Here is a 144179-nt window from a genome sequence, read left to right on the forward strand (position 1 = left end):
GACAATGGCACTATATACCAGTAGCAAGAAATGAGGGTATTTATAACCCCAATATATTCTTTGAATTCCCAGTCAGACAATGGCACTATATACCAGTAGCAAGAAATGAGGGTATTTGTAACCCCAATATATTCTTTGAATTCCCAGTCAGACAATGGCACTATATACCAGTAGCAAGAAATGAGGGTATTTGTAACCCCAATATATTCTTTGAATTCCCAGTCAGACAATGGCACTATATACCAGTAGCAAGAAATGAGGGTATTTGTAACCCCAATATATTCTTTGAATTCCCAGTCAGACAATGGCACTATATACCAGTAGCAAGAAATGAGGGTATTTGTAACCCCAATATATTCTTTGAATTCCCAGTCAGACAATGGCACTATATACCAGTAGCAAGAAATGAGGGTATTTATAACCCCAATATATTCTTTGAATTCCCAGTCAGACAATGGCACTATATACCAGTAGCAAGAAATGAGGGTATTTGTAACCCCAATATATTCTTTGAATTCCCAGTCAGACAATGGCACTATATACCAGTAGCAAAAATTGTGGGTGCACGTAACCCCAATATATTCTTTGAATTTCCAGTCAGAAACTGGCACTATATGGCAGTAGCAAGAAATGAGGGTATTTGTAACCCCAATATATTCTTTGAATTCCCAGTCAGACAATGGCACTATATACCAGTAGCAAGAAATGAGGGTATTTATAACCCCAATATATTCTTTGAATTCCCAGTCAGACAATGGCACTATATACCAGTAGCAAGAAATGAGGGTATTTATAACCCCAATATATTCTTTGAATTACCAGTGAGAAACTGGCAGTATATGGCAGTAGCAAGAAATGAGGGTATTTGTAACCCCAATATATTCTTTGAATTCCCAGTCAGACAATGGCACTATATACCAGTAGCAAAAATTGTGGGTGCACGTAACCCCAATATATTCTTTGAATTACCAGTCAGAAACTGGCACTATATGGCAGTAGCAAGAAATGAGGGTATTTGTAACCCCAATATATTCTTTGAATTCCCAGTCAGACAATGGCACTATATACCAGTAGCAAGAAATGAGGGTATTTATAACCCCAATATATTCTTTGAATTCCCAGTCAGAAAATGGCACTATATACCAGTAGCAAGAAATGAGGGTATTTATAACCCCAATATATTCTTTGAATTCCCAGTCAGACAATGGCACTATATACCAGTAGCAAGAAATGAGGGTATTTATAACCCCAATATATTCTTTGAATTATCAGTCAGACAATGGCACTATATGGCAGTAGCAAGAAATGAGGGTATTTATAACCCCAATATATTCTTTGAATTACCAGTCAGAAACTGGCACTATATGGCAGTAGCAAGAAATGAGGGTATTTGTAACCCCAATATATTCTTTGAATTCCCAGTCAGACAATAGCACTATATACCAGTAGCAAGAAATGAGGGTATTTGTAACCCCAATATATTCTTTGAATTCCCAGTCAGACAATGGCACTATATACCAGTAGCAAGAAATGAGGGTATTTGTAACCCCAATATATTCTTTGAATTCCCAGTCAGACAATGGCACTATATACCAGTAGCAAGAAATGAGGGTATTTGTAACCCCAATATATTCTTTGAATTCCCAGTCAGACAATGGCACTATATACCAGTAGCAAAAATTGTGGGTGCACGTAACCCCAATATATTCTTTGAATTACCAGTCAGAAACTGGCACTATATGGCAGTAGCAAGAAATGAGGGTATTTGTAACCCCAATATATTCTTTGAATTCCCAGTCAGACAATGGCACTATATACCAGTAGCAAGAAATGAGGGTATTTATAACCCCAATATATTCTTTGAATTACCAGTCAGAAACTGGCACTATATGGCAGTAGCAGGAAATGAGGGTATTTGTAACCCCAATATATTCTTTGAATTCCCAGTCAGACAATGGCACTATATACCAGTAGCAAGAAATGAGGGTATTTATAACCCCAATATATTCTTTGAATTCCCAGTCAGACAATGGCACTATATACCAGTAGCAAAAATTGTGGGTGCACGCAACCCCAATATATTCTTTGAATTCCCAGTCAGACAATGGCACTATATGGCAGTAGCAAAAATAGTGGGTGTATATAGCCCCAATTCTATTGCTAGGGGACTTGCAGTGTATTTCTGGAGTGAAGGTGGGGGGGCACACCGTTGGAACGGGTATCGGGGGTATATATCGGGTATACGGGAATACACTGTCAGTGTATTCCATTCAGGATCCTGGGAAAGCTGGGTTGCGGCGATTGAGCCCGTCAGTGCCACGTTACACTGACAAGCTTCTCCCTGGAATTGAAGTTATATGTAAGCCCAATATATTCTTTGAATTCCCAGTGAGACAATGGCACTATATGGCAGTAGCAAAAATAGTGGGTGTATATAGCCCCAATTCTATTGCTAGGGGACTTGCAGTGTATTTCTGGGGTGAAGGTGGGGGGGCACACCGTTGGAACGGGTATCGGGGGTATATATCGGGTATACGGGAATACACTGACAGTGTATTCCATTCAGGATCCTGGGAAAGCTGGGTTGCGGCGATTGAGCCCGTCAGTGCCACGTTACACTGACAAGCTTCTCCCTGGAATTGAAGTTATATGTAAGCCCAATATATTCTTTGAATTCCCAGTGAGACAATGGCACTATATACCAGTAGCAAGAAATGAGGGTATTTATAACCCCAATATATTCTTTGAATTCCCAGTCAGACAATGGCACTATATACCAGTAGCAAGAAATGAGGGTATTTGTAACCCCAATATATTCTTTGAATTCCCAGTCAGACAATGGCACTATATACCAGTAGCAAGAAATGAGGGTATTTGTAACCCCAATATATTCTTTGAATTCCCAGTCAGACAATGGCACTATATACCAGTAGCAAAAATTGTGGGTGCACGTAACCCCAATATATTCTTTGAATTACCAGTCAGAAACTGGCACTATATGGCAGTAGCAAGAAATGAGGGTATTTGTAACCCCAATATATTCTTTGAATTCCCAGTCAGACAATGGCACTATATACCAGTAGCAAAAATTGTGGGTGCACGTAACCCCAATATATTCTTTGAATTACCAGTCAGAAACTGGCACTATATGGCAGTAGCAAGAAATGAGGGTATTTGTAACCCCAATATATTCTTTGAATTCCCAGTCAGACAATGGCACTATATACCAGTAGCAAGAAATGAGGGTATTTATAACCCCAATATATTCTTTGAATTACCAGTCAGACAATGGCACTATATGGCAGTAGCAAGAAATGAGGGTATTTATAACCCCAATATATTCTTTGAATTACCAGTCAGAAACTGGCACTATATGGCAGTAGCAAGAAATGAGGGTATTTGTAACCCCAATATATTCTTTGAATTCCCAGTCAGACAATGGCACTATATACCAGTAGCAAGAAATGAGGGTATTTGTAACCCCAATATATTCTTTGAATTACCAGTCAGACAATGGCACTATATGGCAGTAGCAAGAAATGAGGGTATTTGTAACCCCAATATATTCTTTGAATTCCCAGTCAGACAATGGCACTATATACCAGTAGCAAGAAATGAGGGTATTTATAACCCCAATATATTCTTTGAATTCCCAGTCAGACAATGGCACTATATACCAGTAGCAAAAATTGTGGGTGCACGCAACCCCAATATATTCTTTGAATTCCCAGTCAGACAATGGCACTATATACCAGTAGCAAAAATAGTGGGTGTATATAGCCCCAATTCTATTGCTAGGGGACTTGCAGGGTATTTCTGATGTGAAGGTGGGGGGGCACACCGTTGGAACGGGGATTTGGGGTGTATATATGGGGTATACGGGAATACACTGTCAGTGTGTTCCATTCAGGATCCTGGGAAAGCTGGGTTGCGGCGATTGAGCCCGTCAGTGCCACGTTACACTGACAAGCTTCTCCCTGGAATTGAAGTTATATGTAAGCCCAATATATTCTTTGAATTCCCAGTGAGACAATGGCACTATATGGCAGTAGCAAAAATAGTGGGTGTATATAGCCCCAATTCTATTGCTAGGGGACTTGCAGGGTATTTCTGGGGTGAAGGTGGGGGGGGCACACCGTTGGAACGGGTATCGGGGGTATATATCGGGTATACGGGAATACACTGTCAGTGTATTCCATTCAGGATCCGCGGAAAGCTGGGTTGCGGCGATTGAGCCCATCAGTGCCACGTTACACTGACAAGCTTCTCCCTGGAATTTAGCTCTTATAAGAGCTGTTGGTTGTCTTCTCCTTCCTATCCTAGCCTGTCCCTGCCTACCCAGAATCTAAGCCCTAGCTAACTGGACGGAAACCTCCGTCCCCGGTGAATTGCAAGCTCAGAATGACGCGAAGCTGGGCGTCGCTGTTCTTTTAAATTAGAGGTCACATGTTTTCGGCAGCCAATGGGTTTTGCCTACTTTTTTCAACGTCACCGGTGTCGTAGTTCCTGTCCCACCTACCCTGCGCTGTTATTGGAGCAAAAAAGGCGCCAGGGAAGGTGGGAGGGGAATCGAGTAATGGCGCACTTTACCACGCGGTGTTCGATTCGATTCGAACATGCCGAACAGCCTAATATCCGATCGAACATGAGTTCGATAGAACACTGTTCGCTCATCTCTAATCGTGTTCCATTTACTGTACTGGTGACAGTAAACAATGTTGAAAACAGTGTAGCTCATTTGCCTGAGTGAACTGAGTCACACGGGAGGAATTGCTCTGTGTCCTGCATCAAGAAATCGAATCCTGGTTTTCTCTGCGACAACTCAAAATTGGAACCATGGTGACTGACCATGGAAAGATCCTGATGTCGGCACTGTGTCAAGGAGTGGAGAGCCATGCTCTCTGCATGGTGAACGTGTTCCATCTAGTTGTCAAGCGTTTCCTAAAGTCTTCCACCCATCTGCAAGACAATTTAAAAACGGAAACTTTGCATGCACTGCAGCCATTCATACACTGCCAAGAACATCCACCTGGAGCTGCAGCAACAGAACAGCCTTCCCCAACATAGGCAGATATGCGACGTGTCCACGTGTTGGAATTCCACCAGCCATATGTTGGACCAACTGTACAAGCAGAGAAAGGCCATAAACTATTTCTTGATGATCTACACAGACAGAGGTACTCCAATGTGTAACTTCAATGTTAGCCAGTGGCAGCTCATGTGTGATACCTGCCATTTGCTCGTGTCCTTTGAGGAGACTACTTTATTTGTCAGGCGCCAGGATTACGGGATGAATAACGTCATTCCACTGACTCATATCCTGGAAAAGATGCTGGTAAATCTGGCTGGTCAGGGGACTGGAGACGTGGCGCCTACATCTCACAGCCACAAGAGCCCTGTGGGGCTGAACTGGAGGAGGTGAACATTGGAGCACAAGCAATGTGTAGCAAAATGGGTGGTTTTCCCACACAAGTGACAGGAGAGAAGGAGCAGGAGCAGCCAGAGGAGCAAGAGGAAGATGAGGGACATGAGGCAGAGGTCCCAGACACACTATAGACACATCTTCGAGTGCACCCTGCTATCTGTCATGGAAAAGCCTCTGGACTACTGGACAGTCAAACTGGATTTGTGGCCGCAACTGGATGAGTTTGCCCTGGAATCAAACAGGGTAGGAATAAAAATGAAATAATCAATATAATGTAGTAGTTAGGTTTTGATTTTAGTTTAAAATATTAGAAAAACACGAATTAGCCATTGCCGCCTAAGACGCTTCAACACCCCCAATTTTCTATGGGCCCTCTACTGCCCCCTGTAGGCCTCCAGTTCTCACAAGGGGGCATTATTGTCTACTTTCAGAAAAACTGGTCAATATGAATCAGGCGTGGATCAGCCAGGATTTCCACCCACCAATGCCTGATGCATCAGATTAAATCATCCATGCTGCCTCACCCAAACCTTAACAAAAGAGACCGGTCTAATACATGGCGGTAGTCATTTTCTCATAGCACAGTCATTTTTGTTTGTCCAAAGCAAATTGCCATTTGTTCAGTTTCGTTTAAAAAAAAACGATGAAACAATTTTCCTACCTCTAAGATAGATCCATATCTCTATTAAATGCAGTTTTTAAAATCCTGAATAAAATTTTGGAAAGAGGCTAACTCATAGCATATCAGAGCGAATGTTGTGGCAGAGACAAAACATACTGGGTCCCCAATGGGCATGATCACATGGTGGATTCCATCCCAAAATTAGCAGCAGATTCCACACTGATTCTATCACGCATGTCCAAAACCACCTGATCTACAAACTTATAAAAATATTTTTCCCATACAGTGAACGCCAATGAAAAGTACCAAACTGCCAGGGGCTGTTTTTCGCCTCTGGCAAAAAAATTGAATAAAAAGTGATCAATGCAATAGACACTCCCCAAAATGGTATAGCTAAAAAGTACACCTGGCCCTGCAAAAAAAACAAGACAAAAAAAACAAAAAACGTCATATGAATCCCTGCAAAGTGAATAATAAAAATTTATGAGTGTCAGAATATGGCAACTTTTAGAAAGAAAGAAATTTCTTGCAAAGTTTTAGATCTTTGTTAAAAGGGTTAAAATGTGAATAAAACTTTATAAATTTGATATTCCCGGACTTGCACTGAAACACAGAATACTACACACGGACTGCAAATCCCAATTTTATACATTGATCTACTGCTTTTCAACAAAATCTACAAAAATGAACGTGATGATCTTAGTATACATATTGATGAGGGTGCATAAGCCCACTAGACATTTCAAGGCGACCTCTGTATAGTGGGTCCTTATTCTACTGGGTGAAGCGCTGCACAGCAACCACCACAATGCAGTGCCCACAGGGGAAGCGACTCAGTGGTCCAGCAACACTCTTGCCACCAAACCCCCCCCCCAAAAAAAAAAATCAGCTTACCATATTGCCCCAGTCAGAGGACTGAGAGCTTGTAGGTGGGTCCCTATTGCAGTCTCCTGCTAATTAAAAACATCTGGGCCAAATGGGAGGAGTGCCAAGGTAAAACCAAAAAAAAAAGAGAGAGAGGTCAGACATACCATAATACACTTTTAAAGAAAAATAGACATGGCCCACACATCCCAATCTAGATTCATCTAATGCTTTTCAGCAAAATCTACAGTACTGAACATGAGGTACATAGTATACATGTTCATCAAGGTGCATAAGCCTACTAGCCACTTCATGGCGACCTCCATATAGTAGGTCCCTACTCTCCCGGGTGAGTAGATGTATAAAATTGGGATGTGCGGTCGATATCTTTTTTTCTTCTTGGATATTGTTTGCATACCATTTCTGTCCCCTATATTTTTTGTTTTGCCTTAGTACCTGCACTCCTCCCATTTGGTCCAGGTGTTTTTAAATTAAGGGAGCCTTCCAGTGGCCCAGTCTTTTGACTGAGACAATATGGTAAGTTGAATTTTTTGAGACCTGTTCACATGTTGCAGTCTTTTGACTGACACCATATGGTAAGGTGAACTTTTTTGTGATCTGTTCAAATGATGCGGTGCTGTGTTGTGTCTGCCATTGCTGTGGTGTGGTGCCTATTGGGTGATGTGACCCAGAGCCTGAGGGCTGAACCTGATGTCAGGGGTGTAGCTGGGCTGGTGGACTGCTCTCCCTGTGGGCGCTGTATTGTGGTGGTGGCGGTCGATGCTCAGTGCTGCACCCAGTACTGTAGGGACCCACTATAAAGAGGTCGCCATGAAGTGGCTAGTGGGCTTTTACACCTTCATTAATATGTATACTAAGAACGTCCTGTTCAGTATTTTAGAATTAGCTGAGAAGCACTATATCGATGTATAGGATTGGGATGTATGAGCCATGTCTATTTTTTTTTTTTCTTGGATTTTGAAACCTAGAATACAGTTAACATATAATTGTGCCTGCAGAGTGAACTCTGTAAAATCAAAGCCTGTAAGAAAGTCGTACAAATGCACTTTTTCTCCAATTTCACCCCATTCAAATTTATTTCCAGCTTACGAGTAGATTTTACAGAATAATAAATGGTACCATAACGAAGAACAATTTGTCCCACAAACATTAATCCCTTAGGGGGCATTCACATGGATTAAAGTGGCACTGATTCTGGCACGATAACTTGCGGCAGAATCGGCGCTGATCAAAAGACTCCCATTGAGTTCAATGGGTTCCGTCTTCCGCACGGAACACATTGAAATCAAAGGGTTAAAAAGCCTCCCATTGATTTCAATGTGTTCTGTGTGGAAGACGGAACCCATTGAACTCAATGGGAGTCTTTTTTTTTATCAGTGCTGATTCTGTCGCGAGTTATCATGCCAGAATCAGTGCCACTTTACTCTGTGTGAATGCACCCTTATATGGCTCTGTATATAGAAAAATAAAGTCTTGGAGTTTGAAAAGCGGGAAGGAGTTAAATAAAAAGGAGATAAACTGCAGTAACCTGGTTTGGCCACCACATAGAGAACAGAGTTGTCTGCTTCTTGATCTAGTCTCTGAGTATCAGTTGCTGAGAACAGCTGAATGGTGGGGGTATGAGATGTTGGACCCCCACTAATCTGATATTGATGACCTATCCTTAGGACAGGTCATCATGTTCAGCATCGAAAACCCTTTTATTTAGGTAAATTCTTCACCCACAAATGATGTATTATATACTTTTGGTTGAGGTAAAAAAAAATTACAGTTTTCATGCTGAACATAATTTTTTTTTTTTTTTTAATGGGTGGACAAATGCATAAGGCCATAAAGCTACGATATCTTATATATAGTATAGAAAAGTAAAGACTAGCAATTTTCTGTTAGGAGAAAATAGAACCAATTGTAGTCTTGCATCTAACGCAGATTCCACACCAAATTCAGCCCCATTTTCCTCCGTGTGAATGCACCCTTATTAAAGGCTCGGTTCACATGGAGTTTTTTGGCGAGGATTTTGATGCCGAATTAGCCTCCAAAAGAACTCAAACTCTATTGTGAGGCTTTTTTTGGAGGCTGATTTTGATGTGGATTCAGTGTCAAAAATCTTTGCCAAAAAACTCTGTGTGAATGCACCCTTACTTTAGTTTATGGCCATTTAGGAGGATGTAAGATTGTGCACTAGATTTAGCTAAGTGTCTTTATAATGTTACTCAAGTAATTATTTAAAGAGGACCTTTCACCATATCTGGGCACAGGCAGTGCTATATACTGCCAGAAAGCTGACAGTGCGCTGAGTTCAGCGCACTGTCGGCTTTCCCGATCCGTGCCCGGTGTAAAGCGCTATCGGTCCCGGTACCGTAGCGCTTTACAGTCAGAAGGGCGTTTCTGACCATTAGCCAGAGACGTCCTTCTGCCTCGCGGCGCCAATCGCGCTGTGCTGTGGAGCCGGGAGGAACGCCCCCTCCCTCTCCTGATAATGCTAGTCTACGGACAAGCTGTGTGAGCAGAGGGAGGGGGCGTTCCTCCCGGCTCCACAGCACAGCGCGATTGGCGACGCGAGGCAGAAGGACGTCTCTGGCCAATGGTCAGAAACGCCCTACTGACCATAGAAGAGCTACGGTACCGGGCCGTAAGCTCTTCACACCGGGCACAGATCGGGAAAGCCGACAGTGCGCTGAATTCAGCGCACTGTCAGCTTTCTGGCAGTATATAGAACTGCCTGTGCCCGGACATGGTGAAAGGTCCTCTTTAAGAAAACCTTTTTAGAACGAAAAGTTTTTTTCTGTAATTGGGTCTGTGAGGTACAAATTATGCAAATTGGTTAAAGGGATTCTGACATTAGAATTCCCTTTTTTTAACAAAGTACACACAGGAATAGCTTTAAGAAAGGCTATTCCTCTCTTACCTTCATTATTCTGATCTGCAACGCCATTCCTAAGAAATATCTTCTTAGGAATCAGCTTAGGGGCCGCCGAAAACTCTCCAGCGCCACCTCATCTTCTTCTCCGGACCGCCTCTTCTCCCATGTCCCCTTTGTGTCTTCATCTGAAAGTGCCAACTGCACTTTTCCGGAGGCCATTTTCCTGTGGCTGAACGGGAGAGGCCACAGGAAAATGGCTGATGGACATGCGCAGTCAGATGAAGGCTTGAAGGTGACGCGGGAGAAGAGGCGGTCCGGAGAAGAAAATGGAGGCATTGGTGGAGAGTTTTCGAACAGCACAGGGGACACCCCCTGTCCTGACTGAAAATTCATTTACATATGAAACATTTACATAAGAAACTTCACATGAACATCGGCGCAGATCAGAATAATACAGATAAGAGAAGAATAGCCATTCTTAGGGTCCATTCACACTGAGTTTTTTGGTGAGGATTTTGGCGCTGAAAATCCATGTAGAAAAAAAGCCTCCCATTGACTTCAATGGGTTCCTTTTTCCGCTAGCATCAATGGGAGGCTTTTTTTCCACGTGGATTTTCAGCGCCAAAATCCTTGCCAAAAAACTCAGTGGACCTTAGGGTCCATTCGCAAGGAGGAAAATGGCGCTTTATTTGGTGCTGCATTTTCCACGCTGAAAAAAAAAGCCTCCCATTGATTTCAATGGATTCTGCTAGCTTTTTTTTTTCCCCACTAATGGACTTTTCCGCTAGCGGAGAAAAAAGCTAGCAGAACCCATTGAAATCAATTGGAGGCTTTATTTTCAGTGTAGAAAATTCTGCTAGTGGGAAAAAAGCTAGCGGCACCCATTTAAGTCAATGGGAGGCTTTTTTTTCAGTGTGGAAAATCTTAAACCAAATTCCTCACCAATTTTCTCCGTGTGAATGGACCCTAAGGCTGTTCCTATGTGTTCTTAGTTAAAAAAGGGAATTCTAATGAATTTAGGAGAGGGTGGTAATACCATAGTAATATGATCAATATGGCATAAGGTCTTTCCAGTCCATGAATACAAGTCATATGATAATTACATTTCGATTTTTTTTTTCAAATGAAGCCAGATTTGAGGAAAATAGACTTAGATAAGGGACCAGTATTTCATGATTTACAGAAATGAGGTTATGTTTTATTAAGGAGGAGAACAGATAAGGCCATGACTAAGCTTGATTCTCTGTTGAGGAATGGTGCGAGTTTGGATTGCCCTGCATATGATAAAGCTAGATAGGAGGAGAATCTGAGGGAGGTACCTGACCAAACATGGAGAAAGGGATTAATGCATTTTGTCTCCATGTTATGCAAATGTTCATTATATATAGAGTTCAATATACTCCCAGTAGAAAGATAAAAATAGGCTTCAGCAGCTTGGATAAATGTGTAAGGTGTAAAGAAGGCAAATGTGATCTTATTCATTCATTATAATGACTTTCCTAAATGAAATTGTTATTGAATTATTACACCCTGCATCATATTAGAGAATATTTGGACTTATCTCCTAGTGTGTGCATTTGGAGTGAATGTGCTTGGGCCATTTTACATGGAATGACAGCTATGCCAAAAAAACCAGAACTGACAGAACTGTTAAAATGAATTCTGGAAGATCCTCTCAGCGTTGAGGTGTGAACAAGGCAGTTACTTAAACACATGTATCATGAAAGAGCTGCCATTGTACATATGGCTTTGTTCCAGAAATAGTGTAAGAGATGGAGCAAGTCATTAGATAAGATTCAGTCTTATATGTCACACCAAGATGATATGAATCCTTTTTTTTATTTCTCCTTAAAGATATAAGCTGGGTGATGAAAGTGGGTGTTAGTAAAACATATAAAAAGTGTAATGTTCTTTGTATTATATTTTGTAAATGGTTTTTCAATGAAGTTTCTATAAAAAATAACTTATTATAATACTCTTTTGATGAGAAAATGGCAATATTAAATAAACACACAATCCTTTTTGGTGTGTAGCAAATCATTCCGTACTAATAAAATACTACTTAATCAAACTATAATCCGATGTTAATTAAATATTATAAACACTTTCATAAACCACAAATCACATTTAAGCTTGTGCAGCAATAATAATGGAAGGCCACTCAGATCTGTAGTCTTTTACCTCTTAAGGCATGGTGGTTACATTACTGCACCTATGAATGTACTAATATAACCATATAAATTCTACTTCCTTCTTTGCTGCCTAAACTGGGTTGTCCAGGATAACAAACTATGGTTTCTTTCCTTATCTATAACCATTGTGATACTTATCCATGAGATGTATGTTTTGCAGCTCTGCTAAAGAAGCCCCCAGTAAATGTTTTTGACTACATGGAATAGCATAGGCAAAACGTATAGGCTAATGCATATGCTTTATATATTTATCTTAGTTGATGTGCCATAGTGTGGGTTTACCATCTTGGCTCCTTCTTTCCCTTGATATGGTTCCCCTAATACAGCCTCCATTTCTATTGTGGCTTTTCCGAGACAGAGGCAGCTGAGTTTCATCACACTGTACCTATTCTCATATGCACCTTAAAGTGGTTGTTTGGGATATAATGATATTTCTACACTAAGCTAAACACCCTCCTACCTTCTAACTTACTTTACAAAAAATGTATATGTAAATGAATATTGCTTTAACGCTCATGTTACTTCCCCATGCACATTTCCAGTACAGAACGTCACCTATACTAACGCCCCCACCCGACCCCATCATACTTACATGTCTTCCTTTCTGGATCTTCGGGGCATAAAACATCACTTCTTTCTGAGGGGCCAGCTGCTCCTCTTCTTGACATCTACCAACCGCCCTTGCCTGCAGAACAGAGCCGGAGTGATGGCTAGAGCACACACCAGCACTCTAGCTCAATTGAACATATGCTGGCAGACATCATGAAGAGGAGAAGCTGGCCCCACCGAAGGAAGTGATCTCCCGTGCCAAGAAGATCTGGTCAGGAAGACAGGTAAGTATGATGGGATGGAGAGATGTTAGATAGTTAGGAAGGGCTAGTAGTGGGCAGCCTAGCTAGGGAAACAGAAAAGAGCTGAGAGAGAGAGGTAGTGGGAGTCAGCTCTGAGTGAAGCACAATGCAATCTTGGTAGTTGTAGAGTTTTATTGAATGGTAAGTGCTATAGGCTTGTTATTTGGGAAAGAAATTTGTGGCAGTGTGCCTAGTTGAAACGTGATAAAGAAGTCACTTTTCAAAAACAAGCCACCATAAATGATCCTATTATGGGAACAGAATGTCACACCAACATTGCATTAGTAATGAGATAAGCAAAGGTGGGGTTGTTTTTGTCATTTTTGTTATTATGCCAGCAGTGTAGTAGTGTCAGCGTATCTACCATTTGAAAAGAATTGACTTACAAAAAAGCCACCAAAAATTATCCCATTAAGGGAGCAGATGCAGGACCAAGGAGTGACAATAACACAATTTCAACGAAAAAAAATTGGTATAATCTCAGCATGGCCGGCCTGCCAGCAGAAAAAGTTACATTACATCTTCTGAAATGTAAAGAATTGTAATGACCCATGAGAACAGCAAATGGGAGCCAGAACCTGGATTGCCCTGCTCATTATCCCTGAATGGGAATAAAAGCCTTTTCCAAATGATGTTGGCAGAGTTGACATTTTACATAATTTTCAGAAAAACTTGTGGCTCACTTCCAGTGTGCCTAGCCTGCCAACCTACAACCTACAAAACTAGAATATCTTCTGAAATGCAAAGGATTCTAATGACTATGAGAACAGCACTTCAGAGCAAGAAAAGAACAGCTTATCCCTGAATGGGTGTAAATGCCACATCAACTTTGTGTTGATGGAGTAACAATTTACAAAATTTCATGAAAAGCTTTCCTATCTGTTGAAAAGGAATAAAGAATTGAGTACAGACAAAAGCCACCCAAAATTAGTCCCATTATGGGTACACATGCGGCACCAAGTAGTGGACAATTTACAGAAGTTCAAGTAAAATTTGTGGCACACTGCCAGAGTACCTAGCCTACCAGCTGAGAAACCTGGACTATCTTTTAAAACTGATCATGAGGTAGAAGTTGATCTTCCTCTCACAGTTATCTGCTCCATTGTTTCAGTGGTTTGTTGCATCATGCACCATATACTGCTGCTCAAACTGACGCTACAGCATGTGTCACAGTACCACTCAATGTGCAGCCATGAAATTAGGGAGTCCAAGGAATGGCTTGCCATGATAAAGTTGGGAGTGTGAAATGCTTCAGTGTAGAGGAACTGGAGGTGCAGGTGGCTCCTGACTTGTGATATAATTGGGCCTGCACCTGCAAGACTGTCAGTGCTAGAAAGCATCTGGCCTTCCTGCATTTCTAGTCTGTAGCCACTGACGCTCAGAACATTGACCCAGTTGGCCATGAAAGCTTGTAATAAAACCTGCCCATAGCTGCTGCTCTGTGCATTGACAGTGGTGTGCACTTTTCCCCACATAGATATTTACAAGAAGAGGACAACTTGGTAATATCAAGCAGGGACAACTTTCCTAGAGATATAATGAAGACTATGTAATCTCGAGAACATGTAATCAGTTGGCTAAGCAGAGTGGATTGCACTAAGTGCATGGAAGTGACTGCACTTTCTGTAACTTGGCCAGGTGTGAACTAAAGTTACAGACCAGCCAGATAACTGGGCGCAGTTTGCTGTTTACAGAACACACATTCCTTTATCAATAATGACTGAAGTTGGCATGGTGAAGGAGGAGAAGCAGACAGAGATAATGACGATGACCACGTGCTAGGTGTGTATGTGGCCTATTTACAAAAAATATCATGGGGAGAAGGATTACAATGGTCTTGCTCATTTGGTGCAACTGCCAAGTCTATTTTGGCAAATGAGCTGGTGATGCCATTTGGTGCTTATGGAAAGACCCAGTACCTATACGTGAGCCTGCATGCTCATGGCTAATTTTCTGCTAGCAAAACTTGCACGTTGCCATGGATTTGTCATTTGGTAATATACAGAAAAATTCCCATACAGGAGATGACTCTGAAGCCAAATCCAGCAGTAGTGGGAACATGTCTGTCAGTGCCTCCACCACCCAAACTTACCTTAGACCTATCCCAGGGTGGTTTTTGGATGTTAGAACTGCACATAGGATTAAATTATTACTATTGCAGTTGTCACAACCCTCTTCCTCTATCACTCTCACACTGATTCAGGTTTCATCTGCAATAAAATCATCATCAGATTCAGTAATGTCAAGATCTTCCTGACTTTTTTTGTGACTTGTTATGGCAATGGGATAAATCTATGCCCTCCCAATTTCTAATAGATTTCTTCCTAATGTCCCTACCATTACGACTACCAGTATCACACCCCTTCTACAACTACCTCCACTAACACTCATTTCTTCCACCTCTACATCCAAAAAAGTGGTCTGCTCTACTAGTCTAGCTGTCAAGACCAGAAGTAGTGTTGCTGTTACAACCTACATTGCTATTGTTAGTACTTCCACAAGTGTTTCCTCCCCCCCCTCTCCTTTTTCCTGTCCCCTGACAATTTTTCAAGTCATTTTATTGCACATTGCTTAATTACAGTCCTATGAAAAAGTTTGGGCACCCCTATTAATCTTAATCATTTTTTGTTCTAAATATTTTGGTGTTTGCAACAGCCATTTCAGTTTGATATATCTAATAACTGATGGACACAGTAATATTTCAGGATTGAAATGAGGTTTATTGTACTAACAGAAAATGTGCAATATGCATTAAACCAAAATTTGACCGGTGCAAAAGTATGGGCACCCTTATCATTTTATTGATTTGAATTCCCCTAACTACTTTTTACTGACTTACTGAAGCACAAAATTGGTTTTGTAACCTCAGTGAGCTTTGAACTTCATAGCCAGATGTATCCAATCATAAGAAAAGGTATTTAAGGTGGCCAATTGCAAGTTGATCTCCTATTTGAATCTCCTCTGAAGAGTGGCATCATGGGCTACTCAAAACAACTCTCAAATGATCTGAAAAGAAAGATTGTTCAACATAGTTGTTCAGGGGAAGGATACAAAAAGTTGTCTCAGAGATTTAACCTGTCAGTTTCCACTGTGAGGAACATAGTAAGGAAATGGAAGACCACAGGGACAGTTCTTGTTAAGCCCAGAAGTGGCAGGCCAAGAAAAATATCAGAAAGGCAGAGAAGAAGAATGGTGAGAACAGTCAAGGACAATCCACAGACCACCTCCAAAGAGCTGCAGCATCATCTTGCTGCAGATGGTGTCACTGTGCATCGGTCAACTATACAGCGCACTTTGCACAAATAGAAGCTGTATGGGAGAGTGATGAGAAAGAAGCCGTTTCTGCACGTACGCCACAAATAGAGTTGCCTGAGGTATGAAAAAGCACATTTGGACAAGGCAGCTTCATTTTGGAAACAAAAATTGAGTTGTTTGGTTATAAAAAAAAGGCGTTATGCATGGCGTCCAAAAAGAAACAGCATTCCAAGAAAAACACATGCTACCCACTGTAAAATTTGGTGGAGGTTCCATCATGCTTTGGGGCTGTGTGGCCAATGCCGGCATCGGGAATCTTGTTAAAGTTGAGGGTCGCATGGATTCCACTCAGTATCAGCAGATTCTTGAGAATAATGTTCAAGAATCAGTGACGAAGTTGAAGTTACGCCGGGGATGGATATTTCAGCAAGACAATGATCCAAAACACCGCTCCAAATCCTCAGGCATTCATGCAGAGGAACAATTACAATGTTCTGGAATGGCCATCCCAGTCCCCAGACCTGAATATCATTGAACATCTGTGGGATGATTTGAAGCGGGCTGTCCATGCTCGGCGACCATCTAACTTAACTGAACTTGAATTGTTTGTCCAAAATACCTTTATCCAGGATCCAGGAACTGATTAAAAGCTACAGGAAGCGACTAGAGGCTGTTATCTTTGCAAAAGGAGGATCTACTAAATATTAATGTCACTTTTCTGTTGAGGTGCCCATACTTTTGCACCGGTCAAATTTTGGTTTAATGCATATTGCACATTTTCTGTTAGTACAATAAACCTCATTTCAATCCTGAAATATTACTGTGTCCATCAGTTATTAGATATATAAAACTGAAATGGCTGTTATAAACACCAAAATATTTAGAACTAAAAATGATTAAGATTAATAGGGGTGCCCAAACTTTTTCATAGGACTGTATAATAGTGATTAGCAAAAATTCTGACACTGTTGGTGTATGGTTTTTTTTTTAACTATTCCAAAAAAATAGCAAAGCACTAAAAGGGTGACCTAGATAGTGAGTATTAGACTAGCGCTGTTTCAGTCAGACTGTACTTTCTTTTTTTACTGTTACAATGGCAGCAGTTAGTAGGTATATAGGGTAACCAAAAATAAAACCTTTAAAAAAAAAACTAAGATTTTTCAGAATAGCACTGTCTGAGTCACTGTTTATGGTTACCAGAAAAACCCTCTTGACAACAGATTTTTCAGATTGGCACACGCAAAATTACTGTTTTGCTGTTAGAATGTCAGGTTGTATGTATTTTTTAAGAAAATTAAGCTCTTGCCTAATATTATACCAAAGGCTGAAATTCCACCAATACCTGCCCAGTAAGAGGGCTTGGTACAGCATTAAAATGTACAAATTGTGTGAGAGCAGCTCAGGGGACACCTACAAGTTAAGAGTTTATGAAGAAAGGGACACCAGAATTGATCCCCCAGAATGCCCCCCAATCCTAAAAGTTAGTGGAAACATAGTGTTGGATTTGCTGCCTCAACTGCAGGACCAGGGTTATCGCCTATATGGGGATAACTTTTACAACAACATCCCACTCTTTAGTTTCTCAGAGGAACTGTAGCTTGTGGGACAGTGGCAGAAATAATAGAGGCATCCTTGAGGTACAGATTTTTCAACTTCAGAAGGGGTGAGAATAGGTCAGTCTGCAATGGGAATGTACTGTTGGCCAAGTATAAAGAAAAGAGGGATGTCCTTGTACTGACCCCAATTCATGATAACGACAGCACTACTATTCCTAAATGTGGCCTTACTCCCAAACCAGACTGCATCTTGGCATATTATAAGTACATGGAGAAGGTTAATCTAGGTGACAAAGTCCTGAAGTGCCACACATGAAAGAAGAGTGTGGTACAAAAAGCCGGCTGTGCACATGTACAGATGGCCATGTATAATGCTTACGTGTTATCATGATGTACAGGCAAGAGAGGAACTTTCCTTCAATTTCAGGAGGCAGTTATCAAGCCCGCTGATATTTGGGGATCACGAATAACCCAGCCCCGGTACTTCTGGAACTGAAGGTGCCCATACTGTACCAGTGCAACACTATCCCAGTGAAGTCCCACTAACTACAAAGAAAGGGAAGACCCTAAAAAAGTCCAAGTGTGTTTCAAAAATGGGATAAGGAAAAAAACAAAACACTTGTCAGTATGACAACTGTTCTGAAAAACCTGGCATGTGCATGAAGGATTGTTTCAGATTGTACCACCCATTCATGGATTATTAATTTTATAATTTACTAGCTATAACCCGCGACTTTGTCAGCGGCCCCCTGACGCTAGCGCAAACTACCTGCAGCGCGGCCTGTGGGCCCCAACGCCCCTCTACTTGCAGCCAGAACGGGCCCCTCCCACAGCATGGTGGGCCAGGACCCTACGGCCACGCTGCTGCGCTTGGGGCCCTCTCCTTTTCCCCCCACCCGTGCTCCCGGACTCCCCTTACCCCGCATTCGCGTCCCCGGCCCCCTTCTCCCCCTTACCCACCTGTGACCCCAGTTACCTCCCCCCCCCTTCCCTGTCCGCATCTTCAATCGCCCCCCCCCCCCCCCCCCACTTACCTTCTGCCCTCTGGTCCATTGAGCCGTTCGGGTGTGATTGAGGAACAAACATCCAAACACCCAGACCCACAAACTTCCAAACTCACAAACTTTCACATTTATAATATTAATAGGATAGGATTTGCCCTGGCATATCACATCCTTATACCATCATGTACTCTGCACAAATATAACTTTCAACCTCTATTATGCAGTAATTTTTGAAAAATCAATTAATGTAATTGGGTTCCAAATGCTTGCTATTTCCAAATTGCAGTCATTTGTTGGGAGTTTCCACTGTTCTGGCACTTCAGGGGCTCAGCGCATGCAACATGGTACCTGAAAACTAATACAGAAAATTCTGCCCTCCAAATAGTTTAATGTCCTTTCTCAGTCCCACAGTGTGACCATACAGCAGTTTACATCCACATGTGGGGCATTTCTTTAGTCGGGAAAATAATTGATGCTTTTTTCTTCTTTAACCCTTTGTGAAGATGGGAAAAGTACAAGAGTACAATCTTGAGAATGGGGATATTTATGCTGGTTTCTATCAAAAAGGCCTTTCAAGACCCCTTCAGAACTGAACTGGTCCTTTCAAAATTTGTTTTGAAAACATTCTTGAAAATTTGGAAAATTACTGTTTCACTTATACACATTGTATTATCTGAAAAACATGAAAGAGGGATTATAGTTTGATTGCAATTTAAAGCAGAGAGACAATAAATTTTAGTTATGAAATAATTTATGTAGTATGACTTTCTATATGAAAGGCATTCAATTTCAAAGTTTGAAAACTGCATTTTTTCAAAATTTTCATCAAATTTCCTATTTTTTCATAATTAAAGGCAAAACCTATAGACCAAAAGTTACTACTGACACAAAATATCATGTATCACAAAAAAAAAAAACATTCTCAGAATCACTTTGAGAAGTTAATGGGTCTCAAAGTTATTACCAAATAAAGATACACATCAGATTTGACATGTCCTTAAGGGGTTAATACCTAATAATATTGTTTATTCCATTGGTTTTGGCCTGTCTGGTGGTCTGGCTCCTGGGATATTCTTATTTTGGGCAGGCCAGGAAAGCAGGATCTGGGTTTTTCAAGAGGCTGATGTCAGAAGCTGTGTTTTATCATCATGTGAAGATACTGTTCCAAGGATCTCCACTAGTGGCCGCTGTTCTCAAGTGTCATTTTTACTCCCACCACTGGAGGCTGCTGTTCCCTGGTTCTTGCCCACAATCAAGATGGTGAGCATTGTTTCATGACCGTGGCCATCTTGCTTCCTGTTTTAGGCCTATATAAACCTAGAGAACATTATGACTGATGCTTGAGTATTGTGTTTATTCCCAGTCCTCTAGCTCTGAGGTGTATCTTGCTCAGATTACCTTGGCTTCGTCTGATTACCCGCTTGTGTACCGACCCCTGACTGTCCACTGACCAAGTCTCCTACTCCGTGGCATCTGCCGTCCCTCCTGGCTATCGGATTTCAGCTATATATCACCAGTATTGTAACAGCTGACCTCTACTGATGTGGCATCTGTGGTCCGAAGTGGTCTCAGGTCCTCCCTGGGGTAGTTGACATTAGTCAAAGTTCCACCAGCCCTGTTATTCTGGTAATACATGCAAGAACATAGTAAATGAGGTTGGATGAAAACTCAGGTCCATAAAGTTCAACCTATGACCCTATAGAGTTTATGCAGAAGAAGGTAAAAAAAAAAAAAAACTACTCCAGTCTAATTAACAAAAAACAATTGCTTCTGCAAGGATTCACATCCAAGTCAGAAGAAGCATTATTGTATGTTTCTCATTAAAAGGATTCTACCATTAAAACAACTTTTTTTCTAATTACCACTTCGGAATAGCCTTAAGAAAGGCTATTCATCTCCTACCTTTAGATGTGGTCTCCGTCGCGCCGTTCCTTAGAAAAATCGGTACTTACCGGTATGCAAATGAGGTCTTGGCAGCAATGGGGGTGTCCTTCTTCTTCTTCATCTTCCTCCTCCCCTTGTCTGTCTCGTCTTCTTTCTTCGTCATGTCTGACGCCTGCGCAGTCGGCTCTGACAGCAGAGACCCTGTTAGAGCTAACTGCGCATGCTCATTAAGGTCCGTACAGCCCTCCGACGCCTGGATGAGTTAAATGGAGTAGGTTAAAAATGACATTCTGTACTTCAATTGTTACTTTGTCAATCAAAATAATGTTAGTCACAAATCACAGTGTAATATCAATGGCAGATCTGAAATTGTACTTTTGTAAATAACTCTACTGAAAAAAAAAACAAAAACAGAGATTTGGCACTGAAAAATTGACCAGACTAGTGCATGTGTAATACATTGACACTACAATCACAGTACAGTGCAGAGTTTCTCCCTACCCACTCCTATGATTTTTCTGTCTATTTTTTTTTGTTGATTAAGTTATCGGAGTCCTCTTCTCCAATAATTCAGTACCATGTTTCTCTGAAAATGAGACTGGGTCTTATAATGTTTTTCTCCAGGAAAAAAAAGGACTAGGGCTTATTTTAGGGGTAGGTCTTATTTTTCAGGCACTGGAGCAAATCTGCAACTTTTCGGATTGCTAAAAACGCATCTTGTAAAATGGTTAGGGTTAGGATTAGTATCCCTAACTTACAGTCACAATTGATGGTGCAGGGTCAGTGGGTCTTACACAAACTTACTGGCAGGGGCACTACCGGGACACTATCTACCTCTGAAGATTTGATTTTTAATAGGCCGTTACCTGTTGGAGTTACTCCAATGGGCCCTATTTAACTGCAGCACTGGGTGCTGCTTGAGGATGGAGAGGAGCTGCCTCTTCCACAGTTCATCTTTTAACAGTAGTGAAGCCAGCAATTGCCAGCTTCACTACTGTACCCAAGCAGGGGCCGCCTGCTGTCCGGGCTCCTGCTTCCCGGCACTTGCATTGTGACAGTGGGCAGGATAAACTTATATCTCCTGCCCGCTGTCCCCAAGCCCTGATACTTTGTGCCAGCATCTATCCTAGTAGGTTACAGGAACTGTGCATGATGTCATCAAAGTTCTTTTAACCTACTAAGATAGAATCAGTGTCTTGTGTGGGCAGAGCTATGTGGACTGTATAGGTCAGTGTACAATGGGGGGAATGGGTTGCAGGCTGTCTGTGAGCAAAAGGGGTACATGGGTGTGCAGGCTGTGAGCAAGAGGGGTACATGAGGGTGCAGGCTGTGAGCAAGAGGGGGTACATGGGGTGCAGGCTGTGTGTGTGAGAGTCTAACAGTGGCACTGTGCCCTTTCTATCTTCTCTCCTTTACGCTAAAGTGGGGGTGCTGTAATGGAGGGGATGCATCTGTGGGAGTGAGCAGGGGTGGCACCTGATGTCTTGTCAGATAGTCAAGCCCTCAGCATAGTAGCGGCCAGAAGGCAGATGCAGGAGGTGGGACTTGGGAGAAGGTGAGTAGATTTTGCCCTGCCATGGTGGGAGGCAGCTTGGCACATGTCCTACACAGTTGGGAGCTACGCTATGTCTTTTCTCCATCTCTGTAACATTACATGACATAACTGACTATTTATTACTGACTTATTTTTGGAGTCGACTTCTATTTCAAAAAGCTGGAAAAATCAAGCTAGGGCTTATTGTCAGGGAAGGACTTTTTTGGAAAAATAGGGTAGTATTATTGCAATGTGCTGTGGTGGAATTGCATCATCTGCTCTGAGTTTACCTTAGCCTGCACTGTCACAAGATAGCTCTTGTGACTTTATGCTTTTTAGCTTTTTATCCTACTGTATATGTTAATATGATATCAGTATTGTAACCTCTCCACCCACAATTTATGATTGACTGAGAGGCTGTCGGGTACCTCTTACAAGTAGCAGCAGCCATTTTAGTTTGTCTGAGATGAATTGCAAATGTAGGAATGCAGGACCAGATCCAAACCGGATGGTATACCATTCAGAAATCCAATGGAACCAGAGCCAGTCACACCATAGGGTACAATAAATGAATTCCTTTATTCAGTTTTCAAATCCATAAAACACCATGCATTACAGAGGCAAGCTCCTTTGTCAAGTGTAAAAAGATGGATGCATCCGGTTTGGATCCGGTCCTGCATTCCTACATTTGTGACGTCTTCCTTGACAAAGAACCTCAGGGACCGTTTACATCGTTTACCATTTGATATATGACTTCTCTGGATGTTGTGACTCTATCACAACCCCTGAAGGTGAGCAGTAACTTGTAATGTGTTAGTTTCTGATCACCTTTAAATGGTAATAAACAGGGCTTTTTTGTATTTTTCATGAATTGCAAATGTGTTGGTTTTAGGTTGATATGCAGCAGATATCAGAACCCCTAGAATTTGGCGCTAGGGATAAGCGAACCAGTTCTGCTTTGGGTTGCTTGGTGCTACACCTTTTGGCTCTGATATTCTCAACATTTGTATATGACATGGTCAACTTCACAATTTGGGAACTTGATGATTTATAGCCAGGTTCAACTAGTTGTTGGAATTGTTGAGGTACCAGCAGTGGAACAATGAGGGACTAACTTCCTATTATGTGACACTTCTAATAGGAAATGATTGTTTAAGGTTTTGATCATTAAACATACTTAACCATCCATAATTTTTATACATCAAGGTAAAACAAAGTATTCTGAGGAACCATATTATAAGATTTATAGATTTAAGATTTATAGATTTTTCATAGATCTGTTGTTCATTTGCTTTTACACATAGTCATCCTCTAAAATCGTGGGAAATATATTAGCACTTAGAGTAAAATATCCAAGTTTTCTGCATGTATTCATAATGTAAAGTAGAACAGTCCATGTGATATATTTGTCACCTACTGTATATATGTAATATAGCCATGCTACTTTTGGATACAGTTTCCAGATCTTTTTTTTACAGTTCAAGTGTGAAGTAAAGCACACCTAGTCACATACACGTGTTTTGTCATTTGACATAATTAAGTCCTAATTTTAGTAATAAGTTATTGTTCTGCAGACAAATGTGTTGAGATCCATGAATACACTCCACAAGAGATCATTAACATCTTAGCCTCACCTATGAGTCACATAGGCAGATACTTCCTAGTACTACAGTTAAAGATTACTGTTCAGAATGAGATTAGGCACCAAAGAAACTACTTTGTAATTGTCCAGCAAAGGCTTTGAGCTGGAGATACAGTAGATGCAGTATGCACTGATAGCTGTATCAACTAGATCTCTTAGAAGATGTTAAGAACTCCTCCTTTTCATGCTTCGTCATACTTTAAAGCACCTTCTCACTGCCTTCACTGCCTCCTCTTCTGTTAAGTTTCTTGAACAAGCATAACCTGGAAATCCCTGAATTCACTTACAGGTGAGTTTTTACTGAGATGCATTGTGTTTTATAGTTTCATATGCCAAACCCATTATTCCCATACACTGCTTTGTGCTTTGTAAAATCAATTGATATTTAGGATTCCAAATATATTTATGATGTTTTAAATGACCTATGGGTGGCAGTTCATATCAACGGGATATAAAATATTGAAAGAAAAAGATTCCCACAAATTTATAGCATCTTTATTTTCTTTTTGGTTTAGGTCCAATGGCAGATTCTGTACCATACGTGAGGGAACAACTGACCTTTTCTTTGTGGGACTATGGGGTATTTGCAGCAATGCTCCTGGGATCCACAGGAATTGGCTTGTTCTATGCTCTGGCCCGTGGGGGGCAGAAGACATCGGATGACTTCTTTACAGGGGGTAGAAGCATGTCAGCTGTGCCTGTAGGATTATCCTTATCTGCTAGCTTCATGTCTGCTGTCCAAGTGCTTGGTGTTCCAGCTGAAGCTTATCGATATGGTGCCAAGTTTCTTCAGATGTGTCTGGGCCAAGCATTAAACAGTGCCCTGACTGCCTTCATATTTATGCCATTATTCTACAGACTAGGTATCACCAGTACATACCATGTAAGAAGGTTATAATATTTACAGTCCCTTTGTTTTGTACAGTCTCTTTTTTTTATAATTTGCTACATTTTTCATCTCTTGAACGTACATTACATGACAACCTGTGATCTTTCTTCATTTTCAATACAGTATTTAGAAATGAGGTTTGGAAGAAGTGTTCGACTCTATGGCACTATCCAGTTTCTTTTGGGAACTGTAAGTATACACATGTCCTAAAAGGCCAAAATGTCAAAGCAGACATGCTGTTATTAAATTGTTCCTTTCCTTCTGCAGATGTTATACACTGGCATTGTCATCTATGCTCCTGCACTAATACTCAACCAAGGTTCTTACATTATTCCTATTTGTATTGCACATACATTTTAACTAACAGAAGTTCATTCATTCTTTCATTTTTTTTTTTATTAGTCACTGGACTGGACATTTGGGCATCTCTGTTTTCCACCGGAGCAATATGCACATTTTATACATCAGTGGTAAGTAGAAAACTATAACTTTATATCCATGTAGTGCATGCTATTAAAGAAGTGATTTCTATAGTTTAGATAAAGTGTCATATAGGATCATGTAAGTATCCTATAGTGCTCATTTATTTCCCATTATTAATAGGATATTGTAGAGCCTAGTCGGTAGAGTGACTGGTCTGCTTGTCACAAGACTATGTATTAGATTTTAAGAATGTGTTGAACTTTTCTGGGTAAACTGATTTAGCCCATTATTTATGAGGTTCTCCATAAAAAAGTTTCATTTAGACACTGGAATATTTTCTTTTTTAATCCAGTTGGATTGTAATGCAAAGTCAATATAGAATATATGCAGTATTTTAAGCTTCCACTTTATCATGTCTCCCATAGGGTGGTATGAAAGCCGTAATCTGGACAGATGTATTCCAAGTACTGGTAATGATCTCTGGTTTCTTTGCAATTGCTATTCGTGGTGCATTGTTAGTTGGCGGACCCTCTACCGTCCTTGATATTGCAGGAAATTACTCCAGAATTAACTTTGGCGAGTAAGTATATAATGTATAGTGCCCATAGCATTCATTTTAAAGTAAACTTAGACCACCTAAACAGGCAAGTTAAAGTAACAAAAGGTTACTCGCATCCCTTGATCTTTTGCTGCAATGGTCTATAGAAGGTCCCTTCTGGAAGTCGTTCAGAGGAAATTCCAGCCAATCACTGTCCAGAGTGGATAGACATAACCCAGGAAATTTTAATACATTAGTGGTTCCAGTGCAAAGATTTCATAAGTGGTCCTCCCATCACCACCACTTAGGCTCCATGCACATCACGGAGTGTACTGTCTGAAATCAATAGAGGACGGAAAGAGCTGAGATGTCATCTGAGTGTGTTCTGCTAAAAATACAGTACTTTTTTTTTTTTTTTTTGCTATAAGCCATATCTCTAAACCTATCCATGTTCGCTTTGACCCCACTCATTCCTACCCAGTTCCTTTGTGACCAAACACAGTAATAGTGTCCTTCAAAGTATAACACACAGAGGTGATGCCTCCTTAGTTTCTACCGCACACTATAATGCCCACTGTATCCTTTGTGGCACGTTCCCTTTGTTACACAGTAGAATGACCCACAGTGGCTCACATAGTATAATCCACTTCAGTGGCCCCCTACACAGTATAATAGCTCATTATGACCCCACATAGCATATTGCTCCTATAATGGCTCCATTCCCACAGAGCTGTCTGCAGGCTCCAGGTCTACTGTTGTCTCCGGCTCCAAATGTGCTTCACCCTGAGCTACAGACAGCATCAGTTTCTTCCTAACCGATGAAGCACAAAGCTGATGACTCTGTGTTACGCCATAGCAGTCAACTCTATCTGCATCCTGAGGGCACAGACAGAGTTGTAATTGGGGCCCGCTGTACAGGACAGTGAGACTGCAACTGAAAAATGGAACTCTCTCACAGGGTCAGGCACAACTGACTGGGGGGGGGGGGGGATCCTATAGAATCCTATGCAGGAGCACAATTTGCCTGATGGTTACAGAATCCTACTTGTGACATTACATTAATTAATCACATGGCCAAACTACAGCTCAGTCACATTCAAATAAATGGGGCTAAGCTGCAATACCAAGCACAGCCACTATACGATTTATGGCACTGTGCTTGCTAAGTATTGAAGAGACCACAGCAATCAATACTATAACCCAGACTACCCCTTAATGTTTATTTTTAATGCACTGGAAAACACTTTAACCCCTTGAGGGAACAGGTTGTTTTTTTGTATTTTATGTTTCTTTGTGCTGATCTATGTAAGGCATCTGAATTGTGACCCAAGATTTTATTCACTACTTATAAAGAAAAAAAACTGAGTTTCGGCTTTTTGATTCCTCCACTATGGTTTTCACATTTATATTGTTTTAGTTAATGCATTTCCATATGAAATGAAAGAAATTTTTTGAGAGAAGTCCTCAGTAGTTGATACCTTTTTAATGGCTAACTTAAAAAGTTTTTTGATGACACATTTCGAGCTTTCGGGACTACTATAAAGGTCCCTTCATCAGGATGGTATAACACAATTTCTGAAGGTAGGCATATATATACACAGAGGAGTGGGGTGTTAGATGCAAAATAGATGGAGAACAGAACATAATGTAAATAAACAGTAAAAAAAAACATATATATCAGTTCACAGGAAAGTTCTCTGGGTTTGTAGCTTCTTTGATCAGTGAATTGTTGTCTAGTGGTTGTAAAAGGCCATAAAACCCTGGGCCTGATTTAACCCCCTTTAGAGAGTGTTAAGGGTCACCATAAGTTTAAACTCCCATATGAGGCGATCTTTCCTGTTCTTAAAATTCCCTCTTAGTACCAGGATCTTCACATCTTGGGTCATATTATGATTTTCATTGCAGAAGTGTTTTGGCACAGGGAGGTCCATTCTCTGTTCTCTAATCGTATGTCTGTGTGAGTTCATCCTCATCCTAAGTGACTGTCCTGTCTCACCTACATACAGGCCCTCGGGACACTTAGTACACAATATCAAATACACTACATTAGGTGTGCTGCAGGTGAAGTTACCTGGGATCTTGTAGTGTCGATCAGAGTTCGGGATCTTTATTTTGTCCGTAGTCAGTATGTGTGGGCAGGTCTTGCACCTCTTATTTCCACATGGAAATGTTCCTTTGTTAGTTGGAGGTGACAGTGAGCTGCTAATGATCATATTCCTGAGGTTTGGTGGCTGTCTGAAGCAAAGGAGAGGGGGATCTGGAAATATGGATTTTAGATGGTTGTCTTTTTGCAGTAGTGGATGTAATTTGCGATTAGAGAACAGAGAATGGACCTCCCTGTACCAAAACACTTCTGCAATGAAAATCATAATATGATATCATAATATAGTACCAGGATATGAAGATCCTGGTACTAAGAGGGAATTTTAAGAACAGGAAAGATCACCTCATATGGGAGTTTAAACTTATGGTGACCCTTAACACTCTCCAAAAGGGGTTGAATCAGGCCCAGGGTTTTATGGCCTTGTACAACCACTAGACAACACGTCACTGATCAAAGAAGCTACAAACCCAGAGAACTTTCCTGTGAACTGATATATATGTTTTTTTAAACTGTTTATTTACATTATGTTCTGTTCTCCATCTATTTTGCATCTAACACTCCATTTCTCTGTATATATATGCCTACCTTCAGAAATTGTGTTATACCATCCTGATGAAGGGACCTTTATAGTAGTCCCGAAAGCTCGAAATATGTCATCAAAAAACTTTTTAAGTTAGCCATTAAAAAAAGGTATCAACTACTGAGGACTTCTCTCAAAAAAATTTCTTTCATTTCACATCCACTGGCTAACACGGTACAAGGATATTTTTGCATTTCCATAGACAGAGATACCTAATATGCTTATTTTGGGTTATTTATCTTTATATGCATTCTAAGGAAAGAGTGTGATTTGAATATTTACATTTTTTTGTCTTTGAACCCTCTAAAACAAAGTTCAATCATTAGATCACTTGTGCCATAAGCTGAAATACTACTGTATTGCAGTCTTTGATAAAATCCCTACAAAACTATTGACGCCTGATTTATAAAGAGTTAATGCTCGCAATCAAGACCTGACTGTTCTAACACCTACCCACCATATTTAAAAAATTTTAGAACAGATACCAACCCTGTCAAGGAAGTTTTCCCATGTAAGGTTAGGGATGTATCTCATAATCATTAAATTCGGGTGTTTCATTTAGTCTCATTGCCATAGATATATAAAATCAATCACCTAGTCGTACAGTCCTAAAGATAATTGAAAGAATGAGTCATTTACATCACCAAGCACAATGCCAAGCTTCAGATAGAGTGATGTAAAGCACACTGCCCTGACCTCTGGAGCAGTGGAAATGTGTTCTGCGGAAAGGATTAATCCTGCTCCTCTATCTGGCAGTCTGATGGACAAATCTTGGTTTGCTGACTGACAGAATAACATTACATGACAGACCGCAAAAAAACTTTGATGGAGGAAGGATAATGCTATGGGGTTGTTTTTCAGGGGTAGCCTAGGACCTTTAGTTGCAGCATATCTCAACATTTTGGACAATTGTGGGAACAGTTTAGGGGAGGCCTCTTTCTGTTCCAGCATGACTGTACCCTAGTGCATAATGCAAGGTCCATAGAAATATGGTTGGGTGAGTTTAGTTTGAAAGAATTTCACTGGCCCACACAGAGCCCTGACCTCAACCCCATCAATCAGATTTGGGATGAACAAGAATAGGGTTTGCGACCTCTTGTCCAAAAACAGTGCTCAACCTTACCAATACTCATCTGGATGAATGGAGCAAAAATTCCCAGAGTCACTCACCAAAATTTTATGAACTGTTTGAACTAAATCGTACCTAATGTTATAATAATAAGTGTAATAATATACTCATAGTTTTTGAAACGTATGAATTCTTATAGGCATAAAACTTTTATTATGCAATGCTCTATTTTTTTGGGGAATTTCACAAAATTGTACCATAAGTAGTAATTGTGTGCTATATGGGTTCTTACATACATGTACATGACAGCAATATTCTCTGTCTGTGACAGCTTTGACCCAGACCCTCGCAAGCGGTATACCTTCTGGACGTTTGTCTGTGGTAGTACGTTCCTGTGGCTATCCATGTATGGGGTTCATCAGGCACAGGTTCAGCGCTACATAGCCTGCAAAACAGAAAATGAAGCTAAATTGTGAGTAATCCATTTTCATAATATTTTTATTTGGGTGTTTAAAGGATAGGTACACTTTTCCAGAAATTGTATTATTGAACTGTATATATTTGGGGTGAATATCATCTTTAGAAGCTTTAGAATCAGTTTCTTATCTAATACATAAGGTAAGTGCTCATTCTCCAGCCATGCTCAGACCTCTCTTGAAAAATATTTAAAGTTAGGGCCATACATTATAGAAATGCATTGTCTTTGGCCACTGCGTAAAGGCAAGTGTCAAAAACCCTGCATTGTACAGTCCTAGCATAGGACATGGCCAAAAACTGCCATATGCAAAGATGTTTTGTTTTTCCTCAGCACTTTTCACAGAAAGTCTGCAGAGTTGTCTTATGCAGTCTTTATGCTTCTTTTATATCTATACGAAAAACGCCAGCATTTCCGTAGGTATAACTGACATGCTACAATTGGTAAAAACACTCACATTTTTGAATTTGCAGCATTTCCACATTATCTAAATCCCACCCACTTTGCAGGTAATCTAAAATGCTGCGCTTTCACAAAGTGGGGCCCCGGCTTCAAGGACCAGGCCCCATTTTTCAAAACTGACATTTGTCACTTTATATGGCAATAATCTTGAGACTCTTTAACTTACCCAAGTGATACTGAGATTGTTTTATCAGGACACTTTGTACTTTATGTTAGAGGTAAACATAAAGTTCTTTTTTGTATTTATTTACAAAAAAGAAGGAAATTTGCAATTTTCAAAATGTGACTTGCTCTGCTTTTCAGGCAGATAGTCATACCACCCAATTGCATTAATACATATTATCTACTATATTTCTGCTTTATATTGGCATGATTTTTTTTAAAATTGTCCTTCAATTTATTTTGGATGTTAGAAGGCTTACAGCGATTTTCCAGACTTACAAGAAAATTTCCCAAACCCATTTGTTAGGTTTGGGGATTGGGGATCACTGAAGGGGATTTTAAAGGCCAATCTATTAGAATCCCCCCTAAATCAATCCATAGTGACAACTGCACCTCAAAGAATTCAAAACAGTATTTGGGAAGTTTGTTAACCCTTTAAGTATTTCACAGGAATTAAAACAATATGGAGGTGAAATTTAGACATTTAATTTTTTTCAATAATATGTTCATTTAGCACTAAAATTTCCACATTCACAAGGGATTAAAAGAAAAAATTGATCTTGCAGTTTATGTAATTTCTCCCGAAAAATACCTTACCTGTGGGTGTATACTGCTGTTTGGACACACAGAAAGGAAGAAGCTTGAATATGAAAAGCAGATATTGCTTGAATAGTTTTCAGGTGCCATGTCTCATTTGCAGAGCCCCTAGAGTAACAATACAATGGAAACCCTTCAAAACTGACCACTTTTTGGAAACTAGTTTTAAGTTTCACAAGGAGTTAAAGGAGGAAAAAGCCCCCCACAGTTTTTTAAGCAATTGCACGTGAACATGGCAATACCCCATATGTGGTCCTAATCTGTTGTATTGGTACATGGAAGGACTTGGGATGGAAAGAGTGCTATTCGGCCTTTGGAGAGCAGATATTGCTGGAATAGTCTTCGGGTGCCATGTCACATTTGCAAAGCCCCTGCAGTACCAGTTTACAATTTAGCCCCAAATGTTTCATTTTCACAAGAGATTAAAAAGCACCCCACAGTTTGTAATACAATTTCTCCTGAACAGTGCAATGTCCCATATATGTTCATAAACTGCTGTACGATTACATGGCAGGGCTCAGAATGAAAAGAGTGCTATTCTGATTTTGGAGTGGAAGACCCCTACAACTACAAACTACACCACTGAAGGAATTTCTCGAGGGGTATTATTATTTTTAGCCGCAGAGTACTTCCCAAAAATGAATGTGCAAAGTGAAAAATTTTAATTAAAGAAATATACCAGTGCCCAATACGTTGTACCCACTTTGTGTCAACAGAGACACCTACTCCCAAAGCGTTTAAGCGAGTTATCTTTGGTACAAAAAAGTTATATATGTTTGGGCACACAGCAGGTTCAGAAGGAAAGTAGTACTCTGCTTTTTAGCTTTTGGAATATAGATGTAAAAGGACTGGTTTCTGGATACCATATTGTTCGTGCAAGGCCCTGGAAGTGCCAATAAATTGAAATTCCCCAAGAAGTGACACCATTTTGTAGGGGCAATATTGGGGGCTTTGCAAACATAACATGGCATCCAAAAATCAACAATCTAAATCAGCGCTCCAAAAGTCACATAGCACGCCTTCACATTTGCACCCTGCACAGCAGTTTATACCCACATATATTATACTGTTGTACCCAGGAAAACATACGTAACAGTGTCATATATGGATATGAACTGCTGTTGGAGCCAGGCACAAAAGGGAAGGAGCGCTATTTTGGTTTTCGGAATAGTTTGAGTTTTGGATGTCATGCCACTTTTGCAGAGCCCTTGAATTGCCAGTAAAGTGGTAACTGTAGACACGTGACTCCATTTGGAAACTATTAGACATGAGCGAACACTATTCGAAACAGCCATTTCGAATAGCATGCTCCCATAGAAATGAATGGACGCTTCCATTCATTTCAATGGGAGCGTGCTATTCAAAACGGCTGTTTCGAATAGTGTTCGCTCATCTCTAGAAACTATACTCCTCAAGGGATTTATCAAGTAGGATAGCAAACACTTTATTTTCTGAAAATGAATGTGCAGCTGATAATAAACAGTGAAAATTGCAATTTTTCTGCACCATTTTAGCACCCAGTTTGAGCCTAACTTCTATTAGAAAAGACACACACTCCAAAAACTGTTAAGCGATTATCCCAGGCACAATAGCTTTTGGAGCACTCGTCTCTGAGAAAAGCTGGGCAAATTATATTGCACACTGAAATACTGGAAAACTAACACTTGGAAGTTAAAAGGGTTCACTTAAAATTCCTTCAGTGGTATAGTTTACAAGCTAGGGTCACATGTCAAGGGATTTCACTTTACTGGCATTTCAGGGCACTGCAAAAGTGTCATGACATCCAGAAACTAAACCGATTTAAATATGTGATCCAAAAACCAAATGGTGATCCTTCCTTTCTGTACCCAGCTGTGTGCTAAAACAGAAGTTTATATGCACACATGACAAAGTTAAGTATGTTATCCTGGATACAACAGTGTCATACATGTAAAAATAACTACAGAGGTCTGATACCATTTATATCAAAGGGCACTACAGATAACTGTACAGTGTTGGCCAAAAGTATTGGCACCCCTGCAATTCTGTCAGATAATACTCATTTTCTTCCAGAAAATGATTGCAATCACAAATTCTTTGGTATTAATATCTTCATTTAATTTGTCTTCAATGGAAAACCACAAAAAGAATTGTCAAAAAGCCAAATTGGATATAATTCCACACCAAACATAAAAAAGGGGGTGGACAAAAGTATTGGCACAGTTTGAAAAATCATGTGATGCTTCTCTAATTTGTGTAATTAACAGCACCTGTTACTTACCTGAGGCACCTAACAGGTGGTGGCAATAACTAAATCACACTTGCAGCCAGTTGAAATGGATTAAAGTTGACTCAACCTGTGTCCTTGTGTGTACCACTTTGATCATGGAGAAAAGAAAGAAGACCATAGAACTGTCTGAGGACTTGAGAAGCAAAATTGTGAGGAAGCATGAGCAATCTCAAGGCTACAAGTCTAGCTCCAAAGACCTGGATGTTCCTGTGTCTACCGTGCACAGTGTCATCAAGAAGATTAAAGCCCATGGCACTGAGGCTAACCTCTCTAGATGTGGACGGAAAAGAAAAATTGATTTAAACACAAGATTGTGCGGATGGTGGATAAAGAACCTCGACTAACATCCAAACAAGTTCAAGCTGCCCTGCAGTCCGAGGGTACAACAGTGTCAACCCCTACTATCCGTCGGCGTCTGAATGAAAAGGGACTGTATGGTAGGATACCCAGGAAGACCCCACCTTTTGCCCAGAGACATAAAAAAAAGCCAGGCTGGAGGTTGCCAAAACTTACCTGAGAAAGCCAAAAACGTTTTGTAAGAATGTTCTCTGGTCAGATGAGACAAAAGTAGAGCTTTTTGGGAATAGGCATCAACATAGAGTTTACAGGAAAAAAAAAAAAGAGGCCTTCAAAGAAAAGAACACGGTCCCTACAGTCAAACATGGCGGAGGTTCCCTGATGTTTTGGGGTTGCTTTGCTGCCTCTGGCACTGGACTGCTTGACCGTGTGCATGGCATTATGAAGTCTGAAGACAACCAACAAATTGTGCAGCACAATGTAGGGCCCAGTGTGAGAAAACTGGGTCTCCCTCAGAGGTCATGGGTCTTCCAGCAGCACAATGACCCAAAACACACTTCAAAAAGCACTAGAAAATGGTTTGAGAGAAAGCACTGGAGTCTTCTAAAGTGTCCAGCAATGAGTCCAGACCTGAATCCCATAGAATACCTGTGGAGAGATCACAAAATAGTAGTTTGGAGAAGGCCCCCTTCAAATCTCAGGGACCTGGAGCAGTTTGCCAAAGAAGAATGGTCTAAAATTCCAGCAGAGCATTGTAAGAAACTCATTGATGGTTACCGGGAGCGGTTGTGCGCAGTTATTTTGTCTAAAGGTTGTGTTACCAAGTATTAGGCTGAGGGTGCCAATACTTTTGTCCGGCCCATTTTTGGAGTTTTGTGTAAAATGATCAATGATTTGACTTTTTTTTTTCATTCTCTTTTGTGGTTTTTCATTGCAAGCAAAATAAATGAAGATATTACCAAAGAGTTTGTGCTTACAATCATTTTCTGGAAGAATCTGAGTATTATCTGACAGAATTGCAGAGGTGCCAATACTTTTGGCCAACACTGTATAACAAAAAATTGAAAAACAAAATATAACTTTTATTAATGTCTGTTTGGAGTACAGATCTAGATATTTGCTATGTTTGCAGGGACCCTAAGGTGTCAGTAAAGCGTAATCCCCTAGGTAGTGACCCCATTATGAAAACTGCATCCCTCAAAGAATTTATCTAGGAGTGTGGTAAGCATTAAGTTTCCCAGATATGAATGCACAGTAGAGCATGAAAAGTGAATATGTAAACTGTGCTAAGTACATTGGGTACACTAAACTCTCTATTATTTTCCCAGTAGCCCCTATGGTTGGGGAGATCACTCTTGGGTCACTTCTGGTGTCTTTTTCCTCATAAACTGTAAATCTGGGGTGTCAGTTACAGTTAACATCCTCACCAGAAGCCACCTGCTCACACACTGAGCAGGTGTCCAGTAGTAGTAGATACAGTTGCTTAATGCATTTGTGGCTGAGACATACTTTTATGTCCAATGTTGTCAAGGGGTTAATCTCATCCACACATTGCAGAAAAAAAGCTGCATAAAATACACTGGTGTGAGTTTTTGAAAAATGCAGAATGTTAGTTTTAAAATGAAGGTGTGTTTTCCCATAGACTTATATGGGGTTATAAAAATAAATAAATAAATAAAAAGTGCAGTGGAAAATGGCAAAACGCAATGTGTAGTCTTAAAGCATGACAAAACTTTCAGACAACTTTTGATTTTTTTTTTGATTTTTTTTTTATGTAGCTTGTGAGCCCCAGATAGAGCTCACAATGTACATTTTTCCCTATCAGTATGTCTTTGGAATATGGGATGGAAATCCATGCAAACACGGGGAGAACATACAAACTCCTTGCAGATGGTTTTTTGCCCTTGGCAGGATTTGAACACCAGGACTCCAGCACTGCAAGGCTGCAGTGCTAACCACTGAGCCACCGTGTGGCCCCAACTTTTGATTTTCTGGCAGTATTCGTATTTATTACTAATTTCATAATCTATTTTATGAACACATTTTGGATCCTTTCTGTGAAATACTGCATTTTTTTCGCTCTTTTCTTGGTTTCTGTATTGTGAGCTGAATGTGACAATAAGGCTGCAGTGCTATCTAAATTCTTTCCAGATATATCACTGGTTGAAAACATAGTTGGGATTAGGATATTTAATATATATCCTATATATAATTTTTTGGGGGGGAAATAAGTTATACAGCTGCATACAAATATCCATCTCCAGAATGCGTATTCAACCAGTCATTTCTCTGGAAATAATTGAGATAGCAAGAAACCTTATTGTCACATGAAAGAAGAGAATCTCTTCTTCCATATGACATCAAAAGCAAATTTGTATGCTTTATAATGTCTGTGATATAACTGTTGGAAGTGACCCTTACCTTCATTCTCTCTACTTATTACACAGCCTTGTACGTCATACTCGGTAACATTCAGTGAGAGGCAGAAACAGCTCTCAATACAGAAAAAGGGAGAGATTTCACAGAAAGGATCCAAAATTTGTTAATAAAGTATGTTACAAAATGTATTTTTGACACAAACCCTGCCAGAAAATCAAAAGTTGTCTGAAAGTTTAGTTACAATTCACGTTGATTAATGACCAAATGAAAGTTGAACTTTGATCCGGCCAGAAATCAGCTTAAACCTTTATTCAGACAAAGAGAGAGGCTGAAAAAAGAGCCATCAGGCAGTACTGATAGGTTACATAAGAGAATCCATTCTACAGCTTGTATTGTACTGCTTATAGATGCAAGCTGCAGAAGCCAAAGGAAGCTACATTTTTAATTAAGCTCAATTACAATAATGAGCCAAAATACGTACATAACCTTTGAAATTCCTGCAGTTGTAAGTGGGATAATTCATTATTTCCCTGGGCCAAACTATTATCTGTGGCACATAAGACATACAGTCCTATGAAAAAGTTTGGGCACCCCTATTAATCTTAATCATTTTTAGTTCTAAATATTTTGGTATTTGCAACAGCCATTTCAGTTTGATATATCTAATAACTGATGGACACAGTAATATTTCAGGATTGAAATGAGGTTTATTGTACTAACAGAAAATGCGCAATATGCATTAAACCAAAATTTGACCGGTGCAAAAGTATGGGCACCTCAACAGAAAAGTGACATTAATATTTAGTACATCCTCCTTTTGCAAAGATAACAGCCTCTAGTCGCTTCCTGTAGCTTTTAATCAGTTCCTGGATCCTGGATAAAGGTATTTTGGACAAACAATTCAAGTTCAGTTAAGTTAGATGGTCGCCGAGCATGGACAGCCCGCTTCAAATCATCCCACAGATGTTCAATGATATTCAGGTCTGGGGACTGGGATGGCCATTCCAGAACATTGTAATTGTTCCTCTGCATGAATGCCTGAGGATTTGGAGCGGTGTTTTGGATCATTGTCTTGCTGAAATATCCATCCCCGGCGTAACTTCAACTTCGTCACTGATTCTTGAACATTATTCTCAAGAATCTGCTGATACTGAGTGGAATCCATGCGACCCTCAACTTTAACAAGATTCCCGATGCCGGCATTGGCCACACAGCCCCAAAGCATGATGGAACCTCCACCAAATTTTACAGTGGGTAGCATGTGTTTTTCTTGGAATGCTGTTTCTTTTTGGACGCCATGCATAACGCCTTTTTTTATAACCAAACAACTCAATTTTTGTTTCCAAAATGAAGCTGCCTTGTCCAAATGTGCTTTTTCATACCTCAGGCAACTCTATTTGTGGCGTACGTGCAGAGACGACTTCTTTCTCATCACTCTCCCATACAGCTTCTATTTGTGCAAAGTGCGCTGTATAGTTGACCGATGCACAGTGACACCATCTGCAGCAAGATGATGCTGCAGCTCTTTGGAGGTGGTCTGTGGATTGTCCTTGACTGTTCTCACCATTCTTCTTCTCTGCCTTTCTGATATTTTTCTTGGCCTGCCACTTCTGGGCTTAACAAGAACTGTCCCTGTGGTCTTCCATGTCCTTACTATGTTCCTCACAGTGGAAACTGACAGGTTAAATCTCTGAGACAGCTTTTTGTATCCTTCCGCTGAACAACTATGTTGAACAATCTTTGTTTTCAGATCATTTGAGAGTTGTTTTGAGTAGCCCATGATGCCACTCTTCAGAGGAGATTCAAATAGTAGAACAACTTGCAATTGGCCACCTTAAATACCTTTTCTCATGATTGGATACACCTGGCTATGAAGTTCAAAGCTCACTGAGGTTACAAAACCAATTTTGTGCTTCAGTAAGTCAGTAAAAAGTAGTTAGGAGTATTCAAATCAATAAAATGATAAGGGTGCCCATACTTTTGCACCGGTAGAAAGAAATGGTCCAAAATACCTTCATCCAGGATCCAGGAACTGATTAAAAGCTACAGGAAGCGACTAGAGGCTGTTATCTTTGCAAAAGGAGGATCTACTAAATATTAATGTCACTTTTCTGTTGAGGTGCCCATATTTTTGCACCGGTCAAATTTTGGTTTAATGCATATTGCGCATTTTCTGTTAGTACAATAAACCTCATTTCAATCCTGAAATATTACTGTGTCCATCAGTTATTAGATATATCAAACTGAAATGGCTGTTGCAAACACCAAAATATTTAGAACTAAAAATGATTAAGATTAATAGGGGTGCCCAAACTTTTTCATAGGACTGTATTTTGTTATAGTACTTCATTTTATTAGTAGCTCAGTACATTAAGTCAGAAAAGGACTGACCATTATAGTGGTCACATGCCTAGAAGAGACCCATAACCCAAAAGTAATTAGGATCTGCAAAAACATACAGAACAAAAACCAAGGAGCACTGAACTGTTATCACTATGTGTAAGCATGCCTAAAGAACCTTGTATCTCTGATTGCATTACTCTTTACTAACACACTTTGTCAAACAAGACTACTGATAAAATCATTATGGAGTCTAAGATTTCACTAATGTTGGGATAAATCTTTGCCCTACTTTTTTTTGTATCTAGAAGCATGAGATAACTAAGCATATTTGTTTAGGTGCGGAAGAACATAACTTTTCTTCTAAGATAAGAATAAGTCGTCCACCTACTTTACAAGATATAATGTATTGTTATGATCATAGCACTATCAATCGTGCCATCAGTATTCCTTCCCTGAGCATACAATTCTAACTTGGTCTTCTTCAAGGTCTTTGGTATATATGCAACCAATTTTCAGCTCTTACTAGGTAATTTGGTTGGAAATACTGGAACAGGGAGAACTTCTTATTAAATATCGCATTGTGACTTGTCTTCTATTCTGTTCTAAGATGGTTCCAGCCTTGTAAAAGTCTTAGAGCTTTTCCCTTTTCGTCTTTATTATTCGAATGCAGCTACTAACTTGTAAAGGAGGTTCTCCTTGTGGAACTACATAGATTTTTAACAGTGTAAGGGGGCATTCACACGGAGGAAGTTGGCGCTGATTCTGCCACGATAACTCGCGGCAGAATTGGCGCTGATAAAAAGACTCCCATTGACTTCAATGGGTTCTGTTTTCCGTGCGGAACACATTGAAATCAATGGGTTAAAAAGCCTCCCATTGATTTCAATGTGTTCCGCGAGGCAGACGGAACCCATTGAACTCAATGGGAGTCTTTTTATCAGCGCTGATTCTGCCGCTAGTTATCATGGCAGAATCAGCAACACTTTGCTCAGTGTGAATGGACCCTTACAGACAACATGTATTTTCTTTATAATAATGGCAAAATACCATTGGTAGTTAAAGACACAGTTGGTGGCCTACTAGGCTGGATAGTGACACACTTAAAGGTACAGCAAATTTTATATTTCTATAGTGACTTTGTGAGTGGTTTGTCACTGATGTTGGAGGCCATGAGCTACAATAACATTGCACCCAAAGTGACTGTTGGCTAATGCTGCTGTGAGTCTTTAGAAAGTGTTTATGAAATGCACATATCCACAGTTTTGACCATGTAAAGTGCATACCACACAATATTTGTTGCAACAATATCTTAGTGTCTGCTGGTTTTACAGAGATTTTACAACAGAACAAAAATTGATTTAATTAGAATTAAAAATAAGTTGGTAAGTCCCTGCAGCAGAAAATGGCTGGGAATGCCATTCTGGCAATCACTGGCTGAGGCAGGTTCCCTTGGGTCATCAGCACTGTACTGTAGTGCCACACTATTGTACTTCAGCTCCCATTCATTTGAATGACAGTACTTTGATATGACCACTACACAATGTCATTTGGCTTCCGTGGTCTGTTCAGATGGAACAGCTACAGCAGCTGATCACATGGGTGTTGGGTTTAAGGTTCCCACCAATATGATATTGATGACCTATCCAAAAGATAGGCCATCAAATTGGGTCTTAGAGGACCCTTTTATTATGAATGTATGCCAGAAGAATTCAACCAATACGAATATATATACTCAACATAAAGAGGATGATAGTAAAGCAATAGGTGCAAAAACTAAATCCGAAAACCAGGGGGAAAAATGGTATTAGTGCTACTGATACAAACAGTTTCTTAGCCTAGACATAAACTACAGCCGGTATGCCATCAAATACAAAACAAACAATATTAAGATTATTTTTGATGGTATATCAGACATGCAGGTATAATCAGAATAGAACACTACAGGTTTACACTCCTACTGTTTGAACTGTTCCTCTCCTGCTTGTGTTGGTTGAACTGAATCTGAGAGTCTTAATTCTCACAGAGCAATCTTGGTGAATCAAGTGGCCCTTTGCGTCATCGTGTCAAGTGCAGTCATTTGTGGAATTGTAATGTTCACATACTACCTCAACTGTGACCCTCTTCTTGCTGGATACATCTCCGCTCCTGACCAGGTAGTTATATAGTCACTTATTTAAGCTGTTCAAAGTATAGTGAACTGTTCTAAAAGTTATACTTGCCATTTTGTCTTAATTTTCAGAGGAATTCTCATAAATAAGAGTAATAATTTACTTTATTCAAGCTACTTGTATCTAATTCATAAATATACAAGAAAAAAAACCAAGCTCACTCAACTGGGACACGTTCAAAAGGAGGCCTCCCACTTCTGGATAAAACCAGAGAAAACTAGGAAAATGAATTCCGGCACTCTAAACTACTTAAAGTTCACGTACCATATTTTTTGGACTATAAGACACACCTGGCTGTTAGAGGAGGAAAATAGAGAAAAAAAAAATTTAAGCAAAAAATGTGGTAAAATATGTCGCATATGGGAGTTGTAGTTTTGCAACAGCTGCAAGGCCACAATGACCGGAGGACCTGCAGCTGTACAGAGATACATAGGACAATTTTTTTGCGGGGCCAGGTGTACGTTTTAGTTATACCATTTTGGAGAATGTCTATTGCTTTGATCACTTTTTATTCAAATTAGAGGCGAAACAGTGAAAAAAATAGCAGTCCGCCACTGTCGATTCTTTTTCACATTTCATCGTTCACCTTACAGGAAAAAATATTTTTATAAGTTTGTAGACCGGGCATTTTTTGGACATGGGGATACCTAATCTGTATGTGTTTCACAGTAGTAGTGTACTTTTATAAGTATTCTAGGGCAAGGGCATAATTTAGAACTTTTCGTTTTTGTTTTTTTTAAAATATTTATTTTTATTTTTAGCAACTAAGAACCTTTCTACATCTAATTAATATTGTGACTTCTTCTAACTTCTTCTCATTTACAAACTTCATAAAAATGTTGCAAATCTGTAGCTTATTCTAGCTACTACTGCACATATTCATCAATTCTAAAATGCCCCCCACGACAGCACCACAGGAGGTTGCATCTCCACCCACTATTAGGGACAGGAAAGGACACAAGACTCCCTCTTCAGTGTTTTTTCCAGTTCCTATTAGTGGATAGACAAAGGGGTTTTGATCCATATTTACCTTGTAGAGTGGGGTCCGGTGCGGCTGTCCCTGCAGGTGTGTGCCATTTTTCCTGTACTATCTTGGGCCAGTGGGGTTGAGTGATGCAGGCCTCGGTCCCTCTGTGGAAGCTCCCTGGCCTGTAGTGTCCCCTGCCTGCTTCTTGAGCCTGTGTCCATGCTGGGATACACGTCGTTGTTGCTTCCAGTTGTGGTGATGTCACTTCTGGTTTCGGGGAAAGGTACTAAAGGAGGGAAATTTAAAAAGTTTAGAACCCTGAGCGGAAGCAGGTGGACCAAAAGTATTCCTATTTGTGGAATGGAGCACACAGGTCATTGTTGGCTGTTTAAATAGCCTCCCACATCAAGAGGCTTTCTTCTCAGGTAGGACCATCTGTGTCTGTGTGTTATGATGCCTGGAGATGAATCCTCTAGATTGGTGTATGAGCCTGGTGTACCCCCAGCCCCAGTGAGTAATCTGGTAATGGGTTGTTACGTGGTATGGTTATGGGAGTTGTCACGTCCCTTTATTTTCATCTATTTATTTAGGAAAAAGAAGCTAAAGATGTGTCTTCTAAATCTAAGAAAGTGGCTGTATTTAAAAAATGTCATCTGTGAGAAAAAGCTTTCTTCCACATCCAAAAAATCTATATAGCAAGAAGGAGAGAAACGTTGAGCGGCACAATAGTGTAGTACAGTTAAAAAAAAAAACTTCAATAATGTTAAAGAAATAATAGAAGGTGGAGCCTAATTGGTCTCTTACCTTCACTGGTTGTGAATAGTCACAACCACATATAAGCACATAAACCCGAGTGGGGGTGGCTGCGTCTTTATCCTTATATGTTGGGGCAACGTCAAATGAACCAGATGAACAACTGCTAAATGAGGGACTCCTTTAGCTGTGGTAGGACAAACCGTGCTCTTATGGAGTGGATGGAATCACACTATTCAGTGAATTGGTACGATAAAATCTTGCTTATTGAGGGTAAAAGGTACAACGCGTTTCGGGATTCAAAATTCCCTTTATCAAATGCAACCAATCTCTAAAATTAACATATGTATACAACTTATTCCTATAGGCCCTGTATAAAGACAGTACATACAACACCAGGTACCATACTGCAATTTGGTGCAAATGTTATTGACTTTAAATTCATTTTTGTGTAATGGATTTCTGCAACAAAAACTGTTGGTAAACCCTAGGATCTAATAAGCAAACTGCATACATCATAATTTTATATGAACATAATTTCATATAAACACATCCCATAGATAAATGTATTAAAAAATATATATCTTATAGAATGTGTGTGTGTGTGTGTGTGTGTGTGTGTGTGTGTGTGTGTGTGTATGTGTGTATGTGTATATATATATATATATATATATATATATATATATATATATATATATATATATATATTTATATACACATGTGTATACATACACACACACACACACATGCATAAAGTCACATTGACAAATTCATATTCAAAGTAAACAAGAACCAGTAACAAGAATTGTATGTCTGGCAAAGAACAAGTCTATATGTCAGTTTTGCACTGAAAAAATAATTAAAGAGGGACAGATGGTCCTGCAAGTGATAGACCCTCCCTCAGAGTAGTTAACAGGCACTCCTCTACTGGTGTCATGAGAACATTTGAGAGAATAGAATTAGTACTTATCGGTAATTCGATTTCTGGTAAGCCGTCCATGAGAGCACCCTGATTTCACTCCCTCTATCTAGACTATATTGAGTTTAGGATACACGAATAGTGGTCATCTTGAATACACTGAAGACGAAGGAAGGGGAGGGGTATTTAACCTCTGTGTGCTTTTCCTGTCCCTAATAGTGGGTGGAGATACCACCTCCTGTAGTGCTGTGGTGCTATCATGGAGAGCTTACCAGAAATCGAATTACTGGTAAATACTAAATCTATTTTTTATTACCTCAACCCACTAAAACCTTTTGTTATTAGAATTGTTAGTAGCAATTAGAGATGAGCGAACACTATTCGAAACAGCCGTTTCGAATAGCACGCTCCCATAGAAATGAATGGATGTAGCTGGCACGCAGGGGGTTAAGCAAACAGCCGCCGGCAAAGTCTGTGTGCAGGCCGCTTCCATTCATTTGTATGGGAGCGTGCTATTCCGAACGGCTGTTCCGAATAGTGTTCGCTCATCTCTAGTAGCAATATTAAAAATATATAGAATCGTATTGTGTTACGTTTTGAAACTTGTATAGTTTCAGGATAAGGCTAGGTTCATACCTGCGCCTGTTGTACACTTGGGGATTCTGTTCCCTATGCGCTTTAAAAATGTCGAGAGAAGTCTTGCAAGCAGGACTTTTCTCTCTGCATTTTTCTGTATATTTTGGGCAGAATGGGTTTCTGCAGGTAGTTGCTATTTTAAGCGGTTTAGGTTTCCATTCTGACGCCATTCTAACGCTGGCCCTGAGTACAGTATATGGAACATGATAATAAGGAAGGATATTGACACCATTATTCAGACGCCTCACAGATCCATATCTGATTAATTTGACAAAAGTAATTTTTTCCAAACTAGCAGTGGACAGTTTTATCCTTTTAGGTATTACAACGCCAGCACAGAACACATGCTTGGCCATTAAGCTTGAGGCCATGCAAGATAACACTTCTATGGCAAACGCAGGAAGATCTGCAGCAACAAAAAACACATTTCAACAATGTGGGGCTGCAGCCTTGACCAAATTTTATTACTACACTACCTGCAGGGGTGAACCTACCCCTTTCGCCGCCCGAGGAGGGGGTGGAGTGAAGGGGCGTGACCAAGCAAAGGGGCAGGGCAGAGTGAAGGGGGCGGGTCTTAATGCCGTTTGCAGGCAGAGAGCAGGCACGGATAGGACCTGCTCTCTGCCTGAGCGTGAGGGGAAGCTGCTGGAGAAGCGCTGCTTCAGTGGCCTCCCCAATCCACCGCTCGGTGCTAAGCCAGTCCAGGACAGCTTGACCTGGACTAGCTTAGATAATCAAAAATGCCGCCCTCCCTGGGGTCCTGACATAGCGCCGCCTGAAGCGCTCGCTTCAGGTCGCCTCATGGGAGGTGCGGCGCTGACTACCTGCAAACTGGATGGGATTCTGGATAATCCCATCGTTACCAGGCAGATGTCTGATCTCTGTGCTGTGACTAATGAGTTGTGCATCTGTGTATCCATCACATGACCTTGGACCATATGTATATCACATGACCATGGACCGTATATATATCATATGACCATGGACTGATTTTTAGCCTCTGGAAGTAAGCAATGAATATCAGTAAGCAGAGATTGAGCATTTATTGCTGAAATTGGACAACACCTTTAACTATACGTAACTCTTACCAGTAATTGCTCCTAAAAAAATCTGCATATAAGAAAGGACCAACAAGGAATGGAGTGGTGAAGTAGATATGGTAGAGACCAAATTGGTGTCACAGGCTCTTTGCAGGATGGTATACTTTACCCCACCGCACCAGTGTCCACCGTATCTACTTCATCACGTTGTGCCAACAGATTGGGCTCGAGAAAAGTCTTACCTAGGCTGAAAAAATCTGTGCTAAAAAAACCTTTTCTTGTGGATATAATTTATTTTACAATATTTATATACTGGTGGATGATCATTTAATATGAACCACATATATTTGCATGAACTGATATATTTGCAACTCTATAGTGTGCGCCATGGTCTACCACAGACTGATATGGGGTTGGAGAAACCTGCAACATTGTGCCATGCCAGTCGTCTGAGGGTGTGCAGGACCATTGTCAACTCTCTCTAATAAACTAAGCCAAGTGACATTGATAAGCCAACGTGGCTTTTAAGCAGTAGCAATGATTTAGATCTGGAAAAACCCAGCCGATGAATTACTGTTTTCTTCTAGTACATTCCATACCTGGTGTTGGAGATATTTGAATACTATCCAGGGTTCCCAGGACTTTTCCTTGCTTGTGCATATAGTGGGACACTCAGGTACAATGATTCATATATATATATATATATATACCATAAAACCTAGAGCATTTTCTGTATGATTCGAAATTGTATCCCTCACCATATTCACGCTTTTTATGCTTACAGCACAGCATCTACAAGCATTAATGCCATGGCTGCTGTAACAGTTGAAGACCTCATTAAGCCAAGAATGCCACACATTTCTATGAAAAAATTAATATACATTTCAAAGGGACTTTGTGAGTATTTTATATTGTGTATTCTATTTCATAGATTTTATGAAATGTTGAAGATCTAAGAGAGGTATTCTAGTCACAAGTTATCCCCTATCCGCAAGACATGCTGGGCGGTGGGGGTATATATCATTATTATTATTATTATTATTGTTTATTTATATAGCACCATTAATTCCATGGTGCTTTACATTTGGGGGTTAATGTACACACACAGTGGCGTAACTAGGAATGGTGGGGCCCCGTGGCGAACTTTTGACATGGGGCCCCCTCCAGGAGGGGTACATGGACGTGCAGGCTGTTTGTGAAAAAGAGGGTGACGTGGGGTGCAGTGTGTGTATAAGCAAGAGGGGAAAAGGGGTTGCAAGCTGTGTGCGAGCAAGAGGGTGATCTGGAGGGGGAACCATTCCACCACATTCTTGCTCAACCACAGCTTGCACCCCCATTCCCCCTTCTTTCTCACACACAGCTTGCGCCCCCAGGTCACCCTCTTTGCTCACACACAGCCTGCATGCCCATGTACCCCTCTTGCTCACATAGGGCAGAATGGGGGGTGAATACTCTGAGTAGGAGGGGTATATAGGTGTGCATGTGCAGGCTGTATGTGAGAAAGGAAGGAATGCGGGTGTAGACTTTCTCACACACAGCCTGCACACCCATGTACCCCTCTTCCTCACACCCTCTCAGATAGGATGCTGGCGGCAGGACAGGACAGCACCTCCAAGGCATATAGGGCAAGTTCAAGCCACAGGTCCAACTTCGACACCCAATACGTGTAGGGCGCAGAGGGGTCGGAGAGGACAGGGCTGTGGTCGGAAAGGTATTCCCGCAACATGCGCCTATACTTCTCACGCCTGGTGACACTAGGACCCTCCGTGGCGGCACTTTGGCGAGGGGGTGCCATCAAGGTGTCCCAGACCTTAGACAGTGTGCCCCTCGTTTGTGTGGACCGGTGAGAACTTGGTTGCCTACTGGAGGAACTGCCCTCCCTGCCGCCAACGTCACATGCTGGAAACATCTCCATCATATTCTGCACCAATTGCCTGTGGCAAGCATTGATGCAATTGGCCCTCCCCTCTACCGGAATAAAAGACGAGATGTTGTTTTTATACCGGGGGTCAAGGATAGCAAAGATCCAGTACTGGTTGTCCTCCATGATTTTGACAATACGCTTGTCGGTTGTAAAGCACCCCAACATGAACTCAGCCATGTCTGCCACAGTGTTAGTTGGCATGACTCCTCTGGCCCCACCGTAAAGTTCAATCTCCATTTCCTCCTCATCCTCCATGTCTACCCATCCGCGCTGCAACAATGGGACGATTCGAAGTTGCCCGGAAGCCTCCTGTATCACCATCACATCATCGGACAACTCTTCTTCCTCCTCCTCCTCCTCCTCCATTAAACGCAGTGAAGCGGACAGATGTGTGGACCTACTCTCCAGCTGTGACGGATCGGATGCTATCCCTAACTCCTCTGTGTGATCTGAGTTATCCCTGATGTCAATCAGGGATTCTCTCAGAACACACAAGAGCGGGATTGTAAGGCTCACCATCGCATCCTCAGAGCTCACCCTCCTTGTGGACTCCTCAAAGACCCGTAGGATGTCACAAAGGTCTCTCATCCATGGCCACTCATGGATGTGAAACTGAGGCAGCTGACTTTGTGGCACCCTAGGGTTTTGTAGCTGGTATTCCATCAAAGGTCTCTGCTGCTCAACCACTCTATTCAACATCTGAAACGTTGAGTTCCAGCGTGTGGGGACGTCGCACAAAAGCCGCTGTTGTGGCACATGCAGGCGTTGCTGGAGAGATTTTAAGCTAGCAGCGGCTACTGTCGACTTGCGAAAGTGGGCGCACATGCGCCGCACTTTCACCAGTAGCTCTGGAACATTGGGGTAGCTCTTTAGGAAACGTTGCACCACTAGGTTGAAGACGTGGGCCAGGCATGGAACATGTTGGAGTCCGGCAAGCTCCAGAGCTGCTACCAGGTTCCGGCCGTTATCACAAACGACCATGCCTGGGCCCAGGTGCAGCGGCTCAAACCATATTGCCGTCTCATCGAGGAGGGCATCCCTCACCTCGGAGGCAGTGTGCTGTCTGTCCCCCAAGCTGATCAGCTTCAGCACAGCCTGCTGACGTCTACCAACGCCAGTGCTGCAACGTTTCCAACTCGTAGCTGGGGTCAATCTAACAGCGGAGGAGGAGGCGGTGGCAGAGGAGGAGGCGGTGGCGGAGGAGGAGGCGGTAGAGGAGGAGTAGGAGGGGGGTGTTCTTCTCGTGTCCCTGCCAGGAATGTTAGGCGGGGAGACGAGGTACACCGGGCCAGTTTGGGAAGCAGTCCCAGCCTCAACTACATTCACCCAGTGTGCCGTCAGTGAAATGTAGCGTCCCTGTCCGCATGCACTTGTCCACGCGTCGGTGGTCAAGTGGACCTTTGTGCAAAGCGCGGAACTAAGGGCCCGCCTGATGTTGAGTGACACGTGCTGGTGCAAGGCGGGGACGGCACACCGGGAGAAGTAGTGACGGCTAGGGACGGCATAGCGAGGTGCCGCAGTTGCCATCAGGTCCAGGAAGGCGGGAGTTTCAACAAGCCGGAACGCCAACATCTCCTGGGCCAGCAGTTTAGCGATGTTGGCGTTCAAGGCTTGCGCGTGTGGGTGGTTAGCAGTGTATTTCTGCCGCCGCTCCAATGTCTGAGAGATGGTGGGTTGTTGTAAAGAAGCGCCTGATGGTGCCTTTGATGGTGCAGGAGAAGGAGATAAGACAGGAACAGGGGAGGATGAGGGAGAAGTCAACAAAGTGGCGGAGGCAGATGAAGTGGTGTCCTGGCTTGTCCTCTGGAGTGCATCGCCAGCACAGTCAGCAGTGGCAGTGGCAGAGGCAGAGGCAGTGGCAGTGGCGTGAACGGCAGGCGGCCTTTGTCCTGCCGTTGCTGCCTGCCACTGATTCCAGTGCTTGGATTCCAAATGACGGCGCATTGAAGTGGTGGACAGGTTGCTCTTCTCAGAGCCCCTAATCAATTTCGAGAGGCAAATTGTGCAGACAACACTATATCTGTCCTCGGCGCATTCCTTGAAAAAACTCCACACCTTCGAGAAACGTGCCCTCGAGGTGGGAGTTTTTCGGGGCTGGGTACGAACTGGAACATCTTGGGAGATTCCGGGTGTGGCCTGGCTTCGCCTAAGCTGCTGACCTCTGCCTCTGCCTCTAGCTACCCTTTTTGGTGCTGCACCTGCCTCAACATCCACACTACTTTCCCCGCTTGACATCCCCCCTGTCCAGGTCGGGTCAGTGTCCTCATCATCCACCACTTCCTCTTCCAACTCCTGTCTCATCTCCTCCTCCCGCACAATGCGCCGGTCAACTGGATGCCCTGACGGCAACTGCGTCACATCATCGTCGATGAGGGTGGGTTGCTGGTCATCCACCACCAAATCGAACGGAGATGGAGGAGACTCTAGTGTTTGAGCATCTGGACACAGATGCTCCTCTGTTAGGTTCGTGGAATCGTGACGTGGAGAGGCAGGTTGAGGGACAATGAAAGGAGCGGAGAACAGCTCTGGGGAGCAGGGACAGTTGGGGTTATTGTTCTGTGAAGCTTGGGAATTTTGGGAGGAAGGAGGACAAGACTGTTGGGTAATAGGAGGAGAGGAGGCAGAGTCTGACTGGCTGCTGGACAATGTGCTGTAAGCGTTCTCTGACAGCCATTGCAAGACCTGTTCCTGGTTCTCGGGCCTACTAAGGTTTGTACCCTGCAGTTTAGTTAATGTGGCAACCAACCCTGGCACTGTGGAGTGGCGCAATGCTTGCTGCCCCACAGGAGTAGGCACGGGACGCCCTGTGGCTTCACTGCTACCTTGCTCCCCAGAACCATTCCCCCGACCTCGCCCACGGCCTCGTCCCTTTCCGGGAGCCTTGCGCATTTTGAATTCCCAGTTAGAAATTGGCACTATATACCAGTAGCAAAAATTGTGGGTGCACGTAACCCCAATATATTCTTTGAATTCCCAGTCAGACAATGGCACTATATACCAGTAGCAAGAAATGAGGGTATTTGTAACCCCAATATATTCTTTGAATTCCCAGTCAGACAATGGCACTATATACCAGTAGCAAGAAATGAGGGTATTTGTAACCCCAATATATTCTTTGAATTCCCAGTCAGACAATGGCACTATATACCAGTAGCAAAAATTGTGGGTGCACGTAACCCCAATATATTCTTTGAATTACCAGTCAGAAACTGGCACTATATGGCAGTAGCAAGAAATGAGGGTATTTGTAACCCCAATATATTCTTTGAATTCCCAGTCAGACAATGGCACTATATACCAGTAGCAAGAAATGAGGGTATTTGTAACCCCAATATATTCTTTGAATTCCCAGTCAGACAATGGCACTATATACCAGTAGCAAGAAATGAGGGTATTTGTAACCCCAATATATTCTTTGAATTCCCAGTCAGACAATGGCACTATATACCAGTAGCAAAAATTGTGGGTGCACGTAACCCCAATATATTCTTTGAATTACCAGTCAGAAACTGGCACTATATGGCAGTAGCAAGAAATGAGGGTATTTGTAACCCCAATATATTCTTTGAATTCCCAGTCAGACAATGGCACTATATACCAGTAGCAAAAATTGTGGGTGCACGTAACCCCAATATATTCTTTGAATTACCAGTCAGAAACTGGCACTATATGGCAGTAGCAAGAAATGAGGGTATTTGTAACCCCAATATATTCTTTGAATTCCCAGTCAGACAATGGCACTATATACCAGTAGCAAAAATTGTGGGTGCACGTAACCCCAATATATTCTTTGAATTACCAGTCAGAAACTGGCACTATATGGCAGTAGCAAGAAATGAGGGTATTTGTAACCCCAATATATTCTTTGAATTCCCAGTCAGACAATGGCACTATATACCAGTAGCAAGAAATGAGGGTATTTATAACCCCAATATATTCTTTGAATTACCAGTCAGAAACTGGCACTATATGGCAGTAGCAAGAAATGAGGGTATTTGTAACCCCAATATATTCTTTGAATTCCCAGTCAGACAATGGCACTATATACCAGTAGCAAGAAATGAGGGTATTTATAACCCCAATATATTCTTTGAATTCCCAGTCAGACAATGGCACTATATACCAGTAGCAAAAATTGTGGGTGCACGCAACCCCAATATATTCTTTGAATTCCCAGTCAGACAATGGCACTATATGGCAGTAGCAAAAATAGTGGGTGTATATAGCCCCAATTCTATTGCTAGGGGACTTGCAGTGTATTTCTGGGGTGAAGGTGGGGTGGCACCCCGTTGGAACGGGTATCGGGGGTATATATCGGGTATACGGGAATACACTGTCAGTGTATTCCATTCAGGATCCTGGGAAAGCTGGGTTGCGGCGATTGAGCCCATCAGTGCCACGTTACACTGACAAGCTTCTCCCTGGAATTTAGCTCTTATAAGAGCTGTTGTGGTTGTCTTCTCCTTCCTATCCTAGCCTGTCCCTGCCTACCCAGAATCTAAGCCCTAGCTAACTGGACGGAAACCTCCGTCCCCGGTGAATTGCAAGCTCAGAATGACGCGAACCTGGGCGTCGCTGTTCTTTTAAATTAGAGGTCACATGTTTTCGGCAGCCAATGGGTTTTGCCTACTTTTTTCAACGTCACCGGTGTCGTAGTTCCTGTCCCACCTACCCTGCGCTGTTATTGGAGCAAAAAAGGCGCCAGGGAAGGTGGGAGGGGAATCGAGTAATGGCGCACTTTACCACGCGGTGTTCGATTCGATTCGAACATGCCGAACAGCCTAATATCCGACTGAACATGAGTTCGATAGAACACTGTTCGCTCATCTCTAATATATATATATATTATATTTTTTATATATATATATATATATATATATATATATATATATATATATATATATATATATATATATATATATATCCTATTAATATTATAAATGTGAAAGTTTGTGGGTTTGTGAGTTTTGGATGTTCGGATGTTTGTTCCTCAATCACGCAAAACCCGCTCCACCGATTTGGCTGAAATTTTCCACAAACATAGCTAATACACCCAATTGCGCAATAGGCTACTTTTCGTCACAATAGCGCGCATACGTTTGTGCCAGGACCCCCACAAAACCCAAACTCACACCACCATCTCTGCAATCTCACACACTTTGGACCATAGCAAGCCCCAAAATTCATATTGCCCTCTACAGCCTCGCCCCTAACCCCACACAATCACATATACAGATACTTTACCCCTCACCTTAACGATACTCCAGGAGGCTCTCTTTAACGCTTCGGAGCAGCCATGTTTGCCGACCCCCACCGCTCTGACAATCCGCGACACCGCCCACCCATGTCAATACCCCTAGGTGGTCTAATAAATCCAAAAAAAAAAAGTTTTAAAAAAGTAAAAAAAATATAAATTTTTTTTAAAAAAGGATTAAAAATTCAGATCACCCCCCTTTCCCTAGAACACATATAAAAGTAGTTAAATACCGTGAAACACATACATGTTAGGTATCCCCGCGTCCGAAATCGCCCGCTCTACAAAGCTATACAAATATTTTTCCTGTTTGGTAAACGCCGTAGCGGGAAAAATGGTCAAAAGTGCCAAACCGCCATTTTTTCACTGTTTTGAGCCTGATAAAAATTTGAATAAAAAGTGATCAAAGCAATAACATTTCCCGAAAATGGTAGAACTACAAAGTACACCCAGCCCCGCAAAAAAAGACGCCCTATACATCCCCATACACGCACGTATAAAAAAGTTACAGCTGTCGGACTATGGCGACTTTTCAAAAAAAAAAATTTTTAACACAGTTTTGGATTTTTTTTAAGGGGTCAAAATGTAAATGAAACCATATAAATTTGGTATCCCCGGAATCGTAACGAAACACGGAATACAGGGGACAGGTCATTTTGGTTGCACAGTGAACGCCGTAAAACCAAAGCCCGTAAGAAAATCGCAGAAATGCATTTTTTCTTCAAATCCACCCCATTCTGAATTTTTCCCTGCTTCCCAGTACATGATATAGAATAAATAATGGTGGCATCAGGAAGAAAAATTTGTCCCAGGAAAAATTAAGACCTCATATGGCTCTGGGAGCGGAGAAATAAAAAAGTTATGGGGTTTGGAAGGAGGGGAGTCAAATCAAAAAATGCCATCGGCGGGAAAGGGTTAACTTAAAATACTTCTGTCCCAAAGTCACTATGTAAAGTTTCTCACGACACCGTATAGCAGCTGAAATACAAATTAACTTCAACACAAAAGTCTCACGTATTCTCTGAATTACAGCAAAAACAAGATAAAAACTTACATTTCATATCCCATCCCTTATACACAGTACAAAAACCTTACCCGTGCCTGTATATACCCACTTCTACAATCACCGCAGACGAAGTCGCGGGTACCAGCTAGTATATATATATATATATATATATATATATATATATATATATATATATATATATATATATATTTAGGAGGCAAAATTGTCTTTCCTCCCATCCATGTGTATCACAATTATAATAGGTGTGATATAAAACAATTACAAATATACTTTCCCTTTTAGGCTACTTCTTACACTTCCTCACATATTTTTAAGTATTTTCACAAGATCAAGACATGCATATAGTTATGGTGAGCATAAATATGATTATATATAGAGATGAGCGAACAATTAAATATTCGATATTCGTTTCGAATAGCCGCTCAATATTCGACTATTCGATCGAATATCGAACCCTATTATAGTCTATGGGGAAAAATGCTTCGTTTCAGGGGAACCCCCCATTCGACTCAGGAGGGTCACCAAGTCCACTATGACACCCCAGGAAATGATGCCAACACCTCTGCAATGCAACTGGGACAACAGGGGAAGCATGTCTGGGGGCATCTAACAAGCCCAAGTCACAGTTTTACTCCACCATCACAGCCTATCAACTACAAACTTTCCACATTCAAAAAAACCACTATGAAAGTGGAAAAAATACCTGGAAACCTTCTTTCCTCCCCAATTGGATGGACAGAAACCCAAATTTAAAGCTAAAGAAACATTAACAAGCACCCCATTAAATCACGTTGCCCATGACAACCACAGATGGAATAGACAATGGGAAATCCAAAAGCCCCCACCCTTAACTGTCATTGTTTATGTGTGTGTGTGATGTGGTGAGACCTTCAAAAATTCACTTTTCTGGCCCTTAACATGAGCCCTACCAAATTAAGTTAGAGGCCCTTAAGCTGAGCTACCAGCAGAGATTGAGGCCCTTCAGTTGACTTCAGCCTTTTACCTGCAGAGTTTTAGGCCCTTTAACTTAGTTCAGCCTTGCACCAGCAGAGATTTTTGGTCCTTTGGGTGAGTTGAGCTTGTAAACTGCAGAGATTTAGTTTTGGGCTCTTGGAGTGAGTAGAACCTTGCACCGGCAGTGTTTTTGGCCCTTGGAGTGAGTAGAGCCTTGCACTGGCAGTGTTTTTGGCCCTTGGAGTGAGTAGAGCCTTTAAAAAGCATTGTTTTTTGGCCCTTGGAGTGAGTAGAGCCTTTAAAAAGCATTGTTTTTGGCCCTTGGAGTGAGTAGAGCCTTGCACCGGCAGTGTTTTTGGCCCTTGGAGTGAGTAGAGCCTTGCACCGGCAGTGTTTTTGGGCCTTTCAGTGAGTAGACTCTTGCAGCGGCAGTGTTTTTGGCCCTTGGAGTGAGTAGACCCTTGCATCGGCAGTGTTTTTGGCCCTTGGAGTGAGTAGAGCCTCTAACTAGCAGAGTTTGGGGGAATCGGGGTGGACTGAGACTCTAACCAGCAGAGTTGGGGGGAATCAGGGTGGATTGAGACTAGTAGGTGCAGAATTGTGCAACGCTGATGGTGGAGGAGTAGTATGAGGAGGAATTGTAGAGGGTGAGCACACACATGAAACTTCATGTCATGGTGCTTGACACTGGTGGACATGAAAATGATGGGTCTATCCAGTGGCTGTTAATTTTGATCAGCGTCAGCATGTCAGCACTGTCAGCTGACAGCCGGCTGCGCTTATCCGTAATTATGCCACCGGCTGCGCTGAAGACCCTTTCCGATAGCACGCTGGCGGCAGGGCAGGAAAGGACCTCCAATGCGTACAGCGCAAGTTCCAGCCACAAATCCAACTTGGAGACCCAATAAGTATAGGGCGCAGAGGGATCGGAGAGGACAGGGCTGGGGTCAGCCAGGTACTCCCGCAACATGCACCTATACTTGTCCCTCCTGGTGACACTAGGCCCTCAGTGGAGGTAGTTTGGCGAGTGGGTGCCATTAACATGTCCCAGACCTTGGAGAGTGTGCCCCGGCCGGGTGTGGACCGGGTGGCAGTTGTTAGCCTGTTGGAGCAACTCTGCTCTCTGCCGCCAACGAGAGTTGATGGAAACTTCTCCATCATATACTGCACCAGTTGCTTGTGGCAATCACTGATGCGACTGGCCCTCCCCTCTACCGGAATAAAATTAGAAATATTATTTTTATACCGGGGGTCGAGGATTGCAAAAATCCAGTATTCGTTGCTCTCCAGGATTTTGACAATGCGTTTTCAGTTGAAAAGCACTCCAACATGTATTCAGCCATGTGTGCCAGAGTGTTACTTGGCATAACTTGGCTGCCTCCACTGGAATGGTCACTCTCCATTTCCTCCTCTTTCTCCTCCTCCATTTTGCCCCAACCGCGCTGCAGCAATGGGACACACTGAACTTCCCCGCTAGCCTCCTGAGTGACAATGAGATCTTCCACTTAGTCATCCTCCTCCTCTTCCCCCCTCAATATACGCTGTGAAGCAGACAGGAGTGTGACCTGACTATCCTGCTGGGATGGTTCAGCTCCTATGCCCGACTCTTCAGCATACAATGTGTTATCCCTGATGGCGATGGGGGATTCTCGCATCACACACAGGAGCGGGATTGTGACACTCACGATTGCGTCATTACAGCTGACCCTCATGGTTGACTCCTCAAGACTCACACACTCTCGCATAAATCTGCCATCCATGGCCACTCATGGTGCAGAAACTGCGGGAGCTTACTCTGAGGAACCCTTGGGTTTTGGAGATGGTACTCCATCAAGGGTCTCTGTTGCTCACACACTCTACTCAACATCTGGTATATCGAGTTCCAGCGTGTGGGGATGTCGCACATCAGCCGGTGTTCTGGCAAATGGAAGCGTTACTGGTGGCTTCGGAGGCTAGCAGCGGCTACTGTAGACTTGAGAAAGTGGACGCACAAGCGCCGCACTTTCACCAGTAGCTCGGGTAAATTGGGGTACGTTTTTAAAAACCATTGCACCACTAAATTGAACACATGGGCCAGGCATGGAACATGTTGGAGGTTGGCAAGCTCCAGAGCTGCTACCAGGTTCCGGCCGTTATCACACACGACCATGCCTGGGCCCAGGTGCAGCGGTGAAAACCATGTCAACGTCTCATCAAGGAGGGCATCCCTCACCTCGGAGGCAGTGTGCTGTCTGTCCCCCAAGTTGATGAGCTTCAGCACAGCCTGCTGACGTCTCCCCACGCCAGTGCTTAAGCGTTTCCAGCAGGTAGTTTGGGTCGATGTGATGGCGGAGAAGGAGGGTGGTGATTTAGATCCTCTGCCAGGAATGTTGGAGCGGGGAAATGAGGTAAACCGCCCCAGTTTGTGACCGGGTCCCAACCTCAATTACATTCATCCAGTGTGCCGTCAATGAAATGTAGAGTCCCTGTCCGCATGTACTTGTCCACACGTCGGTGGTCAAGTGGACCTTTGTGAAAATCGCGGAACTTAGGGCCCGCCTGATGTTGCGCAACACGTGGTGGTGCAAGGCGGGGACGGCACAGAGGGAGAAGTAGTGACGGCTGGGGACAGCATAGCGAGGTGCCGCACTTGCCATCAGGTCACGGAAGGCCTGAGTTTCCACAAACCGGAATGGCAACATCTCCTGGGCCAGGAGTTGAGAGATGTGCGCATTTAAGGCTTGTGCATGGGGGTGGGTAGCGCTTTATTTTTGCCTGTGCTCAAAAGTCTGGGAGATGATGGGTTGCTGTGAAGAGGCGCATGATGGTGCAGGAGAAGGAGCTAAGGTAGGAGAAGGCTGAGCTAAGGCAGGAGAAGGAGCTAAGGCAGGAAAAGGGTGGAGGCAGATGTGGAGGTTTCCTGGCTGCTGGTCTGGACTGCAGCTCCAGCACTGGCAAGAGTGGGAGAGGCAGTGGCGGCAACACTGGACGACGATTGTCCTGCGTTTGCTCTCTGCCACTGAGCCCAGTGCTTGCCTTCCAAATGACGGTGCATGGCAGTGGTCATAAGATTGCTCTTTCCAGAGCCCCTACTCAGTTTTGAGTTGCAGAATGTGCAAATCGCACTATATTTGTCCGCCGCACATACATTAAAAAAAATTCCACACCACCAAAGACCGTGGCCTCAATGTGGGAGTTTTTCTAGGCTGGCTACGAGAGGGAACATTTTTGGCCCTGCTGGCTGTGTCCTCTGCCTCTGGACATGCCTGTGTCTCTAGCCACCCTCTTTGGTGCTGCTCTTCCCGCTTGACATCCACCCTGTCCAGGTCGGGTCAGTGTCCTCGTCGCCCACCACCTCCTCTTCCAATTCCTCTGACGGCTCCTCCACCTCTTGCACACCGACGATGGCAACAGGCTGCCCTGATGGCAACTGTGTCTCATCATCGTCGTCACTGAGGACCGATTGCTGGTCAACAACAACAACAGGAGATAACGGATTCTCCAGAACGGAATCCCATGCCCGCCTTGCAGTAAAAACTGCAGCGTGGACACGCTGCAATTCCCAAAACCGATGCAGTTTCGGAAATCGCAGCATGTCAATTATATATATGGCAACGCCGGCGGCTTTCCCGTAGATATAATGGTATCAGAAAGTCTGCGGAGGAAAACGCCTTTGTTAGGCTTGTTTTGACTATTACTTAATACTATTCAGCACCCCATGATCACGTAGCGGGCCACTGATGGACCAATAGAGGAAGCCCATTCCAGAGTCTCTAGCGACAAGGATATCTAAGGGACTAAATGTCTAGGATTGGAGTTAATTTGGATCCCATCTGTTGCAGCAGGACATTGGCTGTGTGTTAGAGAAGTTGTACCCATGCTATTTACTAGTCATACCATTGTGTCCCCATGATAATTTATGCTTGCAGATTTGGACAGGCATAATTAATATCCGTCAATTAGGAGTTACTCATATGGTCTGCATTATTTCTAGTATTCATGGACATATGCTGCAAGGAAAACCCTTATGTGTAGGAATGGGCTGTAATCCCTGGTTGTCCACTATGCAACTATGTCCGCTGTGGGGGATGCGTAATAGTTAGTTCTCAAGTGTAGCGGCAAAGAGCTTCTAAGACCCTGGTTGTTTAGTTTATGGATAAGGGTTCTGATCTGATTCAACTTAGTTATTCTGAATGATTTTTTGTTAACTGAGTAATATTATTCTACATTTGATATAAATGTAATCCTCTTAACACGAACACTGGGAACATTTTGTTCCTAATAAATTGAGCAAAAAATATTCACAATACAAGCAGTGTAGACCGAGGGGAAAAAAATGCCATGCTCGCTGGGAAAGCAAAGCTTTCTGATTAAACAACCGTGATAGTGCTAAAGTTTAGAGTAAATCCACTTGCATTGTAACAAGCTTACCCAGCCTGTGAATATGAAAGACTGATCTTGTGTTTTTTTTTCTTAGCTCTGTTCTATGGGTGCTCGTGTATTATAGTAGCTGCTTTATCATCACTACTAGGAGGTGGAGTGCTACAGGTATTGTATACTAAACTGATGGTATAGCATAGTACAAATCTCAAAACATTCATATCGTGACCCTAACTGTGAATTCTTCTTTGTCTCTTATACAGGGCTCATTTACAGTGATGGGAGTGATCAGTGGCCCTTTACTTGGGGCTTTTATATTGGGAATGTTCACATCTTCATGCAACACCCCTGTATGTCTATATTGTACTGTTATTACAGAGGCATAGTGGAAAAATATCTATGTGTATATATAGGAAGAAAAAAATCTTCAGTGTATTGGAGTCCAGACCATAGACCATGTATTAGCCCATGCAGGGGCCTTTTTCAATGAGATAAAAGGCCCCTGTATGGTTCGGATAAGTAATGGTCTGAATTACAATTACAACTAGTCTATCATTTAGAAAATGGTGGTAAATGACTTTTTTTTTTATTGCTGAGTACATACCCAGGGTAGGAGATAGGGTCGCTGTTCTGCATCTTGGGGAATCCCTCACCTTGGTTGGTGCTGTCTTGCCTTTTTTTCTTTATGCATAAATGCATATGACAGCAGACCTAGTTGGCAGGCTGATGCATATATATGACAGAAATTGTTTGTCATGTAGGTTCTTCTGTCTACTTTCTTTCATTACCTCCACCATCACCAGCTTTTTGTATTATTTAGTAGGATTTGGTTCACCAGTTCCAGAACAGTTGGTATTTTTTCTTTACCTCCTACTGTTCATGAGAAATCAGTGCAGGCAGTTAAGGGTCTTAATATTATTATTAGGTTTTCTAATGTCAAGTGGGTGGTGTTTGGCAATGGTGGGCATAACTAAAGTCTTGTGGGCCCCGGTGCAATCTTTTGTCCAGGGCCCCCTACCTTATCCCTACAGCGAATTCTTGATAGTGATGGTTATGGGTGCTAAGGAGTTTAATCTACCTTCGTGTGGTTAGGGTAATCTGTGGGTCTCCATGGTTTATTGGCCAGGTGGAAGCTGCAATCTGATGCCAGTGCTTATGGGCCCCCTAAGACTCCTGTGCCCTGGTGCGACTGCACCTTCTACATCTCCTCAAGTCATGCCCCTGGTGTTTGGCCACAAATGGACGTGATTCTGAGCCTAATGAGATTGTCTACCTCTGATTGGACAGTGTCAGAGCTCTAAATCACATCCCTTGTCTGCTCCTGCTTGACACCTAATAACTTTATTTTAATTTTTTAAATTTAATTTTAATAGAACTGAAATAAAAAATGAATTACATCAGAATAAGGTTCATTAGTGGCTTAGAAAGTCTATACATTGGTCACTAATGGGTTAAACCACCCCATTTCCCTAGATTACATTTAAAATGAATAAACTAAATTACTATAAACAAATTACGTTGGGTTCACACTAACACCGTCTCTAGAGGGAGACCTCTACAATAGTGGTTACACAGAGCCTGGCGGAACCCCCTGACTAATGTAAAGTGTCCATGGTTTTTTAAACTGAAACTGAAGTTCTCCATGCAGAACTTTTTCCCCCAACAATTTTTGGCAGAGCCTGCAATGGAGTCTATAATGGAGACTTCAGCGTAGATATAAATGCAAGCTGAGGGATCAATGTATCCAAAACTGGCCAAAGTTTAAAAATACAAAAAAATACAACTTGCCCCACTAAAAAAAGAGCCCTTATACAGTATTGTACATGGAAATGTAAAAAAGGCAGGGGTATCAATATGAGACAGAAAGAAATTTTAAAATTTTTTGTAAAAGTATTACAATATAACAAAACACTATGTAAATTTGGTGTCGCTGTGGTTATATTTAGGTAATGTGTTATTCTTACCCTATGATGACCCACAAAAAATAAGCCCACATACGAAGAGAAGAATAAAAAAAGTTATGACGTTTGGAATGTGGGGAGGGAAATAATAAAACACAAAATTGGAAAGTATCTGGATCCAGTGCCATAATGATCGCAGTTGCAAGAGGTGTAACTGCAACCATGCCCAGAGGGGTAACTGCAACATGCCTCTAGCAGAAAAAAGAACGCTAGTGGTCTCCATAGACCACCATTGTATGGAGGCGGATTTTGAGGCGAAATCCGCTGTCAAAATCCGCCTCCTTGCCCCCATGTGAACTAGCCCTTACAGCACTGTTATCTGGGATCTGCAAAAAAAATGGAATACTGGCAGGATAATAGATCATGTTATCCCAGATTCCTCTATAGTAGGTGGGGGAAGTGTAATAGAAAAAATAGTAAATGTAAAGAACAAAAATAAAGAATTTAACGAGAACCTTTTAACACCCCCATATATGCAAGTTCTTAGCATCTATTTATTGCTCCACTGATTTCAGAACAATTGGAATTTTTTCTCTAGCCCCCACCATTCCCAAGCAACGAGCATACGGTAGTTTTGTTGTAATAATAATCCTTTTTTTTAGAAAAAAAATTAGGCTGAGAATGTTTTCTTGTGGTGGAACTCTTATTTCCTTTGGGTATATTCACAAAGAGTTTTTTTGCAGGCTGAAAAAAATCTGCTTCAGAAATTAGGACTTTTTTTTGAAATTTCACGTTTTTATTGCAGTTGTTTTTTTGTTGTGTTTTTTTGCGATTTTGGTGCAGTTCTTTTTGCTCCAGCACACAGTATGGACCTGGAAACTTTTCTTTAAAAAAAACGCTGGAAGTTTTTGCAAAAGTTGCGTCAAAAACCACACATTCACACCCGCATCTAAAAATTGTGCATTGCGTTTTTCCTGCCTCCGATAGACTTCAATGGGGTTTTCAAGGCACAATCTGCCTGAAAGATAGGTCAAGTTGCTTCAGCTGCTAGCTGAAAAAATCCGCTAGAGGGAAAAAACTGCTACTGACTCCCACTGAAATGACTGGGAGGCATTTTTTTCAGGCGGATTCTGAAAATCCACCTGCACTGAAAATCCACCTGCATAAAACTCTGTGTGAACATAGCCTTAGCTAGCTGAGGCCACTGATTGGCCTCAGTGGTCACTTGACAGTTAGCTCACTCTCTAAGATTTGTTAGGATATTAAGCACAGTTTATTTAGTTACAGTGTCAACAGTATAACTTGTTTAAAAAAAAATATATTTGTATTCTTTTTTTGATTGTAAGGATTTCTTCATAGTTACTATGTTTATTTCTTTTTTTTAGGGTGTGTTCACAGGCCTCGCTATGGGTTTTATTATGTCTCTTTGGGTAGCAGTTGGAGGTACTCTTTATCCACCAACTCCAGAAATAATGGGAGTGCTGCCAACATATGCTGAACATTGTCCTATCTATAATTCCAGTCAAGGTGTCATATATGGAGCCCCCCCACCAAGAAACATTACTGCTCCTCTATCAAGGTGAGAGGTTACAGTGGAACAGCACAGTTATAAAAGATTGTGATGAAAGACAGTACAATAAATTGGTGGGGATCTGCTTGGCTTTTCCACACAGCTGTAAGGATAACCAATATTGTCAAAAGCTGTTCATGTGACCACCTGCAAAAAAAAGTTGAGTAGAGCCAACAGATAAAGTAGCTAAGTGGGGATTATAACTGCTCTCGCTGGATGGACATTATCGACAACCTATACCACCAATATTTTTCATAGGCCAATTCTTCTAATTTAAGTGAGCTAGTGCCACAAAAAAGTCTTTTTACAGTCCTAGAATGAAAATAATGAAGGCATTTCAAACAACCATCATCCATATTGTCTGTGAAAACTGTAATTTTTTTTCTTAATCGGATTTTCATCTGTGCAGTACCCGAGTTCATTGATTCCTCATTGACTTCAGTCTGGTCTCGCTTGGGTTATGCATCATCTTTTACACAGCCAATTACATCTTGATGAAAACAATTCCTTCTTTAAAGGGGTTGTCCCATCTCAAGGATCCTATCTATACCGATAGCTTATGTAAATTGAAGAGTTTTCCTAAATATCTTGCTTTAGAAATGCTGCTCTGTTTGCCTGCTATGTGAACTTAGTCCTCCCATTGTTTACACAGCATTGCTATAACCACAGACCTGTGTGATAGGACAAGTGACGTCACTTATTGCTCTGCTAGCAGGACAATCCGTTCAGCTAATTGCAGTTTGCTGATAAACCGGAGTCTGTTATCTCTCTATGTAAACACACAATTAACACTGAGTATGTTCTCTACAAGCATCTGCATATTAACTGATCTGCATAACTGTTGTGAGACTTCTCAGGCCTGTTCAGCAAGAGGGGGAGTGGGGAGAAATACAGGAAGTGAGAAGAAGAGACTACAGGCAAAGCTGTGAGATGGGAAAACCCATTTAAGTTTACATTATGTAATTATGAATATAAACTAAGTTTACATGATGAAAAGAAGTCTGAAATGTACAATTTCAAGTGATTTTCAATCCTAAATAAAAAGATGTGTATAAAACTACAAGTTTAAAGGGTCATTATGGCACATACACAGAATATGCCATAAAGCAACACAAAAAAAGCTGTAGAAACACAGCTTTTTTTTATTTGTTGTTGTTGTTGTTGCAACTTTTGTTGCGCTTTTTTAAAGTCAATAATGGCTAAAAAGGAAATGTGAAATATATAGGAAGAACTTATACTTCTACCTTCTGCTCAATCCACTCCTGGTTTGGCTCAAAAATATGCAACGCAATAAAAAGCTTTGCAATGTAGGACCTTAACCTAAATGTCCCACCTCTTACTCAGCTATTCTTGTAGCTCCCATACAAGTAAATGGAGAGAGACATTAAAGAGGACCTTTCACCTCCTGGGGCAAATGCAGTGTAATACACAGCTAGAAAGCAGACCGTGCGCTGAATTCAGTGTGCCATCAGCTTTCACATTCTGTGCCTCTGGTCAAGAGCTGTAGGTGCCAGAACCGTAGCTCTTCACTGTCAGAAGGGTGTTTATAGAGCACTGTCAGCTTTCTAGCGGTGTATTACACCGCATTTGCCCCAGGAGGTGAAAGGTCCTCTTTAATGCATGGCACAGAGACAGGGAACTCCAGGTGGAACTCTTCTCATTATACATTTTTGCAGAAAAGTCCTAGATGCAGGGGCGTAACTACCAGGGTAGCAGCGGTAACGGCTACCACAGGGCCCGGGACATTAGGGGGCCTGGCAACAGCCGCTACCGCTGCGTTTTTTGTTTGTTTTTTGTTCTTAAATAGCTTATGTAAATTGAAGAGTTTTTTTTATAAATATATTGCTTTAGAAATGCTGCTTCGTTTTCCTGCTATGTGAAATTATTCCTCCCTGTTTACACAGTGTTTCCATAGAGCCAGACCTGTGTGATAAGTCAGGACAAGTGACTTCACTCACTGCTCTCACTGTTATCTACAGCTGTGCCATTCTGCTAACTGCAGATTCCTGATAAAGTCCTGTCTGATATTTCTCTATGTAAACACACAGATAACACCGAGTCAGTTCTCTAGATTCATGTGCATATTATTTGATCTGTGTTTATATTTGATTTCTAGTAATTATAATAAGTATTGTGATATAGTGTCTTGTTCAGCAAGATAGGGGGGGGAGTGGCTTTGACTCTTTGATAATGAATACAGTAAGTGAGAAGAAGAGACGGGGATGGGAAAATCCCTTTAATTTTTTTTTTTGTATGTGCCAGATTTACTAGCATGACCAGTATAAAGGAAGAAGGACTCCTAGCCGTATAGTCATTTCCCTGTGAAATACTGACCCATACTATAATCAGTACAGGAAAGTATTTTGCGGGGAGTTTTCACAGATAACTATAATGCTAGGAGTCCGTCTTCCTGCATACTGTTCAGGTTGGTATATCCAGCACACACATGGATCAAGTTGTGTGGCCAAGACTTGGTCGTTGGAATAAGCCTTAGTCTTCATTTGCATCTTCCCATATTGACAAGAAATGTAAAACTTGAGTTTTAGTGTGAACTTTATTTTTCCATTTAAATATATATGTATATTTTTTTCCTGCACAGGACAACTATTGCAGATGAATTCTACTCTTTGTCTTATCTGTATTATGGTGTCGTGGGTACCTTTAGCACGATTATCATTGGAATTATTGTCAGTTACATAACAGGTAACATAACTCATAATTTGAACATTTTTGTCTATACATTCAGGTTACATCAACAATGATAATTTGTTCTGTGTAATTTAGGACCTACCAAAAGAGAGACAATAGCTCATGGCTTGCTCTGGTGGGACTTAGTAACGGTACAGACTATAAAATCAACAGAGATGCCCCCTGAGACTCAGAAGGTATGTACACATGATGGGTTGTACACTTACATTATTTGGTTTAAACTGCGGCACTATTATTGCCATCATAAACACCAGAAACCCTTGAGGCCCAATTAAAGTCATGGAATGGAGGAAATTATATGGCTGTCAAATCTTGACCAACAGGGCTATACATTAACAGACTGTTTAGATGTAGTTGCAGATTTTGCTACAGGTTTTTTGAGCCAAAGCCAAGGATGGCTACAAAAGGAATAGGAAATATATAGGAAGTTCTTATACTTCTCCATCCTGCTCAATCCACTCCTGGCTTTGGCTTAAAATAATGCATCAAAATCTTCAACAAAAAAAAACACAGCGCTTCCGCAAAGTGGGGCCGCAGCCTAAAACTATTTCGATGTGAACAACACAACTTTAGAAAACACCTTTCCTGTTTTTCAACCCTTTGAATTTTATACCCATTACACAGCTGCTGAGCTTTTATATTTTGGCTTACTTCCCCATTGGAAGAGATGTTAGTGCTATATCTGCTACAGTATAAAGTCTCTATTCTGGTGCACCCACAGTTTAATGTACCCCTCCAGCTGCCCAAATTTAATGTCACCATTAAATTTGGTCACCATTAAAGAGCTGCTCCATAGTTTAATGTCCCTATCCAGCTGACCCTGGGGGCAACTAGAGGGGTACATTAAACTGGGGTAGCTGGAGAGGGACATTAAACTGTGGTGTTAGCTGGTGGGGGACATTAAACTATGGGGCAAATAGAGGGGGACATTAAACTGGGGTAGCTGGAGAGTGACATTAAACTGTGGTGATAGCTGGTGTGGGACATTAAACTATGGGGCAGCTAGAGGGGGACATTAAACTGGGAGCAACTGTAAGGAGACTTTAATCTCGCCCTCCAGCTGCCCCCAGTGTAATGTCCTCCTCCAGTTGCCCTCAGTTTAATGTCCTCCTTCAGTTGCCCTCAGTTTAATGTCCCCCTCAAGTTGCCCCCATTTTAAGGTTTTCCTCCAGCTACCCCCCCCCCAAGTTTAATGTTCCCCTCCATTTGTCCACAGTATAATATCCTTCTTCATCTGCCCTCACAGTTTAATGCCCCCTCTATCTATCCTCAAAGTTTAATGTCCTCCTCTACCTGCCCCTACCATTGAACATCCTCTCTGTTCATCTGCCAATGTTTAATATAAAAAATACTGATCCTTCTCCTAGCTCTCCTACTACTGTCTCATGTGTCTTGTACCGCAGTGTTGAGGGAGCTGAAGGCACGATGTTAGTAACTTCATCACATCACAGCTACACCTTCCGAATCCGGAGCATATAGGGAGGGGAACAGTGGTTCTCCGCTCCTGCTTCACCACAATATTCAACTCCTCTGCCTCCCCTCCAGATGCAAAGGAGCTGAATCCAAGACATACCTCCCGACGACCGGGACCGTGGGACACGACTCTGAATTTGGGACTGTCCCGCAGAATACAGGACAGTTGGGATGTATGGGTAACTGTGTTATTGAGCTAAAGATGAACTGTGAGCTCTGCTAGTATGGCTAGTTTAGGACATACCCCATTAACAAGGACAATGGTAAATCATAATTGTGAATTTATTTGAAATTTTCTAGTAAAAATAATAGAAGAATGGCATAATATAGGGACAATACATGCTACAGAATTGTTATTATATGGAAATACAAGTATTTACGAAAACAGACTGGTGTTGTTACATGTTCTCTTTATGGTACAAATTGTTGAAAACTATTTTACTACTGGAAGTTGTTTTGAATTTGAAAATGAATGCTATATTTTCCCTGCACACTTCTCAAGCTACAGGGAAACTAAATGTTCACTGTTCTACCTTTCAGCCTTACCCCCAGTTCCCAAATGCTGAGAATAACCACTTCATGTTGAAGGCAAACCCTAGTTCTTCCCAGAGGAAAGACCCAAAGTATGTTACAGAAAACAGTTGCTTTACTTTTCGGCCGACAAGCAAAGTTGATCGAGAGTCCTATTTATGATTTTTAAATAGTTGCCCATATACATTGGACTAAAGAATGAAATTTTACAAAGAATGATGACTTTTAGCTGACTGACACCGTTATTAGCTGGAAAGAAGTTGGCCATGTTTGAAACTATCATCCAATACTTGGATTAAAGATCTTGCACATGAATTCCTTCACCCTCGAATGAGCTTTCTTTGAAAAAAAAAAAAAAAAACACAAAACATTCCCAGAAAATGTAGTTGTCCTTTACCTGGTGTCATTGAACATTCATGGCCAGCGTAGACTAAAATGTAGATGACTTTATGAGGAAAACCATTGTTCACCAGAGGAGTGCTCATTCATCTAATGTGTATGGCTTGCCATATACTTTATGTTCAGTAAATTGTTATTAAACAACTGCACATCTTATGTATTGTTAATGGAAATAGAGGTTCGGAGTCAAAGACAACTAAACAACAATGGTAAAACAAATAGAACTGTATAGATTTATTCTCATTTTAACTTACAAAGCATATGGAAACACCAAAGTCTCTACAAGGTTGGCTACGCTCTTTAGAAATCTGTTGGCCAAATGTTCATTCAGTGTACAGCTATTTTTATGACCCCCATGCATATACATCTTGGTCATGTGTTCATTAGAGATGAACGAACACTATTCGGAACATCTGTTCCGAATAGCACGCTCCCATAGAAATGAATGGAAGCGGCCGGCACGCAGACTTTGCCGGCGGCCGGTCGCTTAACCCCCCCGCGTGCTGGCTACGTCCATTCATTTCTATGGGAGTGTGCTATTCGGAACGGCTGTTCCAAATAGTGTTCGCTCATCTCTAGTGTTCATATATTCTAATGAGGAAGAAACTGCCAGACACTTCTGGTAGGGGGTGATCTTCTACAGAACAAAAGTGTCAGGCTTGTTTCAACTCAATTGGGAAGATTTATTATGATTTTTACACACGTGTACTAAATTGTTGGAACCCCTTGTTTAATGAAAGAAAAACCCACAATAGTCACAGAAATAACTTGAATCTGACTAAAGTAATAATAAATAAAAATTCTATGAAAATGAACAAATGAAAGTCAGACATTGCTTTTCAACCATGCTCCAACCGAATTTAAAAAAAAAAATAAAACTCCTGAAACAGGCCTGGACAGAAATGATGATTCCTTTTAACTTAATATTTTATTGCACAACCTTTTGAGGCAATCACTGCAATCAAACAATTCCTGTAACTGTCAATGAGATTTCTGCACCTCTCAGCAGATATTTTGGCCCACTCCTCATGAGCAAACTGCTCCAGTTGTCTCAGGTTTGAAGGGTGCCTTTACCAGATGGCATGTTTCAGCTCCTCCCAAAGATGCGCAATAGGATTTAGGTCAGGGCTCATAGAAGGCCACTTCAGAATAGTCCAATGTTTTCCTCTTAACCATTCTTGGGTGTTTTTAGCGATGTGTTTTGGGTCATTATCCTGTTGCAAGATCCAGGACCTGTGACTGAGACCAAGCTTTCTGACACTGGGCAGCACATTTCTCTCTAGAATCCCTTAATAGTCTTGAGATTTCATTGTATCCTGAACAGATTCAAGACACCTTGTGCCAGATGCAGCAAAGCAGCCCCAGAGCATAACAAAACCTCCTCCATGTTTCACAGTAGGGACAGTGTTCTTTTCAAGATGTGCTTCACTTTTCCATCTGTGAACATAGAGCGGATGTGCCTTGCCAAAAAGTTTGATTTTTGTCTCATCTGTCCATAGGAAATTCTCCCACAAGCTTTGTGTCTTGTCAACATGTAGTTTGGCAAATTCCAGTCTGGCTTTTTTATTTGTTTTCAACAATGGTGTCCTCCTTGGTCGTATCCCATGAGGTCCACTTTGGCTCAAACAAAGACGGATGGTGCAATCTGCCACTGATGTTCCTTGAGCTTGAAGTTCACCTTTGATCTCTTTAGAAGTTTTTCTGGGCTCTTTTGTTACCATTCTTATTATACGTCTCTTTGATATGTCATCAATTTTCCTCCTGCAGCCACGTACAGGGAAGTTGGCTACAGTCCCATGGATCTTAAATCTCTGAATAATGTATGCAACTGTAGTTACAGGAACATCAAGCTGCTTGTAGATGGTCTTATAACCTTTAGCTTTAACATGCTCATCTATAATTTTCTTTCTAAGCTCCTGAGACAACTCTTTCCTTCGCTTCCTCTGGTCCATGTTGAGCTCTATATACAGGCCCACTGACTGATTACAGGATTGTAGACACCTGTGATGCTTATTAGTGGACACCCCTTGATGTAACATGTCTGTTTGGTATTCTTATTTTCAGGGGTCCCATCATTTCTGTCCAGGCTTGTTTCATGAGTTTTATTTTTTATAAAAATTCTGTTGAAGCATGGTTGGAAAGCAATGCCTGACTTTCATTTGTTCATTTTCAAAGAATTTTTATTTATTATTACTGTTGCCAGATTCAAGTTATTTCTGTGACCTTTGTGGCTTTTACTTTCACAAAATGAGGGGTACCCACAATTTTGTCCACGTGTGTATGTCAGTTTTTGGCATACAATGCTTAAAAAGCTGCAATTTGAGTTTCTGTGCAAAAAAAGTTGCAACATTTTTGTTTTTTGTGCCACACTCACCATTTCAACAAAAATGTGGCATACATGAAGCTAGAAATCTATGCCAGTCTGGAGTACAGCTCCCTGGAAGTGCAAGTGCCTGGTTGAAGGTGCACCTCATCATATTGGAGACTCAGCCTCTTCTTATGATGGGGTTATGAAGACTGGAATTAGTAACACCAGTCTTTATAAATCCGCCCCAATAGCCTGATCTTATCTTCCTTGATATTTCGTTACATTGGGAGACACTCACATGGTAATGTGCTTAGCATGACATCATAGGCACAAACTTTTTTTGCTACTAAATTTTATGTTGTTGATTTTTGTTGATCTGTTTTCAATTTTTGGGAAAAACTTTGCTAAAAGTTATAAAAGGGAAATCTTGATATTTTCAATGTGTTTTAGATAATTCCTTGAAAATGGCAGAAAAGGTGCAAATGAACTCCAGTTTAGAAAAAAAAAGCCTGTCTGGTCAAACATCATTAAAAAAATGGGCAACATGCACATAGCACATCTAATCTACCACGTGTGCAAAACATTTAATAAGGAGGTGCACCTACAACATAAATAGACACCAGCAGTGTCGTAACTAGGAATGGCGGGGCCCCGTGGCGAACTTTTGACATGCCCCCCCCCCCCCCTTCCTGACCGACACCGAAGACCTTGACCGACCGACGCCTCCCCCCCCCCCCCCCGCCACATTCCTGCCTTCTCTATTATGTCCCTCAGTGGCCCCTGCACACAGTATTATACCCCATTGTGGCCCCTGCACACGGGATTATGCCCCATAATGAACACCCATGAACAATTATTATACTCTGGGGTATTTTCAGACTCCAGAGTATAATAATCGGAGACCGAGGAGAGATACAGACATAAAAAAAAAGTTACTTACCTGTCTCTAGCTCCGCTGTAGTCTTTGGTGGTGTTGGCCATCTTTAATAACGCACGGATGTCACATGACATTTCATGCCCTCCCTCCATCTGCCCCCAGTTTCATGCACCCCCTCATCTCTACCCCCATTTTCATGTCCTCCCCTCCATCTCTGCCGCTAGGTTACTGTTGCTCCTCAATTGCTCCACACCACACATACATATACACTCACACACAGACACACACTCTCCATCCTGCATCTCACATCCCCCCTCCCCTTCAGTACAATACAATACAATACACAGAGCGCCCCCTGACTACTATTAGACAGTCATTAGTAATAGCAATTGCAGGCAAGTCTGAATACAAACAATGTGTAGAGTACTGATCCATCTACAGACACGGACTTCCCCCTCCTCCTAATACACAGATATCAGGACACTGACCTCCCCCTCCTCCTAATACACAATAGAATAAATTTCCTGCACTAAATTTGATGCTTCCAAACTGTGAATTTTTATTTACATCCAACAAAAATGACGTTTCGGTCTGATATAGACCTTCTTCAGTTTGTCTTTAAAAAATACAGAAGAAAATACACTAATCAACATGGTGTCAATGGATCCATCATATAGAGACAATATACAAAACATAATACACAACATCAATAAATAATAACTATAGTAGGTAAATAGATGGTGTCCAAAGGCCCCCGGTGCCCCCAGACAAAACCAGCCAAAATAGTATAGAGAGGAAAACTAGGAGGGAGTACATTGGTGGTATACAGTGGTTATATTGTGTCCCCAGCGTCAGTAGCGCTCCCAGGAGTCCACCTGAGTATAAAAAGAGCCACTTCCGGTTCGCGAGTGCCGTGACTGGAAGTGGTGCGTTCCATAGTGGAACGCATCAGAAGGACAAACCCTTCTGTGATAATTTAAGTTGGGAGGGTGATAAATTTCTAGAGGAAATGTTCACTACAAGTGGTGTATTAACTGTGAGCGGGTTGTCATTCGGGTTTGATCGTCCTCTCCTGCATTGGCCATTCCTCCTTGTCTTCCTCTTCTGGGTGGTTTTGGATTCCGTCCTAAAAAAGTGGACGGACCAGATCGATTTCCAGAGAGATCGCTCTCTGAGCCTGAATTCGAGGAGTAGCCGTTGAAACGAGGACCTCTTCTGTGGAATCTTGAGGAGTTGAACGTATCCTTCCATTTGTAGACCCGGTTACTGGTGTAGTCTTCGGCGTCTCGTAAAAATTTGTTTCTTTTCTTTTTCTCCTGTTCCTGTCTGTAGGGGGATAATGTTGAGTCTACTTTTTTTTAATGTAGAAAATTCAGATTCCAAAAGGGTAGAACGGAGTTGTGACTCGATGCCTTTGATTTTCTCTTGTTGTTCAGTGATTGATTTTTGAAAGTAGTGGACTGTTAAGGTCATTAAGTCCAGAGAGCATTTATTGAGAATCTGCTCAAACAATGAACAATATTCCGTATTGTCGCTAAAAATGGTGGGTCGAAGATGAGACCGTAAGCCCCTTGGGATTCTCTGTGTCTTGAGGTATTCTGTGAGGGTCACACAGTGTAACTCATGATTCAAGAGGGCTTTAGAAGCCTTTTCATAATCCCTGGAACGTAGTTCAGTGGGAGCAATATGTAGAAAACTACCTGAGGTGGTAGTTCTGGCTATAATATTTGCTAATATTTCTCCTAATACACAGATATCAGGACACTGTCCTCTCCACTCCTCCTAATACACAGATATCAGGACACTGACCTCCCCCTCCTCCTAATACACAGATATCAGGACACTGTCCTCTCCCCTCCTCCTAATACACAGATATCAGGACACAGACCTCCCCCTCCTCCTAATACACAGATATCAGGACACTGACCTCCCCCTCCTCCACACCACACAAACACACACTCTCCATCCTGCATCTCACATCCCCCCTCCCCTTCATTACCTAGCAGTGCACCACATCTCTCCTTCTCTTCATCTCTTCCAGGACTGCACAGGCTATAAAGACACGCTCACCTAGTCATGTGACGGCTGACGTCACACAAGGTCCTTCAGCACAAGCTTTCCCCGCTCTTATTGCAGTTTGTCTGTTATAAGAGTGGGAGTAGCGGCTGTCCCTGGGCCCCCTAATGTCCCGGGTCCTGTGGCAGCTGCTACCCCTGCTACCACAGTAGTTACGCCCCTGCTCGGGGGTCTGAAAAGACCCCGGAGTATAATGATAGCAGCAGAAGCGGCTGTCAACGGGCCCCTAATGTCCCGGGCCCTGTGGTAGCTTCCTCTGCTGCTATGGCAGTAGTTACGCCACTGGACACCAGAATAAAACTAGTCTAAAAACAGGCACACTACAAAAATACAGCAAAAAAGAGGCACATGATAGATAACCCCCAAACACTTTATACTAGTGGTCAAAAAGACTTTACTCTCCATTGATCCTCATTTCTAACACTTTCATTGTTATTGAAATTTGTAGTAGCCAAAAGTCATTGGTGGATATAACAAGACAAATTCCAAGAAACTATACTAGAAAAATGGTGGTTAAGCAAAGTTGCTTAACTTAGGGTTGGTTCACACTAGCACCTGTATTCCGTCCGGAAGGAGTCCGCATGGACACCCCCCGGACGGAATACAATCGCAATTGGAAGCGATGTGCTATCAAGGCACACGGAACCCATAGACTATAATGGGCTCCGTGTGCTTGCCGCGCACTGCCCGCATGAATGATTCATGCGGGCTGTGCGTGGCAAGCACACGGAGCCCATTATAGTCTATGGGGTCCGTGTGCTCTGACAGCACATTGCTTCCAATTGCGATTGTATTCCGTCTGGGGGGTATCCAGACAGCCCAGATAGACTGTCAGGAATGCCCTTTTCATGGTGGCCAGAGATCGATGCTGAAACTAATGGCACCAATACCTCCAGCCCCGGGGGCACATAACTGGAAAGAAGACAGTGTGTTGGATTCAAAACTGAATAAAACTGCATATACAGGAGGACTTGAAAGGTCCTTTAAGGCTTAGGCCCCATGTAATGAAATGCAGGAAAAAAGCATTGGTGACAAAAGGTGTTTTTTCCTGCAATGTTTTTCATTGTGTTTTCACAGCATTTTCCTCTGCTGACTTTCTGAGCTTATTATATCTATATAGAAAAAGCCAGCATTTCCGAATGTATAATTGACATGCTGCGTTTTTCAAAAACATGGTGTTCTTAAAAACACAGCTTTTCCATTGGAGAAATTTCTTCTGCAATGTGTGGGTGAAACTAGCCAGAATCCCATTCGCTTTTCAGGTACTGTAATCATTTACCAAGCGGCAAAAATACTGTGTTTTCACAACATGGGGGATTCAGCCTAAAGGGTTTTTTCTGGGACTAAGAAAATGTGAGTAAAGGCAGGAAATGCTTGTTATATGAATGAATGAATATAACTGAGTACCTTTATGTGTCTTTGGACCCTGCAATACTTCCTGGTTTCCAGTTCCTGGCTGTGGGAGGGTCAGAGCTTTTCCAGGCAGCTCTTCCAGTATCTGCCCACCATACACCCAGTATACATACTGTCAGGGTCTGGGGTTGCTAGGTGGGGTGGCATAGACACAAAAGTCCAGTTTCTTTAGTCCAAAACAAAGGTAGAGTTTATTTTTACTCAAAAAGGTAGTGCAGCAACAAAAGGAAACAATACAAAAATTAATACCTGCCCGGCTAGGCTCTAACTAAACATAGAATAGGTTATCTCACCTAGAATAACAGAAATCAAAAGCCAGTTAAATCCTTTAGGACACTGCTCCAAAAATATGACCTCTCTGTTTGGCTCTCCAGCCAAGCTCTGCTGCTGGAGCTGGCTTCTTAAGCTCCCTTGATGAGCAGACTCTCTGCAGCTGAGTCACTGCCGGAACATCCCCAAAGTGTGGACTGGAGGGGGGGTGGAATGACAGGTCCCACTACCAACCTACCTGCCATTCCTGAAAATCCAGCCCAATACTGAGCATTTATCAAAATGCTCAGCAGACGAAAATTGTCTGCTGAGAATAAACATTCCTTCTGGGGTTTTCTCATCTCACCCACCTTAGTAGTCTGGGTAAGATGTACACCCCCTCCATTACCTGACCAGCCATCGGCTTACAATACTTATAAAATTACTGGCACCCTCAACTTTAATATTTGGTTGCACACACTTTGGAAAAGATAACTGAAATCAAACTTCTCCTGTAATCATTAAAAAGCTTCTTGCACTTCTTAACTGGAATTTGGTCCACTCTTCTTTTGCAAACTGCTAGAGGTCTCTCATATTTGCAGGGTGCCTTCTCCCAACAGAAATTTTAAGATCTCTCCACAGGTGATCAATGGGATTTGGATCCGGACTCATTGCTGGCCACTTCAGATATCTCCAGCGCTTTGTTTCCATCTAATTCTGGCTGCTCTTTACAGATCAAGAACAGAGATGGAAACTGCATTACTGATATTGACAAATCTAGATAAACTCAGTGGTGTAACTACCGCGGTAGCAGCAGTCGCGGCTGCCACAGGGTCTTGGACATTAGGGGGGCCTGGCAACAGCCGCTACCACTATGTGTTTTTTTTTGTTTTTTTTTTTGTGTGTGTGTGGGGGGGGGTTATAGGCCATTACCGGCTGGAGTAACTCCAGCCAGTAAAGGGCCCGATTTACTTACCTCTTCTGGATCTAGGTAGGCTTCAGGCCTACTAGTGTGACGTTCCTGACATCACATGACCGGGCCTGCGTCCTCATGTTGACGTCATTGAAGACGGCCGACATCAGCACGGAGTGCAGCGGAGCCAGGGATAGGTAAGTAACAGTATTTTTTATGTTTGTAACCCTCCCTTGGCACTCCGATTATTATACTCTGAGGTCTGAAAAGTAGTATAATAATTGTTCATGGGTGGTCCATAATGGGGCATAATACTGTGTGCAGGGTCCACTATGTGGCATAATACTCTGTGTGAAGGCCACTGTGGGGCATCATACAGTGTGTACAGGGGTGATTCTGGGGCATCATACTGTGTACCGGGGCCACTATGGCCACACATTATAAAGTTACATATACACTGCTCCAAAAATAAAGGGAACACTCCTGAGGGATCTCCTACCAGACCTGAACTAAAGCATCTGCCAACTCCTGGACAGTCTGTGGCGCAACGTGACATGCTGGAGACGCTACCAGGAGACAGGTCAGTACACCAGAAAATGTGGAGGGGGCCGTAGGAGGGCAACAATCCAGCAGCAGGACTGCTACCTCCGCCTTTGTGCAAGGAGGAACAGGAGGAACACTGCCAGAGCCCTGCAAAGTGACCTCCAGCAGGCCACAAATGTGCATGTGTCTGCACAAACGTTTAGAAACCGACTTCATGAGGATAGTATGAGGGCCCAACGTCCACAGATGTGGGTTGTGCTCACAGCCAAACACCGTGCAGGACGCTTGGCATTTGCCACAGAACACCAGGATTGGCAACTTCGCCAATGGCACCCTGTGTTCTTCACAGATGAAAGCAGGTTCACACTAAGCACATGTGACAGACATGACAGAGTCTGGAGACTCCGTGGAAATCGATCTGCTCCCTGCAACATCCTTCAGCATGACCGGTTTGGCAGTGGGTCAGTAATGGTGTGGGGTGGCATTTCTTTGGAGGGCCGCACAGCCCTTCATGTGCTCGCCAGAGGTAGCCTGATTTACATTAGGTACCGAGATGAGATCCTCAGACTCCTTGTGAGACCATATGCTGCTGCAGTTGGCCCTGGGTTCCTCCTAATGCAGTACAATGCCTGCCCGTTCCCCAGACCTGAATCTGATTGAGCACATCTGGGACATCATGTCACTCCATCCACCAATGTCACTTTGCACCACAGACTGTCTAGGAGTTGTCAGATGCTTTAGGACAGGTCTGGGAGGAGATCCCTCAGGAGAGCATCCGCAACCTAATCAAAGCATGCCCAGGCGTTGAAGGGAGGTCATACAGGCACGTGGAGCAGAGACACACAGACACACACTACTGAGCCTCATTTTGACACGTTTTAAGGACATTACATCAAAGTTGGATCAGCCTGTAGTGTGTTTTTCCACTTTAACTTTGGGGGGACTCCAAATCCAGGCCTCCATTGGTTAATAAATTTGATTTTCATTGATTATTTGTGTGATTTTTGTTGTCTTCACATTCAACTTTGTACAGAACAAAATATTCCATGACAATATTTCATTCATTCAGATGTAAGATGTGTTATTTGAGTGTTCCCTTTATTTATTTATTTTGATCAGTGTATATGTATGAACTATATACAGCATATATATTATATGCACGCGTGTATCTCTGAATACATATTTACGTAGAATTTTGGACCACTCTTCTTATGCAAACTGCTGCAGGTCTCTCATATTTGCAGGGTGCCTTTTCCCAACAGCAATTTAGGATCTTTCCACAGGTGTTCAATGGGATTTAGATCTGGACTCATTGCTGGCCACTTTACAAATCTCCAGCACTTTGTTTCCATCTAATTCTGGGTGCTCTTTGAAGTATGTTTAGGGTCATTGTCCTGCTGGAAGACCCATAACCTACGATGCAAACCCAGCTTTCTGACACTGGACCCTACATTGAGCCTCAAATTTCATGATACCTTGTATACAGTCAAGGCACCCAGTGCCAAAGGCAGCCAAACAACCCAAAACATCTTTAAACCTGCACCATGTATGACTATGGGTACTGTTCTTTTCTTTATAAGTAGACTGACATGCTATCTTAGTCTCATCTGTCCACGAGAAGTTTTCACAGAAGGATTTTGGCTTATTTACGTATATTTTGGTAAACTGCAGTCTAATTTTTGTTTATGTCCTCCTGGGTCTCCTGCCATAGCAGTTCATTTCATTCAAATGTTGATAGATAGTTTTTTTGCTGACACTGATGCCCCCTGAGCCTGCAGGACAGCTTGAATATATTTGGAACTTGATTGGGGCTGCTTATACACCATCCGAACTATCCTGCTTTGCAACCTTTCATCAATTTTTCTCTTCCATTCACGTCCAGGCAGATTACCTACAATGCCTGGACGTGAAGCTTGCCCCTCATCACACTATGACTATGTAATAGTACATCACGGATATGTGTGCTTTAACGCATGATGACATACTATTACGTTGTGGCTGGAGCTGGGAAGCTGCCTGGAGCTGGATTCGATCATGAGTATAAACCCTTTAAATGCCATAATCAATCATGACCACAACATCTAAGGGCTTGCCCTACCAACCTGGTTTGTGTGCCCCTAAGGCCTCCTCCGAAGCCCCAGGCTTCTGATTTCCTTCCTTCGATTCTGACTCATACTACTGCTGCCAGCCTATGCGTAGGCTGATGGCCACTATACACTCCAATAGTTGTGTATTAGAAAGTATAACACTGAACCAGCAATCGGAAAATCATTGGTTTATGTCCCCTATTGGGACAAAAACCATGTAAAAATGTTAAAAAATAAAATTAAAAAAAATAAAACACAAAACACAGTATAAAACAGCACATATGTTATCGCTGTGACTGTAACAAACTGTACAATACAACTAAACCATTGGATAACCTGCACAAAAATGCTGAGTACCAATTTGCCATCTCACCTAAGTAGGGTTGAGCTGATCTTGAGATTTCAGGATCGTTTTTAAAATCTGATTTCCGATCATTTTTCCATTCGAACCCGATCCCAATGCAAGTCAATGGGATTTTTTTAATAATTAGGAGAGTGTGGGATGGTACAGGGTGGGGAGATGTGAGTGCATCACTTACGTCTCCCCTCCCAGTACCCGCCGCCACTCTCCTAAGCCACAAGCCCCGCCTTCTTCCTAGGTCTGTAACACTAACCTGGGAGGCGGGGGCAGTGAGGCGAGATGAGGAGTGAGAATAGTGGGGGCCGGACCAGCGATCTGTGCAGGTAATTGTTAGCTACTAAAGATGTTAGCTAGTCTCCCATTAGAATGAATGGAAGCAGCTGGCGCGCATGGGGTTAAGCAGCCGGACGCCGGCACAGGTCCTATGGGACCTAGCTAACAGTGTTAGCTTTTCCCACAATGCTTGACCAGTACTAAAGCATTGTGGGAAATAACCTCCGACCTCAATCACGGCTAAAAAGATTGGGTTCAGAATTCCGATCGCGATCGTGAAATTTACTTGATCGCCGATCAGAATCCAATCTTTTCCGATGCCGATCACTCAACCCTACACCTCCGAAAAGCTGAAATAAAAAGCGATCATAAAGTCTTATATAGCCCAGAATGATACCAACAAAAAACACAGCTTTTATCCTACAAAAACAAGCCATGAACCAGCTCCATCAATAGAAAAATAAAAATGTTACCATCGAAAGATGGCAATGCAAAAACAATAAATGTTTTTACTCAAATGGATTTTTGATCAGCAAAATTAGTAACACATAAAAAAATTATATAAATTAGGTATTCCCGAAATTGTACCAACCTATAGAATAAGGGTAAGTGTTTGCCTACATAGGCTGTACGGAGACTTACAAGTCATTCCTGCTCCGCTAGGGATTCTGGGTAAAAAATATGCAAATCTATTCTCCAGGATGTAATTAGGAGAACAGTGCACTCTGTACGCCACCCTATAGAGGGCAGCATCCTTAACATCATGAACGACTCAGTTATAAAGTCTTTTTAATCATAATATGGATTTAATTGCCAAATCAGTATTTCTGTCCCAAAAGGAACAGATTCCCAGCTATGGACAGCGCTGTCTCCGTACTGCCTATGTAGGCAAACACTCTCCCTGATGTGTACGATTGTCCCCTGACCCTGGTCTATAGTCTCTCACTCTGCCAAATCAGTATCCCTACGCTATGCTGAGGATGGCCCAATAGGCCGAAACAGCGCTGTCCATAGCTGGGAATCTGTTCCTTTTGGGACAGAAATACTGATTTGGCAATTAAATCCACATTATGATTAAAAAGACTATATAACTGAGTCGTTCATGATATTAAGGATGCCGCCCTCTATAGGGTGGCGTACAGAGTGCACTGTTCTCCTAATTACATCCTGGAGAATAGATTTGCATATTTTTTACCCTGTTTATGGTCTAAGCAAACATGACATGGTGTCCAGATACCAAACATCTAAATCTGCACTCCAAAAGCCATATAATACACCTTCACATCTGCACTCTGCTGTGTGCCCAAGCTACAGGTTTACGCCCACATGTATGTCACTAGAATACACAGGCTAATGTACTTATAAAGTGGTATGCTAAAGTGGCATGGTATCTAAAAAAACCTGTAAACCTGTGCTCCAGAAAATAAATAGTGATCCTTCCCTTCTGTGCTCAGCTGTGCCCAAACAACAGTTTATACCCACATATGTTATTAAGTAAGTTATCCTGGATACAAAAGTGTCATACATGTGGACATAAATTACAATACAGCAGGGTGCAGATGTAAAGAAGCTCTATGTGGCTTTTGGAGCACAGATCTAGATTGTTGGTTTTGGACACCATGTCATGTTTGCATAGATCATAAACTGGCACTTACAAAATGGGGTCACTTCTTGAGGAATTCCACTTTACTGGCACCTCTGGGGCTCTTCAAAAACGATACAGCATCCAAAAAATAGTCCCTCAAAATCTATACTCCAAAAGCAAAAAAGTGCACTCCTTTCCTTCTGAGCTCAGCTGTGTACCCAAACAGCAGTTTACACCCAGGTATACAACTATTTTGGATCCGGATAACCCAATTAAAAGTTTTAAGAGTATGTATCTCTGATGATGCAAAGTAGTTACTGAAAAATCTGAAAAGTGTGACATGCAAAAGTATTCAGCACTCTGTACTCCAAACATAACCATTAGAGATGAGCGAACACTGTTCGGATCAGCCGATCCGAACATTACGCTCCCATAGAAATGAATGGAAGCATCTATGATGCCGGCCGCCTGCCAGCAAAGTCAGCGTCACAGGTGCTTCCATTCATTTCTATGGGAGCGTGCTGTTCGGATCAGCCGATCCGAACAGTGTTCGCTCATCTCTAATAACCATAACATAACCCCAACATAAAATCCAATGCACTCAGTTGCCTTCAGAAGTTACTTAATTAGTTAATAGAGTCCAGCTGTATGTAATTTAGTCTCATAATAAATACAACTCTTCTGTGGAGGCCTCCATGGTTTATTAGAGAACACTAGTGAACAAACAGCATCATGAAGACCAAGAAACTCACCAGACATGTCAGAGATAAAGTTGTGGAGAAGTTTAAAGCAAGTTATAAAAAATATATCCCAAGCTTTGAGCATCCCAAGGAGCACTGTTCAATCCATCATCCAAAAATAGAAAAGTATTCTACAACTGTAAACCTACCAAGACATGGCCACCCACCTAAACTGACAAACCAAGCAAGGAGAACACTGGTCAGAGAAGTTGCCACTGCCCCCTTCCCCCCAACTGTACTAATCTTTGAGGACCCGCTCTCAATAGACAGTGGAAAAGTCAGAGCTTTACCTGGAGACTACTCTGTGTGGTTTCAATGTATGTGATCTGTGTGTCACACAATCACAGCAATCACAATGACAATCGGGACATAGGTAAATTGCTCCACCAAGCACCCCCTAGTACTGAGTTCCAAGATCCAGCTGAAATTCACAGCGATCGATCACAATGAAGTTTGTCACACCATCCCCAGCAATGAAGATTGTGCCTCTACCCCCGGCAATACTCCTTGATCAGCTGTTAGAAGACAACTATGATCACAAAGTTTGGCCAGAGACCACCCTGATTGGGAATAGTGGTCTCTGAGACATGTGAGCACTGTGACAGCCTGTCAAAGTGCATACATAAAGTTTATTTAGTAAATAATAAAATTATAAAAAGTGACTACTAATCTCTCCACAAATTCTGGCAAAGAGGAAAATTGGTAAATAAAATCACTACACCTACACACACTCCCCCCACCCTTCAGTGCCCCCTACTCTCGTGTCTCATCTATCTAGCGATTTATTTACGGTATCTTTCTCTCTATTTTTTAACTATCCATCTATCTATCTACATATATTTATATGTTTTATAACACAAACATTATTACACTTTTAGGATGCAGAAATGCAGCAGTCCTGGCAGCACAAAATTTATTATCTACAACTTGTTACTGGCCGTCTTGCATGCGGTCAGAGCTTCTGCTTGTTTCTGCACCCTAAAATATGTTTGTCATAAAAGCAGATTTTTTGCGCTATATACATGAAGATTATTGTCATACTTTTAGAGTGCAGACATGAAGTGGCTCTGGATGCACATAGTATAGGAAAGAAATGTATTGATTGTGTACAACTTGTTACTGGCCGTCTGGCATGAGGTCAGGTAGTCTTTAGTTATACAGTAGATTATGTATTGAGTTTTTTTTGGATGTCTAGAAAGTTAGTAAACTCATAGACACTGTAGTTTTTATTAATTAGTTGTATTTAATACATTTATATGATATATTTATTTGTCAGGTTGTCAGCATCAGAAAACATGCCACAGAGACATGACACTTCTGCAGGAAGGGACAAAAAATTACAGAAAAGGTAGCAGGGAAGTGTTAGCAGCAGCGAGCAGGGTACAACTAGCACCAGCACATGCCAGGGACCTCTACCAGCCAAGTCAGCACTGCAACTGAGATCACTAATGAGAGGTTACACGGACAGCAGGACCAAACTCCCCAGACTCTTATGCAAAGTGCCCCATCGAAAATAATCTACCCAGTGTGGTCAAGTTTTACAGCATACACACCTGCTATACCGCCCTTAAAGGCACAAGCTGGAGTAAATGTGCCAACAGAAAATTTTGCCCTATTGACTTTTTCAAACTTTTTATAACTGAGCAACTGCTGGAGGATATAATGCTCCAAACAAATGTATATGCAGAACAGTATCTGGCATCCTCCTGCTATGCCAGACCCAGACACTGGAAACCTACAAGTAAGCCAGAAATAAAACAGTTTCTAGCCATAACCTTTAGTAGGGAACTTACAAAGAAATCTGAACTGAAGGCATACTGGTCTACCAACCCCATTCACCACATGACAATATTTTCTGTTGTGATGGCCCAGACTCGTTATGAAACTTTAATGAGATTCTTACATTTCAATAATAACGCCCTTTGTCCCAGACAAGTTGGAAGGCGTAAAGACAGGCTATATAAACGAAGGCCTCTCATTAATCATTTCAACAAAATTTCTGCAGAGGTTACACCCCCTCATAAAAACATAGCGATGAACAAATCCCTGAATCATTTCATAGGCCGCCTTCTAGTCAAGCAATATATTCAAAGTAAAAGTATGGAGTTAAGCCCAACAAACTTTGTGAACGTGGCACTGGCTATACTTGTGTCTTCAGAATTTATGAAGGAAAAGACTCTTTTTAGTCCCCCTGCTTGCCCAACCTATAGTACATGGGTATTAATGGGAAGATTGTGTGGGATCTCACAAACCCATTACTTCACCAGGGCTCCTCCATATTTTTTTTTTTTAAAGTAAAATAAATTGCTTATTTTGTTATAAAATATGAAAGCCCATAATGTTCCGAGAAAAAGGAGACCAAATATATGTACCGTATTTTTCGGACTATAAGACGCACCCAGGTTTTAGAGGAGAAAAATAGGGAAAAAAAAATTTCAGGCAAAAAATGGTAAAATATTTAATGTATGGGAGTTGTAGTTTTGGAACAGCTGCAAGGCCACATTGACAGGTGACCCTGCAGCTGTACGGGGATGTATAGGGCGTTTTTTATGTGGGGCCAGGTGTACTTTTTAGTTATACCATTTTGGGAAATGTTTATTGCTTAGATCACCTTAATTCAGAGGCAAAACAGAGAGAAAAACCCGGTGGTTTAGCACTTTTGATTTTGATGTTCACTGTACATAAAAATATTAGTAGACTGGGCATTTTCAGACACAGGGATACCTAATGTATATGTTTCACAGTAATTTTATACTTTTATATGTATTCTAGGGAAAGGAGGTGAACTTTTATTTATTTTATTTTTTATTATATATTTTTTTTTTTACTATTTTATTATCCCCCGCCTAGGGGGCTTGAACCTGCAATCATTTGATTGCAAGTCCCATAGACGGCAATACAAGTGTATTGCCGTCTATGGGAGATTCTATACATTACTATCGCGGAGTGTCATAGACCAGCCGCGATAGTAATATATATCTATGACAGGCCTGGGAGCCTTCATTAGGCTCCCGGCTGTCATCGGAACAGGTCGGCTCCTGCGGCATCACTAAAGGTATGGGGCCGGTGGGGACCGGCCCCGGGGCTAACTAACTGCCGGGACCTGCGGAGGAGGAGCGGATTTGCAGCATGGCCGCGCTATTGCCACCGCTGGTTTTCTTCAGCGGCAGGAGCGTGGCAATCTGCAGTCCCCGGCAGCTAAGACAGTCCCCGGCATCTGCTGTAATAGACCGGCGGATGGCGGGGAGTGTCTTAGCTGCCGGGGCCTGCAGATTGTCACGCTCCTGCCGCTGCAGAAAACCAGCGGTGGCAGTAGCGCGGCCATGCTGTAAATCCGCTCCTCCCCCCACATTCAGACTATAAGACGCACCCTCATTTTCCTCCGAAATTTGGGGGGAAAAAAGTGCGTCTTATAGTCCGAAAAATACGGTAGGTTGGCACAGTGAAAAAAAAACTATTTGCAGTTAAACTGGAACATGGCTAAAACTTGAAAATGTCCCTGGTCTGGAAGGGGAAATAAAGCATCTGGTATGAAAGTGGTTAAAGGGGTTTTCAGGGGAAAAAAAAGTTGTTGTTTTTGTTTTTTTAAGAAAAGGTCTGTTAGTGCTATTAATGGGTTCATAAATGCACCCATATACCTTTATCTGTGTTTTGAGTTTTTTCTGGGTGTCTCTGGGAGCTCCTGGTATCTTCTGCATTTGTTTACTTGGTTCAGATTCAATGCTAGCTACCTCTCACCTCACTCCCCCTCCCTCTCTCCCATATAACCCCTCCCTATCGCTCTCGTTCACAACTACTAGCCCTTCCCTACCTAGTCAGCTCAACCCATCACCCCACTATATACTTACCTCTCTTCCTTCCAGACTTCCTCCTGCGGGACGCCCATCCTTCTTTTCTGACTGCTATAGATGCAGAGCTGCTCTCTATTCAACGTTCCACCTCTACTGCTCCCATGCCTGTGCAGTAGAGGTGGATTATCGGCTGTACAGAGCAGTGCTGGGTCTATAGCGCGGACACATGGCACAAAAGCAGGAGGAAAACCCTGGAAGGAAGAAGATAGGTAAGTATGATGGAGTGGTTAAGGGGGGGGGGGGGGGGGGGAGTAGTAGGGACGTTGATAACCAGCAAATATCCCTAGGGCAGCCACATGACCGACCCAGGGATATGGGTAAATATACATTTTTGACTAATTATGTTATTTAGAAAGTAGGAGGGGGGAGGGTGTTTAGATTAGTGTACAGGGAGACAGTGCCTCTGTTATGCTGCCCTCTATAGCAAGCACCCTGAACAACATGCCCGACTTCCCTGAAGTCTTCACTGCATGATGTGAGGTTATAACCAAATCAATTTCTCAGCTACGGACGGCACCGTTTCTGTCTCTTTGGACTTCATCAGCGCAGCCTAGAGAGAATTGTTTTGGTTTAAGTGAGAGGCTGAGAGACCAGATTATGACGTTATCCCCATAATCTGGTCTCTCAGCCTCTCACTCCGTAGCTGAGAAATTGATTTGGTTATAACCTCGCATCATGCAGTAAAGACTTCTGGGAAGTTGGGCATGTTGTTCAGGGTGCTTGCTATAGAGGGCAGCATAACAGAGGCACTGTCTCCCTGTTTACATCTTGGAGACAGATTTGCATATTCTTCCCATGTTCCCTTGCAGTGGAGCAACTATGGCTGCATAAGTCTCCACACACCTGAGAAGGTGGTCTCTCCCTAAGGATAGACGTTATCCCCATAATCTAGATTAGTGAAGGGATTTCCATTTATCCCGGACAACCCTTTTAAGAAAACCACAAGTTTCAAGCAATAGATGCTGCCAAAAAGCATGAAATAGTGCAAAGTCTTGGATGTGGTATGAAAACATTCGATATTTCATGAAAACTTAAGAGTGATCATTGTACTGTGAAGAGATTTGTGGCTGATTGAGAACACTGATGGGTTTTGTGCAGATAAAAGCGCAATGAGGAAGGTTTCTGCCAGACAAATTCATTGGATTAAAACAGAAGTTGCTAAAATACCATTACAAAGAAACAAACAGATATTTGAAGCTGCTGGTGCCTCTGGATTCCCACAAACTTCAAGGTCTAGGATCCATCAGAGAATTGCTGTTATGCATAAACCTATTCAGCCATCCTTAGACAGTGCTCACAAGTAAACACTGTTTCAGTGGCCTAAACATATTCTGACAAGCAAAAGGGTAACAATGTTTTGAACTTTGACTTTCAGGCTCCATATCACACCATTCACTTCAAACGTGAGACTACCATCATTTTATAGACAATCATCTTGGCTATCTCATACATAAATTTGACTTTCAGCTATTTATCATATGATTAGTCATGCAGATTCTTGTCATGTAACTGATTTTTTGCTCATGGTGGTGGAAAGATCTTTTTGTATCGTCAGCAAAAAGGTGTAGTTATGTCTTGGGTTGGAATCGTGGGGGGGGAGATGTGTTAGGTCCCTGAAGGTGTGAAAATGACCTCTGCAAAGTACAGTGTTGGCCAAAAGTATTGGCTTCCCTGCAATTCTGTCAGATAATACTCATTTTCTACCAGAAAATGATTGCAAGCACAATCTCTTTGGTATTAATAAGAGATAAGAATCTTTTAATAGTCCCACAATAGGGAAATTTAGTGATACAGTTTTATAGATGGTACAGTAGTATATAACAAGAGAGAAACACATACAAGCTCATGGCAGATAGAGAAATCCTAGGAATCATAGCAACTAAAAAAGAAAGAAACACAGACACACTGCAGGATCATTTAGTTCTCTGTGTGAAGTGATGTTAATAATACAGCCGAATGTGGTTGGAGGACATGAGGAGGGGTCACAGCATGTAGATATAACAGGCAGAAACGTTTTTTGCAGAGGTGGGGACATATGCAGCTATCATGATAACATGTGGCAGTTCCTTTGGTAGCTAGTGAGATCTCCTGCTCACAGCTGATAGTTCAGTATCTTGCATCAGCACTATTGTCCATTAACCACAAAAAAAAAAAAATGCCCCAAATGTCCTTCATCACAAGCACTCCTCCTTTCTTCTTACCACTGTGTTCTACTGCCCAGAGAAGTCTGAAGCCATCCAGGTAGACAGGGTGCTGCTCTATTGCCAAGCTTCCATAAACACATGGGGTAGGTGGGTGATGGTCCTAGAAAGAAGAAGTCTGCACTTTCCTGCAGGTCTCTCCTCCAGCTTTCTCTGCCTCATGGTGACCATGCTGTCCTTAGCTTGTGGGGGGGATGGTAACAGGCACATGTGCACACACGAAAACTCCAGGTCTTGAGTCATTGTCCATGCTTTAACAATAGAAACAAAAGGAGAAAACAAATACTCCACAGGGTCTTCCATTCGATTTATAGTTATAGATATATAGTTACAAGATATTAGCACAGGCTGTAATAATGTACGGTCACTATAAAACAGATCCAAGGGGGCCACACGGTGGCTCAGTGGTTAGCACTGCAGCGCTGGAGTCCTGGTGTTCAAATCCCGCCATGGGCAAAAAAAAAAAACCATCTGCAAGGAGTTTGTATGTTCTCCCCGTGTCTGCATGGATTTCCATCCCATATTCCAAAGACATACTGATAGGGAAAAATGTACAATATGAGCTCTATGTGGGGCTCACAATCTACATTTTAAAAAAATATATATATATATATAAAACAGATCCTGTGCGATGTAAATAGTGAATATTAATTGTGGGGAACCCATTGAAGTCAATGGGAGGTTTTTTTTTTCAGTGCTGAATCTGAGGCAGATTCCACACCAAATTCAGCACCATTTTCCTCTGTGCAAATGCACCCTTATGTTAACATTTTTCAAGTCCCCAAGCAGACACAAATATCAGAAACACAAGTGATAATGTGAACCTAGAGTCAGTGGGAATGAACACAGATGGAGGGGCTCCATCTGCACCCATCAATCTGCTGCCATCCCTCTAAGGATATGTTCACACTGAGTTTTTTTGCAGGCTGATTTTGAGGCAGAATCCGAATGCCTCCCATTCATTTCATGCCTTTAAAAACCCATTGAAATCAATGGTAGGGTGAAAAATCACAATGTGTTTTTTTATGCAGTTTTTGATGCGTTTTTTTGCACAAACTGCATTTAAAACCTCAAGCATTTTTTAAAGGACAGTTTCCAGGTCCATACAGTGTGCTGGAGCCAAAAAAGCATCACATAAAAAAAAATGTGTTAAAAAAACTTTCCTTATTCCTGAAGCAGAATTTTTTAAGCCTACAAAAAAAAACTGTGAACATACCCTTTAGGTTCATGCCTGTGCTGAGAACTCTTTCATTCAGATCCATCAGGGGAGAAGCCTACTGCCAGAACAGACAATAAGGGTAAGTTCACACAGAGTTTGCATTCATTTAAATGGAGATCGGGTGCGTTGTCTTATACGTCGTGCCTGTCCTTAAGTGTCCGTTCCTAAAGATGTCCGACTTTTCAAGCGGACAGCAAAACCCAACATGTCGATTCTCTCTCATTTCAATGGGAGCCATCTTTTTGGTCAGGATTTTTTAGGCGGATACAGCCTCAAAATCCTGACCAAAAAACTCCGGGTGAACTTACCCTAAGAGGAATTTGATGTGGATTTGGGGGTGCATGTTACCTCTGAATCCCAGGCAGATTCCTCCCGGAATCCGCCTCCTTTTGTTTTTAATGGGAGGCAGATTGCCTCAGAACTTGGAAAAAAGAAGTGTCCTGCTACATCTTGCCATGCACACCGGAATCAGCCCCCAAATCTGCGACAAATTGCTGCATGTGAACACAGCCTAATGGTGTCCATGGGGTTTCCATTATTTTTATTCTGAAATCAGTGTAAGGATTTTCCTTACTGCCAATTCTCAGTGGTTTCCACTGCAGAATCTATAATGGACACTCTAGGGCAGCTATGGACCTATTAAGAGTAATAAAGCACCAGGCTATAATAACACTAGTATGACTCTACTCTGAATATGTATCGCCTAAACTTCACACGTAGGCCATGGCGTGGACAGTGGAGCCGAAGCAGCGCCACCTAGAGAACCTACCCCACTCCATTCTAGTATCTACCCTCCCATACCACTACTCTCCATACACAGTCATTAGCAGAGAGCAGCGGGAGCGCGCTGCACTGCACGACACCGGAAGTAGCGGGCCTTAAGCCGGGTCTGGTCGCTGACGAGTGACGTCACAGCGCGACCTGCGGTGGGGGTGGAAGAAGGAGTCCCGGGTGTGTATAACTGTGTGACAGGGGGTTAGGGTTGGTAGATGTTACACAGCGCAGTGATAATGTGGCGGGCGCTATGTGGTGGAGTATAGTATATAGTATGTGAACAGCGTGCATGCTCAGCGGGCGCTGACAGGTCGCTCCTGTGAGGCCAGCCGGGGTGTATATGCTCATGCTAGAGGTACAAGGCTTTGTTCTGTCATGACAGACTGTTCATGGAAACGCTGCTGAACGCTATAAGGTTTAGGCTTCTAGCAGGTTTCATGGTGGACAGCTACAATAGTAGGTGGGGCAGCCTGATTGACACATGTAGAAATGTTTGCTTTACCATTTCTTTCTTTTGTATTCTGTGATAGCTTTCTATGTGTAAGTTCATTCCTATGGCAAACAATAGATAAGATGGTGTCTCCATGTGTGTGCCAGCTAACAAATGCACTTCCTTATGTTTTGTATATGGATTTGTATTGTTCAGGCCATATTACATAGGAATCTGCAAGTTCAGGTCATTATGTGCACTGTAAGGATGAGTGTCATACATACTGTTTAATGGGGATGTACAAAAGGGAACGGTTTTATAGTTAAATCTTATCATTTACTGACACTGGTTTAACTGGAACCGCTCCTATGAATGATGATAAGGTTCCCATGCTGAAGAGTGTGACAAGTAAAGAGCTCCTGTTCTTAAAGAGGACCTTTCATGTCCTCGGGTACATGCGGTTTTATATATTGCTAGAAAGCCACCAGTGTCAGCTTTCCTGTTATGTGACCTGGGATCTCCCCCACTGTCAGAAGGGCGTTCTTGACCGTCTAGCTGGGCTGTGAGGAGCACCGCCCCCCCCCCTTTAGTATTTGTCCATAGACTAGTACTGGGGGGGGGGGCGCGCGCTCTTTACAGCTTAGCATCATCGCTGGGCAGTAAGGAACGCCCCTCTGACAGTACGGGGCTATGGATGAGTATTGTCAAAAGTGGTGTTCCTCACAGCCGAGCTAGGCTGTTAGGAACGCCCTTCTGACAGTGGGCAGGGATCGGTACTGGCACAGATATCTCCAGCGCTGGGGCACATAACAGGAAAGCCGACAGTGCACTAAATTCAGCACACTGTCGACTTTCTAGTGGTATATAAAACCACATGTGCTTGAGGACATGAAAGGTCTTCTTTAAAGAAGTTATATTTTAATTATTGACATTTTCACAGAGTAGTAAACATTTTCAGCCTTCATTTGATACTTTAGCAACAGATGAGTATAATTAAAGGGGCTCTATATTTGGGAAAAGTCATTTTTAACTAAGCACATACATGCATAGCCTTTAGAAAGGCTATTCCACACCTACCTTTTGTATGTAAATTGCTTCAGTGGTTTTTGAATTAGCCCATTTTTATTCATATGCTAATTAGCTTCCAGCCAGCACAGGTAGTTCCCAGCAGCCTCCTGTCTGCTATTCTCTCCTATCTGTGTGGGCAAAAAGGAAGTCACCAGCAGCAGCCTGTGCTGTACACATAGATAGGAAAGAATAGCAGAGGGTGCCCGATAAGACTTCTGGGGTGCACCAAGAGGCTAATTAGCATATGAATAAAAACGGGATCATTCAAAAACCACTGAGGCGATTTACATACAAAAGGTAAGTGTGGAATAGACTTTCTAAAGGCTATGCAAGGATGTGCTTAGTTAAAAATGACTTTTCCCAATGATAGAGCCCCTTTAAAGTCTTGTGCAGCATATGCAAGGAAAAGGTCCATTGACTTAGCAGTTATTACCGTAAAATTATATACAGAACATGCTGGAATTCTTTACTTGCTATATTACGGTTTGGGACCCTACCACAGCATCTAACAGAATGTTACACCGAGTGCTGCATACAAATCAGTTCTTATAATAACCTGTGGTAGTGACCCCTGGATTCAATGCCCAGAGACTCATGTCTAGAATGCACTAGAAATACTAAAGTTTCTTCTAGGATCCTTTAAACTACTCACTTTGTATAATACACACAATATTTTTATTTTCAGCTGAGGGATGCCCAAAAAGTTTCAGGGTGAAAATACCAAGTCTGCTGCTGCCCGTGCCAGAAAGGCTGAGGCAAAGGCTGTAGCTGATGCAAAGCGCCAGCAGGCACTGGAGGATGCGTATTGGCAGGATGACGACAAACATGTCCAGCGGAAAGAGCAAAGGAAGGTGAGTGGCAAAAAGGACAAACCATGTTTCTTATTAGTCTCCTGCCATTACTTGTTTTCCCGGACTTATTAGTTGATAAAATATGTTAGCAATCGAAGATAAGTGGGGTCTGATGCCCAAGACTTCTGCGGATCAACTGTTTGAAGTAGCAGCAGCACTTCACAGGCCATGTGGGGTTTTGTTCATTGGTGCTATGACCTATTTTAGCCAAGTTCCATTCAGATGCCTAGTTATGTTTATCTGCAATTTCCATCGATTTGTCCTTTTGTATCCATAATAACATAGTAAGCTCGAATAGTGGACACAAGTTGCTCATTGAATTATAGTATACAACACTTTGTAGCAGAGAGTACCCCAGTCTCACTGCTCACAATAGATAACCCCCTTGTAAGTTATAAGTCAGTGAAGGCACAGGGATCCACACTAATCGGGAGCCCAAGTAATCTTTATCTGAATGAAACATAAATGTGCTGCTGCTCCATTAAATTGTATGGGACTGCTGAAGATAGGTGAACGCTGTCCTCAATATATTCAGCAGTCTAATAAAAGTGATGGGAAGAGTAGTGTACCTGCACAAGCTTGAATTCAGACAATGGACCTCTGATCTCAATCAGTGGCAGTCACAGAATTTGGAACTCCACTGTTCTACTAATCCAGTATCCAACTATGGGGAAAGAAGAATTGAGTATTTAGGATTTCAGCTCGCCCGATCCTTTGTTGCCACAGGAGACAAGCCACTGCCAGAGAGGATATCTTTCTTAAAGTCGCTATGTTCTGACAACTGACTTTATCTCCATGTACGGGGATGCATAGGATGTTTTTGTGGGGCCAGGTGTACTTTTATGGGGAATGTCTATTGTGTTCTACATGACATATACTATGCAAAAACCTTTGTTATTGTATACCTTTATCATCTTCAAAATGTGATGAAAAAGTCCTGTCTGTCCTTCACTGGGGCATCAAATAGTCTTCAATATCTCTTACAAATTGCCTTCCTTTTAGTTTGCGGATGGTGTCTTCTTTCATAGTATTAGATACAGTCTTCAGTAGAGAGAGAGCACTGCTTTTTATAAGATAAGAAAACCTTTATGGACAAATTAACATAATCTGGTCTCAATTTCCAATGAAATCATAAAACAAGTATCTAGTGATGTGAGACAGGATGTGGCGTTGGCTATAACTAGCGAGATTGATTACCATGATAGCGGAGTCATATTGTAATAAATGGCCAAGCCTCAGAGCTTGGAATGGATCATGAGTAGAGGAAACGTGTAAAGAAAATCTACAGATACATTAGATATGCAGACAAAAGGTTGGACTTAATCCTTTGTATAGATTCTCTTTGTCTGTAAATCTATTTCCACAGTCTACACTGCCCTGGATTCAATTGGATAATCATCCACGGTTTTTGTCAGCTTTATTACTACTTTATTTGGACATAAAAGCATATATATATATATATATATATATATATATATATATATATATATATATATATATATATATATATATATATATATAATCAAACTCTAGTACTAGTCAGTAACCAAACCTAACTCTCCAGCCAACAAAGAAAGAAAAATTCATAAGGGTGATATCTGATGGATTCCTTGCAGATTTCACCTGGGAAGTTGTGCATCCAAAATCTGCAGATTACTGTACCGAGCTGATATGCAAAGTGCAGCAAAATTTTCTTATTTATAGATCGTATCATGCATAGTATGTTGTGGAGTCATCATGTTTTGTTTTGGTTTTTTTGTTTTCTTGCAGGTTTTTCTATTTTCAGTGTAGTAGGGATGGTATCTACAGTGAGAGCTACATGTAACAAACCCTAAAGTAGGGCTAGGCAATTAATTGAAAAATCAACAACACCGACCATCAATCCATAAATCTTTCCCACAATCACTTTAATATTATTATTATTATTCTATTAATATTATAAATGTTAAAGTTTGTGAGTTTGGATGTTTGTGGGTTTGAGTGTTTGGATGTTTGTTCCTCAATCACGTAAAACCCGCTTCACCGATTTGGCTGAAATTTTCCACAAACATAGTTACTACACAGGATTGCGCAATAGGCCACTTTTCGTCACAATAGCACACATACGTTTTCCCAGGACCCTCACAAAACCCAAACTCACATCACCATCTTTGCAATCTCACACACTTTGGACCATAGCAAGCCACAAAATTCATATTACCCTCTACAGTCTAGCCTCTAACCCCACACAATCACATATACATATACTTTACCACTTTCACCCTCACCTTAATGATACTCCAGAAGGTTACCTCTTTAACCTTCCGGAGCAGCCATGTTTGCCGACCACCACCGCTCTGACGATCCGCGACACCGCCCACCCAGCCACTCCACTGTGTTGCCAGGAGCATGCGCATCTTAGCCACCTACAGAAGGTGTTTCCTGCACGACACCATTTTGCGCCTCCACAGCACCCGAACTACTCTCTCCAGCCCGCCACACTCCCTGATGGCACTCTCACCTCACTGCTGCTTCATCATCACGATCCATCCACTTTCCCTAGGTCTCCACGCCAACGACACTGGTTAAACAAGATACAAAGTTACATTTCATATACCATACCTTTTACACACTACTAAAACCTTACCCGCGCCTGTATTTACCCACTTCTACAATCACCGCAGACAAAGTCGCGGGTACCAGCTAGTTGTTATTATTATTATCATTATTATTATTTTTATTATTATTAATAAAATTTATTTATATAGCCTCAGCATATCCCGTAGAACTTTACAAATCAGAGGAAACATGAATAGACAATATGAAACATTACAATGTGATAGAAATAAACACATCAAACACTAGGAGTGAGGGTCCTGCTCTCAAGAGCTTACAGTGTAACTCTTTCTTTATTGTAATAGACTCTTGATGATGATAATAATTTCAGTACAGATTAAGCAGCTCTCACCTTAGGGTTTGTCACGTGTAAAAGGTCCCTTCCCTTGCCAGCTCGTCTGCCTATATATACTTTTAACATTTCTAGTTTGTCGTTGCTTGTTAACTTACTGGTATAATAAATGTACAGCACAGCAGTCACATGTGAAATAAGCTGTCTCCATCAGTGGGTAAACGTGGTTTTGGGTGTAGTCATCAGTCTACACCCAAACATTAATTACCTGTACCTGCATCCTCCGTTCTGATGGATCTCTGTGACTGAGCGTGACTTGTGTGCTAGACAGTGTGTTGGGTGGAATTGTATTTCAACTATGAATACGTTCTTACAGGACAGGCCTTACCAGATTCTATTACTGTTTAATGATGTAAGTAGCAAGGGCGGATGTGTTTAGCATATTCTTACATTTGTATGAAAGAGAGCTATTGCTAATATTATGAAATAGCATAACTATTACTAATATGGATCTATGGCATGGTTAGACCAAACTTAGTCACGGTGAATAACTGCAACTGGCAGACAAGAAGAGGAAACTCTACATCCTACTGGGAGAAGAGGGGACCACTGTGGAGATCGCTGCCCAATACGTGTCCAGCTGCCACCAAACAAAAGGAAGATGAGACCCCAAAGACTATTAAACCCCCACCACCCAAAGACCTTTAAACCCCCCACTCACCCATCCACTCTACGCCTACCCATACCCACACGTCCCAAACAAGAACGACGAGACCCCAAGATTGCACGTACCCCCAAACCACACACCCCACCCCCTCTCCCACCCCCAACCATTCTTTGCAATACCAAATGTTTTTTCTTCGGTTATGCTATTAAAGCCCCTTTGTGTCTAGCTCAATTGCCCTCGGAAAAGGTGATCACTGACCTTTTCATACTAGTGTTCAGGTTTCTGTTCAGGGAGTTTGATTGGGGACCTCCCCGAAAGGATACCTAATCCGCTTAAAAAAGCAGTTACCCTCGGAAACTCGAGGACCCCATTGACTGTAATTGGGTCTGCTGGGTTTCCTCCTGAAAAGGGCAGAAAAATGATTGTCCTGCCCATGTATTAAGCTCCGCTTCTTTAAACAGTTGGATTCCCTGATTACCTCTTTTGTGTGGGGCCCCTCTAGATCCAAGTTGAGGCTATCCACTCTTCAGAGACTGAAACAGCTGAGGGTGTATCTCTCCCCGACCTGTTACTTTACTACCTAGCTGGGTAGCTTATATTTGTTAGACCCTGGCTCTCCCCAGAGCGGCTCAAGGGCCCTGAGGCGCATCTGGCCCATCACCTGGACTTGCACAGGTGTTAGTCTCCCCAACTATTTAGGGGCAAACTTTTGCCTCTTCACACTCTGGCGGCACAGGTCTGGAAGCAGGCCCGTAAAGTGTCTTCCTATTCTGACACCCCTGAAGAAACCCCCTTGTGGGATAATCCTGGTCTGCCTGACCTTTATAAATTACCTGATGCCCGGTCTTGGTCCCAGTATGGTGTACTCCTCCTTTCAGACCTATATGTACAGGGGGTCTTTGTTACCTTTGATTCCCTAGCTACCTCACGCGAGATCCCCCGCCACCAGTTTTTTCGCTTTCTTCAAATTCGCCACGCTCTCTCCTCTCTGTTTCCTATTCAGCAGAGTGCTATTTCTGAGTATCCTTTGATTGGTGTGCTACGTTCTCAGGGTCCGCGGGGTCTGATTTCTGCCCTTTATGAATATCTGATCTCTGCTAAAGTATCCTTGGCTGTGACCCCAGCCCTGATGTGCTGGCGCACCAACATCCCAGAACTGAAGGATGAGACGTTTCAGGATATTTTGGAATTTCCTCTCTACGTTTCTCCCTCGGCCATCAATAAACTGATCCAAATGTTTAATTTGCACCAATGTTACCTAACCCCAACCCGCCTTCACAAGATAGGTTGTTTGCCTGCCCCGAATTGCCTTAGGTGCCCATATCCTCGTGCGGACTTTTGGCATATGATATGGAATTGTCCGATTGTGCAGGCCTTTTGGAGGGGGGATCTCCTGGCAGATGTCCTGGGCAGTCCTATCCCACTTTCTCCTGAAATCTGCTTATTTGGCATCCTGGATGATGAGGCTTGGCACCATCATGTCCGGATCTTTCTCCAGGAAAGTTTATTTTACGCCAGGAAGGCTATTGCCCTCCGGTGGATGACCCCTCGGTCCCCATCGGTGTCTCAATGGCGCAAACTGATTAATTCGATCCTCCCCTTTAACCAAATTATATACAAAGGTAGGGGTTGCCCTCAGAAATTTAATAAGGTCTGGGGTGCGTGTTGCGCTTCTCCCGTCACCCAATATTCTGCCCTCTCCATGCGCTCAGCATTAGGTGCTTACATGCCCTGAGGTGTGACGTCTGCCGGGTGGATCTGTTGCCCCTTGCTTGTAGGTAAACTTGTGTATTTGTTGACACTATAATGCCCTTTTGTTTTTGCATTCTTCTCTGCTCATGGTGGAGGGGCGGGGGTGGGATGGTGTCCTGGCAGTTCTTTGATTGTTTATCGGTGTTGTTTTGTTTCTATGTTTTATTCTGTTTGCTGTTTTGTACATGTTTTTCCTGATTATCCTGTTTACTTTGTTGCATCTCCTTCAATAAATCGAGTTTAAAAAAAACAAACAGCTGATGTAAAGTACAGGAAAGAAATGGATAGCTACACTGTACATAAAGGTGGTATGGGTGTGTAAATGCAGTTTCACTCTCCTGTAGGGAAGGGGATCTATATAGAAACCCTGCTGCTACTTCTACTTTGGAAAAAGTACATTGTTGTCTCTCCTACTGGAACGAATGGGAGACCTTGATGCTACTTCTACTGGGACTAAATGAAAGAGGATACTGCTGTCAGTACTCTTGAAAAGGAGAAATATATCTTGCTATTATTAGTAATTGCGGGTTCACACTTGCGCCCGGTCTCCGCTTTGCAGGTTTCCATCTTCTGCCTGAGAAACTGGACAGAAGACGGAAACCGGTAGTCAGTTTTCAAACTTATTCACTTGAATGGGTTGGCAAAATGACCGACCGTGAGCATCTTCTGCCTCTGTGGCAAAACCCTTTTTTTTTTTTTTTTTAATCGGACGGAGTTGGACATGCAGGACTTTGTGTCCGGTTAAAAAAAAACAAAAACAAAAAAACTGGTTTCTGTCTCCTGTCCAGTTTCTCGGGCAGAAGACGGAAACCCATAAAACGGAGATCAGGCGTAGGTGTGAACCCACCTTAATGCAGGAAATGGAAGGGAAGGTGCTACCACTACTGGATACTGGTAGAATCCAGCTTTTACTACCACTGATGGAAGATTGGGGGCGGGGGAGAATCCTGCTTCTACTGTTGAGGGGCACTGCTGCTGGTAATACTGGGGTATGGTTGGGGGCTACTACTAGGGAGGGACATAGATATAGTACTTGCAGTAGGGCAAAGTACTTACTAATTATGCTATAACGGAATGTGCTTGGCAGGGTTCATGCATCCTGGTTACAAAGTGTTTGCTGTCTGGTTTCTTTGCCAGTACTCAAACCAGGTCCAACTGGAAGCAGAGATATATAGATTTCCTTTATGCCCTTCCTACCTTTTCATTCGATAATGGCTTTGGTGTTCATGAAATATGTCACAGTTGCGCTGGGTTCACACCTGCGTTTGGGGTCTCCGTTCTATGGTTTCCGTCTTCTGCATGCCAGAAGACGGAAACCATAGACCAGGTCCGGCCGTGCGCGGCGGTGGGCGTTTTAGGCTCTCCGCCGCGAAACCGGATTTTTTTATCCGGGCACTGAGTACTGCATGTCCGACTCTGTGTCCGGATTATAAAACCCAGTTTCGCGACGGAGAGCCTAAAACGCTCACCGCCGCGCACGGCCGGACATCTCTCTCACCCATTCAAATGAATGGGTGAGAGAGACTCCTGCAGGTTTCCGTATCCTGCCTGTGTTTTAGGCAGGAAACGGAAACCTAAGTACGGAGTGCCGGGCCGCAGATGCGAACGAGCCCTTAGGTTATGTGAGTTTACTCCCACAGTGTCTACGGATGAAATGATTGATGGCTTTTAGAAATGTATAATATACAATGAATGTAAAAATAAAAAAAAATATTTACAAACGCAAAGAACAAATGGGTACACAATATGGTAGTGATGGGGAGAAAGAGAAATGAGCAAATGCATTCTTTCGGATATCTTTCAATATGTATAAATCTCGAGGATATTATTTTTTGGAGATCATAAAAATTCAGTTAGGATTTTCTCTTTTATATGCATCGCAGTTGTAGATTTGCTGTAGACATCTGTCAATTTGTATTGGTGCAGACTTGTAATATGTCAGTTTGTCCACTAGAGTGTGCTACATGTTAAAACTTACTGTAATAGGTCATCATATTCTTTATATGTGTAACACAAAAATTATCAACTTAGAGCAGCTTTTGCCCTCTAAGACCATTGCCCTCAATGCAATACATGGACACTCACTGTTTGTCAAGTAATGGTTATATTTCTTTATGATATTGCTGCAAGGATAAAACATTATCCCTAGAAATAACTGGTTATCTTGATCATACTCTGCTAACTGCTCACGAGCTGCTTAATGAATGGGCCTACCATGCAACAGGAGCTATTGAGGGAGCAATGCAATGTGACGGACAAAAAATTTTTATTTTCAATTTGCTATTTGAAGGAAGGGAGTTTGTAGCACCCAACAAATTTGGTTTTTAGGGTGTTCAGAGAAGGTACTTTCAAGTCTGGCAAATGAGCTTTACACCCAATTACTGACTTACAGCAACACAATCATAGACAGGTTACGCTAGGTTCAGACATGTGTTCGGGTTTTGGTCCAGGCGGACCCTCCTGAACGGAAACCTAATCCGCTTAAAAATCGGTTGCCTAGCGGAAACCTGTGGACCCCATAGACTATAATGGAGTCCTCTGGCTTTCTACCCAAAAAATGCGGAGAGAAAAGAGCTGCTTGCAGTTCTTTTCTCTCCGCATTTTTTAAGCGGATTCGAGGACGGAAACTCTGAACAGAGTTCAGGCACTGGTGTGAACCCAGGCTTACAGAATACGTGTTTGAGTCAGTGCGGAAGTGTGTATGGGGAGGGGCACTGCTAGGTTCATGTATGCTGTCTCCTCTTGAACCATGAGTGCTATAAGCTAAAATACATTTTTCTGTATGTATGTATGTTGCTCCAGATTTTGTGCTATGCATAGCAATGCGTAAAATCCACGGAGAAAGCTCAGCATAGACTTGATGCGTCCATTTCTGCACCCACTGATTTTTATACGAATTGTGTGACTGAGAGAAGGCTCGGTTGACATCTGTGTTCGGGCCGTTCCGTTCCCCTCTCTGCATTTTCCATGCAAGCAGCACTTATCTGTCCGCATTTTTCACGTTGAAACCACATGAACCCCATTCTAGTCTATGGGGTCCAGGGGTTTCCTAAGTTAACCACTTTTTTTTATGCGCATTAGGTTTCCGTTCAGGGGGTCTCCAGGCGGACCCCCAAACGCAGATGTGATCCTTAGGTAAAATTTCATTATTTTTGCTGCCTTTGTAAATGCTATGGATTTTCCACAACAATTCTGTGACAAAAAAATCTTCTCTATATACACTCACCGGCCACTTTATTAGGTACACCTGTCCAACTGCTCGTTAACACTTAATTTCTAATCAGCCAATCACATGGCGGCAACTCAGTGCATTTAGGCATGTAGACATGGTCAAGACAATCTCCTGCAGTTCAAACCGAGCATCAGTATGGGGAAGAAAGGTGATTTGAGTGCCTTTGAACGTGGCATGGTTGTTGGTGCCAGAAGGGCTGGTCTGAGTATTTCAGAAACTGCTGATCTACTGGGATTTTCACGCACAACCATCTCTAGGGTTTACAGAGAATGGTCCGAAAAAGAAAAAACATCCAGTGAGCGGCAGTTCTGTGGGCGGAAATGCGTTGTTGATGCCAGAGGTCAGAGGAGAATGGCCAGACTGGTTCGAGCTGATAGAAAGGCAACAGTGACTCAAATAGCCACCCGTTACAACCAAGGTAGCCAGAAGAGCATCTCTGAACGCACAGTACGTCGAACTTTGAGGCAGATGGGCTACAGCAGCAGAAGACCACACCGGGTGCCACTCCTTTCAGCTAAGAACAGGAAACTGAGGCTACAATTTGCACAAGCTCATCGAAATTGGACAATTGAAGATTGGAAAAACGTTGCCTGGACTGATGAGTCTCGATTTCTGCTGCGACATTCGGATGGTAGGGTCAGAATTTGGCGTCAACAACATGAAAGCATGGATCCATCCTGCCTTGTATCAACGGTTCAGGCTGGTGGTGGTGGTGTCATGGTGTGGGGAATATTTTCTTGGCACTCTTTGGGCCCCTTGGTACCAATTGAGCATCGTTGCAACGCCAAAGCCTACCTGAGTATTGTTGCTGACTAGAGATGAGCGAACAGTGTTCTATCGAACTCATGTTCGATCGGATATTAGGCTGTTCGGCATGTTCGAATCGAATCGAACACCGCGTGGTAAAGTGCGCCATTACTCGATTCCCCTCCCACCTTCCCTGGCGCCTTTTTTGCTCCAATAACAGCGCAGGGTAGGTGGGACAGGAACTACGACACCGGTGACGTTGAAAAAAGTAGGCAAAACCCATTGGCTGCCGAAAACATGTGACCTCTAATTTAAAAGAACAGCGACGCCCAGCTTCGCGTCATTCTGAGCTTGCAATTCACCGAGGACGGAGGTTTCCGTCCAGCTAGCTAGGGCTTAGATTCTGGGTAGGCAGGGACAGGCTAGGATAGGAAGGAGAAGACAACCAACAGCTCTTATAAGAGCTAAATTCCAGGGAGAAGCTTGTCAGTGTAACGTGGCACTGACGGGCTCAATCGCCGCAACCCAGCTTTCCCAGGATCCTGAATGGAATACACTGTCAGTGTATTCCCGTATACCCGATATATACCCCGATACCCGTTCCAACGGTGTGCCCCCCCACCTTCACCCCAGAAATACCCTGCAAGTCCCCTAGCAATAGAATTGGGGCTATATACACCCACAATTTTTACTACTGGTATACAGTGCCATTGTCTGACTGGGAATTCAAAGAATATATTGGGGTTATAAATACCCTCATTTCTTGCTACTGCCATATAGTGCCAGTTTCTGACTGGTAATTCAAAGAATATATTGGGGTTACGTGCACCCACAATTTTTACTACTGGTATACAGTGCCATTGTCTGACTGGGAATTCAAAGAATATATTGGGAATACAAATACCCTCATTTCTTGCTACTGCCATATAGTGCCAGTGTCTGACTGGGAATTCAAAGAATATATTGGGGTTACGTGCACCCACAATTTTTACTACTGGTATACAGTGCCATTGTCTGACTGGGAATTCAAAGAATATATTGGGGTTATAAATACCCTCATTTCTTGCTACTGCCATATAGTGCCAGTTTCTGACTGGTAATTCAAAGAATATATTGGGGTTACGTGCACCCACAATTTTTACTACTGGTATACAGTGCCATTGTCTGACTGGGAATTCAAAGAATATATTGGGGTTATAAATACCCTCATTTCTTGCTACTGCCATATAGTGCCAGTTTCTGACTGGTAATTCAAAGAATATATTGGGGTTACGTGCACCCACAATTTTTACTACTGGTATACAGTGCCATTGTCTGACTGGGAATTCAAAGAGTATATTGGGAATACAAATACCCTCATTTCTTGCTACTGCCATATAGTGCCAGTGTCTGACTGGTAATTCAAAGAATATATTGGGGTTACGTGCACCCACAATTTTTACTACTGGTATACAGTGCCATTGTCTGACTGGGAATTCAAAGAGTATATTGGGAATACAAATACCCTCATTTCTTGCTACTGCCATATAGTGCCAGTTTCTGACTGGTAATTCAAAGAATATATTGGGGTTACGTGCACCCATAATTTTTACTACTGGTATACAGTGCCATTGTCTGACTGGGAATTCAAAGAATATATTGGGGTTACGTGCACCCACAATTTTTACTACTGGTATACAGTGCCATTGTCTGACTGGGAATTCAAAGAATATATTGGGGTTATAAATACCCTCATTTCTTGCTACTGCCATATAGTGCCAGTTTCTGACTGGTAATTCAAAGAATATATTGGGGTTACGTGCACCCACAATTTTTACTACTGGTATACAGTGCCATTGTCTGACTGGGAATTCAAAGAATATATTGGGGTTATAAATACCCTCATTTCTTGCTACTGCCATATAGTGCCAGTTTCTGACTGGTAATTCAAAGAATATATTGGGGTTACGTGCACCCACAATTTTTACTACTGGTATACAGTGCCATTGTCTGACTGGGAATTCAAAGAGTATATTGGGAATACAAATACCCTCATTTCTTGCTACTGCCATATAGTGCCAGTGTCTGACTGGGAATTCAAAGAATATATTGGGGTTACGTGCACCCACAATTTTTACTACTGGTATACAGTGCCAATTTCTAACTAGGAATTCAAAATGCGCAAGGCTCCCGGAAAGGGACGTGGACGAGGCCGTGGGCGAGGTCGGGGGAATGGTTCTGGGGAGCAAGGTAGCAGTGAAGCCACAGGGCGTCCCGTGCCTACTCCTGTGGGGCAGCAAGCATTGCGCCACTCCACAGTGCCAGGGTTGCTTGCCACATTAACTAAACTGCAGGGTACAAACCTTAGTAGGCCCGAGAACCAGGAACAGGTCTTGCAATGGCTGTCAGAGAACGCTTACAGCACATTGTCCAGCAGCCAGTCAGACTCTGCCTCCTCTCCTCCTATTACCCAACAGTCTTGTCTTCCTTCCTCCCAAAATTCCGAAGCTTTACAGAACAATAACCCAAACTGTCCCTGCTCCCCAGAGCTGTTCTCCGCTCCTTTCATTGTCCCTCAACCTGCCTCTCCACGTCACGATTCCACGAACCTAACAGAGGAGCATCTGTGTCCAGATGCTCAAACACTAGAGTCTCCTCCATCTCCGTTCGATTTGGTGGTGGATGACCAGCAACCCACCCTCATCGACGATGATGTGACGCAGTTGCCGTCAGGGCATCCAGTTGACCGGCGCATTGTGCGGGAGGAGGAGATGAGACAGGAGTTGGAAGAGGAAGTGGTGGATGATGAGGACACTGACCCGACCTGGACAGGGGGGATGTCAAGCGGGGAAAGTAGTGTGGATGTTGAGGCAGGTGCAGCACCAAAAAGGGTAGCTAGAGGCAGAGGCAGAGGTCAGCAGCTTAGGCGAAGCCAGGCCACACCCGGAATCTCCCAAGATGTTCCAGTTCGTACCCAGCCCGAAAAACTCCCACCTCGAGGGCACGTTTCTCGAAGGTGTGGAGTTTTTTCAAGGAATGCGCCGAGGACAGATATAGTGTTGTCTGCACAATTTGCCTCTCGAAATTGATTAGGGGCTCTGAGAAGAGCAACCTGTCCACCACTTCAATGCGCCGTCATTTGGAATCCAAGCACTGGAATCAGTGGCAGGCAGCAACGGCAGGACAAAGGCCGCCTGCCGTTCACGCCACTGCCTCTGCCACTGCCTCTGCCACTGCCACTGCTGACTGTGCTGGCGATGCACTCCAGAGGACGAGCCAGGACACCACTTCATCTGCCTCCGCCACTTTGTTGACTTCTACCTCATCCTCCCCTGGTCCTGTCTTATCTCCTTCTCCTGCACCATCAAAGGCACCATCAGGCGTTTCTTTACAACAACCCACCATCTCTCAGACATTGGAGCGGCGGCAGAAATACACTGCTAACCACCCACACGCGCAAGCCTTGAACGCCAACATCGCTAAACTGCTGGCCCAGGAGATGTTGGCGTTCCGGCTTGTTGAAACTCCCGCCTTCCTGGACCTGATGGCAACTGCGGCACCTCGCTATGCCGTCCCTAGCCGTCACTACTTCTCCCGGTGTGCCGTCCCCGCCTTGCACCAGCACGTGTCACTCAACATCAGGCGGGCCCTTAGTTCCGCGCTTTGCACAAAGGTCCACTTGACCACCGACGCGTGGACAAGTGCATGCGGACAGGGACGCTACATTTCACTGACGGCACACTGGGTGAATGTAGTTGAGGCTGGGACTGCTTCCCAAACTGGCCCGGTGTACCTCGTCTCCCCGCCTAACATTCCTGGCAGGGACACGAGAAGAACACCCCCCTCCTCCTCCTCCTCTACCGCCTCCTCCTCCGCCACCGCCTCCTCCTCCGCCACCGCCTCCTCCTCCGCTGTTAGATTGACCCCAGCTACGAGTTGGAAACGTTGCAGCACTGGCGTTGGTAGACGTCAGCAGGCTGTGCTGAAGCTGATCAGCTTGGGGGACAGACAGCACACTGCCTCCGAGGTGAGGGATGCCCTCCTCGATGAGACGGCAATATGGTTTGAGCCGCTGCACCTGGGCCCAGGCATGGTCGTTTGTGATAACGGCCGGAACCTGGTAGCAGCTCTGGAGCTTGCCGGACTCCAACATGTTCCATGCCTGGCCCACGTCTTCAACCTAGTGGTGCAACGTTTCCTAAAGAGCTACCCCAATGTTCCAGAGCTACTGGTGAAAGTGCGGCGCATGTGCGCCCACTTTCGCAAGTCGACAGTAGCCGCTGCTAGCTTAAAATCTCTCCAGCAACGCCTGCATGTGCCACAACACCGGCTTTTGTGCGACGTCCCCACACGCTGGAACTCAACGTTTCAGATGTTGAATAGAGTGGTTGAGCAGCAGAGACCTTTGATGGAATACCAGCTACAAAACCCTAGGGTGCCACAAAGTCAGCTGCCTCAGTTTCACATCCATGAGTGGCCATGGATGAGAGACCTTTGTGACATCCTACGGGTCTTTGAGGAGTCCACAAGGAGGGTGAGCTCTGAGGATGCGATGGTGAGCCTTACAATCCCGCTCTTGTGTGTTCTGAGAGAATCCCTGATTGACATCAGGGATAACTCAGATCACACAGAGGAGTTAGGGATAGCATCCGATCCGTCACAGCTGGAGAGTAGGTCCACACATCTGTCCGCTTCACTGCGTTTAATGGAGGAGGAGGAGGAGGAGGAGGAGGAGGAAGAAGAGTTGTCCGATGATGTGATGGTGATACAGGAGGCTTCCGGGCAACTTCGACTCGTCCCATTGTTGCAGCGCGGATGGGTAGACATGGAGGATGAGGAGGAAATGGAGATTGAACTTTCCGGTGGGGCCAGAGGAGTCATGCCAACTAACACTGTGGCAGACATGGCTGAGTTCATGTTGGGGTGCTTTACAACCGACAAGCGTATTGTCAAAATCATGGAGGACAACCAGTACTGGATCTTTGCTATCCTTGACCCCCGGTATAAAAACAACATCTCGTCTTTTATTCCGGTAGAGGGGAGGGCCAATCGCATCAATGCTTGCCACAGGCAATTGGTGCAGAATATGATGGAGATGTTTCCAGCATGTGACGTTGGCGGCAGGGAGGGCAGTTCCTCCAGTAGGCAACCAAGTTCTCACCGGTCCACACAAACGAGGGGCACACTGTCTAAGGTCTGGGACACCTTGATGGCACCCCCTCGCCAAAGTGCCGCCACGGAGGGTCCTAGTGTCACCAGGCGTGAGAAGTATAGGCGCATGTTGCGGGAATACCTTTCCGACCACAGCCCTGTCCTCTCCGACCCCTCTGCGCCCTACACGTATTGGGTGTCGAAGTTGGACCTGTGGCTTGAACTTGCCCTATATGCCTTGGAGGTGCTGTCCTGTCCTGCCGCCAGCGTCCTATCTGAGAGGGTGTTCAGTGCAGCCGGTGGCATCATCACTGACAAGCGCACCCGTCTGTCAGCTGAGAGTGCCGACCGGCTCACTTTGATAAAAATGAACCACCACTGGGTAGAGCCGTCATTTTTGTGCCCACCTGTGTAAAGCACCCCAACATGAAACTCCATGTCTGTACTCAACCTCTCCAATTCCTCCGCATCCTCATACTCATCCACCATAAGCGTTGCACAATTCTGCTAATACTAGGCTCCCTCCACCCTGATTTCCCCCAACTCTGCTGGTTAGAGGCTCCCTCCACCCTGATTTCCACCAACTCTGCTGGTTAGAGGCTCCCTCCACCATGAATTTGCCCAAACTGGGCTGTTTAGAGGCTCCCTCCACCATGAATTTGCCCAAACTGGGCTGTTTAGAGGCTCCCTCCACCATGAATTGGTCCAAACTGGGTTTTTTAGAGGCTCCCTCCACCATGAATTGGTCCAAACTGGGCTGGTTAGAGGCTCCCTCCACCATGAATTTGCCCAAACTGGGCTGTTTAGAGGCTCCCTCCACCATGAATTGGTCCAAACTGGGCTGGTTAGAGGCTCCCTCCACCATTAATTGGTCCAAACTGGGTTTTTTAGAGGCTCCCTCCACCATGAATTGGTCCAAACTGGGCTGGTTAGAGGCTCCCTCCACCATGAATTTGCCCAAACTGGGCTGTTTAGAGGCTCCCTCCACCATGAATTGGTCCAAACTGGGCTGGTTAGAGGCTCCCTCCACCATTAATTGGTCCAAACTGGGCTGGTTAGAGGCTCCCTCCACCATGAATTTGCCCAAACTGGGCTGTTTAGAGGCTCCCTCCACCATGAATTTGCCCAAACTGGGCTGTTTAGAGGCTCCCTCCACCATGAATTGGTCCAAACTGGGTTTTTTAGAGGCTCCCTCCACCATGAATTGGTCCAAACTGGGCTGGTTAGAGGCTCCCTCCACCATTAATTGGTCCAAACTGGGGTGGTTAGAGGCTCCCTCCACCATTAATTGGTCCAAACTGGGCTGGTTAGAGGCTCCCTCCACCATTAATTGGTCCAAACTGGGCTGGTTAGAGGCTCCCTCCACCATTAATTGGTCCAAACTGGGCTGTTTAGAGGCTCCCTCCACCATTAATTGGTCCAAACTGGGCTGGTTAGAGGCTCCCTCCACCATGAATTTGCCCAAACTGGGCTGTTTAGAGGCTCCCTCCACCATGAATTGGTCCAAACTGGGTTTTTTAGAGGCTCCCTCCACCATGAATTTGCCCAAACTGGGCTGGTTAGAGGCTCCCTCCACCATGAATTGGTCCAAGCTGGGTTTTTTAGAGGCTCCCTCCACCATGAATTTGCCCAAACTGGGCTGGTTAGAGGCTCCCTCCACCATGAATTGGTCCAAGCTGGGTTTTTTAGAGGCTCCCTCCACCATGAATTTGCCCAAACTGGGCTGGTTAGAGGTTCCCTCCACCATGAATTGGTCCAAACTGGGCTGGTTAGAGGCTCCCTCCACCATGAATTTGCCCAAACTGGGCTGTTTAGAGGCTCCCTCCACCATTAATTGGTCCAAACTGGGCTGGTTAGAGGCTTCCTCCACCATGAATTTGCCCAAACTGGGCTGTTTAGAGGCTCCCTCCACCATGAATTGGTCCAAACTGGGTTTTTTAGAGGCTCCCTCCACCATGAATTTGCCCAAACTGGGCTGTTTAGAGGCTCCCTCCACCATTAATTGGTCCAAACTGGGCTGGTTAGAGGCTTCCTCCACCATGAATTTGCCCAAACTGGGCTGTTTAGAGGCTCCCTCCACCATGAATTGGTCCAAACTGGGCTGGTTAGAGGCTCCCTCCACCATGAATTGGTCCAAACTGGGCTGGTTAGAGGCTCCCTCCACCATTAATTGGTCCAAACTGGGCTGGTTAGAGGCTCCCTCCACCATGAATTGGTCCAAACTGGGTTTTTTAGAGGCTCCCTCCACCATGAATTTGCCCAAACTGGGCTGTTTAGAGGCTCCCTCCACCATGAATTGGTCCAAACTGGGCTGGTTAGAGGCTCCCTCCACCATTAATTGGTCCAAACTGGGCTGGTTAGAGGCTCCCTCCACCATGAATTGGTCCAAACTGGGCTGGTTAGAGGCTCCCTCCACCATGAATTTGCCCAAACTGGGCTGTTTAGAGGCTCCCTCCACCATTAATTGGTCCAAACTGGGCTGGTTAGAGGCTCCCTCCACCATGAATTTGCCCAAACTGGGCTGTTTAGAGGCTCCCTCCACCATGAATTGGTCCAAACTGGGTTTTTTAGAGGCTCCCTCCACCATGAATTGGTCCAAACTGGGCTGGTTAGAGGCTCCCTCCACCATGAATTTGCCCAAACTGGGCTGGTTAGAGGCTCCCTCCACCATGAATTGGTCCAAACTGGGGTTTTTAGAGGCTCCCTCCACCATGAATTTGCCCAAACTGGGCTGTTTAGAGGCTCCCTCCACCATGAATTTGCCCAAACTCTGCTGGTTAGAGGCTCAATCCACCCTGATTTTCAAAACAAATGTTGGTGCCAACCTCAACTTACTACAAGGGCCAAATTCACTGCTGGTGACAAGCTCTCCTCACTGCAAGTGCCAAATACACATGTTTCAAGGTGTTTTCCTACTGTCAGAGAGGTGGTATTGAGTGTGTAAAGTGTGTAGTTGTTAGGCTGTGATGTTGGGGTAATAGAGGGTCTTTGGTGTGTTAGATGCCCCCAGACATGCTTCCCCTGCTGTCCCAGTGTCATTCCAGAGGTGTTGGCATCATTTCCTGGGGTGTCATAGTGGACTTGGTGACCCTCCAGACACGGATTTGGGTTTCCCCCTTAACGAGTATCTGTTCCCCATAGACTATAATGGGGTTCGAAACCCGTTCGAACACACGAACATTGAGCGGCTGTTCGAATCGAATTTCGAACCTCGAACATTTTAGTGTTCGCTCATCTCTATTGCTGACCATGTCCATCCCTTTATGACCACAATGTACCCAACATCTGATGGCTACTTTCAGCAGGATAATGCGCCATGTCATAAAGCTGGAATCATCTCAGACTGGTTTCTTGAACATGACAATGAGTTCACTGTACTCCAATGGCCTCCACAGTCACCAGATCTCAATCCAATAGAGCATCTTTGGGATGTGGTGGAACGAGAGATTCACATCATGGATGTGCAGCCGACAAATCTGCGGCAACTGTGTGATGCCATCATGTCAATATGGACCAAAATCTCTGAGGAATGCTTCCAGCACCTTGTTGAATCTATGCCATGAAGAATTGAGGCAGTTCTGAAGGCAAAAGGGGGTCCAACCCGTTACTAGCATGGTGTACCTAATAAAGTGGCCGGTGAGTGTATGTCCATTATAGAGAATGAACAATATTAAGCTCGTCCCGTAGTCTGCCAAACACAGACTCTCTAGAATGGATCTATCTTTATTGTTTAATCTGTTCTTCTGTTGCTACATCAGAGCAAAACAGATTAAACAACGCTAATGGGAATGTAAGGCTGGGTTCACACTAGCGTAGGTGTCCGTAGCTAATGTCCGCACAAGATTTTAGCATCGGATGCTGGCTGTGTCTGTTTACAATTTGCATTATTTTATATGGGATATACATGTAGGATTTAGCTGTCCGCTTGACAAATCGGACATCTTTGTAAATGGACACTTAATGACACCCACGGACACTACATGATGTCCCATTTAAATTAATGCAAATTGTAAACGGACAAAGCTAGTGTCCAATGCTTAAATCTTCTGCGGACATTAGTATAGAACACTAGCTGTCGGACACGACGCTAGTGTGAACTCAGCCTAACCTTACTTGTATCATTTATTTCTAGGTCTAGTGATTCTTTAGGTTCTGGTAACACTGGGTGAACTCTGAGCTCACTGAGGACTAACTGAAATTACATCTGCATGCAAGAAAACAAAACAAAAATAGCAAATGAATCTGCTCGTCAATTTTTGCTATTAGATTTTAACAATTTTTACATTTGTGCCTCAGCAGAAAAAGCCCAGTTCCAGGTACGTATGACGCTAGCCTTGAATACATATCTACTTAAAGCTAAATTCACACAATTAAGTTTCACCCCTGAAATGTTTGTCAGATTTATGGTATGTTCACATGGCGGAAGCCTTTTCCACCGTGTGACTTTTCCGTGCGGCTAGCCACAATGGGATGCTGATGCAGTACATCGGCATCCTGCTCCTGATTAGGACCAAAATGGGCCTAAGCAGGAGTGTGTCTCGAGCCGTGGACACCGTGGCCGACTCAGCCACAGAACCCACAGGCAGATAGCTAACGGGGAAAAAAAGCAACGGACTCCCGTTGAAATGAATGGGAGGCCTTTTTGCATACGGATTTTGAGGCGGATTCAGTCAAAATCCACCTGCAAAAACTGTATGAACATACAGTCCTGACCTTCCTTCCAGAAGCGGGACTCCTAGCATCATAGTTATATATAATGCAAGGAGTCACTGCCTCCCAGGAACATACTGTCCCGTACTGTAATCGGGTGAAACTTGGTCATGTGAATTTATCCGTAATAGTCCCTTCAAATTTCAGAGCCATGTGTTTTGTTTTGTTTTTATTATTAACAAACGAGTTAAAAGAATTTAGGACAATTCACAGGTCAAAAAATATAAGTTTTAAGTGGGACACAGTCAGCTGCTGCAGGGCACCATTATAGCAGACAAATTGGTATATTGTTTTCAGACTTGTGTTCTAAGACTTTGTGGACTGGAGGCTAAGTTAATGGACAAGCGAATTCTCTGGTCATTCAAGGGGACACCACTAAGGAGATGTTTTATCTCTAACCCCTCAGGTTGTTCTTTTTAATTTCGTCAGCTATCTTCTGGTTTAAGAAAGCTTTCAGGATTTCCCCATTATTGTAGTTTTTTTGTTATTGCAAATGTAAAAGACCCTTAGAAATTTCTGTCTAGCTATAGGCGATGTCCTTTCTCTCTCTTCTTATCTTCCATTCTTAAATAAGTATTCATTTTCAGGTTCTGTACCATGTGTTCAAAAAGGCATTTAAAAAAAACAAACTTATCTGTGAACCTTTTTAAAAAATGTCCCCAACTCTGTCTGGTAGTTGCAGTGAGTGGAGAGTATGCCACATATTCTCAGTTCTCTCCATTCACGAAATCCCCTTTAAGAAAAAAAAAATGCATTAAAATTTACAGAAAAATAAAACTAAAGTAATAAATATTTCCTTTATGCAATGTTATATTATTGAAAATGTAAAAAGAATGGAAGATTATACATCCATAACCACCCTTAATATAACTTTAATACAATATTTACTATTCACATTGAATATCATTGAAAAGACATTTTAGTGGTGTTATGTGTATCCCATCTCCAAAAAACAGATATAAATATCAATAAGTCATGTCACCAAACTGTACCTTTTTGAAAATATTACTAATTCAGTTACAAATTAGACACTCTGGTCATTTTGGTGGAAAAATATAAGTGGTAATGAAATATAAGTCAATTCAGAATACAGAGATGAAAAACAACAATAATGCTCTTTAAGTCAAAACTAGGCTGTGCCCTTAAGAGGTTAAAAGTTTATTCCCAACTAGGACCTTTATGGTAGCTCCACAGTACCGACACCAATATCGAAAGCATTCACTTGTATAGGAGTTATAGGAAACAGCCATGCAAGTTTTTGGCATATGTGCGTTAAAGGGGTTTTCCGGGTAAAAACAAACTTTTTTTAAAAAGGTATTTTGGTAAATGGGTTAATAATTGCACCAAAATACTTTTAACAGTGTTCTGAGTGATGTCTGGGTTTCCCTGGGACCTCCTGGCACCCTCTGCATTTGTTTACAGCTTCCCTGGCTACTTGGACTAAAACTCCCATAATCCCCCTCACACTGCCTCCCTGTTTCCCTAGCTAGCCCCATCTACCTACCTACCTAACTCATTCAGCCCCAATCCTTCCCCCCTGCAATCATACTTGCCTGTCTTCTGTGTCCTGGAGATCAGTGTCTTTGGTCCTGTTGGCTTTTTATTCTGTGGACTTCTTGCACATGCATGGTGTGTGCTCTTCGCTTCTACCGGCGACTGTACAGTAAAGCTCTATTGTGCAGGTGCCGGCAGAAACGGAGGAAGTTACGCTTCATACCAGAATACTGAAGATAGGGAAGTATGAGAGAGATGGGGGTGGGTGTTGGTGATGCTTTGTTTCCAAAAATGCAGAAACGGAACATCACTGGATCATCAGAAAATCTAATGTATATAGGTAAATATAGTCCATTAAATTGAGTCAATTAAAAGATAGGCTGGAGGAGAGGATTTAGTTTAGGGATTCATTTTTGTTTATATCCCAGGCAACCCCTTTAACTGTCTGAGCCACTTATAACTAACATATATGTAAGAAGAAGAGGAAGATATATAGCAATAGGACTGCACAATTTGCTTTGTAGTCTAACATGGAGAAATATAGGTCTTAATTGGAGCTGTACACACTAGACAACTATAGGATTAAGTTCTTTATAGTAGTACTTGCGCTAGGTTCACACCAGCGTCTGGACTCCGTTCTCAGGTTTCCGTCTTCTGCATGCAGAAGACTGAAACCTGTCATGCCGAGTCCGACCGTGAGCACCGGTGAGCGTTTTATGCTCTCCGCGGCGAAACCGTTTTTTTTTTTTTTTTTAAACCGGACACAGAGTACTGCATGTCCGACTCTGTGTCTGGTTTAAAAACTGGTTTCGCCGTGGAGAGCATAAAACGCTCACGGCCGGACACTTTTCAAACCCATTCAAATGAATGGGTTTGAAAGATGTCAGCAGGTTTTCGTCTCCTGCCCTGTTTTGTGCAGAACGGAGACCAGGCGCAGATGTGAACGAGCCCTTACATTCTTATTAAAATTGTGTGTTTGTGAGACAACTTAAAATGTAAAAGGTTACCATGGCTTTCATACAATTTTTATAGTACAAATGAAGTTTTGTGAGGGAGGTGGGGTGTGCAGCTGCAATCTCTCTTCCTTGTGTATATATGTGTAAGACTAATCATTAAGAGATATGTTGCTTGTAGAGGAATAGATGATTGGCATAGACTGCACACCGCACAACAAGCATAGAAGAAAAGATTACTTACATTTCTGTCTGCCACAACTCCTGAAGTGATTTCATTTTTTTGTGAACTGATGTGGAGTTTTCAAACGATCCAAGAAATCCAATCTGGAATATGAATGTGCTTTAGGCATTGTCTGCCATTCATTTGTATGACGCATGTGAAATTGCAGTGTGGTCAAATTAAAGGAGCTCTATCATTGGGAAAAGTCATTTTTAACCAAGCACATACTTGCATAACCTTTAGAAAGGCTATCCCACACCTACCTTTTGTATGTAAATCGCCTCAGTGGCTTTTGAATGAGCCCATTTTTATTCTTATGCTAATTAGCTTCCAGCCAGCACAGGAAGTTCCCAGCAGCACTGTATCTCTCCTATTCTTTTCTATCTGTGTGTGCAAACAGGAAGCAGGAAGTCAGCAGCAGCACAGGCTACATAGAAAAAAATAGGCAGAGGGTGTACGATGAGACTTCCGGGGTGCACCAAGAGGCTAATTAGCATATGAATAAAAAACGGGCTCATTTGAAAACCACAGTGGCGATTTGCATACTAAAGGTAGGTGTGAAATAGCCTTTCTAAAGGCTATGCAAGGATGTGCTTAGTTAAAAATGACTTTTCCCAATGATAGAGCCCCTTTAATGTAGAGGTCATTTGTATATTGGTTATACTTTAAGCAGCCTGTCATACAAATGCCAATATTTTGCAATGCAATAGCATTGTAATGCATTGCATTATTGGTCAGACCCCCTGGGGGTTCAAGACACCTAAGGGGTCTAATAAATAACCTATTAAAAAAATAAATAAATTTTATATTTATTATATGTATTAAAACTGTCCCTAGAATACATAGAAAAGTAAAAATTTGCTGTGAATCACATACACATTAGGTATTTATGTGTCCAAAAACGCCCAGACTACAAACTTATATTTTTCCCGTACTGTAAACACTGTAGTGGGGAAAAAAGGAAATCAAATCCCCAAATTGATGTTTGTTCGCTGTTTCGCCTCTGATCCAAATTTGCATGAAAAGCGTTCAAAGCAATAGACATTCCCCAAAATTATATAGCTAAAAAGTAAACCAGGCCATCTGCTTCACAGTACATGGAAATATAGAAAATGTACAGGCTGCTTTAAGAACTTTTTTTTTTTTTTTTTTTTGCAAAGTTTTGGATTTTTATTAAAATGTACATAAAACTTTATAAATTTGGTATCCCTGGAATCGTACTGAAACATAGAATACAGGTGACTTGTCATTTTGGCTACACAGTGAGCGCTGTAAAATTGAAGCCCGTAAAAAGTCAGACAAATGCACTTGTTCTCCAATTCCACCCCATTCTGAATTTATATCGTTGCTATCACTGTATATATAATTAATTTATAACAGCTGCATAATTGACATATAGATAGGTGAAGTATAGGTACTTCCTATATATTATCAATTCCAAAAATTCTGCAAAAAAAAAGTGTATCTGGGCCCCCAGCCTAAGGGTGGTTTCACAGATGCTGCATTTTCTAAGCCCTTAATAAACTGTCTATTTTGCCCATTTTGGTGAACCATTTATTGCGGGGTTTTTTCTGTCATCTGAGAGCCATAACTTTTTGATTTTTCCGTCAATGTAACTGTATCAGGGCTTCTCCGGAACAAATTGTAGTGTTTAATGCCACCATTTTGGGAGACTTGAGCTCATTTGTATAATACATTACATTGTAGTGCAATATGTTATGCTGTCTGTCGCAAACTGACAAGCTGTGTTTTAGGCTATGCCCCCCAATACTGAAGGTAAACCTGGAGACCTTCATTAGGTTCCCAGCTCCCAGGTAAGTGTGTTCGTAAAGGGGTTAATATTATTACAGGGATTTCCTGCCTTCCAAAACCATTTAAATGCCATGGTCTCTATTGGCTGTGGCATTTAAAGGGTTAAACCTCCGATCTGAGGTTTTCTGATCCCAGGCATTAGGACCGCTGGGGGAGATTAAATAGGAATTTACCCTCAAACATAGGGATAATGTGAATTGTTGTGCCTCTAATTCAGTAGGGGTAGGCAAGTATGAGGAGAAGGAATAGAGATATCCATAACAAAGCCCCATGTAACTATCTATAAGGGGTCTGGAAATTCAAAATATATTCAGCATTTGAGAATGATCCTTGATAAGGGGTGACTAAGGCCACTTTTAAAGTGAGAATCCTCTATGACGTGGGCAGCAATCCATATTGTGTCGGGCACCAGTTAAAAAAAAAAAAAAGTCAAGATGAAGCAGTCAGTGTGCGATGTACAGTAATAACAGTAAGGATACTGACCCCTACATGAAAGCTATATAATGAACCTCATAACTGAAACCAATTGACTGGTTGATTCAGCTTCCATTTCTGTGTACCTCTTGTCTATGACTTATTTGCGAGAACACAGTGCTTGGAGTGGCCTGCAGTAAGCCATCTTTACAGGAGCTGAGGATATCTCTCATATAGCCTGGCCTCTTTTAGTTGCATAAACCCATAGAAATCTGTCCAGCCTTGTTGAAATGAACATATGTCGACTTTAGCGTGTTCATGGAAGAATGATGAATTGCAGAGGCTAGGACGCCATGCCTCGTCTTCTCCGACTGTGTTTACATGGTCCATGAGAGTGAGAGGACCCTGTGCTGAGTATACACCCGAAGTGCCCACCTTGGCACAGGTGCCAGAGGTTGACGACCCCAGAGGTTGACAGATATGCAATTATTTGTGAACTAAGAGCATTCTCATAGATTTCTATGGCCGATACATGGGGACAACCTACTAAATACAGTGGGAAGAAGGGATTAGTCTTGAGCCAGTAAACTAATTGATAATTAATAATTGTTTAACTAGGCCAGGAATATCAGTTTTTGTCCCAGAACCCCAAGTGGATCTAGCAGGTAGATGTAGTACAAGTCCTTCCTTTTTATGTTTCTTATACATTTTAAAGCCACTTCTAGTTTTGGTGGAAGAAGAAACTGCAGCAAGCACCAGCATGTACTGTACATTGTGCACTGTGGAGCTGTTCAGGCTGACATAATGGCCTCCTGAACTTACCTGACTGTGCATTGCTTGTCTTGTGATTATTGGCTGAATACAGTTCTTATGCCGATGCCTGCCGCTCCTATTATTGATGCCCTCTGCTGGATGGTTGGGAGGAAAATCTTCAAGTTGATCTCATTGTAATGTTTCACTCCAGGTGATACTTGATACGTGGAAATTGTGCACTCACTGGGGTCTCTTCTTTCCGCTCTCTCATTATACAAGGCAATTAATAAAATGGCTGCAGGATGAACTCCAGCCGAGCTCCTCGGAGACAAATCAGAACTGCCGCATGACTTGGAGCCTGGATCGGCAAAGGATGTGTACTTTTCTCATAAACACTACCATCTAAACTCCTGGTATCATGTTTGTCGAAAACTTGCCTTGCTTTGGTGAACTTGCATGATATGTTCTTTTCTGCTTGGGTAGATTTCTTCCCGCATTGAACATTGCTTACCAGATTACTCATGTCATCGCTTCCTTTGTCTTCTATAGGAGTGGAGCGTTTATTAAACACTTGATCAGACAGCTATAGAACTGGCATTAATAATTCACAGGACACATCATTAAGTGTGCATAGCAATGTGACACCGGGATACAGAGGGAAGTTGAATCACTATGGCTCTTCCAAGCACAATATGCTTTACAGATGGTAATCTATTAAATGCATTTTTGCGCTATTTGAAAGCTCTGTTTGGTGTTTCTTAAAGAGCCACACTCATTTTCAAAGGTTTCACTGCTTATTTTCAAGTCTCCTTTGGATCATTTTTCATGAAATTGTATATAAGTTCTTAGAGTCCAGGGGGTTTGCCTGTCTCTTCATGAATCTTTGGGATAGAGCTCAGAGTTGACTAAGGCCGGGTTCACATCAGTGTTTGGCTCTCCATGCGGAATCAGTTTTTGAAACTGTCTCAAAATCCTCAAAAGCTGATTTTGAACAGTTCGTTTTAAAAACCCACTGATTTCAATGGGTTGTAAAAACCCCATCCGCTGGTGTGCTTTAGGATTTTCGTCTGGTATCCGATCTTTTGGGTGGAGAAAGAAGTCAGACCTGCAGAACTTTTTCTCTGTTCAAAAAATAAGAAACATTATAAACATTGTGGTCTATGGAAAGCAGATTTTAAACTGATAGCAAGAGGATAAAATAAAAAAAAAATCGATTGGTTAAAACGTTTTTGGGGGGGTTTTTTTGGTTTTTTTATGGGCACCCATTGACTAATCTTTTAATTCCTAATAACTTTTCTGTTATGTAAACAGTTTGCAAGCAGTCTGCATGTTCTTTTACATCTGGCTTTTAGGATCTCAAACCTGGCAATACTGTTTTGGGTTTTTTTTTGCTTTGTTTTTCTTGTTTTTGTTTTTTAATTTAAAGGTGGGGTTTTTAAACATTTTTTTTTTTTTTTTTTTTTTTTTTTTTTTTTTTTTTTTATATAATTATTATATGAACTTCAGCAGTTCTCTTCTCTGTAGACTCGCTCTCCAGTTTTCAGTTCTCCCTGAGCTAGTGAGTGGCTGCTATGTTCCCAATATAGTGCACAATGAAAATGAGAATCTAAGGACAATCTGTTTCCTAAGTTTATTTAAAGGGGCTCTATCAGCAAAATTATGCTGTATGAGCCCCACATATGCATGAATAGCCTTTAAAAAGGCTATTCAGGCACCGCTAATCTCATTTTAAACCCCCGTCCCATTTTAAAATAAAACTATAAAAACATATATGTAAATCATACCTGAACGTGCACCGACGTCCTCTTCTGGCACGCCTACCTCTTCTTTCTTCTTCTTTTGGCGACACCTTCCGGTCCTGACTCTTCCCCGGCTTCGTCTTCTTCTTCTTCCAGCGGTTCAAATACGATTGGTCGAAATCCGGCGCGTGCACAGTAGCGCACCCTCCAGAGCTACTGCGCACACTCCGGCGGCACTGCCATTGAGAAAAATGATGCCGGAGTGTGTGCAGTAGCTCCGGAGGGAGCGCTACTGCGCACGCGCCAGATTTTAACCAATCGTATTCGAACCGCCGGAAGAAGATAAAGATGAAGCCGGGAAGAACCAGAACTGGAGGGAGTCACCGAAAGAAGAAGAAAGAAGAGGTAGGCATGCCAGAAGATGACGTTGTATCGTGCACGACCGCCCCCCGTGCATGCAAAGGTATTATTTACATATATGTTTTTATAGTTTTATTTTAAAACGGGACGGAGGTTAAAATAACATTAGTGGTGCCTGAATAGCCTTTTTAAAGGCTGATAGAGCCCCTTTAATTTAAAAGCATCCGCATAGTTGTATAGAACATAAGAACATAACCGAGAAATACTGACCACTGTTGATGGGTGGTGACAAGCTTTTTACTCAGCAGCCTCTGCATCTGTGCATATGTATCGCCTGTTTAGGGGGGGGGGGGGGCGTTCACACTTGTGCCCATGTCCGCCCACCGGGTCTCCATCCTATTAGAGAAACTACATAGGGAACGGCTTCCTGGTGGTCAGTTTTAAAAACCCATTCATTTGAATGGGTTTTTAAAGTAAACCGCCGGTGTCTGTATGCAACCTCTCTGCGGGAAACCGTTTTTTGCCCAGACACAAAAGTCGGACATGCAGGACTTTGTAGAGAAGTGGAAGGGTTTCATTTTTCCATTGATTTTAGAATGCAGAATATTAGTATTCGTAATAATAATAATTCAACATAATTGCTGAAGATGGTATTTCATGAGGTGGCTGGCAGAAAAAATCCACAATAAAATCAATGAAGGTGAAAGGGATTTTCTTCTGTGTTAGCCAATTTATCCCCAGTCGAGTGCACCCGAGGCGAGTGGTTGCTGCAGCTATAGATTCCAAGATCTATTACTTCCTCTGCTTTTCTGCTCCCTTTTAAGAAGTATGGAAGCATAAGATAATACCACGGTGTTCTAGTTATAGCAATAGAGATCTGTATGCACATAGGAATCCCTTCCTTTGAAGACAGAAGGACAAAAATACTTAACCTGTCTAATATTTAGACAGCGTAAACTTCGACTAGACAATCCAAAGATGATAAATTTGGTGCATTTTTAGACACAATTTCTAAACTTTACATGGCCATTTGCTTGATTACTTTGCACCAAAATTTGATGCAGTTTTAGCACCCAGTGTTATATCTTAAGAGTTGTCCACAAATTACATCTTTAGGATAGGCCATAAATATATGATCATTGAGAGACTGTCTCGTGGACCCCGCATGGATCTGATGTATGGGGCCAATGCTATGTTTAACAAAGGGCTGGAAGCTGTGTAGTGGTCAAGCGCCAGTACTGTTATTTCATTCCCATTGAAGTCACAACACAAGGGAGAGAGTGAACTGCTTGTTGTGTATGGGTGTCAGAAGTGGCTGCATACAACTGATTATGGGGGGGGGGGGGGCACTGATCATACGGTATATTTGGAGGCTATACTAAGGATAGGTAATAAATATGTAATTTCTGAACTCCTCCTTTAAGCCAAGGTCCTTTATGAAGCAAAGTAATTGTCTAAAACACTTGCTGCATAATGCATATTAGTCAGGTTTTTCTGCAAATGTAAAATGTGTGGTAAGTGTGCCCCAATATACACTGAAAAATATGCCATGTTCTTTCTTCTGTGCAGTGAAGCTTTCCAAGGTATTATAGTGTATGTACTGTAACTGGTAGTATAATAAAGTGGACAGCTATAGCATACATAGTCATTCTAGAAGACTGTAGATTAAAAAGGGCAGCCATCTTGAGATGTGAATGAAGGATTCCTCAATATACAGTAAAGTGGAATAGGAAATAGGGTGGGCTTATTCGTATACCTTTCTTATCTCTAATATGTTAAAAGCTGGACACTGGATTTGCTGGTAGTGGATAATATCTCCCCCACCCCATTTTCTTTGTGGGATTGCTTGCACGTGGTCCGTTATTTTACATGAATGGGAATGGTAAACCCATTTGAAGTTTAAATCCTTTCCGCTCACTTTCTTCTATTGTGTCCCTTAGTTATAAGTTTGAGTTCTCCCACTGTAGACAATGACAGGGTTGCTGTTGTCCATGACTGCTTCTGGCTTTATGGATGAGGGAAATCTGTGTCCAAATCTAAATGTTTCTTTTGATTTTTGTAGCATATTTTCAGGCAAATTCCACATTTACATTCCATTTTTTTTTTTTGGCGGTCTGTGAGCCTCATAGTTGTTCTCCAGATTCTAAAAAGTATAATTCAATCACTTCATAATACTTACTAATATTGGTTCTGAGATGAAACACTGATCATGCCGTTGACTCCAAAGAGCAAAATGTCACATTTTCTAGCTTTTCTACTATTTCACCTAAGGCCGAAGGGGAAATAAGTCCATTTGACAATAAGGAAACCTACACACAAATCTGTAAAACTTCGGGAACAAGTTACCATGTAAAAAAAAAAAAAAAAAAAAAATGTGCATGGGGAGCCACACGGTGGCTCAGTGGTTAGCGCTGCAGCCTTGCAGTGCTGGAGTCCTAGGTTCAAATCCTGCCAAGGGCAAAGAACCATCTGCAAGGAATTTGTATGTTCTCCCCGTGTTTGCGTGGATTTCCATCCCATATTCCAAAAACATACTGATAGGGGAAAAAATGTACATTGTGAACCCTATGTGGGGCTCACAATCTACATTTAAAGAAAATTTAAAACAAAAACGTTCATAGGGTGTAGTATATAATCAGAGACACTTATCATGGCGAAGGATAATTTGATGTAACAAGGCAGACCACACAACTTGCTTCTAGCTGTATGCCCTCTTTGAGTAGTTGTCCTTGGCCTTTACCATACCCTGGGAGTGACATCTGGTCATGCTAGAACTGCTTTGTCTGCACTTCTATTTCCCTTCTGCATCATACTAATGATGCTCAGTACTAAGATTGAAAAATAGAAATAACCCAAGGGTGGGCTTTAGTTTATCCTTACATATTGTATCTTGTTTCATAGCGTGTATATATGGCACTTTTTTCCACATCATGATCAAAGCATGTTGTTACATTTTTTTTTATTTTTTTTTTTGTTTTTTTATATATACCGTGTTGGGCTGCCATTCTGTGTTGGCTAATTTCACCATTCTCTTTAAGAACAAGGGTTCTGACTGGTGTTTTAGCCACTTTGAATAGTGTGATGGCCACACATACGGGGTTCTTTCCATCCATTTCTTCACAGCTGTTTTCATAATTCCCACCATAGTGAAGAAAGACTTCTGCACATGGACAACCACCTTCTTAATGAAAACAGCCATGGCACAACGGTTCTGACTGCACGCAGGTCATCTCTTCATCTGTCATCTGTGCAGTGGTTCCCGGGTGCTGTAGAGCTATTCCTATTACTTAAATAGGAATGGGTCTTCACGCACTACCCGGCCACTATCCACTTTAGATGTTCCAAGGCTACATGATCTTTTTGTGGTTCAACACCCAATGGATAGGTCATCAGTATGAAAACTCTATTCGATGCTGTCACCCTGATTATTTTGGTGTTTTGTTTATTTATATTTGTCCAGATGTTCCAAATGTATAATTCCAGTTAGTGTTGATGCAAATCGGGGCTTATTAGCCAAGTGGGCAGTGACCATGCAGGACATACATCACACAGAAACCCCTCCCCACAGAGAACCACAGTGTTATTGCCCACCTGGCTAGCATACTCTTAATTTTTCATCAACACCAACTGAGCTTATATCTTTGGAATATCTGAACTGAAAATGCTCAGAGCGACAGTCTATCAGAAGCTGTAAGGCTAGAAATAGACTAGATCCAAACACTACGTAGTGACCTGAAATAGTATTGCAGTGCTTTTTCCCTTTTAAAGTGAATGGGAGAGAACAGGCCATCAGTGTGAAAGAACCAGAAATCGTTTATTGTAGACCAGGTACTTCATGATGCAGCTTTAATTACTAATCATTAATAAATGTTTTATCAACACTAAACATCATCCTTTTTTGTCAGGAAGAAAAGGAAAAACGTCGTCTAGAACAGTTAGAGAGAAAAAAGGAAAGCCAACGCTTGCTGGAGGAAGAAGATGCAAGGTTGAAGAGTAAACAAGCAAAACCTGCACCCACAAAAGTGACACGGGCACAGATAGAAGAAACTTTGCAGAAGGAAGAGGTTCAGAAAGGTAAGTAGGACCGGCAGGATTCACAGTCACATTAAAATTGTAAAAAACCCTCCCGAAAATGTTGTTGTTTTTTGTTTTAAATAGCAGATTTTGAATTTATGGCTCAAATAAGTATTGCTGGCACATAACTATAGTTTCATATGTACATTTCTAAACATATTTTAGCCTTAAGGAGAGTCTGTCAGAAGGAAAATTGGTATCAAATTAATTTAGGGCTGCTTCTACACTTTCCAATGATGCATTTCTCATACTGCATTGCAGCTCCATTTTCATAAAACTTAGCATTTTATTCTTATGCAGATTAGATGAAAAGGGCTTTAGGGGCGTTTCTACTCCTCCCATGGCATCAGACTCTCCTCTAGATAACTGTCCTTAATGGCAAACAAAATGTGACACCGTGAAATACAGCACTCAAGCATAGGGATTCTGTGTCAAAATCCACCTGCAAAAAAATTCAGTGTGAACAAACTCTTAGTGGTGGCAGTCTATAGTCTGATATTTGTCAGAAAATCTGCCATGATTTCCTTAGTTTAGCCATGTTATCCATCAGCGACACTACACGGATGAGAAGATACATCTGTCACAATACGGAAATCATGGCTAGGTTTCTACCAATATTGGTAACCGATCAAGACAAAAATCTGTTGCCACTAAAATGGTTCGAGACAATTTTTAAAATTTCTAATTATTTCAATTTTGCCAAAATGTTTTAGAATTTTCTACAAATTTAAATATGGTTATGTCCATGGAACACCCCTTCCCCTATTAACTATTTCATTTCTTCTCAGCTATTGTTGAAAAGCCGAAGACACACCTAGATGTGCCTCTGGAAGAAAATGTAAACCGTCGCGTGCTAGAGGAAGGAGAGGTTGAAGCACGTTCTGTAGAGGAAGCCATAGCTGCACTAAGGTTTGTAGCAAAAATCCATTTTGTTGAAGATTTTAACAGAGAATTTAAAACACATCTTTTCTGTCAATAAAATAACCACAAAGAAAATGTATCTTGTTTGTTACATATTCATTGGAACAGACACGCACTTGGGTAATATTTAATGCAGAATGGATTGTGATGGTTTATTAGGCGCATCAGTACCAGTATTAATTTATGTAGTGTTTCAGACAGCAGAGCAGCCTGATCTCTATGTAACGTTAACCTCGCACATGACATGTATGGAGACTTTTTCTTTTTCATTGTTGTCAGAGAATACCTTTTATAATATTGAATGACTCCTTCTTTATACCTATAGTGTCAGCAAGGAGCTTGACCGACATCCTGAGCGCCGAATGAAAGCCGCCTTTACAGCATATGAAGAGCTAAATCTTCCACGCCTGAAACAGGAGAATCCAAACATGAGGCTTTCCCAGCTAAAACAACTTTTGAAAAAGGAATGGATGAAATCTCCAGAAAATCCCATGAACCAGAGGCATGCAGTCTACAATGCTAACTAACCATCTGGATTTATGTCTCGGAGAAGGAACTATAGACGGGCATCCTTTACACAAAGCCAAGAGTACATGTAGGACATCTAGAATGTATATTGGATGTCAGACTTTGTGATGGGAAAGTGATAGTTATTCGGTCTATTCAGACAGTCTGAGGGTAAAAATGCTGCATGTGCCAAACCCTGGCTGATGATTAAAAACAAAAAATCTTGATCATGTCAATTGGACTAAAAAAATGAATTTGTTTTGAGGGATTTTTATTTTTAATTTTTTTTTTGTCTTTTTTTTGTCATAGCACTTGTGTAACTTAAAGACTCCTGGATTCTCCATAAAAAAATAAAATCAATTTAAAAAAAAGTGTGCTTACTTTCATAATTTAACTGCCATACAGTATGTATTGTTTTTTTTTTCAATGAGTATTAATTTAAAGGGATCCTATCATTCAATCACTTTTTTTTTTTTTTTTTTCTAACTAACGCGTTGGAATAACCTTAAGAAGGGCTATTCGTCTCCTACCTTTCGTCTTCTCCACGCCGCCGTTCGCCTAAAATCCCGGTTTTTCTCGGTATGTAATGAGTTCTTTCGCAGCACTGGGGGCGGGCCCCAGCGCTCAAACAGCACTGGGGGCGACCCCAATAGTATTGTAAGCGTTCATTTTCTCATGGCCGGCGGGCATGCGCATTGGGCTTGCCCTAGGTCCGAGGCCTAGAAGTTACAAGCCGCTACCGAAGAAGAAGCGGTGAAGACCTCGCTGCAGAAGAAGAGGAGGCGGCGCTGGAGAGAGTTCTCTCGCAGCATTGGGGCAGCCCCAAGTGCTGTTTGAGCGCTGGGGGCCGCCCTCAGTGCTGCGAAAGAACTCTTTTATATACCAAGAAAAAAACGGGATTTTAGGCGAACTGCGTCGCGGAGAAAACAAAGAAAGGTAGGAGACGAATAGCCTTTCTTAAGGCTATTCTGACATGTTAGAAAAAAATGTGATTGAATGATAGGTTAATATTTAAAGGGATCCTAACAATAAAGCTGCATTAAAAACATCCATGTACTTCAGCTGGATTTCAGCTGTCATTTTTCATTAATAAGTAATCTTAACTATTTCATAGTATTTGCATATTGTATGTTAAATAGGTTGTCCAGGGTAAAATTTTTATATGTTAGGCCAGGGAAGGTGGGAAAAACAAAATATATTCGTCTGTTCTTGGTGCTCCGATGCCTCCCAGCACAGTCCTGCTGCTCCAATGTTTTCTTGAGGCAGGTGCACTCACTGGCTGTGAAGTCCTTTAGGCCACTTTTTGCCCTGGGTGCCGAGAGCAGTAGGACTAGGCCACTCTGGGAGACACCTGAGCATCAGGTACAGGTGATTTGTTTTGTTTTTTTTTGTTTTTGGTGTTTTTGTTTTTTTTTTTGTTTTGTTTTTTTTTTGCCTCTCCTGGCTTAATTTTAAAAAAAATTATATATATATAAATGTATCACTTATCTGCTTTTATTTTCTGATTTCTAGATTATTTTTTTTTTTCTATTTTCTGTGCATGGTTAATTGAACTGCCAACTTGCCTGCACTTTTCTCAATAGTGTTATCTATAGTGGTGTTATCTTCAATTGTAATTATGTTTGATACAACTAAGGACTGCTGCACAAAAAAAAAAAACTACAGATTTTTCAAGATTTTGCCTTATTAGGCTTGAAGGCTAGGGTGAAAATTTCAGGATTTAGCCTTTTTTTAAAATGACAAAATTCTTAAACACTTGGTTTAGAAAATAAGTAATTTTCTGGTGATATGTTTCCTTTAAACAGTTCTCATAACCTACCCAACCTTTCATCTTCTTTTTTTTTTTTTTTTTTTTTTTTTTTTTTTTTTTTGTCATGCCCACCATTTTTAACTTTTTAGTAGGTCACATTATTAATAGGAACCTGTTCTGTGTCACAGCCCTGAGTAGTATTTACACAGCTCAACTCCTGGTATCGTAATATCTTTACGCACCTTTTCCGTTATTCTGCTACCTTTGCCAAAAAGCAATGCAGAAGAGTAAAATTACAAATTCATTATCCTACTTCTCCCATACAGAGTTTTGTTCTCCCTTTTGAAGTGATGATGAAACCTCTTTTTATCCTTGCCCATAACAGCCCCCTTGTGAGTGGAGACCGCCCATCTGAGGACAGAAAACCTGGAATATAAAAGTGACATCACCAATGGCAATGGTTGGAAGGGTCTTGCCAGGGTGGTTTAGCTGATGTTACAGATGGAATGCAGGCAGGCAGATGGTGTGTTCCATTAGAGATGTGTCACTTCCAGTGGTGGCCGGAAGTGCTTTTTTTTTTTTTTTTTTTTTTTTATTCAACCAGCACTGAGATGAACCTTTCTGTCCATATACCAGCCATCTAGGCACGTTATAAATAGGCAGCAAGACAGACAGACAGACAGTTCTTGCAATACTTCAGGATGAAAACTACTGCTACAGTGTACTTTCCTTGTGGATTTTGCTACCTGCTGATGTTGACCCATTGGATCGTGCCAGGTCTCTAAGGGTTCATTCATACGGACAAAAATGGTGAAAAAAAACCCCTCCCATTGACTAGCAGAAGAAGGAACCCATTGAAGTCAATGGGAGGGTTTTTTTTTCAGCGCTTAAATTCCACATCGAATTCCTCACCATTTTCCCCCGTGTTAATGGAATATGTAAAGAGGACTTTTCATGTCCTCATTGATGTAGAAAGTGTGCTGAATTTAGCGCACTGTCGGCTTTCCCCATTTGCGTCCTGGTTGGTGAGATAGTGGCGCCGTTAATTTCAGCACAGATGTTCCCTCATTGTCAGAAGGGCAGATCTTACAGCCTAGCGTCATCATTGTGAGAAATGCCCCCCAACAGTATTCTTCCACTGACTTGTACTGGGGGCGTTCCTTACTTCCCAGTGATGACGCTAGGCTGTAAGGCTCGCCTTTCTGACAGTGGTGAGATATTGCTGATAAAATTAACAGCACCGATATCTCCAGCATCGGGGCACATACCGGGAAAGCTGACAGTACATTGAATTCAGAGCACTGTCTGCTTTTTAGTGGTATATATAATTAAGTCACTCTCCAGATGCTAGTCAGGGCTCATTCACATCTGCGCCCAGTCTCCGTTCATACAGGTTTCCGTTTCCTGCATAAAACAGAGCAGGAGACTGAAAGCTGCAGGACTCTTTCAAACCCATTCATTTGAATGGGTTTGAAAGGTGTCCGGCCGTTAGCGCCGGTGAGCGTTTTATGTTCTCTGCCACAAAACCGTTTTTTTTTTGTTTTTTTTTTAAACTGGACACAGAGTCCGACATGCAGTCGGACTCTGTGTCTGGTTTAAAAAAAAACTGTTTCGCGGCGGAGAACATAAAACTCTCACCGGCGCTCACAGCTGGACCCGGTCTGACTGTTTTCAGTCTTCTGCATGCAGAAGATGGAAAGATCAGAACGGCGTCCGGGCGCTAGTGTGAACCCAGCGTCAGCAGATTGGTTTTCCTGGTTGATAATTCTTTTAGTATGCACATATTCTCCCCATCATCTTCCTCTGAGGAATAATCTCATAACCAAGGGTCCCCCATTCCGTCCTCATCTAAACAGACTTCAACTGAGGGCATGGAATTTAAAAGGATGATTCTCTCCAGTAAGGGGGTGTTCACACTTGCGCCTGGTGTCCGCCATGTGCCACTCCGCCAGGTTTCCTGGACTGGAAACTGCTTCCAGGAAGTCAACTTTAAAACCCATTCATTTGCATGGGTTTTTAACCCTTTCCCGCCGATGGCATTTTTTGTTTTTCGTTTTTGACTCCCCTCCTAAACCTCATAACTTTTTTATTTCTCCGCTCCCAGAGCCATATGAGGTCTTAATTTTTGCAGGACAAATTTTTCTTCATGATGCCACCATTAATTATTCTATATAATGTACTGGGAAGCAGGAAAAAAATTCAGAATGGGGTGAATTTGAAGAAAAAATGCATTTCTGCGACTTTCTTACGGGCTTTGGTTTTACGGCATTCACTGTGCAGCCAAAATGACATGTCCCCTATATTCTGTGTTTCGGTACGGTTCCAGGGATACCAAATTTATATAGTTTTATTTACATTTTGACCCCTTAAAAAAAATCCAAAACTTTTGGCACTTTTGACTATTTTTCCCGCTACGGCATTTACCGAAGAGGAAAAATATTTTTATAGATTTGTAGAGCGGGCGATTTCGGACGCGGGGATACCTAACATGTATGTGTTTCACAGTTTTTAACTACTTTTATATGTGTTCTAGGGAAAGGGGGGTGATTTGAACTTTTAATACTTTTTATATTTTTTTTTTTTTTTTTTTTTTTTTGCATTTATTAGACCCCCTAGGGGTGTTGAACACCGGGGGGTCTGATCACTAATGCAATGCATTACAATGCTAATGCATTGCAAAAAATCATTCTTTCTTTTGCAGGCTGCATAAACCAGCCTGCAAAAGAGAGAATTTGCAGTCAAGCCTGGGAGCCTTGTAAAGGCTCCCGGCTGTCATGGCAACGTGACATCAGCCCTTGGAGCATGCTTCAGGAGCCGGCGACCACCGGCAAAATGGCGGCGCCCATGCGCCACCAGGAAAATGGCGTCTCCGACACCGGGGACCGATCGGAGGCATTAGAGCCGGTTGTCTACTGCTTAAAGCAGTAGACACCCGCCGGCTATGGCGGCCGCCTGGCTCCTGGGCGGTCGCCATAGTTACAGACCCGACATGCGCTGTACTATTACGGCGCATGTCGGGAAGGGGTTAAAGGTGTCTGCCTGCGGCCTCTCTGTGGTAAAAACGTTTTTTTTTTTGGCCGGACGCAAAGTCCAACATGCAGGACTTTGTGTCCGACCCAAAAAACATGGTTTCCCCATGAAGAGACTGCAGGCGGACACCAGCGCTCACCTTTAAAAACACATTCAAATGAATGGGTTTTAAAGCTGACCGCTGGGAAGCCGTCCTCTGTCTCTCGGGGCTGAGGCCGGAAACCTGATGGAGTAGCAAAGTGCGGACATCGGGCGCATGTGTGAATGCCCCCTTACTGGAGAGAATCATACCCTAAGGGTCTACCTAGTCAAGTAGTTCCTATTCTATTGACCCGTTCTTCATCGGCTGCTCCCCTCTGCCAGTCCCTCCACTGGCTACCTATAGCCCAGCAAATTGAGTTCAAGCTACTAACGCTAACATACAAAGCCATCCACAACCTGTCCCCTCCATATATCTCTGAACTAATCTCACGCTACCTGCCCACACGTAACCTCAGATCCTCCAATGACCTCCTACTCCGCTCTTCTCTCATCCGCTCCTCACACAACCGCCTCCAAGATTTCTCCCGTGCATCCCCCATACTCTGGAACTTCTTACGAAGACACATAAGACTGACCCCCACAATCACAGGATTCAAGAAGGCCCTGAAGACTCACCTATTCAGGAAGGCCTACAACCTCCAATAACACTACTGTCACCACACCACCATCTGTACAGTCTCCCCCTTTCCTTCTGTCTCTATCCCTCTTCCCTCATAGACTGTAAGCCCTCGCGGGCAGGGCCCTCTACCCCACCGTGCCAGTCGGTCACTGTTAGTATTATATCTACCTGTATATTCTGTGTACTGTATGTAACCCCGAAGTGTAAAGCACCATGGAATTAATGGTGATATTTAAATAATAATAATAAGGTAGCCTCTTAAATTTATTTTAGGTTATGGCAGGGTTTTTTTTTGGTTTTTTTTGAAGTATGCAGGTTGTCTCCAGGCCCTTTACAAACTTCAAAAATCCCTCTTGTGTTTGACATCCTGCAAGCAGATTTGGACAAACCAGGAGCTTATAAGGTACAGGCAGCCCCTTTTTTGAATACAAACTTGCTCCCTGGGACTTAAATACGTTAAGATAATCCTTTACTAGTCCCACCATGGGGAAATTCAGTGTGTTACAGTAGCATAGTAATACAGTAATATTACAGAGAAAACACATGCAGAGCTCAGAATAGCAGATAGAAAAGATACTAGGAGGCATAACAGCTAAAAAAAAAAGACTTCAGGATCATTTAGTTCTCTGTGCAGAATGAATGCTTAGCCTGATGTAGATTATACAGCCTGACCACGGTTGGGGGAAGGATCTCCAATAGCACCTTCTCACACTTTGGGTGAAGCAGTCGGTCACGGACAGTACTGCTAAGTGCTGTCACAGTCTCATACATGAAAGTACTTTAAGAAATACCTGTCACTCTTTTTAAAACAATTAGCCAAATTGCATTTTTTAGTATTTACTACACAAAACGGGTTTGTTTTTTTTAGTTTTAGTAATTGCACGAGTACAACATAGGTATATTTTCAATTTACTGATCTGCTATGTCTTGATTGATTGATGGGTGTTTGGTAAAGCCTGGATACCTATGTTTCTCATTAAAAGTAATGAAGGAGCAGGTGTTGGTCAGAGTGACATGACCATGTGTGATGTATCATTAATAATTCATGATGTATTTATTTACAGTATCTGGTGCAACTTCAGTTCTGAGTATAGGCCTGGTAGCTAACCCAGGTTTGCCCTCATCCCAGGCAACCTGATTTACATAGGTAAAAATGGAAGTGATTTTTAATGAGTTCACAGTAAAGTAGAGAGAGTTACAAATATATATATATATATATATATATATATATATATATATATATATATATATTAAGCTGTATTCAGACTTAGTGATATAACCACTTCCTAATTGTTTGCCATTAGAATAGGTATAAGAAAAAATGTCCTTGTACCGTGTTAGCCAGTGGTTATGAAATGAAAAATTTTTTTGAGAGAAGTCCTCAGTAGTTGATACCTTTTATAATGGCTAACTTAAAAAAAATTGATTACATATTTCGAGCTTTCGAGACTAGTATAAAGGTCCCTTCATCAGGTTGGTACCAACCTGATGAAGGGACCTTTATAGTAGTCAGAACCAGAGCCATGAGCTTGTGTTCTTCTAGCAATGGTTGTAGGTTGTTGGTTCTTGGATGTTTCTCATCGGGCGCTTATAACTTATACTTTACAATTGCTTCTTAAACAATACCTGCCACAGTGGCCAAATGATTGCCAGTGGTTTCAGAAGGTGAACCTTCAGCACCCAGCACTTACTATTAGAGATGAGCGAACAGTGTTCTATAGAACACATGTTCGATCGGATATCAGGCTGTTCGATGTGTTCGATTCGAATCGAACATCACGTGGCAAACTCCAAAAAAAATTCGATTCCCCTCCCACCTTCCCTGGCGCTTTTTTTGCACCAATAACGGCGCAGGGGAGGTGGGACAGGAACTACGACACCGGAGGCATCGAAAAAAATCAGAAAAAGTCATTGGCTGCCGAAATCAGGTGACCTCCATTTTAGACAAATAGTTTATTTAGGTAGGAATGTTATTAAAAATAACTTTTTGGGGCTCTATCGGGTGTGTAATTGTGATTTTTGTGACATAAACTTTTTCCCATAGGAATGCATTGGCCAACGCTGATTGGCCAGAGTACGGAATTCGACCAATCAGCGCTGGCTCTGCTGGAGGAGGCGGAGTCTAAGATCGCTCCACACCAGTCTCCATTCAGGTCTGACCTTAGACTCCGCCTCCTCCGGCAGAGCCAGCGCTGATTGGCCGAAGGCTGGCCAATGCATTCCTATTGGTACCAGTGCTGAGCCAGTTCTGCTCAACTGCACCGTGTGCCGGTCAGCCCATCTGATATAGCAGAGCCGAGTGTGCACACTCAGCTCTGCTACATCAGATGTAGCAGAGCCGAGTGTGCCGGTCAGCCCATCTGATATAGCAGAGCCGAGTGTGCACACTCGGCTCTCCTACATCAGATGTAGCAGAGACGAGTGTGCACACTCGGCTCTGCTACATCTGATGTAGCAGAGACGAGTGTGCACACTCGGCTCTGCTATATCAGATGGGCTGACTGGCACATCTGATGTAGCAGAGCCGAGTGTGCACACTCGGCTCTGCTACATCTGATGTGCCGGTCAGCCTATCTGATATAGCAGAGCCGAGTGTGGATATAGGAATCCATAGGAATGCATTGGCCAGCGCTGATTGGCCAGAGTACGGAATTCGACCAATCAGCGCTGGCTCTGCTGGAGGAGGCGGAGTCTAAGATCGCTCCACACCAGTCTCCATTCAGGTCCGACCTTAGACTCCGCCTCCTCCGGCAGAGCCAGCGCTGATTGGCTGAAGGCTGGCCAATGTATTCCTATTGGTAGCAGTGCTGAGCCAGTTCTGCTCAACTACACCGTGTGCCAGTCAGCCCATCTGATATAGCAGAGCCGAGTGTGCCGGTCAGCCCATCTGATATAGCAGAGCCGAGTGTGCACACTCGGCTCTCCTACATCAGATGTAGCAGAGACAAGTGTGCACACTCAGCTCTGCTATATCAGATGGACTGACAAGCACACTCGGCTCTGCTACATCTGATGTAGCAGAGCTAAGTGTGCACACTCGGCTCTGCTACATCTGATGTGCCGGTCAGCCCATCTGATATAGCAGAGCCGAGTGTGGATATAGGAATCCATAGGAATGCATTGGCCAGCGCTGATTGGCCAGAGTACGGAATTCGACCAATCAGCGCTGGCTCTGCTGGAGGAGGCGGAGTCTAAGATCGCTCCACACCAGTCTCCATTCAGGTCCGACCTTAGACTCCTCCTCCTCCGGCAGAGCCAGTGCACTAGAACCCTTATGCACACTCGGCTCTGCTACATCAGATGTAGCAGAGCCGAGTGTGCACACTCGGCTCTGCTATATCAGATGGGCTGACCGGCACACGGTGTAGTTGAGCAGAACTGGCTCAGCACTGCTACCAATAGGAATGCATTGGCCAGCCTTCGGCCAATCAGCGCTGGCTCTGCCGGAGGAGGCGGAGTCTAAGGTCGGACCTGAATGGAGACTGGTGTGGAGCGATCTTAGACTCCGCCTCCTCCAGCAGAGCCAGCGCTGATTGGTCGAATTCCGTACTCTGGCCAATCAGCGCTGGCCAATGCATTCCTATGGATTCCTATTTCCACACTCGGCTCTGCTACATCACACACTCGGCTCTGCTATATCAGATGGGCTGACCGGCACATCAGATGTAGCAGAGCCGAGTGTACAGTGTATAGCATTCGGTCAATCAACGCTGGTTCTGCAGCAGGTTCGTCCTTGCTAGTCGGGAGAGTTGGCAGCTTGCTGTTACGAGAGAGCTTATTTTTTCTCATAGGAATGCATTGACCAGCATTCGGCCAATCAACGCTGATTCTGCCGGTGGCTCGTCTGTGAGGTGGTGGAGTCTAAGATCGGACCACAGCAGTCTCCATTGTGGTCCGATATTAGACTCTGCCTCCTCACAGACGAGCCTCCAGCAGAACCAGCGTTGATTGGCCGAATGCTGTACACTGGCCAATCAACGCTGGTCAATGCATTCCTATGACAAGAAAGTCAGCTCCCTCTTAACAGCAAGCTGCCAGCTCTCCCGACTAGCAAGGACAAGCCTGCTGCAGAATCAGCGTTGATTTGCCGCAGGCTCATCTTTGCTAGTAAGGAGAGCTGGCAGCTTGCAGTTACGAGGGAGCTTACATTTTATCAGCGCAACTGCAAGCGCTGTGCAGTTAAAACGCACGGACCCCATAGACTTTAATGGGATCCGTGCGTGTTAACTGCTTAGCACTCCTCCTAAACAGTCTCTTCCTGCTACTCGTGGACTTGGTGAATCTCTTTTAGTCAAATAATGGTTTCCTCTGAAACGAGCATTTTTTCCCATAGACTATAATGGGATTCGATATTCGATCGAGTAGTTGAATATTGAGGCTCTACTCGAAATGAATATTGAATCTCGAATATTTTACTTTTCGCTCATCTCTACACTTGAGCTTAAGGTCACTGGTAACTGATGACTGGACATTCTCCTTTGGGATTTTCTGGTAGAGAAGAATTATTGGTTCCATCACACTACCATCACCATGTTTGACTGGTATGTTCTTTTTCTGAAATGCCATCTTAGTTTTATGCCAGACGCATGGGAAACACACCTTCAAAAAAGTTCAACCTTTGTTTCATCAGTCCACAGAATATTTTCCCAGAACTCTTGGGGAATATCAAGATCTTTTTTGGAAAATGTAAGACAGGTCTTTGTGTTCCTTTTGATCAGTAGTGGTTTTCGCCTTGGAACACTCCCATGGATATAATTTTTGCCCAATCTTTTTCTTATTGTTGAATTATGAGCACTGACCTTAACTGAGGTAAGTGGGGCCTGCAGTGCTTTACATGTTTTGGCTTCTTTTGTTACCTCCTGCTTTGGTAGGACAGGCAGTCCTGGGAAGATTTACCACCATTCCATGTTTTCTCCATTTGTAGATAATAACTTTTACTGGAGTCCCAAAACCTTAGAAATGGCTTTCTAACTTTTTCCAGGTGGATGTGCATGACTTTGTTTCTCATCTGTTCTTGAATTTCTTCACATCGGGGCTTAATGTTCCACTTTTTCTAATCTTTCTAACTTTTTAGAATGTAAAATATATAATAAAGGGATGACATCACTGATGGTACAGTCCCTGCTGCTGCCAATAAGGTTGCCTTCTCAAAGGGTTTGATAAGGTGACATGAGCTCCCCATAGTGGATTTAAAAAATGGGACAATGTTTCTATGGTTTCTGGACGCAGTAATCATTCACTGAATTCTATTACTCACACAGACAACACTCTAGCATATGCCCTTCACTTTGCAGCCATGAAACAGGAGGGGAAGTTTACAACATGGTAAAATTGGGGATGGGAAGTGGTACAGTGAGCAGGACATTGACATATCAATGGAGAGGCCCACATTCTATGACACTTGGCAGTTTCAGACAGGGACGTATCTCCTAGAGAAATAATGGCAGCTAGGTATCCTCCATCGAGGCTGAGCGCATGCTGTCAGTTGGAAAAACACAATGAGATCCACTAAGTGGCATGGCAACGTTGCAGACCAGCTAGATGACTAGGCTTATATTGTAGTTACCTGGAAATTATTTCATTATGGATGCCTGAAATTGCAATGGATGAGGGGTAGACGCAGACGGAGATTATGATAACAATGGCCATGTGCTAAGTGTGGATGTAGCATGATTACAAAGAAAATCATGGGATAAAGTAGTAGGACTGTCTTGCTTACTTTGCCTGCCAGAGCCGCTGACAATTCTGTTTTGTCAAATGATCTGGTAAGTATAGAGAGATCTACTTCCTATATTTTTGCATGCACGGCCATGATTAATTTTCTGCTTAAATATTTTGCATATTGCTATGGATTTGTGGTTTGGTAGTGTACAAAAAAAATCCCTTAAGGGAGATGACCATATGTAGTTGCTGATGCCAGCACCAACAGTGCAATAAACGTTATGTTAAAAGAGAAGAACAAAAGACATCCCCAAGCAGTGCCTCATACATCACAAATAAAGTGCACTGTGTTCCACAATATTATGCAAAAAGTGTATAGGAGTGATTAGGTAAGAATTTTTTTGTCTGTCAGTTACAGTCCTATGAAAAAGTTTGGGCACCCCTATTAATCTTAATCATTTTTAGTTCTAAATATTTTGGTATTTGCAACAGCCATTTCAGTTTGATATATCTAATAACTGATGGACACAGTAATATTTCAGGATTGAAATGAGGTTTATTGTACTAACAGAAAATGCGCAATATGCATTAAACCAAAATTTGACCGGTGCAAAAGTATGGGCACCTCAACAGAAAAGTGACATTAATATTTAGTAGATCCTCCTTTTGCAAAGATAACAGCCTCTAGTCGCTTCCTGTAGCTTTTAATCAGTTCCTGGATAAAGGTATTTTGGACAAACAATTCAAGTTCAGTTAAGTTAGATGGTCGCCGAGCATGGACAGCCCGCTTCAAATCATCCCACAGATGTTCAATGATATTCAGGTCTGGGGACTGGGATGGCCATTCCAGAACATTGTAATTGTTCCTCTGCATGAATGCCTGAGGATTTGGAGCAGTGTTTTGGATCATTGTCTTGCTGAAATATCCATCCCCGGCGTAACTTCAACTTCGTCACTGATTCTTGAACATTATTCTCAAGAATCTGCTGATACTGAGTGGAATCCATGCGACCCTCAACTTTAACAAGATTCCCGATGCCGGCATTGGCCACACAGCCCCAAAGCATGATGGAACCTCCACCAAATTTTACAGTGGGTAGCATGTGTTTTTCTTGGAATGCTGTTTCTTTTTGGACGCCATGCATAACGCCTTTTTTCATAACCAAACAACTCAATTTTTGTTTCCAAAATGAAGCTGCCTTGTCCAAATGTGCTTTTTCATACCTCAGGCAACTCTATTTGTGGCGTACGTGCAGAAACGGCTTTTTTCTCATCACTCTCCCATACAGCTTCTCCTTGTGCAAAGTGCGCTGTATAGTTGACCGATGCACAGTGACACCATCTGCAGCAAGATGATGCTGCAGCTCTTTGGAGGTGGTCTGTGGATTGTCCTTGACTGTTCTCACCATTCTTCTTCTCTGCCTTTCTGATATTTTTCTTGGCCTGCCACTTCTGGGCTTAACAAGAACTGTCCCTGTGGTCTTCCATTTCCTTACTATGTTCCTCACAGTGGAAACTGACAGGTTAAATCTCTGAGACAACGTTTTGTATCCTTCCCCTGAACAACTATGTTGAACAATCTTTGTTTTCAGATCATTTGAGAGCGGGCTGTCCATGTTCGGCGACCATCAAACTTAACTGAACTTGAATTGTTTTGTAGAAAGAAATGGTCCAAAATACCTTCATCCAGGATCCAGGAACTGATTAAAAGCTACAGGAAGCGACTAGAGGCTGTTATCTTTGCAAAAGGAGGATCTACTAAATATTAATGTCACTTTTCTGTTGAGGTGCCCATATTTTTGCACCGGTCAAATTTTGGTTTAATGCATATTGCACATTTTCTGTTAGTACAATAAACCTCATTTCAATCCTGAAATATTACTGTGTCCATCAGTTATTAGATATATCAAACTGAAATGGCTGTTGCAAACACCAAAATATTTAGAACTAAAAATGATTAAGATTAATAGGGGTGCCCAAACTTTTTCATAGGACTGTAAACTCATTGATGGTGATGTGTGTCAGGGCTCTTTATATCACTGAAAGCAATTGCAGACGCCTGTGCTAATTAGTTTGGCAGGTGTGTCCAATTAAAGGCAAGACTAACTAAGGCTGTCCCACATTATTAAGCAGCCTACATTTTCTGCCAAAATGGGAAAGACAAAGGAAGTGCCAGCTGCTGAGAAGCAACAAATTGTGGAGTATTTAGGTCAAGGAATGACTACAATCAACATTGCCAAGACACTTCATCGTGATCATCGCACAATCAAGAAGTATGTAGCTGATTCACAGCACACACGTGTGCGTGCTGATAAGGGAAAATTGAGGACTCTTTCCAACAGACAATTACATCAGGTTAAAACAGCAACTGCAAAAATGCCTTGTCAAAGCAGCAGACACGTTTTTGAAGCTGCTGGTGCCTCCAACGTCCCCCGAACAACAAGATGCAGGGTCCTTCAGAGGTTTGCAGCTGTGTGTAAGCCATCCTGTCGACCTCCTTTATCCACTGCACACAAGCAGAAATGGCTCCAATGGGCCAAACAATACATGAAGACTGACTTCAAAACTGTTTTGTTCACCGATGAGTGCCGTGCAACGCTCGATGGTCTGGATGGAGTGGAGGATGGCTGGTTGATGGAGACCCCATGAAAATACGACTATGGCGCCAAAAAGGAGGAGGTGGCGTAATGTTTTGGGCTGGAATCATGGGGAGAGAGATTGTTGGCCCCTTTAGGATCCCTGAAGGGGTAAAGATGAACTCCATAATGTATGTGGAGTTTCTCAAACAGCACTTCCTGACATGGTTCAAGAAGAAGAACCGTGCACTCCACAGCAAGATCATTTTCACACATGATACGTCTCATGCTGCAAATAACACATCTGCATCTCTGGCTGCTATGGGCATAAAAGGGGACAAACTTATGGTGTGGCCCCCATGCTCCCCTGACCTCAACCCCATTGAGAACCTCTGGGGCATCATCAAAAGGAGTGTCTATGATGGCGGGAGGCAGTTCACATCTAAGCAACAGCTCTGGGAGGGTATTCAGTCCTCATGCAAAACAATTGAAGCAGAAACCATCCAAAACCTGACAAATTCAATGAACAAGAGAGTTCAGAAGCCCCTTTTCGAACAAGGGGTCCTATGTGCAAATGTAACATCACCTAGAATAAGGTTTTGACTTGAAAACTGTTTGATCTCACTCTGTAATAACCTGCTAATGCTTATAATTTCACAAATTACCATTTTTTGTTCTTTATAAAAATAAAAAGGTTGAAAACGCTGCTGTGCATAATAATTTAGAACATGCATTTTGAGTGCATTTTGTGTTTTTTGTTTTTATTAAAATATACTGTTATAGGCAGTTTGTTCAAAAACCTTTCAATTGTACTCTAATAGTTGATGACTATTGATGACTATTGATGTTGATGTAATTTTTGAAAACATGAGAAAATATTATTTGCATAATAATTTGGAACACAGTGTAGATGGGTTCTCACCTTATTCAGTTGTGAAACAACTACCATCATGCACAGGATAGATATGCTTTCCTAGGTAAGGGACAGTAGCTGGGTCTGTACCATCAACAGACATCCAGTTATGAGCAAGTTTGGACCAGTTCCCACAGAAGGCGAAAAAGAAAATCGGCGTTCTTTCCCATATTACCAGGCAAAAGGTTTTTTGTACTGAGTCCAATACACACAAAGCATTTCAGAGCACTAGGGCTCTTTTTTCAAGTGTAAATTTGGATGGCAGATAAAATACATACCCACACTTCAACATTTTATAACAAATTGAAGGGAGGCATACCTCTAAGGGGAGTGTCCTCCAACACAATCAAATAAAATGCATTAAAAAAAATACATGTGTGCATACACATATTGTTACCTTGCGATATTAACCTTTAGATTGTTTTAGTGATATGAAAATTCATCCCTCTAGCTCGCCCTTCTGGTTGTTTAAAAGTGCTGGCGTTTTCTTTATTAAACAGCGCATGCACTGGTCTAGAGCGCTACGTCCAACTAAATCCCATGTGCGTTTGTTTACGTAGACTGTGCACGCATGGCTATAAACATGTCTTCCAGTGCCACCAGTGCAAAAGTTATATTATGTTGGGCACTCCTTGTAAATTATCAGGGAGAGAGGAATTCACACAGCAATATGCCACAAAAATCTGAAATACTATATCAATAGTTTATTGATAACGAAGACTTTGTATTTGTTAACAATAAACTATTAATAAATGAATTACAGACGTGGACAAAATTGTTGGTACCACTCTTTTAATGAAAGAAAAACCCACAATGGTCACAAAAATAATTTGAATCTGGCAAAAGTAATAATAAATAAAAATTTTGATAGGACACAAAGCTTCTGGGAGAATGTCCTATGGACAGATGAGACTAAAATCAAACTTTTTGGCAAAGCATATCAGCTCTATATTCACAGACGGAAAAATTAAGCATATCTTGAACAGAATACTGTCCCTACTGCGAAACATGGAGGAGGCTCTTTTATGTTCTGGGGCTGCTTTGCTGCATCTGCCAAAGGGCCTCTTGAATCTGTGCAGGGTCCAATGAAATCTCAAGACTATCAAAGAATTCTAGAGAGAAATGTGCTGACCAGTGTCAGAAAGCTTGGTCTCAGTCACAGGTCATTGGTCTTGCAACAGGATAATGACCTAAAACACACAGCTAAAAACACCCAAGAATGGCTAAGAGGAAAACATTGGACTATTTTGAAGTGGCCTTCTATGAGCCCTGACCTAAATCCTATAGGGTATGGGGGCACTCATCCACATTAGGGAGAGTGTTTGCCTACATAGGCAGTACGGAGACTTACAAGTCATTCCTGCTCCGCTAGGGATTATGGGTAAAAAATATGGCCCAATAGGCCGAAACAGCGCTGTCCATAGTTGGGAATCTGTTCCTTTTGGGACAGAAATACTGATTTAGCAATTAAATCCACATTATGATTAAAAGACTTTATAACTGAGTCGTTCATGATGTTAAGGATGCCGCCCTCTATAGGGTGGTGTACAGAGTGCACTCTGTTCTCCTAATTCCATCCAGGAGATTAGATTTGCATATTTTTTACCCATAATCCCTAGCGGAGCAGGAATGACTTGTAAGTCTCCGTACTGCCTATGTAGGCAAACACTCTCCCTAATGTGGATGAGTGCCCCCAAACCCTGGTCTATAGTCTCTCACTCTGCTAAACCAGTATCCCTACACTATGCTGAGGATGGCCCAATAGGCCGAAACAGCGCTGTCCATAGTTGGGAATCTGTTCCTTTTGGGACAGAAATACTGATTTAGCAATTAAATCCACATTATGATTAAAAGACTTTATAACTGAGTCGTTCATGATGTTAAGGATGCCGCCCTCTATAGGGTGGTGTACAGAGTGCACTCTGTTCTCCTAATTCCATCCAGGAGATTAGATTTGCATATTTTTTACCCTAAATCCTATAGAGCATCTTTGGAAGGAGATCAAACATGCCATCTGGAAAAGGCAGTGGTGTAACTAGGAATGGTGTGGTTCTGTGGCGAACTTTTGACATGGGCCCCCGCCAACCGATACCGGAGATCTCGACCAACCGACACTCCCCCCCCCCCCCCGCATTCCTGCGCACTCTATTATGCACCATATAGTGGGCCCTTAACACAGTATTATGCCCCATAGTGGCTTCTGCACACAGTATTATGCCCCACTGTGGACACTCGTGAACAATTATTATACTTTGGGGTCTTTCCAGACCCCAGAGTATAATAATCGAAGACCCAAAGGGGGGGATACAAATATAAAAAACACTGTCACTTACCTATCCCCGGCTCCGCTGCAGTCCTCAGTGGTTCGGCCATCTTCAATGATGTCTGGACATCACATGACCCGGGACGCAGGCCTAGTCATGTGACATCAGGGACGTTACACAACTAGTCCTGAAGCCTGTATGGAGCGCGGAGAGGTAAGTAACTGTTTTTATGTTGCCTTACCTCTCTTGGGCCTCTCAACACCCCTCACCCCCCCTAGCTCTGCTGCATCTCTGGTGTAGTAGAGCTCAGCCCACGGCCAGCTCTGCTGCATCTCTGGTGTAGCAGAGCTCAGCGCACGGCCAGCTCTGCTGCATCATAAGTGTAGCAGAGCTCAGCGCACGGCCAGCTCTGGTGTAGCAGAGCTCAGCGCATGGCCAGCTCTGCTGCATCTCTGGTGTAGCAGAGCTCAGCACACGGCCAGCTCTGCTGCATCTCTGGTGTAGCAGAGCTGTGTCAACTCTACTATACCTATGATCGGACCACAATGGAGACTGCTGTGGACCGATCTTAGACTCCGCCTCCTCACAGACGAGCCTCCGGCAGAACCAGCGTTGATTGGTCGAATGCTGTACTCTGTATGGCATTCGGCCAATCAACACTGGTCAATGCATTCCTATGGGAAAAAGTCAGCTCCCGCATTATACAGGGACTTGGGCATGTTAGATGCCCCCAGGCATGCTTCCCCTGCTGTCCCAGTTGCATTCCAGAGGTGGTGTCCTCATTTGCTGAAGTGTCATAGTGGACTTGGTGACTCTCCTGAGTCAAAGCGTGGTTGCCCCTGAAACAAAGCTTTTTTTCCCCATAGACTATAATGGGGTTCGATATTTGTTCGAATAGTCAAATATTGAGGGGCTATTCGAAATGAATATTGAATATTTCACTGTTCGTTCATCTCTAGAGCAGATGTCTTAATTTTGGTGTTATCGCTCTCACACTGGTCACTGGAAGATCAACATGGCACCTCATGGCAAAGAACTCTCTGAGGATCTTAAAAGAAAGAATTGTTGCTCAACATAAAGATGGCCTAGGCTATAAAAACATTGCCAACATCTGAAACTGATCTGCAGCATGGTGGTTAAGACCTTACAGTGGTTTAACAAGGCAGGTTCCACTCTGAACAGGCCTCACCATGGACAACCAAAGAAGTTGAGTGCTTGTTGCCCAGCATCATATTCAGAGGCTGTCTTTGCAAAATAGATGTGTGAGTCCTGCCATCATTGCTGCAGAGGTTACAGGAGTGGGGGCCTGTCAGTGCTCAGACCATACGCCCACACGCGGCATCAAATTGGTCTGCATAGCTGTCATTCCTGAGGGATGCCTAAAAATGATGCACAAGAAAGCCCGCAAACAATTTGCTGAAGGTAAGCAGACTAAGGACATGGATTACTGGAGTCCTGTGGTCTGATGAGACCAAGCTAAATTTATTTGGTTCAGATGATGTCAATTGTGTATGGCAGCAGACAGGTGAAGTGTACATAAGACATGTGTCTTACCTACAGAGAAGCATGGTGGTGGGAGTGTCATGGATTGGGGCAGCATGAGTGCTGCCAGCTGTGGGGAGTCATAGTTCATTGAGGGAACTATGAATGCCAACATGTACCGTAACATACCGAAAAAGAGCATGATTCCCTCCCTTCGGGAGCTGGGCCACAGTGCAGTATTGCAACATGATAAGGACCCCAAATACACCTCCAATACCACCACTGCCTTGCTAAAGAAACTATTGATAAAGGTGCTGTACTGGCCAAGCATGTCTCCAGACCTAAACCCTATTGAGCATCTGTGGGGCATCCTGAAACGGAAGGTGGATGAGCGCATTGTCTCTAACATTCACCAGCTCTGTGATGTCATCTTTATGGAGTGGAAGAGGATTTCAATGGCAACCTGTGATGCAAGAAAACTCTATGCCCAAAAGGGTTAAGGCAGTGTTGGAAAATAATGATGGCCATACAAAATATTTATACTTCGGGCACACTTTGCCCATTTTCACTTGGGGTTGTATTTACTTTTGTTGCAAGGGGTTTATACCTTAATGGCTGTGTGTTGAGTGATTTTTGATGGAACACCAAATTTACACTGTACACTGAAATGTGAGGTGTGTATTCACTTTTGTGAGATACTGTATATATAATTATATATAGAGATATAAAATGTATATATAGAGAGAGTATCTCCGGCAGGTAGCGGCCTATTTACCTACCTCCCCGGGCCTGCTCACTTCTGTCCCCCGCTTCCCCTTTTACTATAGGCCACGGGGGGCGGCTGTGAGCAGGCCTGGGCCAAGGCTGCGATCCCACTACCGTTATTATTAGCGGTATAATAAACGGAGCCCCAGGGGGGGTGAGGGAACATAATAAACAATGTTACTCACCTCTCCGGGATCTGATGTTAATCCTAAAAGGCTTCGGGTCTGTATGGTAATGTCCCAGACGTCACCTGGTCTGGAACATTACCATATAGGCCTGAAGCCTAAGCTAGCAGTACCATACAGGCCCGAAGCCTGTGCTAGTGTAACAGGCTGTAGCAGCGTTGAGTGCACAGCACTGCTACATCTCAGGTGTAACAGAGATTAGCGCACGGCCAGCTCTGCTGCATCTCTGGTGTAGCAGAGCTCAGCGCACGGCCAGCTCTGCTGCATCTCTGGTGTAGCAAAGCTCAGCGCACAAATATATAAAATGTATATAGAGAGAGAGCAGATTAAATTCAACCTGTTCAGTCTTTGTTTCCAATGTTTGCAAAATATTTTTGGGTCTACTTAGCAGTTTCTTTTTTTTTTAACTGTAGTTTTTATTGAAGTTTTTAGAAATCACATTAGAACAAAATAAGAAACGAGAAAAAAATAGTAAGCCAAAGGCTGAAAAGCCACAACATGTGGCCTGAATGCCCAAGAGTACAAAAATACACCTGACAAACCATCAAATGGCAACTCAATAAAAATATAAGATTGGAGACAACAAAGGAAAGAGGGGAGGGGGAAAAGGGGGGTAGAAGTCGGAGACCATGTAAGATGCAATATGTGTCCGTAGATGACCACACAGCATCAAAACTTCCACTTTATGATTAAGGGAAGCCGTTAGATGCTCCATACTGCGAACTTCCATCATACGAGCAATCAGCTCAGGACCAGTAGGAGGAGAGGTCTTCCACCAGTGGAGAGCAATAAGGGTTTTGGCAGCAGTACATAGATATAAAAATAATTTAGAGGTCTTCTTACCTAGGTGTTTGGGGAAGAGATTAAGCAAGTAGGTAAGGGGGTCTAGCGGGACACCTTGAACAAAAAGGGCCTCAGTAAGGGACCTGACCTCCGTCCAGAAGAGTGGATCCGTGGACATTCCCAGGAAATGTGGTATAATGTACTCACACCTGTTTGGCAGCACGAGCAAAGAGAGGAAATACTAGGGTTAAAGGGGTATTCCCACGTCGCATACTCACCAGTCTTCACTGCTGTAAAATCTTCTTTCTTCTTGGTTTCTTGCGTCATTTGGTGGGCGGGGTTTCACATGCAACCTGCCGTTTAGCTACGCCCCCAAATTAGTGTGTAGCTCCGCCCACCACATAGCGTGATCCTATGGGGCGGCTGAAGGGCCTGTGATGTCATCAAAGGTCCTCAAACAACACTATATGCACAATATTGGACTATGAATTACAGGCAGTAGCAACTCCATTCTGTGTCACATACAGAGACTGCCTGTCTCTGCTATAATGAACACAATTGAATTAGCTAGCCTCATAACTGGGAGAACAGAAGACGTTCAGAAATGAAAGCAGCTCCTCTCCTCTATCTGATACAGGAAGCTAGGTCACGTGGTGTAGACACGGGAATAACTAGATACACAGGCTCGCTCCCGTGCACTTAGCCCCCCCTCCCTCCCTCCCTCCCTGAGAGTAGGCAGATACATCACTTGACTTTTGAGCAGATAAGTCAAGGGCTGTGTCAACAATGAATTGAATAAAGTAAGATAGTGGACAAACAAAGCAGTTTTGCTGAAGCAGTGTATTTAGGAAAAGTCTTACATCCACATTAACAAGCAGTATAGATAGTATCCTTGTGATGGGACAACCCCTTTAAGAGAATGGAGCAAGGCGGAGTGTGTTACCAGTGCATTAGTAACTTATACTGGGTTTCCCAGAGGGAACACATGTTGAGGACTTGGCCACATAGGACCAAATCTGCCATTGCCTGGG

At 42.6% G+C, this 144179-nt stretch overlaps 2 protein-coding genes across 3 annotated transcripts; both read left to right on the top strand.

The window, feature by feature from the left end:
- The first annotated feature begins 23812 nt into the window (after nt 1–23812).
- Nucleotides 23813–66714, top strand: SLC5A5 (solute carrier family 5 member 5). Its single transcript, XM_075281303.1, has 16 exons — nt 23813–24002; nt 24229–24596; nt 24726–24791; nt 24870–24921; nt 25005–25072; nt 25451–25605; nt 29648–29788; nt 40324–40453; nt 45371–45459; nt 45568–45680; nt 58399–58469; nt 58565–58651; nt 61588–61781; nt 64372–64475; nt 64557–64657; nt 66495–66714. The coding sequence occupies exons 2-16, from the start codon at nt 24234–24236 to the stop codon at nt 66645–66647; spliced, it is 1887 nt and encodes a 628-aa protein (XP_075137404.1). The 5' UTR covers nt 23813–24002; nt 24229–24233; the 3' UTR covers nt 66648–66714.
- A 21715-nt stretch (nt 66715–88429) lies between these two features.
- Nucleotides 88430–123415, top strand: CCDC124 (coiled-coil domain containing 124). 2 transcript variants are annotated; one of them, XM_075281794.1, is made up of 5 exons: nt 88430–88531; nt 90538–90703; nt 121482–121650; nt 122439–122559; nt 122897–123415. In XM_075281794.1, the coding sequence occupies exons 2-5, from the start codon at nt 90545–90547 to the stop codon at nt 123096–123098; spliced, it is 651 nt and encodes a 216-aa protein (XP_075137895.1). In that variant the 5' UTR covers nt 88430–88531; nt 90538–90544; the 3' UTR covers nt 123099–123415. The 2 variants fall into 2 exon arrangements, with proteins under 2 accessions (XP_075137895.1, XP_075137904.1); XM_075281803.1 differs by lacking the exon at nt 88430–88531 and adding an exon at nt 88616–88709.
- The last annotated feature ends 20764 nt before the right edge of the window (nt 123416–144179 follow it).

The sequence above is a fragment of the Leptodactylus fuscus genome, chromosome 1 (genome assembly GCF_031893055.1).
Source record: "Leptodactylus fuscus isolate aLepFus1 chromosome 1, aLepFus1.hap2, whole genome shotgun sequence".
NCBI classification, from domain to species: Eukaryota; Metazoa; Chordata; class Amphibia; order Anura; family Leptodactylidae; genus Leptodactylus; species Leptodactylus fuscus.

Coding starts and splice junctions, on each gene's coding strand:
- CCDC124 (XM_075281794.1), top strand. CDS start 90,545: ATGCCCAAAAAGTTTCAGGGTGAAAATACCAAGTCTGCTGCTGCCCGT. Junction 90,704..121,481: donor AGCGGAAAGAGCAAAGGAAG/GTGAGTGGCAAA, acceptor CTTTTTTGTCAG/GAAGAAAAGGAAAAACGTCG. Junction 122,560..122,896: donor GAAGCCATAGCTGCACTAAG/GTTTGTAGCAAA, acceptor TTATACCTATAG/TGTCAGCAAGGAGCTTGACC.
- SLC5A5 (XM_075281303.1), top strand. CDS start 24,234: ATGGCAGATTCTGTACCATACGTGAGGGAACAACTGACCTTTTCTTTG. Junction 24,597..24,725: donor GTATCACCAGTACATACCAT/GTAAGAAGGTTA, acceptor TTTTCAATACAG/TATTTAGAAATGAGGTTTGG. Junction 61,782..64,371: donor ATTACTGCTCCTCTATCAAG/GTGAGAGGTTAC, acceptor TTTCCTGCACAG/GACAACTATTGCAGATGAAT.